Source organism: Urocitellus parryii, chromosome 12 (assembly GCF_045843805.1).
Source record: "Urocitellus parryii isolate mUroPar1 chromosome 12, mUroPar1.hap1, whole genome shotgun sequence".
Taxonomy (NCBI): domain Eukaryota; kingdom Metazoa; phylum Chordata; class Mammalia; order Rodentia; family Sciuridae; genus Urocitellus; species Urocitellus parryii.
This window is the reverse complement of record NC_135542.1, coordinates 61,527,560-61,656,313: the sequence shown is the minus strand read 5'-3', so window position 1 is coordinate 61,656,313 and position 128,754 is coordinate 61,527,560. Positions and strand designations below refer to the sequence as shown.

General features: G+C 37.0%; 3 protein-coding genes and 1 pseudogene across 10 annotated transcripts; 1 reads left to right on the top strand and 3 right to left on the bottom strand.

Moving 5' to 3' along the window:
• Positions 1-32,483: 32,483 nt before the first annotated feature.
• On the bottom strand, positions 32,484-41,242 carry Morn2 (MORN repeat containing 2). 3 transcript variants are annotated; one of them, XM_077791973.1, is made up of 4 exons: positions 41,153-41,242; positions 37,391-37,444; positions 34,681-34,817; positions 32,484-33,168 (listed from the first exon to the last, which is right to left on the bottom strand). In XM_077791973.1, exons 2-4 carry the CDS (start codon positions 37,403-37,405, stop codon positions 33,066-33,068), a joined length of 255 nt encoding a protein of 84 aa, XP_077648099.1. In that variant the 5' UTR covers positions 37,406-37,444; positions 41,153-41,242; the 3' UTR covers positions 32,484-33,065. The 3 variants fall into 3 exon arrangements, with proteins under 3 accessions (XP_077648099.1, XP_026265931.1, XP_026265932.1); XM_026410146.2 differs by lacking the exon at positions 37,391-37,444 and adding an exon at positions 36,843-36,949 and having other exon boundaries at positions 41,153-41,219; XM_026410147.2 differs by lacking the exon at positions 37,391-37,444 and having other exon boundaries at positions 41,153-41,233.
• Positions 41,243-41,335: 93 nt separating this feature from the next.
• Positions 41,336-87,777, top strand: Dhx57 (DExH-box helicase 57). Of its 5 annotated transcripts, none has more exons than XM_026410132.2 (25): positions 41,336-41,375; positions 44,927-44,995; positions 48,890-49,119; positions 49,670-49,828; positions 51,312-51,500; positions 51,773-52,608; positions 53,932-54,110; positions 56,056-56,177; positions 57,518-57,713; positions 58,234-58,358; positions 60,997-61,130; positions 62,219-62,273; positions 67,540-67,745; positions 70,182-70,298; positions 73,227-73,323; positions 74,122-74,295; positions 74,704-74,904; positions 76,419-76,695; positions 78,021-78,116; positions 78,202-78,285; positions 79,471-79,605; positions 80,449-80,523; positions 84,437-84,571; positions 85,740-85,940; positions 87,129-87,777. In XM_026410132.2, exons 3-25 carry the CDS (start codon positions 48,896-48,898, stop codon positions 87,270-87,272), a joined length of 4,161 nt encoding a protein of 1,386 aa, XP_026265917.2. In that variant the 5' UTR covers positions 41,336-41,375; positions 44,927-44,995; positions 48,890-48,895; the 3' UTR covers positions 87,273-87,777. The 5 variants fall into 5 exon arrangements, with proteins under 5 accessions (XP_026265917.2, XP_026265919.2, XP_026265922.2 ...); XM_026410133.2 differs by lacking the exon at positions 41,336-41,375 and adding an exon at positions 41,391-41,655; XM_026410134.2 differs by lacking the exon at positions 44,927-44,995.
• A 5,999-nt stretch (positions 87,778-93,776) lies between these two features.
• On the bottom strand, positions 93,777-99,541 carry Gemin6 (gem nuclear organelle associated protein 6). Of its 2 annotated transcripts, none has more exons than XM_026410138.2 (4): positions 99,423-99,541; positions 98,951-98,978; positions 98,210-98,349; positions 93,777-96,982 (listed from the first exon to the last, which is right to left on the bottom strand). In XM_026410138.2, exons 3-4 carry the CDS (start codon positions 98,335-98,337, stop codon positions 96,607-96,609), a joined length of 504 nt encoding a protein of 167 aa, XP_026265923.1. In that variant the 5' UTR covers positions 98,338-98,349; positions 98,951-98,978; positions 99,423-99,541; the 3' UTR covers positions 93,777-96,606. The 2 variants fall into 2 exon arrangements, with proteins under 2 accessions (XP_026265923.1, XP_026265924.1); XM_026410139.2 differs by lacking the exon at positions 99,423-99,541 and adding an exon at positions 99,362-99,412.
• Positions 99,542-110,456: 10,915 nt separating this feature from the next.
• LOC113197677 (tetratricopeptide repeat protein 39B pseudogene) lies at positions 110,457-112,277 on the bottom strand (annotated as a pseudogene).
• Positions 112,278-128,754: the final 16,477 nt, after the last annotated feature.

The window sequence follows — 128,754 nt, the reverse complement described above, 5'->3', positions numbered from 1 at the left end:
TTAAATTGAATAAATATGTAGCTTAAAACTTAAAGGGAGATAATCATTTTTAAGTATGAAATTCATTGCTCAAAAATTATGGTGGCTTTTAATTTGCTACATTCTTTTTTGGATCAAATAAACTAATGTCAGGCCCACTGATTCTATTAACAAGGTATAGTTCAGAGAAATTATCTTAAGAAGAAAAGCCTTTGGCAAGCGTGAAGGCCAGTGCACATATATGTGGGACCTCTTTTTAGCCCTCCAGCATTTTAACCCTTTCCTATGTTTGAAGAATCCTCCCCTACTTATGTACCTATTAAGGCTGAAAGTGCCAGGTTCTCCTATTCTCCCTTGCAGCTAAGAAATGAGGGACACATGACATAGGACCTGCCGCTTAGATGTCCCTACCCAAACGGACACTGACAGATTTCCTAAGGCAGATTGACTGGATATACTTTTTACTTTCTAAGAAATAGGAAGAGTTGTAAAGACAGCAATGGCAGCAAGGTACCGAAAGCAATAACCATTCTCTGGTACAGACAGCTTAGGAATCTCGAGCCACCTCTTGTGTTGTTTTCCTCACCAAAATGGCTTTATCATATGATGTGGGGCATTGTTGCTGGCCACTTGATCCCAGACTTGGTTCTCCAGTCTCCCAGAGATTCTATTCTTTCAACAGATTCTTTCACTGTTTAAATCAGTCAGTTCTTTTCTGTTGCTTGCTACTTGGAATACTGATGGAAATAATCAAAATATGTGAATACTACCCAAGACTGAGAAAACACCAATTTAAACTTTGTTCATCACTCAAGAAAGACAACTCCATAGTGACAAGATACAGATCAATAGTCACCTACATCAGGAGGTCAAAAGATGGCTGAGAAGAGGTTCAGGAAAATTTTGAGGGTGATGGAAATGTTCTATTGCTGAATCATGGTAGTGGTATAATAGGTTCAGAAATTTGACAAAATTCATGGAATGTTTATTTTAATTAGATGCATTTTGTTCTGTATAAATCACACCTCATGAAAGTTAATTTAATTTTTTTTTGTTCACATACTGAGGCCTGTAAAGCAAAATAATAAGTTGGGAAGAGGGTACACATAGGTGAAAAAGCACTATTAACACTTACATATAAGAAGTAGCTCCAAATCAAGGCCCTGCTCTTTAGAATCCTGTACATTTTTCATGTGGGCATGAAAGTTATGTCAAAGTAGAGCATCTTCCCTAGCTCTCCTGAACTTCTTTTCATAGTCAATACAGCATTACTAAGAAAAAAACTTTATTCTCTTTAGCAATTATTCATTTATCATATATTAAATTGTTCCATGATGAATACATTTAAAATTAAAGAATATTAGAGCAAAAAAGGCCCTGAGAAAATTATTTCATCCAATTTCTTCATTTATTTATTATATGTAATATATATGTATATATATATGCATATATGTATAAACAAATATATATATAGTAGTTGCTAATTGACCTTTATTTTATTTATTTATATGTGGTGCCGAGAATCAAACCCTGTACCTCCCACATGCTATGCAAGTGCTCTACCACTGAGCTACAACCCCAGCCCCAACCTCTTCATTTATAAGAGAAGCAGCTGATGCCAGGAAAGGGAAGAGGAGCTATCTGCCAAAAGCCACGGAGCTTCGAAAGTCATTGTTAGAAGTAATTTCTGTTCGTATTTGGGAAAAAAACTTGAAATATATAAAGTCCTATTCTTGTTAGATATTTCAGCATAATTTATTCCTAGTGATTTAGTTGTCCAATCTATAAGTAACTGAAAACAAACAAGCCAAAAAAAATCATATATCCTGGATAGAATGAAAAAATGTAAAAAAAAAAAAAATTTAAAGAAAAACAATGTCCACATTTTCAGAGCTAGACATCATCCAGCTCACATATGGACATATGGCTGCTGGTTTCAAGACATAATAAAAGTTGTGTGACCGATAGCAGTTAAGTTAGAAATCTTATTTTATTTAGTTAATTACAAAAGCAAAAACCTATATTAGAGAAAACTTGGAAAGTGTGGAGGGGGAAAGCTTGTATGATGCCTCTCCTGAAGCAACTACCATGATCATTGTTTGTACTGCCTCACAATCTTCTTTCTCTGCAATGTTTTGCAACATTGTTAATGGAGCAAACCTGTTAATGAAGCCTACCTAATTTTCCATTTATGTTGTAGCATGTACATTTTACTTTTCTTAAAAAAAACTGTATCATTATTATTCATGCTGTTTTTATTGTGCCCATTTGTTCCTCCCCAATTTCAACTGATGTTAATCTTTGCTATTCTTTTCCATTCTTCATCCTTATATAATTACATACAAAAATAAATGCAGAAGATGTATGTATGGGTGAGACTGTCATTGTAGGTTTATACTATACCCTTTTGCATCTTACCTTTCTCATTTAATACATCATGGCAGTCTCTCCAAATTAATTAACATCTTATCTAAGAAAATATTTTTTCCATATTATTATTGGTGGTATTATAATTATGTGTAACGGTGGGATTCAACAGTACATACTAAGAATTTATTCTTAATGGCTACATAATACTTCTTGCTTTTAATGAAATGTGTTAATCATTCCTGTACTGATAGGCATTCCCTTTATTTCCATTATTTTGTCACTGCAAATAATGTTACAACAAATATCTTGGTACCTATTTACCTTACATCATATCAACCTTATATATTCCATTTTATTTATGTGGGGTTTGAAGAGTCATGGTTAGCATTGAATGAACACCTCAGGAGCATTGAATGAACACCTTTTCTCCTGCACCCCAGACAAGAGTGTAAATTAACATTTTTTAGTTCTTGTTCATCACTCAGGTGACAAGTGACATTTCATATTTACTTTTGCTGATTGCTAGTGCCACTGAGTATCTCTACATATACTTACTAAACATGAAGATTTGTTCTTCTGTAAATTATCTATTCCCCTAACTTATCCATTTTTATATTTGTTGTTCACCTTTTCCTTATCAATTAGTAAGAGATATTAATGCTTTGCCACATATTATATTGTACCCATTTTTTTTCTTTTGACTTTGTGATCACTTTTGCTATTGAACATTTTTAAATATATGAAGTTAAATAAAATATTTTTCCTTAATTGCTGCTAGATTTCTTGGATTGATTTTAAAGCTATCTGCAATACCAAGATTATATATATATTTCTCCCTAAATTTTCTTCCAAGGTTTTTCTAATTCTTAAAAGTGTTTAATTAATTTAAAATTTTTTATATGGGAAAAGGTAATGTTCCCCTTCTGTACTATCCAGAGAGATAGCCACTTGGCTCTGCACAGGTTATTAAGTAAATTATGCTTTTCCTTAATGGAACAGCAGTATTTATTTTTGTAACATACTAAATTCTTCGATACACTAAAATATATTATGGGCTCTTTGTTCCATTCTTATCTATCTATCTACCCCTATTCCAGGATTAGAATATATTATATATAGATGTAATTAAATATATTTGGTGGGGCTGGGGTTGTGGCTCAGTGATAGAGCGCTCATCTAGCACATGCAAGGCCATGGATTCTATCCTCAGCACCACATAAAAATAAATAAATAAAATAAAGATATTGTGTCCAACTACAACTAAAAAATAAGTATTAAAAAAAATTGGTGATGCAAGCCAACTATTATTTGTTTTTATACTTTCCATTTATTTTTCCATATGAACAAATGAACTCCAAAAAAATTTTTACCTAATACAAAAAAAAATTGAAATGCTCATTGTAATTGCATTAGATTTACATATTAATTTGGGAAAAGCAATTTTTTTCATATATTAAATCTTATCTAAGAGCAATATAGTTCTTTCCGTTGTTTGAATCTTTTTAGTTCTTTTCTTCTCTCTTTGTTTCTTTTTTCTTTTCTTCTCTGGGTGTGTGTGCTGCTGGGAATTAAACCCACTCCCTTGTTCATGCTAGGCAATAGGCAAGCACTCCACCGCTGAGCTACATCCCCAGCCCTAGTTTAGGTCTTTTAATCAGATTTTCAGGGAGGATGGAGATCCTGCACTTTTTAAATGAAACATATTAAGTATTCTTTTTTTTTAGCTTTTATTGCTATTGTGAATAGCACTTTTCCCCATTTCCTTTTCTAGCTGGTTTTTGGATTCTCCATTTTGTATTCACCACCATACTAAATTACTGTATTATGGAAATTTTTAAATGAATATTTTTGTATTTCCTAGGTGATTTTTATCTTTATTTTATGTGTGTGTGTGTCACTGGGGATCAAACCCAGTGTCTCACACATGCTAGGCAAGTGCTCTACCACTGAGCCACACCTCTTGCCCCATCCTTATTTTCACACCTTTATATGAGTTTCAGAATAATTTTTACTTACAACGACAACAATAGACAACATTATCCATTTTCTTTCTTTTCTTTTTTTTTTTTTTTTTGTGGTTCTAGGGATTGAACCCAGGGCCTTGTGCATGCGAGACAAGCACTCTACCAACGGAACTATTTCCCTAGCCCCATTTTCTGATTTTAATGTAAATGGCTTTAGTGTCATTTAAACTATTTGCTATTCTTGCTTAATAATCTATATCACACTTTAGTAGTTTCCTTCTAGTTCTATTTTACTAACACTTGTTAGAAATGGATATTGGATTTTATCAGAGCTTTCAGTAGCTATAGATAGAACTGTTTTTCTCTCACTGAGCACTGTGGTACACTCAGGAGGCTGAGGCAGGAGAATCACAAGCTGGAGGCCAGCCTGGACAACTTAGTGAGACCCTGTCTCAAAATAAAATTTTTAAAAGGGCTGGGGTGTAGCTCAGTGGTAGAACACCTCAGGGTTCAATCCCCAATGCTGGGGGAAAAAAATGCTTTTCTCTCTTTTACTTTTGTAATGAGTTATGCTGATCCTGTGGTGCTGAATCACTCATCCAGGCCTGGAATGGGCGCTTGTTCATGGATTATAGTTCATTTAATACACTACTGGATTCTATTTTTTAATATTTTGATATTTTTGCTTCTATTCATAAGTGATTTTGATCTGTAATTTTGGGTTTTATTCTATTTTATTTTGTCATTAAGAGTATGCTGGCCTCAATAAATTAGATGTTCCATACTGTTCTATAATCTAGAAAAATTTCAATTACATGGGAATTATTTGTTCTTTAAATGATAATATCACATAGCTTTGAAATCATTGGTCCGGATTCCTTTTTTAAAAAGAAGACAGATCTTTAAAGCCATTTCAATTTCTTCAAAAGCAATTGGTCTACTTGACTTTTTCAGTTAATTTTGTCATTTATATTTTCCTGGAAAACTATGTATTTCCTTAAGTTTGTCAAATCCGTTGACAAGGCATAAGCATTTTTCCATGTGCTATAAAATAAATGGTGGAGAGACAATTTAACACTCATTGAACTTCTGCCATGTGCCAAATGCTGTGCTTCATGTTTTATTTTATTTTCACATTTAACCGAATCACATTGAGTCTATTTAGCATGTGTCATTCCCATTTTATAGATTAGAATATCAAGACTTGGGAAAACCAAGTAATAATATGCCCAGGATCACAGACTAAGAAATGGCAGAGGGAACCAGAATTGTTAACTCAAGTCAGTGTAATTTCAGAACTGGTACTTTTATTACTCTTGGGTTTTTCCAGATAGTTTCACAATAATTATATTTAATTACTGAAAAATAGTTGCTTGAGGAAGTGTGTCATTGTTTTCTTTTCCTCCCCCAGTTAGTCTTAGGATAGTTTCTGGTTTTCATTGTAACAAATGAATATTAAGAGAAATATAGTCCTCTTTTTTTCATATTTACGACACTTTCCTTAGGCTGGGTTTCTGGAGGAAATTTCTAGATTGAAGAGTATGACCATCTTAATGAGTGACATATATCTAAAAGTACATTTTTAAAGGGGAGAATGATAATAAGATGATGTAGAAAAGCAATATGACTTTTTCTAGAAAAGCCTTGCTACAATTGTGAAACTTCAACATCTTATTTATAGTCTGCTTTTCATTCTGGACTGGGAATCTCTCATTCTGAGCCCTGGAATTTTTTGCTCTGCCCTTGATAGCCCTCAAATCACTGCCTACCTTTGAAAAAATACCATTAAATGCTGCCAGATGCCTCTCCTCAAGTCAGCATGGCTCCAGCTCCTCCCTAAGCTTCCTGCTTTCTTTCCATCTCTGTAACTACAATTGCTGGCCTCTAGGAACATCCACCTGGACGATGGCAGATGCTGGGGAAAATGCTTTTTAGAAAGAGCCAGTTGGTCTCTAAATCAAGCCTGATCACATATAGAGCAATGATTTTCAATTTGTACTCTTTGAAGCCTCCAGGCTTTCTTGAGTCTGCCTTGGGGGTTGTTGGGCACCCTACTCATGCCGTTCAATCAGAATCTCTCTGTGCTTGTCTGATTCACATACTGTAGTATTGGAGAAGAATTTTCTTTTGAAACCCATTTCTGCTGTTTAAAAACAAGGGCTCTAAATATATATACACATATAGTTCACACACATGTATACAATGGGGATTGAACTCAGAGGTGCTTTACCACTGAACTATACCCACAGCCCTTTAAAAAGTTACTGTTGTTGTTGTTGTTGTTATTATTATTATTATTATTATTTTAAGACAGGGTGACTAGCTAAGTTGCTGAATCTGGCCTCACACTTGTGATCCTCCTGCCTCAGGCTCCCAAGTTTCTAAAAATAATAATAAAGATAAATAGAAATATTAAGACACTTAAGATTTTTATGAAACTTCATTAAACATTTGAAATAATAAAGTTAATAGAAACCTAAAAAACACTAAAAAAAAATCTCCTGGCCTCCCCCAGAATGACCTAGAATGTGTACCCTCCTCCCCGCATACACACATAAGATCACAAAACTTAGAGTTGTCTATTACTTTCCAATTACTGCTGTGATAAAAAAGGAAAGTTTGGCACTTCAGGGAATTGAAATTAATTGAAAGCAGACTTGAGTTAATTTCCATTCCAGTGGCCTTTATTGAATGGGTCTTTAGTGCCTATTTCTAATTTAACAGAATGAGAACTTTTTATGTTGGGGGAAGGTTGATGAGGAAATATTTTCCCCTGAAACTGAAGTAATTCAGCAGGACAAATTTTGCAAACATTTTCAGAGAGGAGAATATATAATATTTGTAGAAAAAAATGTTTAAAACAACCACGAAAGGGGCTATCATGCTTGTTTTCTTTTTCCTATACAGTCTAAAAGGAACATTATTTTGTGACTGTAATACCTAGCTTATACATTCTTCATAGTTTCTAAAGCACTCTTGCAGACATTCTCTTACTTACTAATTGCAGTCATGCTGGGCAGTGGGCAGATTATATGTTCCATTCATTTTATTCAGAAGGAAACCATAGCTCAGAACAATTAAGCATTTGCCTAAAGTTGCACAGGAAGTAGTTCCAAGCAAAACCATTGGTCTTTCTATCAGTCTGCATCTTTAAATAAGCTGCTTCATGCCACAATATTTCAAAACAGTGTAATATAAACTGATAGCTATCTGAATAAATACTGTATATACCAATAAAATGTAAAAAGTTCTGGCAAGTGTGATGAGAGAGATTGAGAGAAAGGGAAAGAATATAGAGTAGGACCAAAAAGAGAAACGTAACCACCAATTTAGAAGGTATAAAATATTATTTGTAAAATTCTATGTGTAACTTATTGCCAGTAATTTTAAAAGTTAGACGAGATGAGCAATTATATAGGAAAATAGATTCCTGAAATTTATTTTAAAAACTGTAGAAAAGTCAACTAGAACAGCTAACTATAGAAGATATTGAAAGGAAGGGTCAAATAGCTACCCTCCCCAATAAGTTATGACTCAGGATAATATCCCAGGAAGGTTTTACAAATAACAATGACTCCTTTGTTGCAAGAAAATATGTTTCTATGCAAGAAAATAGGATATATGTAAATCACAAAGTTCATTTTATGAGGTTCTGATACAAAATCTACTTCAAGATGGATAAATAAATATACGCAAATTCTAAAAAAAAAATATCAGAAAGCAAATCTACAACACTATGTCCAGTAGAGTTTGTTCTAGAATATTAAAATGGTTTCATACCCGGGCATGGTGGTGCACGCCTGTAATCCAGCAGTTTGGGAGGCTGAGATAGGAGGATCACGAGTTCAAAGCCAGCCTCAGCAACAGCAAGGCACTAAGCAACTCAGAGACCCTGTCTCTAAATAAAATACAAAGAATAGGGCTGGGGATGTGGCTAGTGGTTAAGTGCTCCTGAGTTCAATTCCTGGTACCAGAAAAAAATAAAAAGAATGGCTTCATGCTTATAAATCTATTAACATAACTCATTGATCAACAATGAGTACAAAAAGACAAAATATCATGTGACTCATAGAAGCCAAATGATCCGGAGACGAGACAAATTTCACCATATATAGGTGCACAAGTGTTAAAAATGAGGTTATCTTTAAAAAAATGATGTAACTTTTTATGCCCATTTCCAAAAAATTAACCTTGAATACTTTGCAATTTAAAGTGGCAGACGAAAAATGGAAGAATTAAAATAGGACTCTGCCATCAGGCTATAATAAATAACCTCATTTTTAAAATGGACTTTGGTCTCCAAGTCAGCTTCTTAATTGACCTTTTCTCAAATATGGGTGTTGCTAGAAACAGGGTGGCCCCTGCCACTGAGCCAGGTCATAAGTCCATCAGTACACTCTTAGTTAACTACCTGGTTTCTAGTTCCCTCACAGTCTGTAAGCAAACCAGGAACAGAGAGGAGGTCATTCATCTATCCCAGATTCTGTTTTCAACAAATGCTCTCAACAAATGTTTGTAGAAGTGACCTGAATTCTCCTCCAATACACTAATTAGAAATATGGTACTTTGACTAGCTTTAAATTAACAACAAAGAATTAATAGGTAAATATAGAAAAAGTTTGACCTTGAGATGATACTTGTTAGAGGAAAAAAGAACCCTTACTTTATCCTATCAGGCAAAGTTCTTTTGGCAGAAATCTATCCGCTATGCCCACCATTGGACTTGAAGAATTTCCCAATAACTGCTCTCACTCCAAAACTAATCTAATGATGCTCCATCACAGCCAGCAACCAATGGACTCATAGTCAGTGAGAACAGGGGCAAAACACATAGAACATGCAGTTCAGAAGAACACAAAAGGTTCTTTACAACAGCAGATGAAAAAACACTGAATCTCTTACCCTCACTCCATTGGCATGTTAATTTTTGTTGTTCCAGTTAATATCAGTCAGGATAATTTGGCTGAGTTAATATGTGTCAACATCAATCAGAAAAAAAATGTCAGTATACTATCACACGCAAGAGACAACTGGCTTGAAATAATTATTTTGAGTGTAAGAATGCCTTATTTTACATATCAAAACTTATCAAAAGCTGTATGCAGTGGCCTATGCCACTAGTCATCCCAGCTACTCTAAAGGCTGAGGCAGGAGGATTGCAAGTTCAAGGGCAGCCTCAGCAACTTAGTGTGACCCTCAATAGCATTAGCAAGACCCTGTCTCAAAAAAATTTAAAAAATTAAAGAAATGACTTGGGATGTAGCTCAGTAAGTGCCCCTGGGTTCAATCTCTTGTACCCTCCACAACAAAAACAGTGTATCATAAATTTCAGACTACATTTCTTCCAGAGGCTCCTCTGCCTCATTTTATTGGTTGGCAGGGATAAATGTATCAGAACCAGATTTTGTGAGCCTGAGTGTTTTATGGACTATGGGTCTGGACAGAAAAAAATGTGTTCATCTTTTTTCCTATCTTGGTTTGACTTTTCTCTAATCTTTATCTTTTAAGCATGTTATCTTCCTAGAGTCATCTGAGAAGAGAGACATTCTGTAAGAGGCAGAGCACCCCAGTACAAGTTTAAGTACCCACTTACAAAGAAAATAAAGTAGATTTCACTATGCTATCACTAGGTAAGTCCCAATTAGAAAAGAGGGACAGTGAAGGACAAGACAGAACCTAGGAGATTTTGTTGGGGGAAGAGGCCTGGGCTCCACAGAAAATATTCTGTAGCCTGAGGGATGGCCCTAACTTACAGAGGGGGGTTTCAGTGTGGAAACACCTAACTAGTCCTGGGGAAATATTCCTTCTCTGAAGCAGAGGCAGTTGTAAGACTCACAAGATCTGAACCAGGCAGCTGAGTTAGTAGTACTTTGTGAAATAGCTCATCAGTCACTAAAGCCTATTTTAGGTGAGAAGGGAAATCAGGTTACTGATGTCTCTCCTGGGAGAATTTTTTTCACAGTTCAGATAAAATGACATCCAATTTGGATCTGCCTTTGGCGCTTTTAGAACTGCTAGAAAGGAAAATAGAGTAAAATCCAATTTTCAGAATGTCTACAATTTTCCACTACTTCTCAGTGAACAAAGACTCCAGAAGTTAGAAATTACAAACTTTGAGAATCTATGACCTCAGCTGGAAAAGTAGCCCTCAGTCTGTGCACCCTTACAGTGGTCAGTGATTTCTCTTGACACTAGCACTACAGCATTCTCCCTTTGAACCAATAGACCCATGAATCCTGGGCATCCCTACTGGAGGAGCTCAGTTCTTATAGGTCTCAGGCCTTCTGCTCTCTGGCAGGCCAAGTCCCGCTTAACCTTCAAAGTGCAGTTCATGCCTCCTATCCTTCAGGAAGCCCATCTTGCTGTTCTCTTCAACTGTCATCTGTCCTCACTAGGGCAATCATCATGTTCCAACCCATTATTATTATTTTTTTAATTTTTTAATATTTTTTTTAGTTTTAGGTGGACACAATATCTTTATTTTTTATTTTTATGTGATGCTGAGACTCGAACCCAGTGCCTCACGCATACTAGGCGAGCGCGCTACCACCTGAGCCACATCCCCAGCCCCCCAACCCATTATTACTATAGAGTCCAGCAGCATAAACCTAAATATAGGAGTTACTCAATGTTTTTATTGATCAATTAAAAGTATAAATTCATCATTAGTTGGTGTCTTTTATAATTTCAGCTAATTTCACACATGCCCTCCTTAGAGGTAAGGCATACTGAATTCAACCAATCAGTAAAATTTAACCACATCTGATGAATTTTAACAAGGAGAAAGGGAAGAGACACTCCATTAAGAATCTAGAACACACTGGGACTAGATTTTATTCTATTCAGACAGGAATAAGTTAATTTAAAAATAGAATAGCCAGGCATGGTGCCATATATCTATAGCCCCAGTTACTTGGGAGACTGAGGCAGGGGAATCACTTGGGCCCAGGAGTTTGAAGCCAGTCTGGGCAACACAGCAAGACGCCCTTCTCAAAAACAACAACAAACAAAATAAAACAACAACAACAACAATAACAAAACCCTCCATCATTTTATCTCCAAACTGAATTACACACTTCTCCCATCCCAGATAGTTGGATAAAAATTCTATTCTTTAGAACTCTTAAAGGTACATATGGAAAGACACTCAACAACTTCACTTGAAATCTATTCTAGGGCTTTTAAAGCATGCTGTAAGAAAATCATTCCCTGTGTAGACTGTGCTCATTTTATCTTGTTCTGGTGTCTTGGAAAATGGCTTCTCTATCTGAAGGCAAGTCAATCTAACAGGGCACACAAAGGCTACACTTTCCATTTTTTTTTTCCTGGTACTGGGGACTAAGCCCAGGAGCACTCTACCATTGTGCTATATATACTCAGCCCTTTTTATTTTATTTTTGATACAGGGTTCCATCAAATTGGCAAGGTTGGCCTCTAACTTGGGATCCTCCTGCTTCAGCCTACTGAGTCACCGGGATTGCAGATATTTGCCACCACATCCGTTTTGCTTTTTGATAATGTGATCTATTCACATTTTCATGAGAATTCTAAAACTAAATAAAAAAATGTTCCCTAAAGAGTCAAGAAGGTAGCATACCTGCTGACCCTGGTGTTAAGGAAAGGGAAGTACACTAGACTGAGATCTGACCTGTACTTAGCGTTCACTGTGGGGCCATGGCAAAGCCAAGCACTCTGTCTGGCCTTTTATTTCCTCATCTACAGAATGAGACTCTCAAAGTCCTTGCAGCTCTAAAATGCTGAGGCTAACATTTAACAAGTATCTTCAAATATTACTCAGCAACATGGTAACAGGTAACATAATAACCACTGCCTCCCTTCCCAGCCCTCCAGTCCCCAGAACCTTCATCAACTGTTCTTTTAATCTTATGAAAAACAATCCAACACTGGGCCCCAAACTGAAATTAGGCTAAAGAGTTCACAATTTCCTTAGTACTTTCCCTATGTACTTTAGCTGTTTCTTAGTATATAAGGCTTTAAGAGTAGGAAACGGAACTGGTTTCTCTAATGACCCTTTTTTCCCCTGCTAACTGAACGTCCCTGGTTGCACTTATGTTTCTTTCCAATGAATATTTTCACTTGACTATCCCATGGTCACCTCAAACTCAACCTATTTAAATGACATTGATCATCTTTAGCCTATTTGGTCTTCCCTAGCTCTGTCACTAACGCCACCATTGACAGGTTCAGCATCTCAGAATGATCTTCCATTCACCCCACAATCCATCTGTCATGAAATATCTGTGAACCTTTCTTTATAAGGTTTCTGTAGTTTTTTTCCTTCCCTTTTTGTTGTCACCTCTTTGCTGCCCTGTGCCTAAGTGTAGGTTGGAGCATCCTAATTGGTTTATCAATACATTTTGAAGCTACTAGATGAGTTTTATTTAAATATCACTTTGATAATCTCTTGTCCTGCTCAAAAACTTCAATAGGTCTTTTCTTCCTTATAAACTAAGGTAAAACTTCAAGGTCCTCCACAATACCCCTGATCTTCCTTCCCCACCTTATTTCCAGCACGTAATACATCTTCTGGCCTCCCCATTCACCATGTGCCCTCCTGCTTTGTCTTGCCCTTTGCCTGCTGTGGGATCTGCCCGCCTCACTCTTCTACAATTTTCAAATCCTTACTCATTCCCCAAAGTCTATTTCCTCTCTGCAATTTTCTGCCTTCAATTCAATAGAAAATCTTTTCTTTCCTGGAATAGCTACAAAACTCAATTGCGGGCTAGGTTTGTGACTCAGTGGCAGAGCACTTGCCTAGCACATATGAGGCCCTGAGTTTGATCCTTAGCACCATAAATAAATAAATAAATAAATAATAAAGGTATTGTGTAAATAAATAAATAAAAATAAATAAATAGGGCTGGGGATGTGGCTCAAGCGGTAGCTCGCCTGCCTGGCACGCGTGTGGCCCAGGTTCGATCCTCAGCACCACATACAAAGAAAGATGTTGTGTCCACTGAAAACTAAAAAATAAACATTAAAAAATTCTCTCTCTCTCTCTCTCAAAATAAATAAATAAATAATAAAGGTATTGTGTTAATCTACAACTAAAAATGTATTTTAAAAACTCAATTTCAACCAAAACCACAACTTTCTACCATTACTTATCTGATGTGCATAATCTCATTTTCTAAATTGATCATAAATTTTTTGAGGGGGAAAAAAAGCAATTTTTCCCACCATCTAGTATCTCTGGTACCCATTCTATGTTCTTACATAGAATAGAAGCTCCATGAAAGTTTATTGACAAAGACAATAAACCTGCCCAAACATATACTCCTTCCATTTTAATAAGCTATTAGTAATTAATTGATTAGGTATTCTCTCATCATGAACAAGAGACTAAAGGAGGAAGAACTGGCCAAAGGAAATCCAGACTGGGAAAGTAGAACAAAAGGATTTAATATTCTATCAAGGTTTTTGAGGTCATTTTTAGTTACAAAATCATAAAATGGGATGATGTGCAATAGCTTAGCCCTTGCAGATACTAAAATTTTGTACTCAGAGGAAAAGTTAGTCTTCTTCTTCCTTCACCCATGTGGAATGCACCCTAGAAACCTCACTACCTGATGCTTGCTCATTTCTTTCCTCTTAACACCTAGATTACTTGCCTTAGGACCCCCAGTTTTGGCCATTCATCTGTGTGGGGTCCATGCTCCTGGCCTGCTCCTGGTCTTCAACACAAATTATGTGATAAGCAGTGAAGAAGCCGGTAGATGCAGAATGGATCTAAGAAAATAAAAAATACAAAATTCCCATCCTTTTGAAAGCAGTATTTCCACCCTAGTCCTTGAATTTTTTAAACTACTTTCTATACATGGTACAGCTATGTCTTTCCTCTTGCCTGTGGTGTAGAGAGAGAATTACTATAAATGTGGATGTGATGTTCATATAAAAAAACAGATACCTCTGTTTAGAGAATTTTAAAATCCTCTAAATTAAGTTATCATGACTTTTGAATTTACTATTAATAGCCATAATTCCAACTAGTGAAAATTAAATAAATACATAGATGCAATACATTTGGAAAGTCACTAAAATGTTAAAACAGAATGTTTAGAATCATAGAAGAAGAGAGAATCTCATTTATGAGAACCTTGTGACATAAAGCATGTGGGGAGGAAGAGTCAGGTTGAAGTTCAAGCTGTTATTCATCTCCACCAGGACCCATTTCTTTCCTCTCTCAGCAACTTCAAAATATTCTCAAATTTATGGTATCCTACTACCACACATTCAGGGTAAAAATATTAAGGGCTCTGCTTAAATATCACTTCATTAGGAAAGTTTTCCCTGACCCCCACATATAAAATAGGGGTTCCAACCTTTACTCCATGTCTCTCTTTCATTGTTTTGTTTTTCTCTATAGCATTTACTATCAAATGATAATGCTATCGTCAAGAGCTTTGTAATGTTTTTAACAACTAATAATAATTAAAAAAATGATAATGCTATCTATTTGCTCATTGGCCATCTTTGCCCACCAGCTTTATCTCTTGATGCCTTGGACATTTTTGTTTATTATGCATTCTGCAAAGTCTAAACCAGAGTCTAGCACATATTCTGAATAAATAGGTGTGGAACAAATGAATGAACCAATCTTACAGTTTGGAAAGACCAAAGGAAACAAAATGGCACCTACCAGAACTATTTGAAATATAAACTAAGGACACAGCATAGAGTGGTAAAGAACGTCAAACTGAAAGAGTACACAGAGATCAGGCAGCCAAACCCCGTCACTTTACAAATAAAGACAATGAGAGGTTAAGTGACTTGATTAAATCATAAGCTCTTGTTTTGACAGAAAAAAACACAATGGTTCACCAGCGTGCCAAATTCTCCTATAAATATGGTCATTAGAGAACCTGCAAACCCAGTGAGGTGGGCCTCATAAATAAGCAAAATAAAAGGGCTGTGAGGTCAGGCCACTTGCCCAGTTACATCAACCTCACTGCTTGTCATTAACTCTGTAACTTTATTCCTTTGGATCTTGAAGGTTTTGTTTGTTTGTTTTGTGGTGCTGAACCCAGGGCTAGGCAAGTGCTCTGCAAACTGAGCTACATCCCCAACCCCTTGATTGTGTGTGTATGTGTGTGTGGGGGGGTGGGTGTGTGTTTGTGTGTCTTAACACATTACTCTGTTCTCAGCTAACACTTAGCCAATTATAAGGAACACTGAAGGTCACAGCAGGTGTTAATAGGGGATGCTGTTGGAGAGTCTGAAGGGATGCTTTACAACCAAGCTACATCCTCAGTCCTTTTTATTTTTTATTTTGAGACAGGGTCTCTCTAAGTTGCTGAAATTCCACTAAATTGCTGAGGCTGGCCTCAAACTTGTAACCCTCCTGTCTCAGCATCCCTAATTGTTGGGATTACAGATGTACACTATAATACCCAGTGAGAATCTAAGTTGTGAAATATGGAAAATCTGGATTCAAATCCCAGGTCCATGATTTAAATAACTGTTTAAGGAATGGGAATGTAGCTCAATGGTAGAACACTTGCCTAGTACATATGAGGCCCTGTGTTCCACCCCCAGCACCACAAAAATAAATAAACAAACAAATAAATAACTGGGAAAATTACTTAACCTAAAAATCTTATTAGCTAGGTTTTTACTATGATTATAAGATTCTAATAGTGATTATCATTTCTGTTTGCAGTTTTTTCTAGAACAAAGCTGGAAATTCAACCCTAGCCTGAGATCAATAGTGATAAAAGAAAAAGCAAACATTGGATTCCCCTGAGGTTCTAGCAGTAAATATCTTCAAGGGTAGGAACTACATGGTAAACTTCTTCTGTCGTTCAAAGCATCTAGCTTAGAAGCGATCCCTCCTCAAGAGACAGCCACCATTTCAGGAGGAAGATTAGGGAGGCTTGGCCTCATCATCCCAGCTGAGATAGGAAGGGAATCTACCAGTAACCGGGCACTTGGCAATGGTGGACCTAAACATGAGGTTAGAGCTGGATTAAAGAGCTGCCTGGCACCAATCTATCAGAGGTATTAAAACATCCCTGAAGATGTGATAGGGAAGAAACTGTATTATCAGGATTTCTCTCAAAGAACAATGCGGCATGAGATTAAAAAGGATGTTTCAATAAGCTTCTGAGGGTGTGTGTATGTGTGTTTGGGGTAGGTTTGGGGTCTCCTAGATACAGATTTGAGCAGCAACATATAGTCACTGAAAAATCTTCTAAGAGGACTGAGTCTGATTTTATCGTGGGATTCTTGTGATGCTGAGTGATAGAGCCTGTGCAAGGCCAGAACTGAACTGCTATTGATTCTGGACAGAAACAGTACTGCCCTTGACAGGATGGTTCTTTTCCATCCCTCTTCCATGGAAGGATCAGTCCCTCTTCATTCAAATGTTGAATATTGAAAGAAATTCTGTTTGAATAGGTGTCAGGGGTTTAGCCTTTGTTGGTTATTTTGATCCAGCTCTGTCTTTGGGACCTTAATTTTAAATCTCAGGAGCTCCATTTCACTAACCCCAGTTCATCAGCTCTTCAAATTGCTCTCTCACCATGTCATCTGGGGCTGCTCTTCTAGTCAGAACCTTGGAGAGGCTATCTGGATGGGGCTCCCCACGTGTCCCTGTAACCAAGTAGACCTTAGTTGATTTGTGATTTGCTGCCTGTAACAGTTAGTAAAAGGACTACCTGAACTTAATTGATTTCATTGTTTCATAGCATTTCAAATGAAATTTATAGTAGTTAACGTGTGTGATGCTAACACAGTAGTTAGGCTGTGTGGATGATCACAGTGCCTTTCACCAAACATGTGCTTGCCTATGTATCTTTGTTCCTCCATCCTCTATCCCTCAAACGTTTTTCCTTACAGAATAAAAATGTTTCTCATCCTTCAAGACTCAATTTGAACACCCCCTTGTTTATGAAAACTGCCCTGATCCTCCAAGTCAAAATTAGTCCATCTCTCCTGCATTCTCAGACCATATTATTAGTATCTCTTCATGCTGGGAATTATAGACAATGGTCTCTATGTCTTTTCTCACACCACAGTATAAGGTCTACTGGTGGGGACCATTTCTTATTCATGTCTGTTGTAATTGGCAGGCAACTTGTTCCTTTTTTTAAATTCTTTTTTATTTTTGACAAATTAGATTTCTTTATGATGTATGTGTAACAAGTTGGAAAGGTTAAATCAAGTTAAATAATATATCCTTCATTCATATACTTGTCACTTTTGTGGTGAAAACATTTGAAATATATTCCCTTAACAATTAAGGAATATATAATAGATTATTAACTACAGTCATCTGCTATGCAACAGATCTCAAAAAACCTACTCCTTCTATTGGAAGCTTATACCTTCTAACCATGACTCCACTCCACCCAACCTTGGGTAACCAGCACTCTACTCTCTATGTCTATGAGTCTGACTTTTTTAGATTCATACAAGAGAGAGATCTTACAGTATTGTCCTTCTTTCTGGCTTATTTCACTTAGCAGGATGTCTTGCTATTCCAGAGTGCTAAGCTTGAAGCCACAGAACAAACATAGCACATCTCCTTATAGTAGCAATTTCATTCAATTTTTTAAAAGTCATTTATCTCAATTGCTCTGATACTTTTTAGAGATAAGTTCAGAATTAGCTTGAATTTTAAACATAATGACATTATATCATTTGTTCTCTCTGATGTGAATAGTTTAAGAGGTTTTTATATTGGCCCTTAACACATATTTTCATTTAGTTCTAGGGATTGTTTGTGGCTAATGATTTCTTTCCCTAAAGAAAACAACAAAGAACTTTATTTGTTCATATTGATAGCAAAGAAATCCATTCTACTATTTAATGAGTTAGAAAAGAGCAAACTGGAAAAATCAATGATATTTCACTTAAATTGTAAATTTTGCATTAACAAAAGTTTACTATCCAAACATGAAGATTGAAAAATCTTTTAGAGCATTACCTTTTGACAAAATAGCAAATGCTTCTTTGTATTAAAAAAAATGTGTGTGTGTGGAGAGTAGGGTGGGTATGTGTGTCTGGAGATTTAACTCAGGGGTGCTCTACCACTGAGCTACACTCCTAGCCATTTTTTATTTTTATTTTTTTGAGACAAGGTTTCACTAAGTTGCCCAGGCTGACTTCAAACTTAGGCTCTTCCTGCCTCAGTCTCCCAAGTCACTGGGATTATAGGCATGTACCACTATACCTAGCTCTTTTAAAAAAAAGTTTATTAAGATGCCTCATAAAATAATGCAACAGAGGCAACATATGCATAATTTACTCTTTACAGCCTTTATAACATCTAAGTAAAAATATAAATGAGTAATGATTAATGAATACTTACCAAGTGAAATATCCCTGAGACTTCATGTGGCCTTTGTCAAGAACTAAGAAGTGAGACTAATATTGCAGTCTTGGCTAAGTATATGAGGCTAAGTAAAGCTGAATACATATGAAATAGTGAGGCTATTATTTGTAAGTCTTGCTTTAAATCCTTAATTACAAAAATGATTATAAAAATAGCACAAGCTCAGTATAGAAATGTTGAGAACCTGACGCATTGTACTCTTCCTTCTTGCTCATTATAGGTAGAAGTGTCAATGAAAAACCAAGTGACCCATTTGGAGCTGCTGGAGGAGGGGTGGGGCAGGGGACAGAATCAGGGGTGAGTGATTCACCCTGAGGCACTGACACTAACTGGAATTGGCACAGGTCTCACCACAGCAAAGGGGCTAATATGCCACCTGAATTTTGAGTTTTACCTATAGCTCTTTTAACTTGTAAATACTTTCAGAAATTTATTATCCAAAAGACCATTATGGACACTCAGGGTATCCATAAATGCTTTGATTTATAGGTAAAAATTTATGTATATTCATTGTTATCTGGCAAAAGGGCTCAGATATCACATCAGTCTCTCAAAGGAGTTCATAATTACACTCTCAAAAATAAAGACTCACTGCATTTCTTTGAGACTCTACAATAAGATGCCTAATGTTCCCTGAGTGAGCATTTCAGTTACCGGGGAGTTTTTTTGCTCTTGTTTTGGGGACAAGGTCAAACCTTGTTGCCTAGGTCAGGAATTCCTGGGTTTACCCAATCCTCCTACCTCAGCCTCCATAGTAACTGGGACTACAGATACATACCACCATGCCCAGCTTCGGTTGTTATTTAAAGGTAGATAATTATTCTTGTAAAGACATACAATAAATTCAACCTCCTCTATACATTGTTTTTTTTTTTTAAAGTAGACAGAAAATGTTATAGTGACAAACACACTGGACAACAGAAAAGATATGGAAGGATTGATACCAAAATACTAATGGGGATCATTTAGAAAGAGAGATGTGGTTAAGGGTGGGATGGGTTTTCAAATTTTACTACACTATTCTACCTTAATCAAGTTTGTTTATTTTACAGTGAGCACTTTTTAGTTTTAAAATGTGAAAATTATGTTTTAAATTATGGGATGTTTTTTCTTAAGTATGTCAAACATCTAAGTTCTAATCCCAGCTCAGGAACCTGGTTAGTTGTGAGGTCCTGAGAAAGCGAAACTTTATCATCTTTACGGTTTCCTCAATTGTAAAATGGGCATGAATTACCTACTCCATAAAGTTATGTAATAAAGCCCATCTTAAAGTAGGACCTGTTAATTCAATGCAAAGTAAATGTTGTCTCTCCTAAGACTTTTTTGCAATCCCCAAAAACAGCCAAAATAGAAATCAACTAAAACATAGTTCATTCATGTCCAATGTTGTAAGCACTCATACGTGCAGTAAAAGTCTGACGTAACATGGCTGGTTTGTAAGATGGCTATCAGCCCTTGCTGTTAACTAAGGAAATTCCTAATTTGTTTATTTGATGGTTTTTAAACAAAGAAGTTTGCAAAATTCTTCAAAGCAATTCAAGAGTTGTGCTTCAAGAATGATCACTGGTGGAAACTAAGATCTCAGTTCTTCTGTATTCCTACTAGAAACAAGTTCTCTGAGATTTCCACTCACCTCATGCCCTGCCTCCAGCAGGACATATCACATCATGTTTTTTGAAGTCTTCTTCCAGATTTCTCTAGAGGTTCTGTAAAAAACAAAATGTCATTGGCGTGACAACTACCTTACGTTTTATACCATCATTTTTCCAAACAAAATTTCTGATTGTTGAAAGCTATATAAAGTAAAAAAGCAAAAATCCTTGTTTCTCTTAGCTTTTTAATGTTTATTCGGTATTGAGTAGGCACAACTACCTCAATATTGGTATCTTTGGAGTGACTAGCGAAAATAAATTTATATGCATTTAAAAACAGAATTCATCAACATGGCTTATGGTGCTTTCCTCAATCAGAAGAGTTCAAAGCAGTTGACCTGACCCTAAAATATTGAAGACCCCAAATCTAGAGGGTTTTTTTTCTCTTAAGTACCCCACACTAAATTCAATCACCTACTTCAAGTGTCAAGTGAAATATGTTTATAATAGGTTTTTCTGTAGGGGCTAATTGAGGTGATCTACAATCAAAATTCCCTACAAATCTGTTTGGAAAACATTCTGTAGTGTGTGTGTGTGTGTGTGTGTGTGTGTGTGAGAGAGAGAGAGAGAGAGAGAGAGAGAGAGAGAGCACATTATAGCAAATCCCAAACCAGCTGTAATTTTATTTTGTTGCACTCTTGGAAGCATGTGGGGGCAGTCTTGCCAACTCCCTGAATCTTTCTGGACTTTGCTTTTATAGGCAGTCTGATTGGCATAGTAATAATATACTCACCTCAGTGCAGATGTAAGGGTTAAGGGGGAAGAGGGTGGGAGGACAGGGATAGGAAGAGTAAAGGCTGATTTAGTCACCTTTGTCATTTTGTCAAGTGAATCTATGCTTATTTCCAGCTTGGCTTGTTCTTTTTTGTTTGTTTGTTTTGTTTTCTTTAACTACTGAAATTTTTTTTCTTAAAAGATTGCTTTTGTGCATAATGCTATACTTTGTCCTAAAGGAATATAAGAAGCAACGGAAAGCATGATATTTGGGTCTGTCTGAACACTGCTAGCTGACACCCAGTATTGAATCTCCTTTTTTCTTTAGAACCCCTGTTAAAGGAGTATATTTCCTCTTTGTTCCTCATAGTTAGGTGTAACTGTGAGACTAGATTTTTACCCATGTGATGTGAAGAAGAAATAGTGTGGGTGGCCTCTGAGAAATTTCCTTAAAAGTGAGAACACATCTTTACTTCCCATTCCATCTTCCTGATGGCTGAACACCAGGGAGGCAGGTGGAGCCCTAGAAATGCTCTTTGGCTAGAAGTGATGGCGGAAGAGCCAGACACAGGAACCTGAGCCCCACACACCAAGGAACTGCAGACCTGGACTGCTTGCCTCTAAACTTTGATTTTTGTTTTGTTTTTCTTTTTAGTGTAAGAAAAAAAAAAGTAAACTTCTAGCTTGTTTAATATTATTTTGTGGGTTTTTTCCCATCATACAGATGAACTCAGTTCTTACTGATACGCTGACCCTTTAAGAAGTGATCCAGAAACAAGAACCATTCTATATTCTGAAAAGTTTTCTTACGTTTCCTTTCAGCCCACGTGTGCCCTCTACTTACTAACAAGTGCCCCACTCTTCAAAAGCCTACAATATGTCACATCAGCCCCTTTTTCCTCCCTTTCCTCCTTTCATCGCCCATATTTTATTATTCACTCATATGAGTTCTTTATCTGGGAACTTGGAAAATGGGGCCACTTTACTGGGGGGGGGGGAATAAAAAGAAAGTTTAGCTTAAATTAAGTTTTTAGTTTTTTTGTGGGTTATAGGAAAAACAGTTCATTTGAATTCAATGAGTATTCAATGAGTATTATGCACACACCGAGTGAAGGGTGTTTTGCTAGGTGCTGAGAGAATTATAAAGATGACATTGTTCCTGCTACAAGAAGCTTCCAATCTAGCAGGAAAGACGAGTCACCACAAATAATTATAATACACAATTGGTTGTGAGAAATGAAATAAGAAAAGTATAAAGTGCATAAAACTTTCAAAGGAGACAAAGATGAGTTCCAGTTGTGGAGAGTCGGAAAGGATTGGAGCTGGGCTTCACAGGAAATGGTAAAAACAGAATCAGCAACAGAACATAATACAACGCATAGTGGATTTAGGGGCCCTAGGGAGCCTGGAGGGTGGGGGAGAAGGTAAGTAGAGACAAGCAGATTGGGGACAGATGGAGAGCCATAAATATCTTCTTTGGAACTTGCTCTGTAAATGGAAAGGATAAAGAGTCACTGAAAGTTTCTAAGCAGTGGAGTAACAAGAAGATAACTCTTGTGGCGCTGTGGAGAAAAGACAAGCAGCAGAGGCCAGCAAGTAGGCCCCATAATAAACCAAGTACAAGATAATTAGGGCCTGAATTAGAAAACGACTCATTAGAAAGGAAAGGAGGACACAAGCAGAAGCAACATTTCAAAGGTTACTGCGTGAGCTAAATGGATGCTCTGCTTAAGAAAAAAGATTTGGATTGTAATTCTCAGATTCAGAAGTGAAAAATATGTCCATAAAAGAATTTTCAGTTGGGTGCTGTGGTGCACACCTCTAATCCCAGAGATGTGAGAGGTTGAATCAGGGGATTGTGAGTTTCAGGTCAGCTTTGGTAACTTAGTGAGACCCAGCCTCAATTTTTTAAAAATTTTAAAAGGGACTGGGGAGGTAATTTCATGGTAGAATGTCCCTGAGTTTAATCCACAGTACCATCAAAAAAAAAAATCAAAATTCCTCTAAACTTAGGCTGAATATACCCTCATAATAAACTTGTTGGTCTATAATAGTAACAGGACCTTAACTTTATTTCCCCTAGATGTCAACTGGAGATGCACTAACCCCCCTAGGAGATGGGGAAAGAGTATTGAAATGAATTTCAGTAAAGCGGGGCCATGGTGGCACTCCCAATGTCTTGGGAGGCTGAGACAGGAGGATCCTGTGTTCAAAGCCAGCCTCAGCAAATTAGTGAGGCTCTAAGCAACTCAGTGAGATGCCGTCTCTAAATAAAATACAAAAAAAAGGGGGGTGGGGGCTGGGATGTAGCTCAGTGGTTGAGTACCCCAGGGTTTCATACCCGGTACCAAAAAAAGAATTTCAGTAAAGAAATATATCCAGGGTTGGAGATGTAGGTCGGTGGTAGAGCACTTGCCAAGAATGTTCAATTCTGGGTTATACAAAAAAGAAACATAAAAAGGGAATCCAAATAAATACAACCTTCCCTTCTTTCTCATCCTTTGCCCACGTGTGGGCACCTCACATAATAAGGTTCCTTACGCTTTTTACAAATCATTTCTTTAACCCATTTCTATATACTGTCTCTAACCACCCCACCCACCCACATATTTTATAAGAAATCCAATGAAAATGTAAGAAGAAGAGACTTTTTAGAGAACGTAAGATTTTCTAATATTTGCCTCTTCGTTACTTACTAAACCCAGGCCAGCATAGCCTGAAGAAAATGGAAAGGTCTGGTGTAGACCCACATAAAGGCACTGTATCCTCAAATAGCTCTGAGTTAAGTAGGTCCCAAAGACAGATCCCAGTCAGCTACTCCCTCATAGTTGTCTTGAGAATGAATTCCGGAGATTTCCTCAAATGGATAAATTTGACCATCTGACCAGCTGCTGCTTTCTTTATTTTTCTGATTATTTTAAAAATATATAAAGATATAAACAGGTGTTGATACCTACTAACCTCTTTTTATCAATAAGGCAGGAACAAACAAAATCTAAATCATATACCTACTGATCAGAAGAGCATCCTGTGTAATATTTAGCAGTTTATGATTTGTTTAGTTCATCTTATCTGGGGCACTGAAAGTGCCTTACAAATAATCAGCAAGGAATTTTTTTTTCCTTTGGTGACATCCAAGGTGGTTCCTGGCACTGTCTTCAGAGGCACAAGTGATTAATCAAGTCCTTGGAGACTAACAGCAGTAATGTGAAGAATGCTGGTTAAACTGTGTTTCTCTCTTATGCAGATTAAAGGGGATCAGCATTTCAACTCTGTTTCTGAGAGATTATTAACTTAAAGATTCTTTCATTTTACAAAAATTCAGAAACTAAGAAAAATTTTGAAGAACTCATACTGCAGTCCTAAAGTCAAAATCAGAATAAAATGTTCTTTACCTGGAGAGAAGGGGGGGGTTTCATAAATTGAGTTTCAGGTCACCTGTAAATCTCCTGAAAATATATGGAAATCTTTGTAAGATTTTACCTTATTTTTTTTACCCGAAGGGTTGACTGATTTCTGAAGATTCTCAAAACAAACCTTGACACTCCCAAATGAACTACTGTCATTAAAAGGAAAGAAGGAAAGAAGTGAAGGAGAAGGAGGGAAGTCTCTGACTATGCTTAAAGTTTACTAGTGGCTTTCTTTGGTGAGGTACACTCTTATATATGGAGAGGAGGAAAGGACAGAGAGGAAACAGAGAATCCAGGCGTCTCATCAATTCTGGCCCAAATTGAATTGATCTATGCATTGCAGTTCACTTCTCCATTAACTTTAGCTTCAAAACATATCATTTATATTTGTATTAAAAGTTCACAATAGTGTGATCTTCCTTTCAAAAGCCTCTGTGTTTTCAAACAGGTTTATATTATGTCGTCAGAGTCCATAGTATTAATAAAAATATAGATTTTGATTAAATTTGTGGAAACTGCTTAGAATAAATAAATATGTGGCAGAACATTTTTCTCTCTTGCATAAATTTCTGATCATTTATGTTGAATCCTTCAGAAATAGCATTTAACGAAATAGGTATAGTTTTATGACTATTTGATTTTGTATTGAAAAAAGCTAATAAAAAGATAAAAGGTTGGTACAAAGACATTTCTATTCATTCAGAACACTGCTATTTCAGCGTACAAAAACTCATATTAATTTTAACAGAACACTCTTCTCACTTAAGAATAGAAAGCCCTTAAGTGAAACCCAATTCTTCTCATCCTGTCCCCAAAACCCAATGAAGTGTTTCACAAATAAATGCCCCTGTGTAATTAATCTGCACACATTTTCAATCACCATACTTTTTTTTCTGAACATAGAGGAATGAATTCTAACAGAATCCAGTATCCTATTTCTTTGTTACAAAAGTATAAACCAATCTCCCACCATCCTTAATCTTTTTCACTCTTTAATTATTTTTATTCCCAAAGAGGCATGTACATGTTGGAATTATGCTGCCTTGTAAGTCAAGAATCTTGTCATTCTTTCTTTAAGGTTGCTCTGAAATTTTAACTCAACTTTTACTAAATTTGTAAATATGCAGAACAACTTCAATCCCCCAAATATATTATTAGTTGATAACATGCAAAGGTAGATTAAGACATAATATAAAAATTAGGCGAGGAAATGAATGAATGTTTTACAAATAATTATAACTGTTGAATAAAAAGTTTAATTTAGTTTTTCATTTGCTAAAGTGCCTTAAATAAATGTCAGTCTATTTTGAAATTAAATTACAACACCATATGGTAGGGATGGATGGGTTTTTCTTACAAAAATATTTTCCCTTCCAATGCCTCTTAAAGTACATAAAAGCATACACTTACCCCATGTTGCTTGCTGTGGTTATAGCATCCTCAGATCAAGGCTGATCTGAATTCTGAATTAACTTAAAGGTTATAAAAAGAAGCAGTAGAGAGATTTGACTTCCCCTGAAATGAGACTGTCATAAGCTAACAGGCTTTTAAATGAGGAAAACTAGTGTCTCTTCTAATTATATAAGCTCCAGGTCAAGTTCTAGCATCAACTAATCAAATAACTGAACTACCTTTAGTTTCAAGGAGTAAAAGGAAAAAAACCATTTAACAGGAATGACTTTGGTATCTTATAAAACAGAAAACTTGTACACTGAAAAATTAGTAATATAGCAATACAAATTAAAGATATTAAGAGTAAAAAATATATCTTGCTCCTTCAAATAATTTGAAGAAAAATATAAGGGAAAATTCAGTTTGTATCAAAGTAGATGCTTTTCTGAAAACTATTTTCCAGAAGTTTTGAATTTGTATTATATGTCTTGAATCTGGAAAACATCCTCTCATGTTATTTTAATTTGTCTAGTATTTATCTCCTTGTAAATTCTTGTACAATAATAATATTTCATCTAAAACCATACTGACTAATGATAAACAGTACATCCAAAAATGTCCAACTTTTAAAAATGTATCTTTGAACACTTATAGTCTTTTGAAATTAAAAACTAAGCTTTTATGAGAAACCAATAAAATGATTTTTATTCCAACATTGTAAAAGACACTTAACCCAAATTTATATTAGTACAGTAAAAAATAAAAATATCATTTTTGTCAATGATATATTAAGAAATGTAAATATTTACAAGATTTTGAATGAAGAAATATGACACAGAAGCTATCTATTGCATGCAAACACTATTTTTTTATTAAGTTTGGAATAAAGTTTAAATGCAAACAGATCTTCAGTGTAATTTTTCAAATTATAATTTTTTTCATTCAAAATTATTTTTCAAAATTGTACATATTTATGGAGCACAGTATAACTTTGTGATACTTTTAAAATTATTTTTAAGTGTTTTTTTTTTTTTTTTAGTTGTAGGTGGACACAATACCTTTATTTTATTATTATGTGGTGCTGAGGATCCAACCCAGTGCCTCACACATGCTTGGTGAGTGATCTACCTCTGACCCACAACCCCAGGCCTAAAATTCTTTTTTTATCTAAAAGATAAAGAAGTTTTCTGGTCATAGAATATGTGATGACACACAGTCCTACTTTTTTAAGAAATATAGTTCACATACCATATATAAAATTCACCCCTTGAAGTAAACAATTCAGCAGTTTTTAGTATATTTACAAGATTTTCACCACTAATTCTAGAACATTTCCATCATCCCACAAAGGAACCCCATGACTCTTTATGCCTCCATCCAGTTTTGAGCTATTATGAATGTCTTAGTCTGTTCAGCTGCTACAACAAAATGCCTTACAATAATTTATAAACAACAGAAATTTATTGCTCACAGTTCTGGAAGCTGAGAAGTCCCATATCAAGATGCCAGCGTATAAAGTATCTGGTGAGGGACTGCTCTCTTCTTCAAAGATGGCATCTTCTTGCTACATCTTTGAAGAAGATGCAAGAAGGAGCGAGCAAGTTCCCTTACGCCTTGTATGTAAGGTCTTTAGTCTGCCCTCATGATCTAATCACCATCTAAAGGCCTCAACTCTTAATACCCTGGGAATTAGGCTATTAGGTTTCAATGTGAATTTTGAAGGAACAAAAACATTCAGACCACAGCAATGAATAATGTTGCTATGAACATTCACATAGAAACCAATTCTCTTAGGTATATACCCAGGAATTGCTGAGTCATACAGTAACTTTTTGAGGAAGTAAAAAAGAACTGTCCACCATAGCTGTGCCATTTTACATTCTCGCAGATATACTTGAGGGTTCCAATTGTTATAGTCAGTTTTGTTTTGCTTTTAAAATGTAGCCATCTGATTTTATTTGAATTTCTCTAAAGAGTAACGATAATAAGCATTGTTTGGTTTACTTATTGGTCATTTATATATCTTTGAAGAAATGTATATTCAAATCCTTTGCCCATTTTTTAACTGGGTTGACTTGTATGTGTGTGTAGTGAAGGTGGGGATAATGATGGGTGTGAGGATGGTCTTAGTGTAAAGGTAAAATTTCTAAGCTGATTCTAAGCTGCAAGAGTCTGAGTTAAAGTGTAAAAGACTGGGGATTGTAAGGTTTCTAAATTGAAAGACTTGGGCTAAAAAAAATAATAATAATAGGCCAGGTATTGTTAAAATTCCTCTGCTACCCCCGGAACCTGTAATCTCTGTAGCTGTTAGAACAATACCTGAACTGCCCAGTAAATATTTCCATTGATTCCCTGGTTGTTTATTAGCTAAGGGCTCCAAATAGCTCAGACGTAAGCATCCAGGCCACAAAACCAATCAGTTTAAATGTGTACCCCGCTCAGTGGTGACCAATCACCCCTGTCCAGACTGTTCCCGCCAATAGATGTACTAATCATGGCTCAGGGTTGTTGTTCAATTTTCCCGAGCCTCAAGATGATTTGTTCTGATGTATGCAAAGCCCCCCACCCTCTCCAAAAAGTGTACTTAAGCTCTGCTTGACCTCAGCTCTGGGCTCTGGGCTGCTCTCCCTTCCTGAGTGAGCCTTGAGCCCCAGAATGCTGGTTCAATAAAACTTCCCCCTGCAATTGCATGAGGCTGGTCTCTTGTGTGGTCTCTCCCTCCGACGCTCCGCCGGACCCTTACATTAGGCCTGAGCCTAAGAAACTCCATTTTAAAAACTCCACTTTGAAACCTGCAATCTCACCAGGCACACCCACAGAGCCCTCCAGTATGGCCACAGACAAGTTATTGCCCCTCACCCTGATAAACAGAGTGAAGCCCCTGGCAGGCTGTCCTCACCTAGTAAGAGGGAAAGACAAGAAGATCAGGGTGGAGACCACCAGACCAGCTGTTTCTGACCCCAGGGTAAATGATGTCACTGAGAAATTCAGTGGGCTGATAGGGATTGAAAGGGGGGGGTCAAAAAGCCCCAAAATTGAGTATAAATAATAGAGCAAAGGATTCAGCCAGCCAAAACAAGGATGCACTTGACCAGGAGAGCCTGATGAGGACCTGACATCCCATCACTTGTCTTTGTTTCCTGAGCCTCTGCGTGATCCTTACCACTCTCAAACTCTACCGCCTCATCTGGACCTTGGTGAGAGCCACAACTCCTCCCTACCCCCCTCTCCTCAATCGGTCATCCACTCCACACCAGGTTCCAGACCTGGCACCACTGTCTGAGTGAGTGTGCATCTGCTGGACATAAAGCCTAAGGCTTAAGACTTTTGAACTTAGCATGCAGAGGGAATGTCTGTCATTAGCCTGTCATGATTAAGTGTGTTTTGTGGTGCTTAGAATTAATCTGGAATTGTTTGCTATAAATTAATTAATAATCTAGAATTGTTTGCTGTGAATTGATTATGTCTATTGCAGTGCCTAGCATTAAGGATAGTCGTTTTCTTGATTAAGAACCTATAGAGTGGAATTGTATTGAGTAATTTGGGTGAATAAAGCATTGAAAGGGGTAGAAGCATGGAACATTCTTTATTTCTCCCCTCAACTGCATACATTGTGATTTTGCCCCCTTGTGACAATGGGAAATCAAACTCAAGACTTTAAGTACTCTTCCACTGAGTGACATCCCCAACTCTGGATTGTCTTTTTATTATGGAGTTTTAAGAGTTCTTATTATATTCTGGAGACTAGAATATTATCAGTGTTATGATTTTATTGTAAAGATTTTTTTCTAATTTGGTTCTGACATCTGTTAAGAGGGGCCATAAGCCAAAATGGACAACGTCAAGGAGAACACTGAAAGAGTGAAATTCAGATTTATGTGTGTCAGTCAGGTGAAACACAATGAGGAGGCAAAATAAAAATAAGAAACTTATCTAACAGGTCCCAGAGAGTTTAGGGAAACCCAGGGGTGACAGGGAACCTGGCTAGCAGGTGGGGAGTAGGAGGAAAAAGGACCTGTGGGACTATGCCTTTGTTAAGGTGCATGTTACCACTTAGGCTTTACCTTGGTGGTTGTTGACTGGCTCATTTAAAGAGAACGTGGGAAGTAGGAAAACTTAAGTGATTCATGTTGATGATCGGATTTTATTGGGTCCACCAGCTGTGGGATGTGTTGGGTTTGGGGTCAGTAGGATGAGGAGCAAGTAAGCTACAAATAACAAATCACCAAGAGAGAGAAAAGGATGGGATATGGCTGTGTTTCAACCAACCCATGTCAGGACTAAAAATGAATGCTGAGGCAGAAACTGATTTTTTTTTTTTTTTGTATCAGACATTGAACCCAGTGGTGTTTAGCCACTCAGCCACACCCTCAGCCTTTTTTATTTTTTATTTTGAGACAGGATCTTACTAGGTTGCTTAGTGTCTCATTAAATTGCTGAGTCTGGCTTTGAAGTTGTGATGCTCCTGCCTCAGCCTCCTGAGCCACTGGGATTATGGGTATATGCCACAACGCCTAGACTATGTCAAATTTACGACAATCATATATATGATTTACAAACATGTTCTACCATTCTGTGGTATTTTCACTTTATTGATAGTGTCCTTTAACAAATAGATACACTTTTTAAAGATAGAAGTGGCAAGATCTTAGAGTAGATGTTTCCAGTTTTTAGTTGTTGAATATCATGTTAGCTGTGGGTTTTTTATATAAAACCTATATTACATTGAGATAGTTTTCCAGTTTGTTGAGAATTTATATCATGAAAGGGTACAGAACTCCATAAAATGCTTTTTCTGCATTTATTGAGATAATCATGTGATTTTTTTATTCAATGTACTGTAATATGGTTTATCATATTGATTGATTTTCATATGTTGAATCATCCTTGGTTACCAGAGAATTGCAGTAGCGTTCTTGTCTCTTGTGTTCTTGAAAGAGGTTTCAAGCAAGACACAAAACATAATGATAGTATAGCAACGTTTATTAAGATAAAAGCCATCCCCAAGGAAGACAGTGGGTTGTCTCAAAGAGATCTACAATTCACTTCTTTGTGAACTTAGTTTTATTGGAATAGAGGAGAAGTTGTTAGAAGATTTTGCTTAAGTATCACCTCTTGGCTCTGGATTGACAGATTACATTCCTAAACCTCTACTGCATATGCTTTTACCTGTAGGTATCTAAGTGAAACCCAGGGAAGAAAAACTACAGTTACAATGATATCATAAAGCTATGTTAACAATCTAAGGGCAACTCTCAGTCATCCTGGCCCTGCTGGCAAGTGCTAATTGGAACTTGTTTTACAGAATTTATGGTCCATGGGCTCCGGTCTTAATCATCCTGCTTTCCTAGATCTGGGTATCTCTGTGTTGTTTGTGCAGAGTCTTAACATGATTTTAGCAGTTAGGCCCTTCTGAGAAAACATATCCTTGTTATCCTCTGGTTCTTAACCCCTGAGTCCATCTATCTTCCTCCTGTTGTAAAAGGAGTAATTTATAGAGCTGAGATCAGGCAAGGGTCCTGAAGTAGCTATCTTGTCAGAACTTGTGGTGCTACTCAGAGCTATAGATTAACTGATTTATCCTGTACTAAGTATTTTCTTAAAGCCCTGACCCACTGCTCACGTGTAACCACTACTTAACATTTGCCTCCCAGTGATAAATCCCATGATCATGGTATATGACCCTTTTAATATGATGCTCAAACACAATGGAAAATCTTTATGACATTGATCTTAGCAATGATTTCATGCATATAACACCAAAATCATAGGCAACAAAAACAAAAAATGAACAAGTGGTACTACATCAAACAAAAATCTTCTGTATAGCAAAGCAAACAATCAACAGATTGAAAAGGCAACCTATGAAATTGAGAAAATATTCACAAACCCAATATCTGATAAGGAGTTGATCTGCAAAATATATAAGGAACTCTGAACAACTCAAATAAAAAAATTAACAACTCAATTTTAAAATGGTCTAAGAAAATTTTTTTTGATAACAGTATTGAACCCAGGATGCTTAACAACTAAGCCACATCACCAGCTCTTTTTTATATTTTATTTAGAGACAGGGTCTCACTAAGTTGCTGAGGCTGGTTTTGACTTGTGATCCTCCTGCCTCAGAGCCTGTTAGGATGGCTACTCTCAAAGACAAAAGACAACAAACCAGGAACAGTGAACTATGCCTATAACAGTTACCTAGGAGACTGAGACAGGAGAATTGCTTGTTCAAGGCCACTTTGGGCAACTGAATCGAATCACATAATGTATATGATAATGAAAATAAAATTCAAAAAGGCATAAGTGAGTGATAGTTTTATTGGCAATTTTGTGGAGGTTGTGTATGAAGTCATTTCAGATAACAAATTTAGCTGCATCAAAATTTAGACTGGGGAAATAGCTCAGTGGTAGAGTGCCCCTGGGCTCAGTCCCAGTATGTTAAAAAAGAAAAAAACAACAAAACCAGACAACAAATGTCAGTGAGGATGTAGAAAAATTGGAAACTCTGCACATTGTGGGTAGGAATATAAAAAGTTGCAGCCACTATGGGAAATAATATGGGGATTCCTCAAAATATTAAAATTAGGGCTGGGGTTGTGGCTCAGCAGTAGATCACTTGCCTAGCATGTGTGAAGCCCTGGGTTTGATTCTCAGCACTGAATATAAATAAATAAAGTTAAAGTCCGTTGACAACTAAAACAATAGTTTAAAAAATTGTTTCATGTGTATTTAAAAAGAAGGTGAATAAGCTATAGAGATTTGTACCATATTATACCTGAAGTCAGTAATAATGTATTGTACACAACATGTTTGTTAAGAGGGTAGACTTCATGTAAGCATTATCACAACAATAAAAAATTTCAATAGGGACCAAATATCTGATTACTTACAAAGGATAATGCAGGGAATTTTTTTTTTCTCCAAAAATAAACATGAAAGCACAAACTAGGGGGAAAAAAAGATGACAAAATCCAGGATTGGAAAATTAACTATTTAATTAATAGTTAAATTAATATTTCTGCTGTATGGATTAAAATAAGCAAACTCTGAATTGAATCACATAATGTATTCAATGAAAATAAAATTCAATAAGGCATAAGTGAGTGATAGTTTTATTGGCAATTTTGTGGAGGTTGTGTATGAAGTCATTTCAGATAACAAATTTAGCTGCTCTGCTTACAACTAAAGGCTTCAATTGCCGCATTTAAACTTCAGTGCAGAACATCTACATTTGGAACTTTAGTCTCAGGCCTGGAGCGGCTGTGAAATGGAAGTTACCACTCCATTCTAGTCCATAGATATCGGTATATTCCCCTTCACCTTCCACCCTGCAATAGTGAAAAAGAAGTTTGTGTGTTAATCAAGATGAAGAATCTACAGACTGTCTAGCACATTACACCCTATGTGTGAAGCATATCTTTCCATTTTCAAATTTGGATTTAAAATGCAGAATTCTCCTTTCATATTGTATTAAAAAAAAAAAAACAGTGTCCCAAACAAACATAGTCATTATAAAAATTTTGATGTCCAAGATTTTAGGATCACATAAGCTCACTTCATATAAAACCAAAACAATCAAAACATGAAAAATTTATATTGGTTATCTGGCCTAATTAGTTCACTTATTTATTTAACAAATATTTCTTGATCATCAACTAGGTTTGACGTGATATGCTCTGTGCTATTTTGTTTTGTTTGTTTTTGGAGTAGGGGGTACTGGAGATTGAACTCAGGGGAACTCAACCACTGAGCCACATGCTTAGCCCTATTTTGTATTTTATTTAGAGACAGGGTCTCACTGAGTTGCTTACAGCCTTGCTTTTGGTGAGGCTAGCTTTGAACCCCTATCCTCTTGCCGCCTGAGTTGCTGGGATTACAGGTGTGTGCCACCACACCCTGCTGTACTGGTATTTTCTAGGGCACTTTGGAGTAGTAAAAATGCACTCACACAAACAAACAGGCTTTATCCTACAGATTAGATTTTTTTTTCTCCTTTTATTTTTTTCCCTTTTATCAGTTGGAAAAGGTAATCTGTTGTTGTCACAAAATTAGAGTCAAAATAGGTGAACATTTGTCAGCCCACCTCAAAATGTATTCATATCAACCACCTCAAATTCTAGAAATAAGATAGTAGTATTTATAAATGAACTTGAACTTGAACCTCCAGCTAGCATGGCATGGTATTCAGTGTGTGATCAAGCTTGCAAAGCTTCATTCATGTTTTATTTCACTTTTATGTTTCTATAAGCATATGCTCAGAAAGGGCAATAATGGGTATGCTTCTACAAATTGAAAATTAACTAATTTTGCTCAGATTTTAAAAATTAGCCTAATAAGATTAGGGATGTAGCATAGTGGTAGAACATTTGCCTAGCATACACGAGGCCCTGGGTTCAATAACCAGGATTGCAGGGAAAAACAAAATTAGCCTACTCAAAAGGTATGCACATGTCAGGTCAAAATGAAATAAATAATTATGAAATTACCCCCAAGGCTACTTTAAAAATACATCAAGATATTTCAAGTGAAAATTATTATTGGCCTAAATTTTCTTAATAATTGCAACAAGTTTTCTATCTGCAAACTGACTACAAAAAATTCTATACGAATAGAGAAGTAAAGGGGATAAACAAATAGTCTAATGAATTATTACTAAAAATGATATTCTCTTTTTGAAGCTTATGATGGTCCTAGCCTCTCTTAAAACACTCCCAATCCTGTAAAATAACAAATCTTAAAACTAAATACATTATCAAAGTATATTTAGCATTAACTAAATATAATATTTAAGCAAGCAAAGATTATTTTTTAATTATAGTAATTTTTAAATTTAAGCTTACCTATTTTCATTGAAATTTCCAGTGTACTTTGCCCCAGTTGGGAATGTGTAAGTTCCTAATCCATGAAACATATTGTCCTTAAATTGTCCTTCATATACTGCTCCTGAAAAATGCTCAAGTTTTCCAAAACCATTCATCTGTTTGTAACAAAGAAAATTCCCTCAGAAACAAAAACTTAAGTTTCCCCAGAGCCTTTAAAATATATATATATATATATATACATACATATAAATCTAACATTAAGTCATGATTTCGTGTCACCCTTTATTTCCACAAAAAGAAACAAATTTGCCAGGTGTGATGGGGCATGCCTATACTCCCAGCAACTTGGGAGGCCAAGGCAGGAGGATCACAAGTTCAATACCAGCCTAGGCAATCTAGTGAGACTCTGTCTTAAAATAAAAAATAAGAAGGGCTGGTATGTAGCTCAGTGGTAGTGTGTCCTGGGTTCAATCCCTAGTCCTGGGGAAAAAAAAAAAGGACAAATTTATTTGTCCTTCCTCTGTATCTGTCTGTGAAGCCTACTGAATCAAATGTTCTCATACTGAGTCATTTGAACACATGGGAGTCCATGATGATTTATTAGGATCCTCAAGATATATTAAATACATCAAAAATCTTCAAGTTTCGTTAGCTCAGGAATAGTATAGTATCACTAGTTCAGGCAATAGTAGAGAGCCATATGGAATATGAATTTGGATTCAAGTAAACCTGAGTACACATTCTTGTTTTATCACTTACTAGCTGGGCAAGAAATCTGAGTCTGATTTCCCTCACTCAAAATGAGAGTGTTAATGGCATCTATCTCATGAGATTGTTTTTAGGATTAAGTGAGAAAATTATTAATGGGTTTTACTTTACTTTACAAACAAAGTGATGAGAAAGATACATAATTAGCCCTCTACATGAGTTTAATATTAGGCATATGTTAACATATGTTAAATATAATTATTTATTATTTTTATTATTTGGTCTACTCATTATATATATTTTTTATTAATGGTAAAATGTACGGAATCATCTAGCCTATAGGGTTATTCATTTACAATCAGTATTAAAAACAATAATAGATCAATAAGTATATGAAAAAAATGTTCAACTTCTAGTAATTAGAGAAATGCAAATCTCACTCCAGTCAGAATGGCAATTATCAAGAATACAGCAATAACAAGTGTTGGCGAGGATGTGGGGGAAAACGTACATTGTTGGTAGCACTGCAAATTGGTGCAACCACTCTAAAAAGCAGTATGGAGATTCCTTAGAAAACTTGGAAAGGAACCACCATTTGACCCTTAAATTTAAGCTTACCTATTTTCATTGAAATTTCCAGTGTACTTTGCCCCAGTTGGGAATGTGTAAGTTCCTAATCTTTGGTCTTTACACAAAGGACTTAAAATCAGCATTCTATATTGAAAAGCCACAAAAATGTTCATAGCAGCTCAAATTACAATAGCTAAACTGTGGAACCAACCTAGATGTCCTTCAATAGATGAACGGATAAAGCAACTGTTGGTGTATATACACAATGGAATATTACTCAGCATTAAAAGAGAATAAAATTATGGCATTTGCAGGTAAATGGATGGAGTTGAAGAATATCATGTTAAGCAAAGTAAACTAATCCTAAAAAAAACAAAGGCTGAATATTCTCTCTGATAAGTGGATGCTGATTCATAATGGGGACAGAGCATGGGAAGAATGGAGGAACTTTGAGCAAGGGGTGAGGGGAGGGAGGGGGTATGGGGGCAGGAAAGATGGTGGAATGAGATGGACATCATTACCCTAGGTACATATGTGACTGCATGTATGTGACTCTATATCGTGTACTACCAGAGAAATGAAAAGTTGTGCTCCATTTGTGTACAATGAATTGAAATGCATTCTGCTGTCATATATACCTAATTAGAATAAATAAATAACAAATAGAAAGAAAAAAACAACAATAAACTGGGTGCAGTGGCTAACACTTGTAGTCCCAGATACTTGGGAGGCTGAGGCAGGAAGATCCTAAATTGGAGGCCAGCCTGAGCAATTTAGTGATATCCTGTCTCAAAATAAAAAATAAAATGTTTTGGGAATGTAGCTCAGTGCTTTCCTGGCATGTGAGAGGGTCTGGGGTCAATGTCAACAAACAACAAAAAACCTCCAAACAACAATAATACCTTGTCATCTTTCCAGTTTCCTGTGTAGACAATCCCATTAGGAGTGGTATGAATACCTACTCCATTTCTCTCATAAATTCCAGAAGATGTTCTTATACATTCACCATCTAAACAAGGGAGAAATACTAAAGATTTTTAAATAGGACTTGTGTTTGACTAAAAAATATAGTATTAATGTCTGGGGAAAAGCCATGTGGGTTTTTTGTTTTGTTTTGTTTCTTTTCTTTTTTTGCAGAGGGGGTGTTTTGTCTTGTTTGCTTTTTTTTTTTTTTTTTTTGGCTTCCCAGCATTGAAACCAATGACAGCAGAGATAAGACAATATATGAACTCAGAACATCTTGTAACCACTGAGACCCAGGACCAAAAAGACATACGATCTAGATATAATGTTGGAATTTTGATTTTAAATCTGTTCATCTATTAGGATTTCTGTTATTGTACTTGAAATAATATCCCAATAGCAGTTTCATAAAATGTGAGTCTCATTTTTTTTATTCTTAGGCTATTTAATATTCTGCAGAGGAAAAGTAATTGAAATGTATGCTTACCATACTTGTCTCCATTAGGAAATATAAAATTTATCTTGTACACTTCTGAAGTTGCTTTAAAAGATTTAAAAAGAGTCATATAAGTTTAAATATTTTGTGTCATAAGACCTATAAGTGAGGGTTAAGCACTACCTAAATAGACTCAATTCACAATAACACAACTATATTACTTGATAGTTTCATGTCTAATGTAGCGTTTTGGGGAAATAAATAATTTTGACTAGATGAGTGATCATTTAATATAACAACTTTATTAATGTATAATTTAAATATCACAAATTAATCCTTTAAAGTATATAATTCAATATTTTAGTATATTGAGTATATAGAGTTGTACAACTATCACCACAATCTAATTTTAGAATATTTTAATTACCCCCCCCAAAAAAAAATCCTGTGCCCATCAGTACTCACTCACCATTCCCCTCAAAACTCCATTCCCCATTACCCACTAATCTACTTTCTATCTCAATAGATTTGCCTATTTATTTCTTATAAATGGATTCAATAAATGGTCCTTTGTGATTGGCTTCTTTCACTTAACATGTTTTCAAGTTTCATAAGTTTGTACCAAGTATCAAAACTTCATTCTCTGTTCCTTCTTATTACCAAATATATTGTATAGAAATAGTGTATTCATTACTTGATGTACATTTAAGTTGTTTCTAGTTTGAGGCTGTTAAGAATAATGCTGCTATAACATTGATGTACAAATTTATGTTCAACAGAGGTAAGATGGTGAGGAATATTTGATTAGGAAATAGGAGGAAATATAAAATATAATAAGTGGGGAAGGAGGGAAGTCTAAGTAGAGTGAGTCTGGAATGGAGACCAGGTTTAAAAAAGGAAAAAAAAAAAAAAAAAAAACAAGACCACAAGACTGAGGGGAATCTCTGTCTCTGAACCCTGGAACACTTAGTACACTAAATGCAAAATGTAAAAAAAAAAGTATTTTTTTCCAAAACTGAAGAAAATATATAGAGAATAAGTGAATTCTAACTTCTTGGACAGTAGACTCTATTAAGATATTAGTCAAAGTGTGGCCTATGCGTAAGAATCGGCTTGAATATCTCAAGTTCCTAGGCCCCACCTCACATCTACTGAATCTCTGCATAGGGTAAGGGAACAGATATTTTTAATTTAAAAGGTAACTTAAGTGCCAACTGAGAAAGGTTGGAGGCTCATCTCAGAGTTAATAGCACAATAGGTTTAAGAATTTAAAATACTGTAACATCCTCAGAGAGAAAGAGGAACAGACAGTTAAGAATCAATTAGCAAGGAACTTAATAATAAAACTGGTGAAATAAAACTTTCAGAAGGATTGGATAATAGAATGGATTTAATTGAAAAGTAAATTAGTGAACTGGTAGATTAGGTTGGAAATTTTCACAGAAAGTAGCACAAAGAAAAATTCTAAGATAATGGAAAATAGATCCAAAATATTTAATGCCAGTTTAATAAAATTTCTAGAGGGAAAGAATAAGGGGAGGACACAATATTTGAATAGTCAAAAACTTGTTAGACCTGAAGAAAATGAGTGCTTAGACTGTAAATGAATACTAAGTAAACTGCACAGGTAGACAATTTGAAGTAAAATTCAACAACATAGAGACAAATGCCAATTAGGCAAACAAAAACCAGATTACCTATAACAAAGTAAAAAGAATAAAAATCAGACTGACATCAGCAATAGTGGACATTAAAAACAAAAATGAGATGTATTTAAATCTTTGAAGGGGGAAATTATTTGAACCCAGTGCTCTACCCTCAGCAAAAATATCAGTCCAAAGTGATGGAAACTAAACTATTTTTTGGACGTGGCAGAATTCAGAATTTAGTACTCATACTTTGTCTTTGAGAAATACAAGGAAATAAACTCTCATAGGGAGAAAAATGAATCCAGGAGAAAATAAGAAAACAAAAACAAAATGAGGAACAAAGGAATTAGTAAAAATGCATTTTTATTTTATTTTTGAGAAAAAATACTTTCTGTTAAGTAATATTATTTTATGTCATTAGGAATTTTATTATTATTAACAACCAGGGATTGAACCTAGGGGGCGTTTAACCTCTGACCCACATTCCCAGTCCTTTTTTATTTTATTTATTTGTTTGTTTGTTTATTCTAATCAGTTATACATTACAGAATGCTCTTCGATTATTGAACACAACTGGAGCACAATTTTGGACTTCTCTGGTTGTGCCCAAAGTAGGGTCACACCATTCCTGCAATCATACAATGTACCTAGGGTAATGATGTCTGTCACATTCCACCGTATTTGTCACCCCCATCCTTTTTTGTATTTAATTTAGAGACACGGTCACAGTGAGTTACTTAGGGCCTTGCCAAGTTGATGAGGCTGGCTTTGAACTTGTAATCCTGCCTCAGCCTCCAGAGCTGCTGGGATTACAGGCTTTCTGCACCCAGTTTAGGAATTTATTATTAAGAATAACTTTTAAGGGCTGGGGCTGTAGCTCAGTGGCAGAGCGCTTGCCTAGCACGTGTGAGGCACTGGGTTCCACTCTCAGCACAACATAAAAATAAAGTAAAGGAATTCTGTCCATCTACAATTACAAAAAAATTTTTTTAAAGAATAACTTTTAAAATAGACTATAATTAGAATTCTGATAACAATATGGAAGTGCTGTGAGGAGTAGAATGCAATCTTGCTGGAATTCTGACCTTGTTTGGGGTTAAATATAGACATCAATTACACTAAATCTTAGAAGAATAAAAATTTAACTATATTTGTTCATTTTTTCCCCCAGTCATTCCTCTGTAGAGGTAAACAGATATGTGTCTTCAAAATTTCCAAGATACAGAATTGCTTTCTGTGTTTAATGATCTAGACTACCAGATGTCCTTGTAAAAGCTCCAGCAGCAATACTGTACTTTTTTTCCCTGCAACACACATCTCTTCTTTGGCTGGTTAACTCATCCTGGAGGAGCTGGAAAGTAGAGTGTAGTATTTAGGGGTTCGGGCATGCCCTGGCATTAGGCCACGTAGGTGAATGGGACTCCCCCTTTATAGTTGGACAAATTAGTTATGTCTCAATTTCCTCATCCTTAGATTAAATGAGCTAAACCACGTAAAGCACTAGGCTAGTGTCTAACTCTGTAGGTATTAGCCATTGTTGTCCTGTAGCACCAATTCAAGAATTGTCACAAGAATTGTCAGTCTCAAAGTCTTCTCGTTTCTCTTTCCCCCCAGATTCTTTTAAGAAGCCCCCACAGTACTTAGGGCTCTTTTAAAACAATGCTTTCGTGTCAGGATTCCCTATCACACCCACCTCCTGGGGACAGGACTCGCGGGTTAATCAAATCTTTTTTGTCCCCCTCCTGAGTTCAGTGTTTAGTATTAACATGAACTGTCTATTTAGCGAATGAATGGCACTTAGGAAGCGGTCATTAAATGTCTACTAAGCAGAACACTAAATGTAATCGTAAAAGACACGGAACTATTTTCAATTGCCCTTAGAAAGTTCCACATTCGAAACTTTGGAATGTTGGAACTTGATGGAACCTCAAAGATCGACACCATCCGGCACCATGAAGGAAACTGAAGCCCAGAGAGGCTGGCTCTTGCCTAAGGTATCACGACAAGGAATTCGGGCTGAATCAACGTAGAATCCCCCCCACACACCGCAGTGTACACAGATTTGTCACACCCGGTCGGGAGTTACAGGGCCCAGCTCTGGCTCCCAAAAGTTCTATTTACAGGTGCCCTTCCCCGCCAGGGCCTTGGGAGGAAGGGCACTCACTTGCTGGAGAGAGGTCGGAGAAACTTTCTTGACTCTGCGATTCCCCTTGGGCCGCCAGCTCTGCGGTATGGAGGGAGCAAAGCGCTAGCCGACACAGCTCCCAGAGCGACTCGGTTGCTTGGGCAACCGGGCAACCTCTCACCCGGAAGCGAATACGCGATGAGCCAATCAGGACGCGCCGAAGCTGTGCAGCCGCAGCTGGGCCGCCGCGGAGCCGCTCCAGGTGAGGTCCGTGGGGGTGGCCGAGTCCAGCTGCGACCTCTTACCCCTGGGCGCCGCCTCCCGACAGCCGGGAAGCATAGCTGACCTCCCTTAAGGCGGATCAGTGGTGTGTGTTTGTGTGCGTGGTTTGTGCGTCGCCCCAGTTGTCAGTGTGCGGCCGCCTCCCTGCTCCGAGAGTGGTCAGCATCTGAGGAGCATCCTGTCCCGCTGTGCCCCAGCCTGGTCTGCCTGGCACCAGTGTATCAGGACCAGCAGGATCCCAGGCCCTGGGACCGGACCAGGTGGGCTGCAGCGGAGGTTCTCCACGCTCAGGCTTGAGGCGGGAGAGCGGATTCAGGCTTGGAACGGGGTTGGATTGGAGGGGCTCAGACTCGGTTTCCTGTCTCTGTCTCCATTTCGAGTCGAGTTTAACTATTTGGGGAAAGGATTAGGAGCGAAGAACGGTACGTGTCTGGGTAGCTGAATGGAGCTGGATGATTCTTTCTGGTCTGAGATTTGCATGAGATAAAAAGGGAGTGTCTTCAGTTTTCTGTGCCCAGTTTGGAGCGATGCTGTACATGGGAGCCAAACTTGAGAGTGAAACAAAGGATATTCTTCGAGCCAAACTTAGGTGAAGAAAGATGGAATCTTCCCAGGCTAGATGGAATAGAATAGTGGAATCTAAGCCTGTGGATTGTACAACATATTTCTTATTCTCCCAAAATGTCTGGGAAGAGAGTGATATTGGATACAACGACAGCCAGGAAGTCTTTATTCAAAATTTTATGTGCAAAATTTCAGATCAAGTTGTAAAGGTAACATTTTCTGGATTGGTGTGAGACAAGTTGTTTTAAATCAGTTTAGTATCTTGCTTTTTTCCTAATGTTTCTCAGTACACAAATTTACCTGGACCGGGTGATTTTTGAGATAAAGTTCTGATTTAGCTGTTTGATTTGTATATCCTTTCCAATTTTTCTAAGTTTTATTAACAATAGATAATTATTATTGCATAACATTAATAAATTCAGTTTGTCCCATTGTTTTGATCACCTGTTAATCTTTTAATTTTTTGTATTCTGTTTTTATAGAACTTATAATTTGGCTTCTTATACTATTCTTATCTACAAGGAATCTGGAGTCAGGGATTTGTAATGATTGAGTCTTCAAATTTAGATTGGAAGGATGTGTTAATCATGTTCTTATTCTCTAAGATGTTTTGACATTTTGAGGTCCTACCTGGTGAGGAAGAAACTGCCCTTTCCAAGGTTAGCTAACAAAGGACCAGAGTCCATACTCCCCAATATTTCCTTTTCCAAGCTCACCCATCAAGCCCATATTGTCCCTTCCCTAAATCAATCTAGGACCAGATACTGGACAATTAGGGACAGCCCTCCCTGATGCCTCCCAGGGCCTACCTAGAATTATTCAAATTAGCTAGTCCTTAACTGTTTGTCCTGCCTGGCTTTTCCTGCAGAAGCCCCAAGAAAGGCTGTGGCCTGATGAAAGAAAAATTGGGGGTTGCCCTAATTTAATTATAAGGATGGAGGGGGAAGGAAATAATGGAAAGTAATCAGTTATCAAAAGACTGTTTATTTTAAAACCTTGACTCAAATCCCATCATGGCCAGCCACTGTACCCTGTTTGTGTATGAACTTCCCAGATTGTTAACCCCACACAGTCCAGAAAAGTACTTTTCTTTGCCTTGATAAACTTTTTTTGTTTTTGTAATAGAGATCCCTTCGTTTTGAGAGTCTTGGCTTCACAGCCTAGGCCTTCCCTTTGTTCCTTTCCACCAAACTGCTGCCTGGCACAGCATGCTTTCTGGTTCTAGAGGATTTATGAGTCAGATTAAACTTTTGTTTCACTGTCATTGACCTCTCCATGTGGCCAGTGGGTCATCCTTATAAATTAACAACAGGGGGGCTGGGGATGTGGCTCAAGCAGTAGTGCGCTCGCCTGGCATGCATGCCGCCCGGGTTCTATCCTCAGCACCACATACAAACAAAGATGCTGTGTCCACCGATAACTAAAAAATAAATATTAAAATTCTCTCTCTCTCTTTAAAAAAAAAATAAATACATAAAAAAATAAATTAACAACAGGGCACAAATCAGAGAGAAGCCAAACTACCTTTAAATTTTGGATTAAGATAAAAGGTGTGTGTGTGGGGGTGTGTGTGTATGTGTGTGTGTATGTGTACGTATGTGCGTGTGAATGAGAAGTTATCGTGGAAGAATCTCAGCTTCAGAGTCAAATGGATTTATTCAAACCGTGATTCCAGACTTTGCTTCTATAGTTGGTGCTATTAGGCAAATCACATATGTTCCTTGTTTTGGTTTCCTCCTCTGTAAAAATAGAAAATTATATTTATCTGACAATGTTTTGGAGTATTAAGTACAATAACCCTACCTTTCCCTTCAATACAGACTCATATATCCAACTACCTTTTATACATTTCCATTAAAGTATCAAATCAACCTCTCAAATGTTAACAAAGCCAGTCTTATCTCATTATACTCACCTCAAATTCATTCCTCCCCAATATTCCTCTTCTAAGTACATGAAACTACTATTTATCCATTTAGCTCGTATCCAAAAATCTTATCACAATCTTGATTCTTTTCTCTCATACCACTTATGTAATTTATCTACCTTTAAAATGCGTTCAGAACTTGGACCACTTAACTCCACTGCATCTATCCTAGTTCAAACCAGTGTATTTTTTCTCTATCTTGAACAACTGTATCAGTTTCCTAACTGACCTCTTTGGTTTTTCTTCACCCACCCCCAACTTTATTTGTCAAATAGCAGTTAGAATAATTGTTATAAAACATAAGTCAAGCTTTTGTTCCAGCTTTTTAGTAGTGACTTCCTATCATATTTATAATAAAACCCAAAATCCTTCCCTGGATTTATGACCTTTTGTACTCTCTGGCCTCATCTCCCTTCCTCATTTCATACTTCTTACTATTCATCCAGACCAGCACATACCCTAACTCTTTTTTTTTAATTTTTTAATTTTGTTTTTTTAGTCTTAGGTGAACACAATATCTTTATTTTGTTTATTTATATGTGATGCTGAGTATCGAATCCAGTGTCTCACACGTGCTAGGCAAGCACTGTACCACTGGGCTACAACCCCAGCCCTATCCTGAACTGTTAAATCTATCATTGCTTCTACTTAGAATGTTCCTTTCACAAGTATTTCATGGCTTATTCTCCCAATTTGTTCAGATATCCATTCAAACGTGATCTCAGAGAGTCCTTAAACAACTACTCTGTAACAAAAGCCTCGAGGTTTTTTGGTTTTTTTTCCTTGATAACACCTGCTCTGGTTTGAGTATTATTTGACCACTGGGAAACTCAGATTGAAATTTAGTTGCCATTTTGATGATATTGGGAGATGGGGCCTTTAAGAGGTGGTTAGGTCATTAAGAGAGATTATGCTTTTCTTGAGGAAATGGGATCATTCTCATGATAGTAGGTTATTATAAAGCAAGGCAGCCCCTCGTGTTGTGTCTCTTCCTCACATACACACTTGCCCTTTTGTTTTTCCTCCATGTTATGACACAGCATGAGGCCCTCACCAGAATCAGAGCAGATGTCGGCATCATATTCTTCTACTTCCCAACCTCCAAAACTGTGAGCCAAAATAAACCTTTATTCTATAAATCCATCAGCCTCAGGTATTGTGCTATAGCAACAGGAAACAGACTAAGACAGTACTTATTTGACATTATATATCTATTTATTGTCTGTTTTATCCTTTAAAGGATATTTCTTCACGAAGCAGGAATTTTGTCTTTACTGTTATATTTCCAGGATCTGATATACAAGAAATGGCTAGATGAATATTTCATTGTTCATTGTTTATATATGTTCATTCACATAATATTTCTGCCTGATATTAACCTAGCAACTCCACCTTTCTTGTAGTTTCTGTTTGTATAATTTGTTTTTTTCCATCCTTTTACTCTTAATTTATTTATACCTTTAAATTTATAGTGTCTCTCCTATAAATAACATATAGTTAGTTGGGTTTTTCCTTCCAAGATAATAAACAAAAAAAAAAAAAAAGAAGAAGAAGAAAAAGGATCAAAGGGCCATGACCATATGTAGCCTATTCACTGTATGAACTGCACCTGGTATGTTCCCAAGGGAAAGGCTATTAAGAAGTCCATCATTCAAAACATAGTCAAGACTACAGCTATCAGGGACATTTCCCAAGCAAGTGTCTTCGATATGCTTCCCAAGCTCTATGTGAAGTTGCCTTACTATGTGAGTTGTGCCAATCATAGCAAGGTGGTTTAGGAACTGATCTCATGAACCCTGTAAAGACTGAACTCCCTCACCCCCACACATGTGTTTAGACCTGCTGGTGCTGCCCTATAATTTCCACCAAAACCTATGAAAGGAACTGGGTCCAATGATCTGAAGAAAAACCATTTTCTGGGGGAAAAAATAATAAAATGGAAATCAGACTTTAAAAAATTAGATATAGTTAGAATTTTTAAATCTAGCCCATCTTTTTATTGCATTTTTTAAACCACTTACATTTATTGTTAATAATATAGTGGGGGTTACAGCTATCATTCCATTCTGCTTTTTATTGATGTACATCTCTTATCTATTTGTTCCTTTCTTCCTACTTTACTGCTTTCTTTTATTCATTAAGTGAATATTTTATAATGTATTTTTAGTGATTGTTCTGGGGTCTAACATATACATCTTAATTTATTGGAATCAGCTTAGATTTGTACAAGCTTGATTCTAGCAATATACATAAGGATTAATACTGTATATATTCATTTCCCTCCTCGTGGTATTGTTTATACATATTATACCTGTTAATGTTATAAACCCAACAATACACTTTTATAATTATTCCTTTAACATTTGTAGTCATTTTCTTAGCCAATACAATATTGCTCCCACCTGTCTACTCTGTACAAATATATTACACATGTATTTTATTTTTTATTCCTATGGTTATAGTTCCAACATTATATCATATACATATTATTTTATATATTTGCTTTTTAATTTTAGTACTCAGGATTGAACCCAGGGTTGCTTTACCAGTCTTTTTTTTTTTTTTTTTTTTTTGCTACTTAAGGATAAATCTTTATTTTTTTAGATGACATTGGTGTTTAGTTCTTTGATGAAATAAATTACTTTCTTCTCCATATGCGCACCAGTTTCAGACATAAATAATACAAATGATTTTTAATAAATGGAGAATGAAAACTAGTAACTTAAAATGGTTATTGTCATGTTTCATTTTTATTTCTTATTTGAGAAAAGGTTTTGCTAAGTTGCTGAGGCTGGCTTCAACCTTGTGAACCTTCTGCCTCAACCGCCTCAGTCCAGTTGCTGGCTTGTGCCACCCAGTTGGCTTAATTGCTTTTTAAATTGAGGATAAAAGAGAAATATATACATTTGTTTTGTTTATTTATAATTACATACTTAACCTTTACCAGTGTTCTTTGTTTTATCATGTGGATTTGAATGTACCATATGGGAACACTTGCTTAGCTTGAAGAACTTCCATTAGTGTTTGTTTTAAGGCAGGTCTACAAGCAACAAAATCTGTCAGTTTTATTTTTCTGGGAAATATTTTCTTTCTCCTTTATTTTTTTTTTTTTTAAAGAGAGAGTGAGAGAGGAGAGAGAGAGAGAGAGAGAGAGAGAATTTTTAATATTTATTTTTTAGTTCTCGGCGGACACAACATCTTTGTTGGTATGCGGTGCTGAGGATCGAACCCGGGCCGCACGCATGCCAGGCGAGCGCGCTACCGCTTGAGCCACATCCCCAGCCCTCTCCTTTATTTTTGAAAGATAGCGTTTCTAAGGGTTTTTTGTTGTTGTTGTTGAGTACTTTAAATATATATGTCACTACCTTCTGCTCTCCGTTGTTTATTCTGAGAAATAAGCTCTTATTTTACAGGAGTTTCTCTTATAAGTGATGAGTTGTTTTTCTCTTGTGTTTTCAAGATGTTTCTCCTTGTCCTTGACCTTCAGTAATGTGATCTTTACTACAATGTGTCTGTGGATTTCTTTGTTTATTCTTTTTGGAGTCTGTTGAGCTTTCGAATATATAGGCTATTGTTTTTCAATAAATTAGAGAAGTTTCCTGCATTGTTTCTTTGACCATTTGTCCTGCTCCTTCCTTTCTCTCTGTTTGTTCTGGTACTCCTGTTATGTGCATTTGGTACACTTGGTGGTATCCCACTTTTCTGTGAGGCTCTATTTATTTTTCTCCATTCTTTGTTTTTCAACTTGAAAAATCACTGACAATCTTTTTTTCATATTCACCAGTTACTTGTTTTGCCAGTCTGTAGACACTGTAGCTCATCACCTCTAGTGACTTTTTGTATTTAAGTTGTACTTTCCAACTCCAGAATTTCCATTTGGTTCTTTTTTTTAAATCTCTTTATTGATAATCTCAATTTTAAAAAATAGTTATTTTGTAGTTGTAGTTGAACACAATGCCTTTATTTTATTTATGTATTTTTATGTAGTGCTGAGGATCGAACCCAGGGCCTCGCACATACTAGGCTAGTACTCTACCACTGAGCCACAACCCCAGCCCCTGATAGTCTCAATTTTATATGACATGGTCATTTTACCTTCCTTTACTTCTTTAATCATGCTTTCCTTTATTTTTGTGAACATATTTTTAATGACTATTTTAAAGTCTTTTCTGTTAAATTTGACATTTGGTCTCACTCATAGGCAGTTTGTGCCGCATACTACTCCATGTATGAGTCATGCTCAAGTAACATAAGTCTATACATGTTTTTCATGTGTAACATATCATTTTAATGTTCCTTTTTGAAACTAATAATTTTTTATGATATATTCTAGCAACTATGGGGTACTAGTTCTTCTCTGTCCAGAATTTAATGTCAGTTCTTTGTTTAACTTTTAGACTGGGAGGATTATTTTAGTGAAGTCTATTTCCTACCTACAGTATTAAGCTCTGATACTGTTCCTTGGGGAAATACAGCTTTGGGTATGCCCAGAGTTACACTGTTATGACAGTAGTTTTGATAGGGCTTTCTTTTTCTTCCTCTGACACATAGCTGTTAACTTCCACCAATTGCTGGTTGATTGCTCTGATTTCAACAATGCCCAGTGGAGTAACTCCCTCTACTAATTAATCCCATCAAATTGTGGCTGAGTTTGAAGTGATATTTTTTGAGGTTCCTCTTTGATATATGTTTTGACCCCAAGAGGGCTCCTCCCAGTGGTTTTATTCCTTGGTTTTCCTTTGCAAACTGGTTCACCCGCATTCTGATAATCATTCCTGGTTAAGAAATCTGTATCAGAGAAATTCATTAAATATTAGTTCTGAGAGATATGTACTTGGAAATTTTTTGTTAAGCAATTTAGTACACTACTTCTAAACTAGTCTTTTTTAAAATCTGCATTTTTCTTTATTTCTAAAAGTAAGTTATACTCATAACTTTGACAAAGAAGAATTATTACACTTGCCTAGTTTTATAATGCCTATATTTTTCTTTTTCTCCTTCAGGTGAAAATGAGTTCTTCAGTAAGAAGAAAAGGCAAGCCAGGCAAAGGAGGTGGAAAAGGATCTTCTAAAGGAGGAAGAGGAAGCAGGAGTCATACTAATAAACCTCATGGAAGTGGTGGCAGTGGTGGTGGCGGTGGCAGTGGTGTTGGTGGCAACAGAAAGGCCTCAAGTAGAATTTGGGATGATGGAGATGACTTTTGTATCTTCAGTGAATCAAAGCACTCATCCAGGTCATTATACTCTTGAATCTTCAAAAATGGAAACAGTATCAATTCCTAATATAATTGACAACAGGTGGCTGATGGAGAGGAGGGGAAGGCCAAATAATTCTGGTCAAGTTAATTGTTCTTATTTTAAAACCTGGAAGTCTGCCTGTTTGTAACTTTTTCTAAACCTTGTTGGGGGGTTTTGTTGTTGATGTTGAGTATGTGTAGGTTGAACTATAAAGTTAACATTATACCCACATGACACTGTGAATTGAGTATAATACTGCTATTGAACTTGATGTTATTAGGAAAGTAAATTTTGGAAAAGAAGTGGTCATCATTAACATTGCTTTCTCCAAGGGATTCTTGAGTTAGTGCAGCCAAATTTTTAAAGATTAATGATCTGATCAATTTTTTTTTTCTGAGCAGTTCCAATATGATGTAGTCTGGTTATGATTTTTTTTTTTGTAAAATACTTAATCCAGTTTGTATTGTGAATATTGGGAAACTCTGAGGAGAGTATAAAAGTTCTTACCACAAGAAAGTGTATAATTTTTATCTATGTTGTTTGCAGACCTAGCAACAGTAGCATAAGCAAGGGAGAGGCTCGCCCTAAATGGAAGCCCAAAGCCAAAGTACCCCTTCAGACTCTACATATGACCTCTGAGAATCAAGAGAAAGTAAAAGCTCTTCTGCGAGACCTGCAAGAACAAGATGCGGATGCTGGATCTGAGTAAATTATTTTATTTGAGTAAATATTATATTAAGGAAGACATATTGACATTGTGAACACCTTGTACTTCTTTGGAACATTGTATCAATACTGATCCTATTGTGGCCATATAACTAGTTGAAAGTAAGCCAAAAGAAATATAAGAATTATTACTCAGCCACAGTTTTGGAGTGAGTTTGTTTTGCACCATCCATGAACAATAATACAGATCACCTTTTTATCTTTATTTTTCCATAGGACAGTGTTAATATGAGTTCAGTGATTGCTGTATCCATAACCTTTCAAATAAAACATTGTAACAAGCAAGTAGAAGTATTATTCTAGGAGCAAATATTGAGTTGATTATATGAGTCTTGAGGTTATGCTGCTCATGACCATTTTCTTAAGTGAAACAGCTTTTATTCTCAGTTATTTCCCCTCCAGATCTCCATTGCATTTTGATTCTTTTTTGTCTTATGATTTCAGCTGGAGAATTCTTTCTTTTCATTTACTAAAATTAATAAGTGGTCAGTCATGAACAGATTGATTTCTATCTACAAATGTTTTGTCTGTTTCAGATTTAGGAAAGGAGAGCAGTAAAGCAAAAAATGGGGACAGTATGAATGAGAAGAGAGGATGGCTATGGTTTCTGGTTTCTGTGGTTAAGAACACAGGCTTTGGGGCTGGGGATGTGGCTCAAGCAGTATCGCACTGCGGCCCGGGTTCGATCCTCAGCACCACATACAAATAAAGATGTTGTATCTGCCGAAAACTAAAAAAAAATAAATATTAAAAAAAAAAAAAGAACACAGGCTTTCGGCTGGGCTCTGTGGCTTATGCAGCTTTGAAGGCCTAGGCAGCCTCAGCAAAAGCCAGGCACTAAGCAACTCAGTAAGACCCTATCTCTAAATAAAATACAAAATAGGGCTGGGGGTGTGGCTCAGAGGTCAAGTGCCCTTGAGTTTAATCTTGGTGGTAATGGCACCCTCCCACGGGGAGGGGGCAGGTGTGCCAAAACATAGGAGCTGGGGATATAGCTCAGTTAGTAGAGTGCTTGCCTCACATGCACAAGGCCCTGGGTTCAATCCCCAGCATCATAAAAAAAGAAAAAGAAAAAGAATACAGGCTTTGGGGTCAAACTGTTATTAGTAAAATCTCTAGTTTTTCCTTACCATAAATAACCTTAGGTAATTACTAATCCTCTCTTAAGTTTTAGTTGATCATCTGAAAAGCAGGGATTAGTATCTGGCAGGGCTATTAGAAAAAGTAAAAGAATGTTTACATATAAAGCACTTAATATAATATCTGGCATTTAATGAATGCCTGCTAAATGTTAATTTCCAAGATATAAATGAACAGTTCAATAAAAGATTAAATCAGTAACTGAAGAGTAGTCAAGATTCTGTGTCCTTGGCTCCTTGAATTAAATTCTTAAACCCTTGCTAAATTTCTCTTGAAGTAAGTAGAATTAATATCTAATACATGAAAATGTTACCTTTGCCAGAAGAGGAATTTCTGGGGAGGAGGAAGTTGATGAGCCTGATTGTCTTGATGATGAGCAGTACTGGTCAGCTGGACAAGAACCTTCCCTTGCTCCGGACTCTGATCCTTGGGAATATGCAGGCTCAGGCCCAGTTGAGCCTCATATTCCAGAATTTACAGTCTCACCATTTGCAGTGCAAAAACTTTCCAGGTGATTGCTTTTTGTTATTTATGGAATTTGGGAGACAATTCAAGGCCAACTGAAATCATTATAAACTCAACTACCTTTCCTTGTGTCCTTTCCGGCAGTGCATGATATGCCTAATATTCTATCTTTTAGGATAGAGGATTAGTATCATCAGGGACACTCTTTCAAAACATGGACCCTACATACGTGTAGTCATGAGTATATTTAAATGAATTTCTCTTTAGTGATGTGATACTACTTTTCATATGTCACTTTTGTTGTTTTGCCCTCGGCAGGTATGGCTTCAACATTGAACACTGTCAAGCAGCTCTGAGGATTTGTGATGGAGATTTGGGGGCATCACTAGAGCATCTACTCATCCAGTGTTTTTCAGAAACATTTGGAGAAAGGATGAAAATCTCTGAGGCAGCTAGGCACGCAAGCTTGGATGAATGTGTGGAGCAACGACAGGAAGAGGCACTTGCTCTCAGGTCAATTTGTGGAGAAAAATTTATAGAAAGAATTCAGAACAGGGTCTGGACCATTGGATTGGAACTGGAATATTTGACAAGTAAATTCTGCAAATCCAAGCAAAAGGAAAGCAAAAATGTGCGAGAGGCATCACCTGAAACCTGTAAATTTTACCTAAAAGGAAATTGTAAATTTGGATCAAAATGCAAATTCAAACATGAAGTGCCCCCAAATCAAATTGTTGGACGAGTAGAAAGAATTGTAGATGATTCTCATCTTAATGCTAATGAAGATGCATCTTTTTTATACGAGCTTGAAATCCGATTTTCTAAAGACCACAGGTACCCCTACCAAGCTCCCCTTGTGGCATTTTATTCCACCAATGAGAATCTACCTCTGGCTTGTCGTTTACATATTTCTGAATTCCTTTATGGCAAAGCCTTGACACTTTCAGAAACTTCAGAACCTGTTGTATATTCTTTGATAACCCTGTTAGAGGAAGAATCAGAAATTGTCAAGTTACTGACAAACACCCATCACAAGTATAGTGTCCCTCCTGTGAATTTTCTGCCAGTATCCTCTGGGACCAGAATAAATAATCCAGCCTGTCGTAAACCAGTGATTCCAAATCATTATTTTGTTTCAAGTCAAATATCAGAAGGTATGTAAGGTGTTGTTCTTGGTAGAGGGGGGACATTCAAAATGATGGATTAGGAATCAAAACTTTTGAGAATGGTATAGGATCTTCCCCAGTGATCATGGGCAAGTTATTTAATCCCATGGCCAAAAAGCATGAGAATCCTCTGAAGTATAATTGTGCCTGACTTTTATTATAAGGCCCAATTGTGTCACTGTGGTTGGGCTCCCTGTACTGAAAGTTGGAAGCGATATCTAAGTTTAATGTAATGACATAGAATCTGAGGGTTGGAAGGATTTTAAGACACTAAGGACACTAACTCAAATCAGAAAATCTGTTTCATTTAATTTATTTGATTTCATATATTTGTTTCTTATACTATATACACTATCCTTTCCCTCTGTTTATAATATAGTAGGCTACCAAAATTTACTAGAATAGATCTATCTTTAATAATCCCTAATTCCTTAAATAAAGAAATATTTATGCAGGCTCTGGCTTTGCCCAGATCCAGGTTTGCCATGCATGTTCTTATACCACAGATAAATCCCCTTTTCAGCTTTCATCAAAGAATTCAATATTAGTTCATCTTTCTTGAAGAAAAAAAAAAGTTTTCATTATTTCATGAGTTTCCTGGGTAAACATCAATACATAGAGAGCAAGGATGCTGAGGTATGGATGCTGGATATTTATGTGGGCTTGCTTTCTGGCCACCTGACTCACTGCTCCCTAATATCAGCTTCTAGTACATAGGGTTCAAATGTATTCCTGGAAAATGAAAAATTATGTGTCATGGATTTCTTCTTAATTTCAGTTTTATTGAGGTATCATTTATATACCATAAAATTCACCCTTTTAAAGACTAAAATTTCTCAATTGTTAATTCTTTGTTTTTAATTTGATTTAACAATACCACTTAAACTTGAGTAAAGTTTATTTGAAGATGTATTTTACTTATTTATTTATTATTTTTTTTGATACCAGGGATTGAACCAGGAGCTCTTTACCACTGAGCCACCCAGGCCCTTTTTAATGTTTTATTTAGAGTCAGGGTCTCACTCAGTTGCTTAGGGCCTCAATAAGTTGCTGAGGCTGTCTTTGAATTCACAATCCACCTGCCTCAGCCTCCTGAGCCACTGGGATCATAGGCATGCACCACTGTGCCTGGCTAAAGATGCATTTTAGTTCTTTAGCAGTGGAAGTAGTTTTGAAGTAAATAAGCCTGCTTTATTCAAGTTTCAACTTTTTCTCCATTTGATGATTTTATTTGTTACTTAATTAGACAGTGACTTCCCCCTTTACTAAAGAAAGGGCAAATTGAAAATGTTTGCTTCTATTTCCTTCAAGTTGGAAAAGAATCAGAACCTGAGGAGGAGGCAGAAGAGGATGAAGGTTCAGCACCAGTTATAGTGGAGAATGAAAGCTATGTGAACCTTAAGAAAAAGATTTCCAAAAGATATGACTGGCAGGCAAAATCAGTACATGCTGAAAATAGTAAAATCTGCAAGCAGTTCCGGATGAAACAGGTACTGTGTGCTGAGAGATGGGCTAGCATTGCCCCCTTGATGTCTGGATAAAGAGATTCAGAGTTAGGAGGCTTTGGTTACCCTCTGTAATATCTCCATTGGTTTTTTCTTTAATCCTTAGTGGTTAAAGTTTCTACATGCTATCACATGTAGAAACTTGGGTGCATATGCTGGAAATATGTTTTGGAAAACCTCACAACTGATAAATAGCAAACACACCTGTATACCAAGTTCTTAAAATCATGTGCCTTTGGTACTGTGATAGACACTGAGGACACTAACTGAAATCCTAAATATGATATGTACAGTGGTTAAATACATAAAAGGAATATTAATACTGTCATTTACATTAGAAAATCAGTGTATAAAAGAAGATGGGTAAGACCCCATTTCAAAGGTTCACAGGATGAGTGCCAAAAGAAGATGGATAAGACCCCATTTCAAAGGTTCACAGGATGAGTGCCAAAGGTCATGTAGACGTTAAGTAGCTACACAGGGTTCAACCCTGTTCTCTGTTTTCCAAAGTCCATGTTATTTTTACCAATTTAATTTATTTTAATCAATTTGATTAGTGTGATAAATTTATATGATAAAATTATATTCAGGAAATGATATATTGGTATAAATTCTTTTTTTTTTTTTAAATGGTGCTTACTGTGTTGCTCAGGCTGGTTTTGAATTCCTGGACTCAAGTGGTCCTCCTGACTCAGCCTCCCAAGTAGCTGGGATTATAGGAGTGTGCTACTGCCCCCTGCTTAGTATAAATTCTTATTGTTAAAAAGTATAGCCATAGTTTTTCTTTATTTTTAAATTTTGTTCTTTTGGAACCAGGGCACTCTACCACTGAGCTATATCACCAGCCCTGTTTTTTAATTTTGAGACAGTGTCTTGCTAGGTTGCCCAGGCTGGCCTCAAATTTGTGATCTTGTGATCTTCCTGCCCCATCTTCCCAAGTTGTTGGAATTACAGGCTTGTGTCACTGTACTCAGCTAATTTTTAAATTTTTAATTGACACATAATTGTTGATGTTTATGTTCCATGTGACATTTAAATACATGTATATAATATATGTAATGATAAGCGTAGGCTAATTGGTTTATCTATCTTTATATATTGGTTTATATATCTTTATGTTGGGAACATTCCAAATCCTCTCTATTTTAAAATATATGATTAATTGTTGTCAACCATAGTTACTCTACTATGCTATAGAGCATTAGGAATTATTTCTCCTATGCAACTGTACCTTTGTACCCATTAACCTTTCTCTCTCCACTCCTCTTCTCCCATAATTTAAAAATACAATAAAGTGTTTATAGTGCTGGCCACTACATATGAAATTGATTAACATAATTGTGGCGAAGGGACAAAAAGAATCCTTTGGCAAGTGCTCTTACTGACTTTTTTTTTTTGAAAAAAATCTGATTTGTGTAGAGCTATGCTTTCCACTATGGTAATTCTTAATCACCTTTGGCTATTTAAATTTAAATTATTTCATTAGAGTAATTTAGTTCCTCAGGAGTATTATCCACATTTCAAGGGCTCTTTATGCACCTGTGGCCAGAAATTGCTTATATTGGACAGTGAAGGTATGGAACATTTCCATGACCACATGTGGTCCTATGGAACAGTGCTAGTATATAGACGCTTGTCAGGAAGAGCTGGATAGATGCTAAGCGAGAGGGGTTTATTATAAGATATTTCAGTTTATTCAAATGTAGGAAAACTATGTATATTCTGTAGATTATTCTGGTTGGTTTTTTGAGTAGCCAGTCTTCTGACTAAAGTCATCTGCATTCAATCCTTACAAATCTCTGTAAAGCTATCTCAGAAGAAATTATTTAGAAAGAACAGAAAGGGTGAGTCCTACTGGAATTTTGAATTCAGAACCTTGTGAAAGGATTCAAAGGAACGTAACTAATGCCTTATCCTTGATTTTTATTAGGCTTCCAGACAGTTCCAGTCAGTTCTACAAGAAAGGCAGTCACTCCCTGCATGGGAAGAAAGAGAAACCATTCTTAAATTGCTGAGCAAGCACCAAGTGGTTGTCATAAGTGGTATGACTGGGTAAGAAAATAATGTGTTTGTGATACAGCTTTCACTGATAAATATGATACGTATAGTGGTTGCTATATCTAGTTGTACTTTTAAAAAACCTATACTGGTATAATTGGCACTTTTTCCTGTTGGATATTAAATAATATTTTACAGGGGTTGGTATTGCAGCTTCAGAAGCCTATAGAGCCAAATTAAAAAAAAAAAAAAAAAACCTCAGAAATTCATCTAGAAGTTTACAGATGTTGTATACTTCTACCTCAAAACAATTTTAAGGCGAAGGGTTCAGCAGAAAACTTTTAACAAGCCCTATTTTTAAATTTAAAAAATAGTTCTAGACATTTAACTTGAAAGCTCTTCATCTTCTGAATTAATTCTGGTTTCTCTTTTTTTGGGGGGCGGGTACCAGGGATTGAACTCAGGGGTACTCAACCACTGAGCCACATTCCCAGCCCTATTTTGTATTTTATTTAGAGACAGGGTCTCACTGAGTTGCTTACTGCCCCACAGTTGCTAAGGCTGGCTTTGAACTCATGATTCTCCTTTCTCAGCCTCCCAAGCCACTGGGATTATAGGCTTGTGCCACCGAGCCCGGCCAGCAATTTGATTTCTTTAAAACTTTAATTTTTTTTCTTTTAAGAACAACTTAAGGGGCCTGGAGTTGTGGCTTAGTGGTAGAGTGCTTGCCTAGCATTTGTGAGGTACTGGGTTCTATCCTCAGCACCACATAAAAACAAATAAACAAAGGTATTGTGTTTATCTACAACTAAAAATATTTAAAAAGAAAAAAAAAAGGGACAACTTAAGGCACATTATCTTTCCTGTTTACACTCTCCATGAGTTATATGAACCTATTTATCAGGGTTAAGCTGAAGCCTTAATTTAATTCTTTATTCAAAAGTACCCAATTTGATAATTATATTTGTGCCCAAGTCACAGGTATAGTAGTAATCTTGCATCTTGTAGTTTCTTATCTTTTTAGCCTTAGTCTTTTAGCCAAATCAATATATATCAGAGGGGGAAATATAACACTTTTTAATAATCAGAACCTAATAGTTCTTATTAGAATTCATATGTAGAGTTCACATCTTTAGAGAAATTTATGGCCGAAATATGATGTATGTTCAATAGCCCCAATTTTATAAATGGTATTAAACTATTATGTGATTGCCTTTTTAATCTCAGGTGCAATTTCCTGGAATTTATTAGCTCTAGGTAATAAATCAGTGGGTGCTCTTTGAAGACAGATGAAGCTGATTAATTAGTTTTATCACTTTCCTTATTACCTGTGATTGTTTTGTTAACTAGCCCTTGAAAACTTCATTTTAGGACTCATTTGTTTTGACATACAGATGTGGGAAAACCACACAGATTCCACAGTTTATTCTGGATGATTCTCTGAGTGGGCCACCTGAAAAAGTGGCTAACATCATCTGTACCCAACCCCGACGAATCTCTGCAATCTCTGTTGCTGAACGAGTTGCTAAAGAAAGAGCAGAAAGGGTGGGTCTGACCGTGGGATATCAGATTCGGTTAGAAAGTGTCAAGGTTTGTATGCTTTGCCTGTTTCCCACTAACAGAAATGCAGTTTACCTTTGAAAAGTCTTTGGGGTTGGGAGATTTATGGGCAATTTGGGATCTATTCTTTCAAGTTATTATAATTAATGACAACCTTCAGTAGGGCAAAATATTTAGAAATATTTTGATATAAGAGCTCTTATATAATTATACCAAATTTCCTTTATTAAGGTTTCTTATTTTTTAGTAGCAGAGTGATCTAGTATATCCTCTGGAAGCTTAGACAAACTTAGAATTGATTTCATCACTCATTTTTTAATGATAATTTTGAATGCTTTTCAAGAGAATCTTAAATTTAAAAGTTTGATGCAAAGCAAAAAAAAATTTTATTGTTGTTCCCTGCAAGAAATTGTACATTTTTTTATTGTTTCATATTAAATGGAACCACTGCTGTAGTTAATATTCTTTGTCCTTATCTATTCAAAATGTCTTGCCAGTAAATATTTTTTCAGTAGTTTTATTCATGCTTGGTATTGCCTTTTTGTGTAAGTCTTCAGCCACCAGACTGTTATACTGCACCACAGGAGTGCTGCTGAGAAGGCTAGAAGGAGATACGACTCTCCAGGGAGTTACCCATATCATTGTTGATGAAGTTCATGAGAGGACAGAAGAAAGGTAAAATGATTTTTTCTATCAAACATACATATACATAAAATGAAGACCTAGTAGAAAAAAATTTGTTCTCTCTCCAGTTGAGTTTCATAGATTTCGTAATAGTAATTTGCCACAGGGAAGGCTATATTAGAGAAAAGGAACTGCTTTTTCTTTCTTTCTTTTATTTAATATTTTTACGATACCTTTATTTATTTATTTTTTTAATGTGGTGTTGAGGATTGAACCCAGCACCTCACACAAGCGCTCTACCACTGAGCCACACCCTCAGACCCAAGGAACTTCTTTCTTGAGCTGCAGGGTCTATAGCACTAACAATGCTAGCTAGAAAAGCACATATTCATCACTAGAAGAGTCTTCCTATTAGATGGACGCAACATTGTTGAGTTAGAAGATACACCTCTCACCCTCTTGGGCATCATACTAAGCTGGACATTCTACTCAGAAGGAGTATAAGAGGTATGATGCATGTTGTAGCTGATAGATTGGTCAATCTGTGCTTCCTTGTCTTTTTGGTTATTCAATCAGTAATTCATATATATATGAGCTTGTCTTCATTATCAAGTGATATATTAGTTGCTGGGAACACTGAGGTAAAAAGTATATTTGGTTACCTCTGACTTTTTATAGTTTGATGGAATGAACAAGTAAACAATTACAAATTGGAGCATACTGTGAAGGAATGAACAGGAGCTGTGTTTGGAGGGAAAAACTCATAAGATGGTCAGAGACCATATTGCCAAAAAAATATTTAAGTTGAAAACTGAACTATGAAAGGGAGTCAAGTGACAGGTGGGGCAATGATAGCATGAGGGAGGATTCTGCAGTGGGAAAGGGCTTGGTGTGTCCAGAAACTAAAGGAAGAATGTGCCTGGTATGTAGTGAATGAGAGGCAAAGAAGCAGGGGCAAATCTTCCAGGGTCTTATAATCCACAGATATTAAGGCATTTAGGCTTTATTTTAGTGAATTAGAAGTCATTAAAGAACTGAGGCCTAAAATTAAAATTCTCCATATTTTAAATACTGAGGAAGGGCTGCATCGATGGACAGCATTGATCATAGTTTGTCACATAGATCATGCCCTAAGATGTGAAAAACACAGTGGGAAAAATAAAGACATTTCCTTAAAAATTACAAAGTTTTTTCATAAAGTATTATGTTATTATATGTAGCTTGAGAAGAAGAAAGAATCTAAGTAAACTTGGTGGACTAATAGAAAAAGAGAAAATAGCTAATTACAAAACTTCAAAAAATAAAAAACTTGGAGGATCCAACTGATAAAATGTCTGTAACTGAATAGGGAAGATTTTTAACCAGAAGACTATTAGAAGAAATAAAGTGCGCTGATAAACTAGTAAATAAGAAATACAAAGTAATTAGAAAGAAAAGCAGATTTCTAGATTAAAAAAAAAGTAGATCCAAATAGAAGGAAACAATTCTAAGACAGTAAAAAATCTTAAATGATTATATCTGTATGTATCAATGTATGTGTTTACTTTATTAGAGATAATTTTATTTTTAGACCTTTTTTTACACAAGTGATAAATACATTTTGTAAGTTAATGAATGTTCATTAAACACTCAGTATGTCCCAAACATTGCTCTAGACACTGGAGGAGTGAACGAATAAACCAATATCCTTGTCCTTGAAGAGCTTACATTCTGATAGTTAAGGGAGCAAGGTAAATAAGTAAAATACAAAGTATATTAAGTGCTGAGAAGAAAAATTAAAGCAGGGAGGGCATTTGAAATTTTAAAGAGAGTAGCCAAGGAAGGCCTTGCTGAAAAGATATCTTTTGAGTAAAGACTTGAAGGAAGTGAGGGAGTTACCTACGTGGAAGACAGGAAGAAGTCCATCCAGGCAGATTATGAATGCCAGGAACAAAGGCCCTGAGGTGCATGCCTCAGACAGTTCTGGAGCTAGTGAGTTAAGGGTGAAAGCAGTAGAAATGAGTGGTGGGAGTACAGTCCTTGTCATGTAGGGCCTTGATATTAAGGACTCTAATGAGAAATCACTGAAGGATTTTGAGCAGAACAATAGCATAGTCAGATTGACATTTGAATGGAATTATTGGATGACCACATTGAAAAGAGATTGTAGGGAGTCAAGGGCTAAAGCAGGGAGGCTCCTTAAGGTATTGCTATTCTTCAGTAAATATCATTGCACAGTTTTTTTCCACTAGCAGTATGGCTTAGAGGTGTTTTCATGTCATTATCCAGACTCTTATTCTTTTTATCTGCCTCGTGTTATTTCATAGATTAGATGGTATAGTTAACTATTTCCTGGTTGATGGACATTTAGATAGTGTTTGTTGTTTTACTGTTACAAAAAAATACTATGATGAAAATCTTTGTATATGCTTTTTGTATACCCATAGATATCAAGAAGTAGAATTATCAATTTTGATGATAAATTCTATTGCTATTTTGATTGTCACTATACTGAATTTATTTGGGAAAGAATTGATATCTTTATAATAGTAAGTCTTCACATCCAGGAACATGACACATCTTTCTATGAGTGTTACAGTATTTTTTTTCACACAGTCTTACATATTCCTTGCCCCAAGTATATCACAGTTATTAATTTTCATATATTGAATTTGTTTGATCCTCAGGTGTTTCTTTTATTTTTCTCTAGTGACTTCTTACTGCTAGTTTTGAAGGACATTGTGTTGCAGAGGCCAACTCTTCAAGTTATTCTAATGAGTGCAACTTTAAATGCTGAACTCTTTTCAGAATATTTCAATTCCTGCCCAGTTATTACTATACCAGGTGATTAAAATGCATCTTGCATGTGTATCATTCTAATAAGCAAATATATTTTAAAACTCATTTGAGACATATATTGATTAGTATATATGTCTGTCTAGAGGAGAAGTGATTAATTTATAACAAAATCATAACTATATAATGTGATTGATAGGTAATAATTCCATTTGCCTGAAGATTTTAATTTTGTATATGACTTTTTAAAAAGACTTTATTATTTAGAATTTCTAGCATTCTATTTTGATTTTTTTGTTTTATTTTTATGTTTGTGATGCTGAGGATTGAACCCAGGGCCTTCCACATGCTAGGCAAGCACTCTATCACCCAGCTACATCCCAGCCCCTGATTGTATTTAAAATGAAAATGTGTGTTTCTAGTGGTAATCAGTCAAAGGGAAGATATGTCTGTGTATAGCATATTTGTTCATTTCTGGATTGTACTCTCTTTCTGGATATTGTTCACTCTGGAGGGAAATGAAGTTGGATAGCCTGTTTTCTGTGGGTGCTTTCACAGTCTCATTGTGCAGTTGACTTATCACTTTGGGCTTTGGTTTATATCCTTCTACAATTGATTACCAAAGGGACAATTTGGAAACACTGACTGATAAGTTATAGTACTGTTTGTTCTGGTTGTCAGAATGTTGACAATAGATTTTTAAAAGAAACTATATGCTTGATCTAAAATACAAGTGTTGAATGTTTAAAGGTCACACATTAAGAAGGGGGAGGTTGAGGAAGGTGTAACAGGTTAAAAAGTGCAAATTATTATTTCTTTACCTATCCACTTCTCTTTTCTTTACTAACTGGAATCTACCCTCTCCACTTTGTTATCAGAAACTTTTAAGACCACAGAACAAATAGGACTTAAATGTGCCAAACTTTGTTTTAAGAGAATTTGTGTGTGTGTGTGTGTGTGTGTGTAAATATACATATTTCAGTCTCTTTGTGCAGTTGACTTATCACTCTAGGCTTTGGTTTATTCTACAATTGACTACATATAAATATTATTCAATTAACATATATAAACAAACATTTCATTAGAGTTTAATGGGCATTCTGAGATTTTTCTATTTTGTTTTCTTGTTTTCCTAGGTCGTACATTTCCTGTTGATCAGTTTTTTCTGGAAGATGCAGTTGCTGTGACAAGGTAAGGAAGATGTTAATTAAGTTACAACAAACATCTTTGAAAACAGAATTATTATTTAACTTCAGAATGCCAGGATATTAATATGCGTGTTAGTCTTTCTTCCAATTTTTTATTTGAACATTCTGTTTTCTCCTTTGTTTCAGCAAATTGCCAGTACTTAAATCCCTTTACTTACTAACTGTAACTCTGGCAAGTAGTCTAATCTTTTAGTATTATTAGTTATTGATAACCTTTATTTATTTATTTTTATATGTGGTGCTGAGAATCAAACCCAGTGCCTCACTCATGCTAGGGAAGCGCTCTACCACTGAGCCACAACCCCAGCCCTAAAATGGGTATATTAATATTAGCTTATTTGTTGAGTTGTTATAAGTATTAACTGATAAATTAATAATTGCAAAATGCTTAGAACTGAGGGCTGCAGTTGTGGCTCAGCAGTAGAGTGCTCATCTAGCCACGTGCAAGGCGCTGGGTTCGATCCTCAGCACTACATAAAAATAAATAAATAAAATAAAGGTTAAAAAAATGCAGACATTGCCTTTAAAAAAATGCTTAGAACTGTGCCTGAGACATACATGCTTAGTACGTGCTTTATAAATGTTAGCTATTGTTATCATCATCATTCTACTCTCAGGGAGTTTGCAGTGTAGTCTGAGTGTTAAGCCGTCTGTATGAGTAATCACAGTACTAGGTCAAAAATGACACTGTCCATTGTACACAAATAGATTTCTCTCTTGCTCTTTGTGAATTCCCCAAGACTTTATCCTTGCCCTATTTCTTCTCAATATTAAGCTCCCTAATGGCTATCTTAGACTCATGGGATTGTAGCGGTCACAACTGTGACAAGAACGCCCAGGTCACCATCTTCATTTCTAAACTGTACGAGTAAGGATGAAAACACCCAAGATATGGCACCTTAAACACAACTCAAAAGTTTTTTCTTCCTATCACTAAGAAGTCCTATTACCTATGTTTTAAATAGTACAGACTTCTTAAGCAAAAAACCCAAAATGTGTGGCTCTCAAATATTAGAGTAAAATGAGAATACTTAGGGAACTTATTAAAACTTATTTTCTAGGTCCCATGCTACTTCTGTTGAATTTGAGTTTGCCTGTCTTTATTTTCCTTTTTTTTTTTTTTTTGTGTGTGTGTGTGTTGCTGGGATTGAACCCAGAGCCTTGTGCATTTGAGGCAAGCACTCTACCAACTGAGCTGTATCCCCAGCCCTTGTCTTTATTTTCTTACTTCCTAAACTCACTAAATCTAATTCTTATAAGTGTAGAATTGGTCATGTTCCTGCTCTTCTAGAAACTTGCATTGGCTCTCTATTACCCAGACTCTGGACATTCAAGACCCATATCAGCTGACTTCAACTATATTTAACCTCCCTTCCTACTGTACTCTCCTATCACACACCATCAGACTACTCACTGTTTCTCAAATATGTTATGCTGCTACTATCTTTGCATCTTTATTTCTGTCTTCCTCTTCCTTATCCAGTTATTAACACTCAACTCCAATGCTGCCTCCATGAAATTTCCTTCTACTATAAATTTTTTTTTTAGTCACCTGTATTTTGTGTTTGTTCTAGTTAGTTATATATGACAGTAGAATGCATTTTGACACATTATACAAAAATGGAGCACAACTTCTCATTCCTCTGGCTGTACATGGTGCAGAGTCACACTAGTAGTGCAATTATGCATGTATATAGAGTAATAATGTCTGTCTCATTTTACTGTCCTTCCCATCCCCTCAGCCCCACCTCTCTCCTCATTCCCCTCTGCACAATCCAAAGTTCCTTCATTCCCCGCATTCTCCCACTATGGATCAACTTCCACTTATCAGATAAAACATTCTGCCTTTGAATTTTTTTTGATTGGCTTATTTTACTTAGCATGACATTCTCCACTTTCATCCATTTACTGGCAAATGTCATAATTTTGTTCTTCTTTAATGCTGAGTAATATTCCATTTTGTATATGTACCACATTTTCTTTATCTATTCATCTGTTAAAGGGCATTTGGGTTGGTTCTGTAGTTTAACTATTGTGAATTGAGCCGCTCTAAACATCTATGTGGCTGCGTCACTGTAGTATGCTGATTTTAAATCCTTTGGGTATGAACTGAGGAGTGGATGGCTGGGTCAAATAGTGGTTCCATTCCAAGTTTTCTGAGGAATCTCCATACTGCTTTCCATAGTGGTTGCACCAATTTGCAGTCCCATCAGCAATGTATGAGTGTACCCACATCCTCACCAACACTATTGTTTGTATTCTTGATAATTGTCATTCTGACTGGAATGAGATGAAATCTTAGAGTGGTTTTGATTTGCATTTCTCTAATTGCTAGAGATGATGAACATTTTTTTCATGTTTGTTGATCGATTATATTTTTTCTTCTGTAAAGTGTCTGTTCAGTTCCTTAGCCCATTTATTGATTGGGTTATTTATTTATTTATTTTTGGTGTTAAGTTTTTTGAGTTCTTTATATATCCTAGAGATTAGTGCTCTGTCTGAGGTACGTGTGGTAAAGATTTTCTCCCATTCTCTACACCTTTCTTTACCTTATGATTGTTTCCTTTCCTGGGAAGAAGCTTTTTAGTTTGAATCCATCCCATTTATTGATATTTAATTTTACTTCTTGCACTTTAGGAGTCTTGTTAAGGAAGTCGGGTCTTAAGCCGACGTGATTAAGTCTGGGCCTACTTTTTCTTCTATTAGGCGTGGGGTCTCTGTACTGGTGCCTAAGTCTTTGATCTACTTTGAGTTGATTTTTGTGCAAGGTAAAAGGTAGAGGTTTAATTTCATTTTGCTACATAATGGATTTCCAGTTTTCCCAGTACCATTTGTTGAATAGGCCACTTTTTTCCAATATGTTTTTGGTGCCTTTGTCTAGTGTGAGATAACCATATTTATGTGGGTGTCTCTGTGTCTTCTATTTTATACCATTCGTCTACATGTCTATTTTGGTGCCAATACCATGCCATTTTTGTTACCGTTGCTCTGTAGTATAGTTTAAAGTCTGGTATTATGATGCCTCCTGCTTCATTCTTCTTGCTAAGGATTGCTTTGGCTATTCTGGGTCTCATTTTTAAAATGGAATTTCATGATTGCTTTTTCTAGTTCAATGAATAATATCATCGGGATTTTAATAGGAATTGCATTAAATCTATATAACAATTTTGGCAATATGGCCATTTTGACAATATTAATTCTGCCTATCCAAGAGCATGGGAGAGCCAGGCACAGTGGCACATGCCTGTAATTCCAGCGGCTCAGGAGGCTGAGACAGGAGGATCACTAGTTCAAAGCTAGCCTCAGCAAAAAGTGAGGTGTTAAACAACTCAGGGTAGACCTTGTCTCTAAATAAAATACAAAAAATAGGGCTGGGGATGTGGCTCAGTGTTCGAGTGTCCCTGAGTTCAATCCCTGGTACCACCCTCCCTCCATCACCCCCCAAAAAAAACAAGAGAATGGGAAGAATGGGAGATCTTTCTATCTTCTAAGGTCTTCTTCAGGTTCTTTCTTTAGTGTTCTGTGGTTTTCATTGTAGAGGTCTTTCACCTCTTTTGTTAGATTGATTCCCAACATTTTTTTTTTTTACTTTATTGTGGATGGGACAGTTTTCCTAATTTCTCTTGCAATGGATTCATCACTTACATATAGAAATGCATTTGATTTATGAGTATTGATTTCATATCCTGCTACTTTGCTGAATTCATTTATCAGTTCTAGAAATTTTCTGGTGGAATTTTTTGGATCTTCTAGATACAGAATCATGTCATCTGTTAATAGTGATAGTTTGAGTTCTTCTTTTTCTTTTGGATCTCTTTATTTTGTCTGTCCTACTATACATTCTTTATTAGAAATCATGGGTAGAGGCTGGAGTTGTAGCTCAGTGGTGGAGCACTTAACCTAGTACATGTGAGGCACTGGGTTTGATCCTTAGCACCACATAAAAGTGGATGAATAAAGTGGAGGTATTGTGTCCATCTTCAACTAAAATAACTTATATGTCATGGGTACTTTTCTTATATACCTAGCAATATTTTTTCACCTGTTTTGTGGTATAGTGAGTTGCTTTGATCTATTCTCACAAGTTTGTAAGTTTCTTGAAGAGTATTCATTTTTACATTCCATACAATCACTGTTACCACAGTTCCCTGCACAAAGTTGGTATTTGATATGTGTTAAAGGAACAAATGAATATTGAATGTAAAAAGAGGATATGACATTTGATGAAGGGAAGGGGTTGGAGAAAATCAAAATTTGTATCATCATAGGTTTTTAAACCTTTTTTTTAAAGTTCAAGTACAATGTCTGCAAATGAAATCTTGTAGGAAATCATGAAGAAATGAGAGCTAAAATAGGAATGATCTGGCTAAAAGAAGGCAAAAGGAAGGACAGAGTCCCTATTGTTTTTTTAAATACCAGAGATTGAACTCAGGGGTACTTAATCACAGAGCCATATCCCCTACCCTTTTTTTGTATTTTATTTAGAGACAGGATCTCACTGAGTTGCTTAGAACCTCACCAAGTTACTGAGGCTGGCTTTGAACTCATGATCCTCCTGCTTCAGCTTCCTCCTACAGGAGTGCAACATTTCACTTGGCCACCTATTTGTTTTCTATCCTCCCATTCCTTAATTTTCCCAGGGGCTCTGAGAAACCTCTGGGGCTCTAGGAAAAATAGTTTCAAACCAGTTATCTAACTCCCTCAAATGATGAGAAAGCCCTTTGAAATTACTTTACTAAAAAGTTTCCTGGCAAATTGGTTTAATTGCAAACCTCGGATTTAAATCCAAAGCTTTTGGTTGAAAATCTAGTCATTTTCCACTTTGCCATGAAGTCTAATAGTATTATAATGGACAAATACTAACTAATGAGAAAATTTTGATATATTTTGAAGATGGTTTTATAGAGATGTTGAGCCAAAAACTAGTGTTTTGGGTTCAAATTTTGTTGTAACAATGGGGAGTTAGCTGTCTGGGAATTATAGTTGAAACTATTGGGAATAGATAAGATCACCAAAGAAGAAAATAAAATAAAAAACATTTCTGAATGTCCTTGATATTTTTCTTGGATAGGACTTTTATCCAAATTTTTACCTATTCTAGACAGAACCAAAGGCAGAATCCTAGATTGATTGGAAGGATAGCATGAGTAAGGCAGAAACAGAGCAACATTCTGCTGAATGAGCACATGAAATAAGTAAATACTTTTGTTCTTTACCCGAAAATCCACATATATGTCTTCTTTCTTCAGATATGTGTTACAGGATGGGAGCCCATATATGCGCTCCATGAAACAGATTGCAAAGGAAAAACTTAAAGCAAGACGCAACAGAACTGCATTTGAAGAAGTAGAGGAAGACCTGAGGCTGTCTCTTCACCTCCAGGATCAGGATTCTGTCAAAGATGCAGTGCCAGATCAACAGTTAGATTTTAAGCAGCTCCTGGCCCGCTATAAAGGTAACATGCTTCCTAGTGAATATTATAATCATGCCAAAAATTTCTAGTGTTTTTCCCACCATGATGTAGAAGAAGAAAAATGTGGCTTTTTTATGTCAATTGCCTTTAATTTATCAAAACAACCTTAAACTTAGGAAAAAAAGCAGTTCCAGCCAACTGTGATGGTGCACATCTGTAATCCCAGCAGCTCCGGAGGCTGAGGCAGGAGGATCTCAGATTCAAAGCCAGCCTCAGCAACTTAGTGAGGCTGTAAGCAACCTAGGGAGAAGGTTATTCACATGCCTCAACATCAAAAGTATAAAGGGCTGGGAATGTGGCTCAGTGGGTAATTTCCTTTGGGTTTAGTCCCTGTTACCAAAAGGAAAAAATAGCTGTTCCAAAGTTTATGTAGATTATGTTACTATATTTGCCAAAATAGACAATCCAGAAAAGCTCTGAGACTATGCAGTAAACTCTTACACCTTTTACCCTCGCTCACCAATTAATGTTTTGCTTTGTTTGCTTTGTCATTGGTTCTGTGTACCTGTGTTGGTTTTTTTTTTTTTTTCTGAATCTCTTGAGTTTCAGATGTGATGTCCCTTTATCCTAAGACTTTAATATGTACCTCCTGAGAACAAGAACATTCTCTTACATTACTACAATATAGTGATCAAAATGAAGACATTTAACACAAATACTTTTATTTAATCCACAGTCTATTATTCAGATTTTGAGAGTTCTCTCAATAGTCTCCGTTATTGCCAATTTTTTGCTGAGTTGCTAAGACTAGCTGGGACTTGTGATCCTCCTGCCTTAGTCTCCAGAGTTGCTGGAACCATAGCATGCTGGGATAACAGGTGTGCACTACCACACTTGGCTTAAGCATTTTGATTTATTTTATTAGATGCGCCTTCCTCTCAAGTAAGACTCCACCTAGCTATTCTTTATTCCTATGTGGTTTTCTGTACATATAAGCTTGGCTGAACACATAGAGGCCTGAAGGTTACTACCTTTGTAGCAGGCTGACCTCACACACCTGGGTTGAAGCTATCCTACCTTAGCCTCCCAAGCATCTGGGACTACAGGAGCATGCCACTGTGCCTGCCTTGCTTAGTTTTTCTGAGAAAATTTTTGTTTCCCTGTTTAAAAAATAAAACAAAAACCTTGACCTAACTGATCTCATTGCTCTTTCATTTTTTAGAAGATTAAATAATGTTTTCTAGCTCAATTTCTGGAACTTTTAATAGTTTTATTAAAAAAATGACAGTCTTTTTCAGGACATTTGATTAGTTAAAACTACCAAACAATATATATTTTTTTAATTAACTATTTTCACTTCACTGCCTTTTTTCAGTTCAGTAATAGTTTCTCCTTTTTGAAAAATCTGACTATTTGGAATCCTAGCAAAGAAAAGTGATTTCCTGCTCTGACCTCTGTATCCAAACACACCCTTGTTTGTGTAGTCTGTTTAATCCTTTCTCTCATTTTGCCCAACATGGGGTTCACTCTACTAAAACATTGTTTAGAAACTGTGTTTTTGCCCCTCTTCAAACTTACCATCATCATATAGGAAGTTTCCCTTTCTTGATACTTATTATAGTTATTTTGTTTCAGTTAAACTGTAGTTAGGGTGATGGACCATCAGGAGCACCCAGGAAGAAAGGGTCATAGTGTTTGGAGAATTAATCACCCCAATAATATGCTACTTGTTTTTAAAAGAGCTTAGGCTCACAGTACAATCCAAAGAACTGTCTTCTACCAAATGGTGTAGAAGGAGATTGTAGACCTAAGGGTCTCTGGATAGGCTTCAAGAATTTTGGGGAAGCCCTTAAAATCACATGTATGTTTACAGGAAAGATCTATAAGTTTTGTCATTTACTTAAGGGAACCCAAAGATTAACAGCCACTGTTATAAAGATGCTAATAAAAGCTATGGCCTCTACGTGTTGCTTTCCATGGATTGCTATTACCCTGACTATGAGCTAATCAGATCAGAATTTGATTGAATCATGAGTTTATATACTGTGTAGTGGTAAAAGGAAGGAAAGAGGAGTCTAAAGTAGCTCCTCTAGGTCTCTATAACAGAGGCAATAGCCTGCTCCTTGAGTCATTGTTCAAGATTAACTCTAGAAAGTACTCTAGAGGGGGCTGGGGTTGTGGCTCAGTGGTAGAATGCTCACCTAGCACATGTAAGGCCCTGGGTTCAATCCTCAGTACCACATAAAAATAAATCAATGAAATCAAGATATTGTGTCCAACTACAACTAAAAAATAAATATTAAAAAAAAAGAAAGTACTCTGGAAATTTATATTTTCCAAGAAACTAAAAGATAAATGTTCACTTCAGTACATTAAATTAGAACATCTGTGTTAAATCAACTGAACATTTACTTAGTTCACAGGCATATTGTCTTCAATAAGGTATAATTATTCTTCTACTTTTTCCCTTTCTTTCAGGGGTCAGCAAATCAGTCATCAAAACAATGTCCATTATGGATTTTGAAAAGGTTAATCTTGAATTAATAGAGGCCTTGTTAGAGTGGATTGTGAATGGAAAGCACTCCTATCCTCCAGGTAACTGCGTCTTCATCCAGGCCGAATGATGCACAAATTAAACACTGTTTGAATCACATTGCAGACCACACAGGGAGGCCACAGAGCAGTGGGGTTAAGAGCTCAGCCTTTGGAGTCTAGTAAATTTTCCAGTTCTGCTCTTTAGGAATCCTGTAATCTTGTAGCCTTTATCATTTCTACTGAACATTTACCTAGTTCACAGTTTCTTATTTGTACAGTAAAAATAGTAATAAATCCTCTTACATAAAGCTATTTCAAGAATTAAAATAAACCAGCCACATGGGGGCTGAGGATATAGATCAGGGTAGAATACCTGTTTAGCATACAAAGGCCCTGGTTTCAAACCCCTGCACCACATACATGCGTGTGCGCATTTACACACATAGTTAGAAAAATAAATAAAAGAAACCATAGATAAAGCACTTAACATTGAGCCTGGCATAGAGTTTATGCCCAGTAGATACTATCTCTAATAATGGTTTATGAAACACTTATTATTGATATCAACACTGATAACAGTGCTGTTGCTATAGCACAGAACAATCACTACTTTTCTCCTCCTCACTGTATTCCTGTCCCAGTGATCTTCTTCACCTCACTTGCAATCCTTTATCCCCAGAGCAGACACCCCAGATCTTCTTATAACTCAATCCTTTGCATGATTCAGGTTTCTGCTTACATGTCTTCTCTGCAGAAGATGCCTTGTCTTCCCCTATCCTATCATAATATCCAAAAATGATTTTCATTTCATTATACTTAACATGGTCTATAATTAGACTTTTGCTTACTGACCATCTTCTTCAGTAGAATGTAGAGTCCTTCAGAACAGGAATTTCTTGTTCACTATTATATTTCTTAAACCCTAAAACAGTACTTGAACATTTAGGCATAGAGGAAATATTTGTTGCATGAATAAAGAAAGGGCAGTCATTATTGGGTGATCATTGAATAAAGTGATTTATGTGCTTGTTAGTACTTCAGAGAAGTGAGAATGACTGCCCTCTTCTGCTTAAACTTAATCATTATGTAGTATTTTCTAAAAAGACTAAGGCATGTAAAATTATTAAAGTGCATTGTTTTTTTTTCTTTTGGCAAATAATCAGTTGTGGCTAATATATTATCAGTAGATTGAATATCTTGTTTCATGCTAAAAGAAAAGACTTACTAAAAAAAAGCATAGAAGTCAAAAAGAAATATTAGAAAATTACCTAATATCAAAGCGAAGTAAATATAGTGATTAGAGTACATTTGTGAATATTAAACATATTCCTGATACAGATGGCAAAGCCATGAGGGCAGAGCAGATCACAAGGTGCATAAGAAAGCCAGGCATGGGCTGGGGATGTGGCTCAAGCGGTAGCGCGCTCGCCTGGCATGCGTGCGGCCCGGGTTCGATCCTCAGCACCACATACCAACAAAGATGTTGTGTCCGCCGAGAACTAAAAAAAAAATAAATAAATAAATATTAAAAAAAAAGAAAAGAAAGCCAGGCATAGTGGTGCATGCCTGTAATCCCAGCACCTCGGGAGGCTGAGACAGGAGGATTGTGAATTCAAAGCCAACCTCAGGAAAAAAAAAAAAAAAAGTGAGGCACTAAGCAATTCAGTGAGACCCTGTCTCTAAATAAAATACAAAACAGGGCTGGAGATATGGCTCAGTGGTCGAGTGCTCCTGAGTTCAATCTCACCCCATCCATCCCACCCCACCCCACCCCACCCCTGCACCAAAATAAATATAAATAAAATAAGGTGCACAAGAATATAGATATACTTTCCCCCCATCTACATAGATTATTTTATTACTCTAAAATTTTGTGGCATTTTAGCATGATGAACATGGGGCATACAATGGAAAGAGCATGGATCTGGGACCAGAAACCTTAGGATTGTATCCAGGCTTCATGCTTACTAGCCAGTGATGTGGCCAAGTTACTGAATCACAAGGTGACTAATGAGGATCAAATGAGAAAATGTATGTGGACATTCTTTGTATACCATGAAGTATTTCAAAACAGCGGTACAAGATCTCTTTTGACCATTTTATTTTTTTAGTCATTTAGATTCCTTCTTTATTTAGTGGGAAGAATAATTGACTAAATAATAGGTCATGAGTTATTTGTGGGATTAAGGGAGGGGCTAGTGAAGAGGTTATCAACCTGTTCTCTGAATAAAGCAAAAAAGAAAATAAGTGGGCTGGGGTTGTATCTCAGTGGTAGAGCGCTTGCCTAGCACATGCAAGGCACTGGGTTTGATCCTCAGCACCATATTTTAAAAAATAAATAAATAATAAAAGTATTATGTCCATCTGCAACTAAAAAAAAATTTTAAAAAGAAGATAAATATTGCTGAGTGACTTCTTGGCATAGAATTATGCTGTGATCCATTATTGGTTTGTATTTTTTAATGTAAAAATTTAAAGTTCATGAACTATTAATATGATATGGCTAGTTAATGTGCTGCCTCTTTCAAATGTATCCAAATTTATATTACCAGATTAGCCAGCCAAATGTAGTTTCTTTTTCTCATTCCCAGTAAAATGTTTATGGGACTTTATTCATAATAGAAGAATCTTCCAGTCTTAAGGGTTAGAAGGCTAATTTTTCCTATAGAAACAGAATGTCAGTAGCCAGAGCACTGAAGAAGTATGTCTGAAGAACTTCGATAGTGATTCTTGTGTAATGTAAGGCATTATGCTTTTCACACCTCACTTCTTGTTATAGAAGGATAATCATACTCAGTTTTGTCTTTATTAAGTTGGAGAATGTACAAAAACCATAATTTATTATTTATTTAAATTGTTGGGGACTTTACAAAGAAAATTGTGAAAAATTCTCAGATTATTGCATTTTTGTTTTGTTTAATACAGATTTTTAATTTATATTAGTTTTTTCTTTTTCAGCTATCTTATTGATTCTTTTTCTACACCCAGGTGCTATACTTGTATTTCTACCAGGACTAGCAGAAATCAAAATGCTTTATGAACAGTTACAGTCTAATTCTCTTTTCAACAATCGACGTAGTAATCGGTAAGCTAATGGCTTTCTAGATCCTTAATCATCCATTACAGTTATCTGCAAATGTGAACAACCAGAAGAGTCATGTTAGAATTCTCGCCCTCTTTAGACTCTGGTGTCACTCTTCAAGCTTACATTTGTTTATGCCAGCTGGAAATGGACAAACCTGTTTGCTCCAGGAAATCAGTTATTCCATCCATCAAAGAAAGATATTTATCTTCACTTAGCATTATGACTCAGCAAACTTGCATGTAATTCAGTTGCCAAATTCCCTGGAGGAGGAGCAAATGGGGGGACCAGCATTAGTAACAACAAAGAATGCTACCATTTTGAAAGAAAATAATTTTCAACGGGTCCTGTTCTAGCAGCAAGGCACACCAGGCATGCCTCCACATCTAAGGGAAAGCTAGCAAATGAACACACTCCCTAGAAATATAAGAATGAAATTTTTTAACTTCCATCACAGTTTTTCCCTCTCTCTGATTTAAAAAGTAGGGGTAAGATTTTTCTCTGCTGGTCAGTTTGCTCTAGGTTTGTTATGTGTAGAATATCAATTATTTCTTCTCCTTGACTATTGACTACTGAATTATACTCTAGCACTTTCCTCGAGTTGGTACAAGGTTTTTAGTTCCTAGAACTGAGTATTTTGTAAGGGTCAGAAAGCACTTTCCCATTAGAAGAGCTGGGGACATGTGCAGAAAAGTTGCTCATATGTGAAGTCATATTGTTGGTTTTAATGGAAATTCACCCATGTAACTTAATTTCAGTACTTTGTGCCAGATTATTTAATGTGCTTTTATTTCTTTTCAGATGTGTTATTCACCCTCTTCACTCATCTTTATCCAGTGAAGAGCAACAGGCTGTATTTGTAAAACCCCCAGTGGGTATAACCAAGATTATAATTTCCACCAACATTGCTGAGACTTCCATAACCATTGATGATGTTGTCTATGTCATTGATTCTGGGAAAATGAAAGAAAAGAGGTGATGTTACAAGGACTAAAGATTTAGGGTGACAGCTGTTAATGGCTAATGATAAGATACATAGATTACTATTTTAAAAATACCTTATGAAAACTTTATGTGTGATGTGTGAATAGCCAGGACCTTGAATCTTAAAAGTCAAGCATAAAGTTCTAAGATTTTTACCTTGGAGACAATCAGTTTTCCTCTCATAGTCTTCATAAGATTTTACTGTATTTAGATGAAAGAGTTGAATAAAGAAAATGTATTGGTACTTGATACCATTTAAATCAGCACTAGCTGTGCCCACGAGGAACTCAACTATTCTAGAACACACAGGGTACTGTGTCCTTCTACAGAGGTAAAATGTAATTCATCTCTTCTGTCCATGTAAAATAGTTCAAATTTTTATTTCCCTTTTCTTTATAGATATGATGCCAGCAAAGGGATGGAAAGTCTAGAGGATACTTTTGTATCTCAAGCAAATGCCCTGCAAAGAAAGGGTCGAGCCGGCCGTGTTGCATCTGGGGTCTGCTTCCATTTATTTACTAGTCATCACTACAACCACCAGCTTTTAAAGCAGCAGCTACCAGAAATACAAAGAGTGCCACTGGAACAGCTGTGTCTAAGGTTACATGTTGATTTTTTGTTTTCTGCTTCTAAAAGGTTTCTCACCCTATTTAAGTTCCATGGTTTTCTTTTCCTAGTAGAAGATATTTTGCTAAGAATGTACATGGGTGAACTCATTCATTTGCGAAGAAAGAGTTCTTCAGTGTGTCCTTTGACGTTTCTTTCAACTTTCTGCATATAGAGATCTCTTATATTGCAGAACATGGCCCTAAATAGAGCTCAAGAATACATTTGTAAGTTAGGAAAATAACATCAAGGAATTCCTTCTGGGGTAACAACAATATCAAATTATCCCAGGGAAAAATCTGTAGCCTCATTATCAGAGAAAAGTGAATGAAACTTGAAAACACCATTATTTACTTAATGAACAAATATCATAAAACAGGATTTAATGAATGAATGATCAAATTTAATGTTATTGAGACTGGGAAGCCTTTGATTCAACTTTTCTGAAAACTTGCTTGATAATATATGAGAACTGTAAAAATATCCATGCTCTTTGAGCCAGTCATTCCCTTGAGGAAGTATACCCATAAAAAATTACTGAAAGGGGGGAAAAAACTACTCATACAAAACTGTTATAGTTCTTCTTTTCTGTAGCACGTGCATTTTTTTTTAAAGAGAGAGAGAATTTTTTTTTTTAATATTTATTTTTTAGTTCTCGGCGGACACAACATCTTTGTTGGTATGTGGTGCTGAGGATCCAACCCAGGCCACACGCATGCCAGGCAAGCACGCTACCGCTTGAGCCACATCCCCGGCCCGAGAGAGAATTTTTTAATATTTATTTTTTAAGTTTTCTGCGGACACAACATCTTTGTTTGTATGTGGTGCTGAGGATCCAACCCAGGCCACGCGCATGCCAGGCGAGCACGCTACCGCTTGAGCCACATCCCCAGCCCATAGCACGTGCATTTTGAGAGCCTACTGTTTGCCCAGCACAGGGCTCAGCACTAGGGATACTATGAGATTAAAAAACATTGTGTCAGGGCTGGAGTTGTAGCTCAGTAGTGGTGGAGCACTTGCTTTGCATGGGTAGGCACTGGGTTCAATCCTCAGCACCACTTACAAATAAATAAAAAAAGGTATTGTATCCATCTGCAACTAAAATATATATATATTTTAAAAGACAAACAAACATTGTGTCCATAGTTAGGCTTTAAGAAATTAGGGGAGTAAGGGGCTGGGAGTATAGTTCTGTGGTAGAACACTTGCCAAGTATGCATGAGGCCCTGGGTTCAATCCCCAGTACTGCAAGAAGAAAATGTTAAGAAATTGGGGAAGAACTGATGCCATAAACTAAGGTAGCGGCAGTGCAAATGGAGAGGAATGAAGAGATTCAAGAGAACTTTGAAAGTTGATTAACCCATGAGGGAGGGTGAGATAAGGGGCAAATGTAAGTGTATTTCTGTCAGTGCATGTCTTAAAATGAAATACCTCATTTGGGAAAAAGCTAAGTACCAAGTACATATACACTAATAATTATCTAAGTGTATTTTGTTTTCTTTTTTCAGAATTAAAATTTTAGAGATGTTTAGCACTCATAATCTACAATCTGTGTTCTCTCGGCTCATTGAACCTCCACATGCTGATTCTCTCCGTGCCTCAAAAATACGATTACGAGACTTGGGAGCATTAACTCCAGATGAAAAATTGACCCCTCTAGGATATCATTTGGCCTCTCTGCCTGTGGATGTGAGAATCGGCAAACTGATGCTATTTGGGTCTATCTTCCGCTGTTTGGATCCTGCTCTCACCATTGCTGCCAGCTTGGCCTTTAAATCACCTTTTGTAAGTAAACAACATTCTTGTAGAGTTTATGCCATGGGTCTCTAAGCAGATCCTGAGAGCATCAGGGGTGTGAGCCCCTTAAAATATTACATATTGGATATGAATTTTTTAAGGACACACAGTCAGTATGAACTTTGTGAATAGGACTTCCCATTGCCTATTTCTCAAATCATCTCAATACAGTCACTCACTGTTTTCTTTCATTGGGAATTTGGAAAGACTCATTAGAAATGCTAATGTCATTCTTAGCCAAAACTGAGTACCCATCCTTTGTTGGACTCTCTAAATATGATATTAATGTAATCATTTACCCACTGAATTACCTAAGAAAGAAGGAATTTTACTTTCAAATAGAAAATAAAATTTTAGCCAGGCATGGTGGCACATACCTGCAATCCCAGACACTTGGGAGGCCAAGGCAGGAAGATCCCAAGTTCAAAGAGCTAGGGATATAACTCTTTGATAAAGCACCCCTTGGCTCAGTACCCAGTACCAAAAAAAAAGAGAGAGAAAGAAAAAATTTTATTGTTGCTGTTATGTTACCTATAAAGTTATTCAGATGTACAAAAATTTGAGAGACGTACTAGAAATGGTTTCTAATGATTTTCAATGGTGTCACAGCTACAGCCTTGGTTTAGCTTGCCAGGAGGAGCTACTGCAGCTTAGGCTGTTATCTTCATAGCCTGATAAAGAATTGATAGGAGAGTGGAAAGCAGTGAAAATTTACTTCTCTGCTTATTTTACAAATTTTTAGAAAAAAAAGGAAGTTCTGTGAACATTATTGAAAATATTACTTATGGGTAGAGAAGCAGGAGAGACTCACAATATAAAAGATGAAAAAAAAATCTATAAAAAAGAGCTTTCTCAGCATGTGCAAGGCCCTGGGTTCAATCCCCTGTACCCAAAAAGAAAAGGAACAACAACAACAAAAAGATTGAATTGCTCTTTGATGACTCTTGCTACTTGGAACTAAAAGACCCAGAAGAGCTTATTTTGGGTGGGTGGACAGACTCACAGGAAAGAAAAGACCATTAGCTTGCCAGTTACTGCCATACTTGCTTTTAACCAGCTGACCCACAGAGTATGCTTTGTTCCACACAAAATGCTAGCCCCAGGCACCTGGCTTCAGCTATAGGAAAGTGCCATTTGAAACCTCAGATGTGGACTGGGGTTGTAGCTCTGTGGTAGAGTGCTCACCTTGCATGGGTGAGGTCCTGGGTTCCATCCTCAGCACCACATAAAAACAAATAAATAATTAAAGATACAAAAAAAAAAAAAAAAACCCTCAGATGAAACATGTCCTTCAAATCATTTTTCTCACTTAGGTGTCTCCCTGGGATAAAAAAGAAGAAGCCAACCAGAAAAAGCTGGAATTTGCATTTGCAAACAGTGACTATCTGGCCCTTCTGCAAGCATACAAGGTAAGTACTTAACCAAATAGCTTTGGTTACCAGAGTTGGCACTAAAAACAAAGTGAGTTCAGTTTGATTTTTCTCCACAATTTAGGGGTGGCAACTGAGTACAAAAGAAGGTGCGCGTGCAAGTTATAATTACTGCAGACAAAACTTCTTGTCAGGAAGAGTTCTGCAGGTGAGTTGTTTCTGTGACAGTTTATTTTCATTCATCTTCCAAACACTATAGTTGCTCGCCAGAGGGCATTGCAACTTTATCTCCCTTGTCCTGTCTTGACATCAAAAATGTTATTTCTGGAATATGCTTAGCTTTCCCAGCTACATAAAATGGACTGCTAAACTATGACATCAGTCTTCTGTGCTTAAACTTTCAACTGACCTGTTTCTCCCTGGAGGTCACCTCTTCTGAATATAGAAGATAGAATAGAATATTGGCACAGTGGAAATAACTGCTTAGTAGGAGTCAGTTTTCCCAACACTTTTTATTTTTTATTTTGAGATGAGGTTTCACTAAGTTGCTCAGGCTGGTCTCAAACCTGTGATACTCCTGCCTTCAGCCTCCTGAGTAGCTGGGAGAAGAAGGATTTGAAAATGGCCACGGCACATGACTAATTGTAGAATTTTTATAAGATCTCAGTGAAAACCTTGTGGTAAAATGGAGACTAGTATATTTTATTCCTAGTCATATTTTGCCATGTTATTCATGTGTACTTGAGACACTACAAGAAAATGCTTAAATTGTCATCAATTAGATTGCTTAGTTTTCACTTTTTTGGATTATCTCCTTTTCTAGTGTCAGATATGTAACTTATAAAAAAATTTTGTTTTAAGCACTGGGGATTGAACCCAGGGTTTATACATGCTAAGTAAGCTATAAAAAGGAGTGTTCAAATCTAAAACATTTAATAATGTCCCATTCCTAAGAACTAATGTGAGCCAGCAAGATCACAGGTAGGAGGAAGAGAAAGTTCTGAAGAATTTCCTTAAGAGAATCATTAGCCACTCTAGGCACAGTTAAGGAACTGACATGAAGACATGAACAGAAATGCAAGCAGAAGAAAACTAGATAGTAAACAGTGCCACAAGCAAAATAAACTACATTTTTTTATTGTCCTGAGAATTTTCAGAAAAAATAAGACCACCTCCACCTCCAGTGAACATGTTTAAAAATATAGAGTTAAATAAATGATCCATGGGTTTTCTGATATTTTTGAATGTCCATGTAGCTCTCAGCTCTGTCTGCTAGTTTGTATAAGTTTGCTACCCACCAAAGTTATACATTTGTGTGGTCTCATTGTTGTAGTCTGGACACCCCCTTTGCTATGCTGATGCCCTTTCTTAAAGGTGTTTCCACTTCTTTCAGGAAATGGCCAGCCTCAAACGACAATTCACTGAACTATTATCGGATATAGGGTTTGTAAAGGAGGGACTCAGAGCAAGGGAAATTGAGAAAAGGGCCCAAGGAGGAGATGGTGTCCTAGATGCCACAGGAGAAGAGGTAAAGAATGTGTAGTTACTTCATATTTCTAATTAATTAGCTCATGAGTAAAATATTAACTCCAGAATACTTGGTGAACATTCTTCTTCACTTAAGTCCTATAAACAGGAGGTTAGTGGCATTCTTGATTTTCTTCTTTCCCCAAGTGTGGCAGCTAACACTGGTGAGAACAGGATGCTTTTTCTGTTCATTGTTGCTTTTTGGGGGGTGGGGCTGGGGGGGCTGGGGATTGAATCTTGTGCATGAAAGGCAAGCACTCTACCAGCTGAGCTATATCCCCAGCCAATACAGTAGTTCTTAATTCATGAAAGTACAGTAGACTTCCAGTAATATTTCTCAAATCAGGGCAGACTTTTTCCAACCAAGGATGGTCCTATAATTATAGGAAGGGTACTTCTTCAAGATGAACTTGATGTTCTTCTGTTCTGGAGATTCTAAACATCTCATGAACCAGATGGAATCTCTCCATCTGAAACAGTGGAATCTCTCCACTGATACTTAACACTGGCCTTTTTAAAATAATAGTAATAATAATAATAATAACAACAACAACAACAACAATAACCTCACAGCACAATCAGGAACACTGGTTTTATAACTGCTTTGCAGTGATCTAGAGAGTCATTATGGGCTCCTTGAAGTGGCTGCTGTGTGACTGTGAGTCAGAAGGTTTACTTTTTACTTAGACAAAATTTTTCTAGCAAAGAAATAGAAGTTAGATTTTTTGTTTGTTTGTTTGCTTAAGATAGAGATCACATGAAATATAATCATAAATTCCAGGCAGAAGTAGCTGTATTACTTGGTAAAATTTCTTGAATGATTAATATTGTATTTCTCTCCTAGGCAAACTCAAATGCTGAGAACCCCAAGCTGATATCAGCAATGCTATGTGCTGCTCTTTATCCAAATGTAGTGCAGGTAACAAAACATTTTTCCTGGATCCTTCCATTTCTTATTTGATTTGTAACAAGGGGATAAACTTAAAATATGCTCATCAGTCATCTTAAAGAGATACAAACACACAGCTCATATATATTTGATATACATTTCCAGTTCTTTAATTCTCCCCGACTGTATAGATATATCATTCAGGGATACATTTATTATGTAAAATGAGGAGCCTTTTTTGTGTGGTGCTTGGAATAGAACCTAGGGTCTCCTGCATGCTAGGCAGACACTTTATCACTGAACTATATCCCCAGTCAGTCCTTTTTTTTTTTTTTTTTTTGAATCATGATCTCCCTAAGTTTTTCAGGCTGGCCTTAAACTTGGAATCCTCTTGCCTTGCTTCCCAGATTACAGGGTATACCACTGTGCCCAGATAATAAAGTACCTTTTTAATCCTTCTGACATATTATTACATTCCAGAAATTAGAGTGAACATAAATGTCACTTTTCTAGCCAACCTATATGTAATTAACCTTCTCTGTTAGGTAGAAACTTGATTCTACTGTAGTTTTCTTTATGCTTTCTACTCTGGACTAAAATTAGAGAACAAATCACACAAAACTGTGCTTTGCCAGAGACTACTCATGGCCAGCCTTCTGGAAACCTTCCCTGGGTGTGCTTTTGGAATTTTACCTGAGTTTTGATTTTCTAGCTCTAACAAGGGACAATTTTAAAGTTAGAAAGAATGAAGTGAATGTGGCAGGGTACTGAATTAAGACCCTAGCTTTTCGTTAATGTTCAATTGAAATCTGCTGATTAATTTATGGCTTATTTTCTGCTTAGCATTTGCATGCTTTTTGAACTGTTGAAATGTGCTGTAAAAAATCATTTGGGGGCTGGGATTGTGGTTCAGTGGTAGAGTACTTGCCTAGCATGTGTGAAGCACTGGGTTTGATTCTTAGCACCGCATATAAATAAACAAATAAAATAAAGATCCATCAACAACCAATAAAAAATTTTTCTTAAAAATCATTTGGATATGCACAAGGTCCTAGCTTAGGTCCCAGCACTGCCCCCCGCTCCTCTCAGTCCACCCCCAGCCAAAAAAAGAAAATCATTTGGATATATGTCTGCTGCTTTTGATATTATACTATGCTACCCTTGGAGGCAACTGGGTGAACACAAAGAATACTCTGCACTTTTTTTTTTTTTTAAACAATACCTTTATTTTATTTATTTATTTATTTATATGTGGTGCTGAAGATCAAACCAGGGCCTCACACATGCTAGGTGAGCACTCTATTACTAAGCCACAACCCCAGCCCCCAAATACTCTGTATTTAGGCAACTTTCTACGAATCTAAAGTTATTTCAAAATGTAAATAGTTTTTTAAAAGAAAGTGAGAAAAACTCATATGGAGACTTAAAAGTATAGAAACAAAATCCCTGGCCAGGCATGGTAGCACGCACACCTATAATCCCAGCAGCTAAGGAGGCTGAGGCAGGAAGATCATAAGTTCAAAGCCAGCCTCAGCAATTTAGCAAAGCCCTAAGCAACTTAGCAAGACCCTGTCTCAAAATAAAAAATAAAAAGGGCTGAGAAATGTAGCTCTGTGGTTAAGTGCCCCTGGATTCAATCCCTGGTGCCAAGAAAAAAAGAAAAAAATCCTGAATATGCTATAAGAAATTTTAGGTGATGATCATCAATAAGACTGGAAAAAAGATCTAATACAATCTAATAGAAAAGTAGGCAAAGGACAGGAAAGAATATACAATGCATACACAAAAATAATATTCAGCCTATCGCTGTGGTGCATGCCTGTAATCCTGGTGATTTGAGAGGCTGAGACAAGAGGATCGTGAGTTCAAAACCAGCCTCAGCAACGTCGAGGCACTAAGCAACTCAGTGTCTCTAAATAAAATACAAAATGGGGCTGGGGATATGGCTTAGTGGTCAAGTGCCCCTGAGTTCAATCTCTGGTACCCCTCCCCCCCAAAAAAAAAACAACATTCAACGTCAGCATGGAGAAATCCAAGTTAAAAGTGGCACATGGTGGTACACATCTGTAATCCCAGTTACTCAGGAAGCTGAAACAGGAGGGTCACGAATTCGTGGCTAGCCTGGGCAAGTGGGGATGTAACTCAGTGCACAAGGTCCTGGGTTCTAGCCCCAGTACTGCAAAAAAATGCAGATTAAAACAACAAAGAAGCCAGGTGTGATTGTGTCTACCTATAACTCCACCTACTTGAGAGTGAGGCAGGAGAATGGCAAATTCAAGGCCAGCCCGGGCAACTTTTTGAGACCCTATCTCAAAATAAAAATTAAAAAGGACTGGGGATATATATAGTTCAATGGTCAAGATCCCAGATTCAATCCTTGTACCACAAAAATAAATAAGTAAAAAAAACAAACAAACAAACAAACAAAAAAAAAACTTAAACACTGTCCTGTCATAAGTCCCTCAACAACCACTTTCTCTCTGAGTGGGAATAAAATTTTATATACCCTTCTTAGATAGAAGTTTCATTTCTGGAGCTTACCATTAGAAAATAGTTGCAGATGTACACAAAAATAAAACTAAAGAATGTTCATTCAGCATACAATCTAAATTTCCAATTAAAGGAAATATATTAGTGATACTATAATTTCTTTTTTTAATATTTTATTTTTTAGGTGTAGATAGACACAACACAATGCCTTTATTTTTATGTGGTATAATCCTTGAGGATTACATCTTAGGAAAATATTTAACAATGTGGAAAAATGGTCTCCATCTATTAAGTAGGAAAAGATCCTGTTTTAGTTTCAATACATGTGTATCTTTTTATTGATATTATTTTGTGCCTATGGTTTTCTATATGTAAACATAAATCTAGCAGAGAAAAATAAAATATTTATCGGTAATGCTAGTTATTTCTTAATCATGTAGTTAGATATTTTTCTTATGTATTTTTACAGTAAACATTATTTTGTAAAAAAATTAATTTTATGTGTGTATATAAAATTAGATTTTCAATATTTTATTTTATGTATTTTTTAATATCTTTATTTTTATGTGGTGCTGAAGATCGAACCCAGGGCCTTGCACATGCTAGGCAAGTGCTCTATCGCTGAGCCACAACCCCAGCCCCCAGATTTTCAATATTTTAAAGAGAGAGAGAGAGAATTTTAATTTATTTATTTTTTTTAGTTTTTCGGCGGACACATCTTTGTTTGTATGTGGTGCTGAGGATCGAACGCATGCCAGGCGAGCGAGATACCACTTGAGCCACATCCCCAGCCCTTTCAATATTTTAAATGAAATAATCTATAGAATTTTTTTGTTCTGAAAGAAATTTATTTAGAAATGTTATATTGGGATTGAGATTAATACTCCGTTTTCTGCTCCAGTGTCACCAGCTGGATCTCTGTGCCTGGTAGCCAATACAGACTCAAGGTGCCAGGCACAGTGTCATGGTCCTATAGCCTCAGCTACTAAGGAGGCTGGGGCAGGAATATATCATGAGCCCATGAGTTCAAGGACGGCCTGGGCAACACAATGACACTGCCTCAAAGAAACGAAAAAGAATCCTCTTTTGGGACTGAAGATGTAGCTTGGTGGTAAAACGCTTATATAGCATTGAGGCCCTGGGTCCCATCCCCAGCACCTAAAATAAAAAGCTGCAGACCCTAAAATATCAACATAGTTTATCCCCATGTGGCTGTTTTGTGATATAAATCCTCAAAGCTACTGTACATACCATGAAGTGGTAGCTATCAATCAATCAATAAATAAATAAATAAGCAAACAAACAAACAAGTAAGCTATACTGTTTTCAAAAGGAAACAAAGAAATGAAAGAATGGCAAAGCTATTCAAACAAGACTGGTTTATGCGGAGGGACATGCCCTACAATAAAAGTATGTATATTACAATCTCTTTTGACAAATATTTGTTGTTCAGGTGAAGACCCCAGAAGGAAAATTTCAGAAGACCAGTAGTGGTGCTGTCAGAATGCAACCAAAATCAGCTGAGTTGAAGTTTGTGACAAAGAATGATGGATATGTACACATCCACCCTTCCTCTGTGAACTATCAGGTCAGAATGGTGGTGCATACTTATATTTATTTATGGCAGGTCCTGAGTGAGAAACAGTCCCTTAAATCAGGCACACCTTGTTTAATCACTGATAGTGTCCCAGCCATACCACTGACTTAAAGAAGGTTGAATAATTATAAACAGACTAGCAATGGGACTATTTCTGGAAAAACTTTTTCTATTTCAAGAAAATTTTACTGGCTATAAACGAAACAAAACAAAACCCCTCAAGTCTGCTTTCAAATATAAAATTGTTTCTCTGAATTGGTGATTTAAGAAGTCATGAGTGGGCTGGGGTTGGGGCTCAGTGGTGGAGCACTGCCTAGCATGCATGAGGCACTGGGTTTGATCCTCAGTACCACATAAGAATAACTAAATAAAAATAAAAAAAGGTATTGTATCCCTCTACAACAAAAAATAATAATAAAAAAAAGTTATGAGCACCAGACATGATGATACACTCCTGTAATCCTAGCTACTTTGGATGCTGAATGAGGAAGATTGCATGTCTGAGGCCAGCCTCAGCAATTTAGCAAGACCCTGTCTCAAAAAGTATAAAGGTGGCTGTGGATGTAGCTCAGTGTAGAGCATCCCTGAGTTCAATCCCCAGTACCCTAAAAAAATTAATTTTAAAAAGTCACCTTTGGATTCTGGCACGGGGCTTCACACTTATAATCCCAGTGGCTCAGAAGGCTGAGGCAGGAGGATTGTGAGTTCAGAGCACTAAGCAACTCAGGGAGACCTTGTCTCTAAATAAAATACAAAATAGGGCTGGGGATATGGCTCAGTGGTCAAGTGCCCCTGAGTTCAATCCCCAGAACCACCACCAAAAAAAAAAAAAAAAAATTCCTTTTGAACACAGAAAGTTTGGGTTTGAGTTTTCTGGTTGTTTCTTGTGCTGGGGCTCTAACCCAGAGTTTCACATATGCTAGGCAAGGTTCTACTAGTGAGTTCCCCGCAACCCTGAACACAAAAAAGTTTGAGGTCCAAATGAAGTTGGCAAGTAGGTAATTGCACATATAATCCTGGAGCTCAGAGAAAAGGTGCAGGCTAGATATAAATTGGGGTATAATTAATGAACAAGCAGTATTTAAATCCATGGGACTGGAGGGATGCTCCTTATATTGCCAGTGACATCACTGTTGTCATTTGAGATTTTATGTTATAGGTCAGACATTTTGACAGCCCCTATCTGTTGTACCATGAGAAAATCAAAACAAGTCGGATATTCATCCGTGACTGCAGCATGGTATCTGTGTACCCACTGGTCTTGTTTGGAGGAGGCCAAGTGAATGTGCAGCTTCAAAGAGGAGAGTTCGTGGTCTCCTTGGATGATGGCTGGATCCGTTTTGTAGCTGCTTCTCATCAGGTAAAGGGATAATTGGTCTGTTGTTCTTGAGGGTCAGGCTATAAGGGTTTTTGATATTTGAAATACAGAAGTTCATTTAGGAACCAAGAACAGCAAAGCTAATTAAAAGTAAAGGATGAGTCTGCCATGGGACATGAGGCAGGCAGGAGTGAAGCAGGGTTGGTAGAGAATATACTTAACATGCAGAAGACTCTGGGTTCAATACCCAACTACACACACACACACACACACACACAAAAGGAAGGAAATGGTGAAATGAAAACATTTTACATTAATATATTTTATTTAACCTAATACATCCAAAATGTTTTCATTTCAACATGTAATTAATTTAAAGATCTATTGAAATATTGTACATCTTCTTTCCATACAATGTCTTTGAAATCTGGTTTGTATTTATACTCTCAGTGTATCTCAATTTGGACCAGCCACATTTCATGTAGTCACCTATGGAACAGTGCAGGTCAAGGGGGCCAAGCAAGGTTGGTTTGATTCAGCAGTTCAATCATGACAAAAACCTAGCTATCCTTGTAGTACAGGCCTTGTTATAATATCCTGGCTGCAATAGCTTCTTGCTTCACTCTGTACAGCATACCATCTAGAAAAGGAAACAGAATCTTCTTGTTTCCATCATAGTTTCCTTCCTAAACCAATTGCTGTAATCAAAAGGATGTACTAGCTTTGAAGCCTGGAGTACCTGAGCTACTCACTCCGGCAGGTTTCACAGCATGAACCCCAGGGTCCAAATGGCAGAGTTGATGCAGTGGGAAGGGGCAAAACAGATGTTGAGAAGATATCTAAGTGCCTCTACAACATCAGCATGAGTAGAATGTCATAAAAGCATAGTGTATCTCAAAACTTGCTTAATATCTGCTATTTTTAATTTTTCATTTTAATTCTCCATTTTTCTGCTTCTCATGAGACAAAGGGTAAAAGTCAACCATGCTTTAGCAGTGGAGAATACTTTATAAGCACCATATTTCCAGAATTAACCTTTCCTTAAAATGAGATATGATATTTTTTTATAATGGACCTCATTTTGTACATTACAAAATGAAAATGTGTTTAGATTGTTTTCATCCTCATGGAGTTAAAATTAATATCAGAAGCCTAAGTAATGGTGACCATAATTGAGCTATTTCCTTCTGATAGCCTGTCCACTCATACTGCGGCTTTCATTGTATATAGGTGGCTGAATTAGTAAAGGAACTTCGTTGTGAACTTGACCAGCTCCTCCAGGATAAAATTAAAAACCCAAGCATAGATTTGTGTACCTGTCCTAGAGGCTCCCGGATCATCAGCACAATTGTGAAACTTGTCACCACACAATAAAGACTAGTCTAAGAGTGCTTGCTCCTCACCTGCCTCTTGCTCACCTGGAAAGTCACAGCAGCATTTCTACCTCGGACTGAAGACCTGAGCTGGGGCTGGCCCTGCACAGGGGCAAGGGCCTGCAGTGCCGAGCCAGCTATGGTCATTTGCCGAAGGGACATTTCCACACTTTGTACTTCCAACAAAGTGGGGACACTCCCAGCACAATTTGGAGTGTCAATGATGAGAGAGTCTAAACCCAGCTTGCCAGTGTTTTTCTCTGTGACTGTTTGGGAGTGAGTGAAATTCACCTGATAACACAAAAGTGAATGTTTAATACAATTCTCTTTTAATCTGTGTATTATTTTTCTTCTGCTTTTTAATCATGTATGTCTTATATTCTTTTCTCCTGTTTTTTATTGGGCATGAGGAGAAATAATCGGTTTTTTTTTTCCTTGTCATAATAAAGGCTCAATTGAGGAAGTTAGAACAGAGAAGGAAAAACAAGCAAATAAAAATCATGTGAGCAAGAAAAATAAAAACTTCATTTTAGGCTGTTGGCTACTGATTTACTCACTTACTTGATTTGCAAGGGGGTTTTATTTTTAATCATTAAAGGTCACCTTAAAAAAACAAATTTTATCTCAGGAGGCTTAAGGCAACCCAGTTAGACCTTGTCTCAAAAAATAAAAATTGTTTAAAAAGGTGTGGGTGATGGTGGTTGGGGGTGTAGCTGAGTGGTATAGCACTTGTCTACCATGCACGAGGCCCTGGATTCAATCCCCAGTACCTCAAAAAGGAAAAAAAAAAAAGAGAGAAAAAAGAATTTAATGAGTTTTGTGTGGGGACTAAAATGCAAGCTGATGTTATCTATGATGCTCCTATTTAAAGCAGGACACGCTCTAGTGTCTTCACTCTAACTTCTCCATTTAGGAATTTCTGCTGTCTTGTAAACTCACTCAGACGCAATGGCCATATTTCACATTCCCAAAATGAGATTTTTAAAGTTTTTCAGAGTTGAAAAGTAGCTCATTGAAAGGTTGCCACGCTAGTGTCACATTTATAGCTATAAAATTGCCTTCTGTGAGATTACTTATTTTCAACCACCAGTTAGGTTAATGGGGCACTGGCATTTTGAAAAACATAAGTACATTTACATTTTCCCTGGACATTTATCCATGTGGCCAGGAAAGATCCCAAAGAACTGAGTGGAAAAATATTGTTTAGACCTCAGGATAGAGTCACTGCAGATTTCCTGCTACAGAGAGAATTCAAACTAATGAACAAAATCACCTCAATAGAAGGTATTTATTTTTCAAGGTATTACTTAAGTTTTCAGGAAATTTCCTAGGCTTCTCAAAATGATCATTATCAAGTATGTTTAAACTTAAGTGCATTTGAAAACCTTAGACTAAGCAATACTTTTTAAAGGCATCAATTAATGTCATTCCTTTGCATAAAAAGCATACATGTGCACAGCACCCACAGTGTCCAAGTTCTGACTTGCTATTGAAACATGGTTCATATTACAGAAAGCATTAAGCTGGGACCTTTAGAAGTCATGAAGAAGCAGCATGCATTAACTCTCCAAAGAAGTTTGGTTGTTCTTCTCTTTCCACGTTTTTTATTGTTACATTATAAGTGTGGATAACTATGGGATTTGTTCTTACATATCTGTACATACACACAATATAAAAATGTAATTTAGCCAGTATCACTTTCTAGCACTTCCAACCTCCTACTCCCTGATCCCTTTCCTCTACTGATCTCCCTTTGATTTTCATGAGACCCCCACCCTCCCACCTTTCTTTTCCTTTTTATTCTCTAGCTTCCACATGAGAAAAAACATACGACCTTTAACTTTCTGAGTTTGACTTATTTTGCTAAACATAATGATCTCAAGTTCCATCCATTTTACTACAAATGACATCATTTCATTTTCTTTATTACTCCATTGTGGTGCTGGAGATATAGCTCAGTTGCTTGCCTCGAAAGCACAAGACACCACCAAAAAAAAAAAAGACTCCATTGTGTATTTATAACACATTTTCTTTATCTTTTCATCCACTGATGAACACCTAGACTGCTTCTGTAGTTTGGCTATTGTGAATTCTACTGCTATAATTATAATTATGGGCTTTGTATAATCACTATAATATGCTAACTTTAATTCTTTAGGATAAATACCAAGTTGTGTTATAGATGGGTCATATGGTGATTCCATACCTAGTCTTTTGAGGAACCTCTATAACTGATTTCCATAGTGGTTGTACTAATTTACAATCCTATCAACAGTGTAAAAGTGTTGCTTTTTCCCCACATCCTCTTCAGCATTTATTATTATATTCTTGATGACTACCATTCTAAGTGGTATGAGATAAAACCTCAGTGTAGTTTTAATTTTAATTTCCCTATTTGCTAATGAAAAACATTTTTCATATGTTTGTTGGCCATTTGTATTCCTTCTTTTGAGAAGTGTCTGTTTAACTCATTTGCCCTTTTATTAATTGGGTTATTTGGCAGTCTTGGTATTTTTTGAGTTCTTTATAAATTCTAGATATTAATCCTCTGTTAGAAGAGTAGCTAGCAAAGATACTCTCCAATTCTGTAGGTTCTCTCTTCACATTCCTAATTGTTTCCTTTGTTGTGCCAAAGCTTTTAAATTTGATGTCATCCCATTTATTAACTGCTGGCGCAAAGTGTGATGGTGCATATTTGTAATCCCAGCAACTTGGGAGGCTGAGGCGGAAGGATGGCAGGTTGGAGGCTAGCCTGAGAAATTTAGAAATTTAGCAAGACCTTATCGAAATGCAGCTTTTATCACAAGTTTGCAGCAGAGCATATAGCTGGAAGGTAGTTAAAATAAAACTTTCTATCCAAAGTACTAGGAATTGCAGCCCTCAGGGAATCCAGTTACTGGACTGGTCACTTCCAGCCATATAAACGCATATACACTATCATTTTATAGATGTGCCAGAATTTGAAAAGGGTTGGGAGGCCTGGCCTTAGGCACTAAATAAGAAAACTCCACCTCAAAAACTTCTAAGCTCCTCAATAAAATTATGAAATAAAAAAAATTAAATAAATAAAATTATAGCTGGGTGCAGTGATATACACCTATCATCCCAGCAACTCAAGAGGCTGAGGTGGTAGGATCAAAATTCAAAGCCAGCCTTAGCAACTGGGCAAGAATTGTCTCATAAACAAACTAAAGGGCTAGGACTATAGCTCAGTGGTAAAGCACTTGCCTAGCACATGTGAGGCACTGGGTTTGATCCTCAGCACCACAGAAAAATAAATTAAATAAAGGCTCTGAGTCTGTCTACAACTAAAAGTGTTTAAAAAAAATGCAAAAGGGGGGTAAAAGCCAGGTGCTGTGATCCCAGCGGCTCAGGAGGCTGAGGCAGAAGGATCATGAGTTCAAAGTCAGCCTCAGCAATTTAGCAAGGCCCTAAGCAACTCAATGAAACCCTGTCTAAATAAAATACGAAAAATGGGTGGATATGTGGCTCAGTGGTTAAATGCCCCCAAGTTCAATCCTTAGTACCAAAAATAAAAAACTAATTTTTTTTTTGAAGGGTTGGAGCCAGCCTGTAATCCCAGCAACTAGGGAGGCTGAGGCAGGAGGATAACAAGTTCAAAACCAGCCTCAGCAACTTAGTGAGGCTCTCAGTAATTTAGCAAGACTCTGTCTCAAAACAGGGGATGTATGTAGCTCAGTGGTCAAGCACTCCTGGGTTCAATGCCTAGTACCAAAAAATAAAATAAAATAAAAATAAAAGCCTGCAGAGGTGTAGCTCAGTGGCTAATTATAACTTTGGATTCAATCCCCAGTACCTCAAAATTAATTAATTAAATTACAAAAATAAGATTCTTTGCAATTAAAGGTTAGAATGTATTCATTGTATTTCAAGGAGAAACTGAATTTCTAAGCCACAGGATGGTTAGCATTTAATATAATTCTATGGAGGGCTTAGTAAATGGTTTCTTTAAATATTTGTTTTACTGGAATCTAGCAGAACAATATTAATAAAAATACTTGCTATGAAATTAGTTTGCTCCGCTGTTCGGTACTATCTAACTGGGAAATTCTTGGGAAACGACACAGTTGATCATCCTGAGAAGTGTCATAGACTGACAAAACTTCTTTCTCCTTGAGTATCTTATCTGTTTATTATAACTTAGATTCCCTGGCAAGTAATGAACTTTGATCTTTACCCTCTCCTGTATCTGAGCAGTCTAATTTAAAGAATAAATCTAAGCACAGCATATGGATCTGTAGACATATGGTAAATGTCTGCTCCTTTCTAGACAATGGTTTGAATGTGTTCCTTAGAGATTATCATAAAACAAGATCTTTTTTCCCCCTAGTATTGGGGATTCAACCTAGAGGTACCCTACCACTGAGCTACATCCCCAGCCCTTTTTATTTTTTATTTTGAGAACAAGGTTTGCCAAATTGCCCGAGCTGGCCTCAAACTTGCCATCCTCCTGCCTCTGTCTCTGGGATTACAGGTACCTACTTTGGCACCCAGCTAAATTAAGATCTTGTGAAAGTACTTTGTAAAATTAAAACAAAGCAATTGTAAGGAATTAGAACCAAGTGTGTGATTTTCAAATGCAACCCAGGCTGGCTCTGTGGGGACCAATCCTGTATTGTATTATGAATTGCTAGGCCTGAGCTTGATTCACACTCTGAGCCTGTCTTGCGGGTGTTACCCAGCAACATAAATAACTGATTGCCACATGATTCTTGGAAGCAGCAAATATGCTCAAATTGCCATTATGCTTGAACACTGCAGGCAGAGGCCGGCTGTTTCCTCCTAAATCATGTGGGAATTAAGCTTAATTCCCTGGGCTTATTATCCCCACACTCAGAAGGAAACTGCTTAAATACTTAGCCAATGAATAAATACAAGGTTAGCTGTTTTTTTTTTTTTTTTCAGAAGTTTGTTTTTTATTTTTGTTTTGTTTTCAATGCTGGGCATGAAACCCAGGGCCTTGCATACTAGCAGACATTCTGCCATTGAGCTACATTCCTAGCCCCAGAAGTTAGATCTTGATCATAAATCTGTGTCAGTCAATATTTGAGTGCTCAAGTACAGAGTGTCCCAGATGGAAATAGTGAAGGAACAACTAATACAATCTGTTATCCCAACAATGTTCTGACTCTTGCAGGGTGAGCAGCATAGGCTTCTTCCATGTCTTTTGGTCTCTTAAATGTAAAACTATGCAGTGGTTGGATAAACAATTAACCATGATGAGTCAGTAGTATGGAGAAACCTGCTTTTTCTAAATTATTGCCCCTACTATGTCAGTGGGATTGATTCTAGATAGGATTTATTGCTAATCGCTATTTAAAAAAAAAAAAAAAACCAGGGACTGAACCCAGGGGTGCTGAACCACTAAGCCACATCCCCAGTCCCCCCAATCACTAATTTTTTTTTTTTTTTTTTTTTTTTTTTTGGTGGTGCTGGGGATTGAACCCAGGGCCTAATGCATGCAGGGTAAGCACTTTACCACCTGAGCTATATCCCCAGCCCCCCAATCACTAATCTTTAAAGTACCTTAAAAGATTAATAACTTGTTTTATCAAAGAACAGAAAAAGTTCTTGGGACCATCATGCATATTCTACACATGAACCATCAGGAATGACAGGATCCATGTGAGTCAGCCTAGATCCATGGAGAAAGTTCTAATCCAGCTAATTAAGCAACCAGGGCACAGTACCCCATAAGACATTTATGAAAAGTGGACAGCTCTGAATCAATCAACTGGTTTTTTTGTTTGTTTGTTTGTTTGTTTTGGGTACTAGGGACTGAACTCAGAGGCACTTAACCACTGAGCCACATCCCCCCCCCCAATTTTGTATTTCATTTAGAGTTTTTAGAGTTTGTATTTCATTTGAGTTTCAAAGTGCCTTGCTATGTTGCTGAGGCTGGCTTTGAACTCTCCTGCCTCAGTCTCCAGAGCCACTGAGATTATAGGCATGTGCCACCACGCCCAGCAGTCAATTTGTTTTCATCTCAACACTGCAGGGAAAAAATGGTAACAATAATGATTGTGAAGTTTCTAAGTGAAAAGTAACTTCCAAGGAGTGATGACCTTAGAAATTCAGCCTAGACCCCTATATACCAACAATGAGGATCCATGTTTAAAGTGAAGACCCTGACAGACTACATACATACTGATAAATATGGTATCATAGTATATAACAATAAATGTTTTCAACAATAGCACTTCGAACATGAGGTTTATTATTTCCTAGGCAGAAAATGCTATTACTAACTCCATCCTAGGTTTTACTGAAAGTGACCTGAAGTTCATTTTTCTTATATGTTGAATGAATTTATACTATAGAGATTAAAAATGCTGGTTTTCAGGGCTGGGGTTGTGGCTCAGTGGTAGAGCACTTGCCTAGCATGTGTGAGGCACTGGCTTCAATTCTCACCCCCTTGTATAAATAAGTAAATAAAATAAAGGTCCATCAACAACTAATAAAAATATATTTTTTAATGCTGGTTTTCTTCTACAATAATTAAAGACAGGATAGCAGTCCAAGACTCATTTGCATTCTGAAATTCCACTTGGAATGTTTTTCCTCCTTTCCATCCTTAGGTTTCAAATATATAACAATGTCATTTAACCTTTCAAAAATACTTGATTTGCCCATAGAGATCAACTCTTAACAAATATAGAACTTTTATTATATACAAAGACTACAAAGAAGTTCCCGTACTGGAGAAAATGAAGTTGATAGGCCTTTTGTTGTTTTGTTTTTATGGTACTGGGGACTAAAACCAAGACCTTCTGTGGTGCTAAGCATGCACTCCACCAATGAGCTATGCCCCAGCCAAATGTAGTTTTTTTTATGTTTTAAACTAGTGGTTCTTAATTAGAAGTAATTGTGCCCCCTCAGAGAATACCTGGCAATATCCAAAACATTATAAGTGAAAGGGGAGGGTCTGGGGTTGTAGTTCAGCGGTAGAGTGCTTGCCTAGCATGTGTGAGGCACTAGGTTCGATTCTCAGCACCACAATAAATAAATAAAGGTCCATCAACAACTAATAAAATATTTTAAAAAATAAATTAAGTAAAAGGGGATGCCACTAGCATCCAGAAGAGGCCAGGGATGCTGCACAATATCCTACAAGGCACAGGACACCACCAATAAAAAATGATCCAGTTCAAAATATCAATAGTCCTAGGCAAAGAAAACTCTTAAAATAAGCAGTCATTTAGAAAGTCTAACTAATAGCTATTAGTTATAAATTACGCCCATAGAACATGTCTGAAGATGGAAATATGTTTTGGACTAATGAGAGTAAAAACCTGCCAAATAACTAATAAGCATATACAGTGTGCTACAGAGCTTATGAGTATATTATTATCAAGAATAAAGAATACAGAGTACTTAATACTTAAGACTTTGAGGAAATTATATGTAAAATGGGAAGTCATGCCAGATAGATAGAAATAGATTTACTTCAAAAACATATTCTGTTGTTAAATGTTTTTATCATTTATATTAAAAATACAAAGATAGGATTTGTATGTGATTGCTAATACTGCTAATACTTGACCCCGCAAAACTTCTCACAAAAGTTCTCAAGTTCTCACACTTAGGTCCATTTTGTTTATAAAACACACACACACACACACACACACACACACACACACACACACTTATCTTTGTGCTAAATGAACAAAGCCCGGGCTAGTAACTCTGGGCAATCTGCTAAAATAGTTTTTAGAAAATCTAAAAAGGACATAAATAACATGTAACACATAGGGGTATGATTGTACAGTATTTAAATCTAATGTAAAGCCTAATTGAGAATCTTAATTTCTAGGCTCAGTTCTCACTTCTCCTATAGTTTGACCTAGAAAACTCAGTTTGTTTCAGGACTTGACTAAGTTTCCCACTCTGAACTTGCCCCTTTCTAGTCTACCACCTTCATATGGAGTCATGGTCCCTGACTGGCTTCCAAGAAATAGGTAGGGTCAAATGTATGTAAAGGAATCTCCTGCATTCCTTTCCCTTAGCAAAGCCTGACCAAGAGAATAGGGACTGCAGACAGAAAGCATCATAAGTCTGAAGACTGAACTGAATTCGCAGTAAAGGAACCGGACTGAATTCAGCAGCAGACTACTTTATCAGTCAACTTTCTCCTCAGAGGTATCAGCCAATACTTTCTTTAAAGGCTTTGAAAGTGTTAAAACTTTCATGTTAAGATTTTACTAAAGAGCCAAAACTAGTTTCAGCAAAAAAAAAAGATGTCCTCTGTATTAGTCAGCTTTTTACCATTATGAAGAAAAGTAAAGTTTAGCTCCATTTTGGAGGTTCAAGGGCATGACACTAGCTCAGTTTTGGTGAGAGGTGGTGTACTCTCTCTTGCCTACTCTTTCCTTTTCTCAGCTGCACCATGGTAGTGGAAGAGCTTACATACCAAACAGGAGTTAGACACAAGAGTTCCACAATCTCTTCCGAGGACATGACCGGAATGATCTAAGGACCTTCCATAAGGCCTATCTCGTAAGGCTCCATCACCCCCCAATACCACCACCCTGACAAGTTCCCAACACATGAACCTTTAAGGAGAAACAAACCAGATTCAAAACATAAAACACTGATTCAAAAAACTATCATTACAACACAATAAGAGACAAACACTTTAAAAACACACTGATTTAGTTGGACGTGGTTGAGCACACCAGTAATACCAGCCACTTAAGAGGCTGAGGCAAGAGAATGGCAAGTTCAAGGTCAACCTTGGCAACTCAGGGACACCCAAACCCAAAAACAAAAAGAGCTAGAGTTATAGCTGAGTGATAGAGTGGCCCTGGGTTCAGTTCCCAGTACAAAAACAAACAAAACATTGATTTAGTTAGTAAAAGGGACTTGCAATTGTGAGTTCACCTTTTATACTGAATCTGCCATATTATATTTTTCCAAATATATATTTTGCCTTAAAAAGGCAGGGTGGGGGGCTGCAATACACTGAGCTGGGGGTATACAGCCCAGTTTGATCACCAGTTCTGGAAAAAAAATGGAGGGGGGAGTATATCCCCATCCAAAAAAAAAAAAAATTACCCTTACAATTCTGACTTCTAATTTCATTGCATGTGTCACTATCCTTATACCAATTAGTTCATTTATTTCCCAACAAAATTAGCATCCACAATTCACTCTTTTGATTTTGCCAAAATAACAAAAAATTATATACACAAATGAACACAACACTCATATACTTTTGAAGTCCCACAATATGATGGACTTAAATTCAAAACATACCATGACAGAACAAAAAAATGAAGTCGGTTTCAATTAGTGTATCCACAGTTCTTGATCTCTCACTGGGAAGCTACAAGATGTCCTTGAATAAGATCCTGAACCCGGGACAGAATAATCTCATTAGAGCTGCTACAATTTTCTGGACCATATGGTGGATCTATAGTCAAGACCCCAGCCACACAGAGAGTCCTCCGTGAATCTCCTTGTTCAGTGATGGGGATGTGATTCTTCTCAAGCCACTTCTTTAGGCTATTCTTTCTCTCTTCCAGATCTTCAGGGCTGTAAGCTTTGCAGTCTCCAGACATGAACAAATGCATCAGTTTCTCTCTTACTCCATGGTCCCCTTCATTCACAATTTCAACAGTTTGCACAGAATGTCCCATAATTCCAGTCACAGACAAGCTGCCATCTTCAAGGAAGTTCACGAGGACAATACTTTGAAAGAAAAATCAGTTCAGAGCAGATTTGCAAAAGAAAAATCTAAAGGCCCATGAAACTACAAAAGAAGCAACGCAATGAGAGGCATCCTCAACCCAAATAGGTCACTAGAATGGAGAGAACAACCTTCCCTATTTAATATTAATCTTCTCACCACCAGATGCTTTCACTTGATTGACAAGCATTCACTGAGGATCCTAAACATCTTCCCTGACATATTGGTTAATCATTGTGGGATACAATTAATGTATTTCCTAAGAGTTCATTGGCTTGCGGGGTATAGCTCAGTGGCAAAGTGCACGTTCAGCATGCATGAGGCCCTGGGTTTGATCTCCAATACCAATTTCTTTTAAAAAGTTATGCCAAGCACAATGGTGCACACCTGTAATCCCAGTGAAGTGGAAGCCTGAGGCAGGAGGATCACAAGTTTAAGGTCAGCCTTGGCAACTTACTGAGACTGTCTCCAAATAAGGGGGGGCAGGGGGCTAGGGATGTAACTCAGTGGGTAAGGTGTCCTAGGATGGAAGAAAGGAAGGGAAAAAGGAAGAAAGAGAAAATAAAATAAAAAATGATATGCGATGAGAATTTCACTTCTGTGGTACTCCCCAAAATGCCTATATGCTCAGTCTATGAAGAAAACATCACAAAAACCAGAGTTGAGAGAATTCTATCTCACCAGTACTTATCAAAATTGTCAAGGTCATGATATACAAGACTGAAAAACTCATAGATTAGAGGAAACTAAGGAAACATCCTTATCTTCTAAGATGTATGCCTCTTACATGATGAGGCATTATAAGATGTCTGGAATTGGTTTTAAAAACTTGGAAGACATGAAAAGTTAGTGTTCATTATATCATCCTTTTTATACCATTGTGATGTTTGAAGCTATCCATTAGAAAGATAATCAAAAAAGAAATATCTATGTCCCATTCCTAAGGATGTGGGCTGCTTTGATAGAGCTATCCATAGTTAGAATAGCACTTGGATTCAAAGACAGTTCAGTTCTTAAAAGAAAAGAATTAGCCTTTGAGCTGGGGGTGTAGCTTAGGGGTAGAGTGCTTGCCTGACACATTACAAGACCTTGGGTTCAATTCTCAGCATAGCAAAAAAAAAAAAAAAAAAAGACCAACCTTTCACTGATCTGCTTTTAATAATTTGGATATACCGTACAGGGAGCTCAAAGGTATGTCATGATTTCAGGCAAGCAGGATGCATACTCACTTGGCAGAGACTGGATCTGTAGTTAAAAGCCATCCTTTATACTCCTTCTTCTCACTGGCTATCACTCTGACTTCTTTGTAAACGTAGTCTTGCCATTCTAAGGGGCTTTTCTTCATCCATTCACTCATAGTTCCAGGTGGCTAAATTTAAAATCACCACCGGTTCAGGTTAATATATGTTTCCAACACAGGCCAATGTCTTAATTCTATTCTTTATTCTAAAAGCAGAGAATATCTGTGATTTGCCTCAAATTCTTAACAAGTTACTTAATACAATTAAGAGTTAACGTATTGAATGGTTGCAGTGGCCCATGCCTGTAATACGATCGGCTAAGGAGGCTGAGACAGGAGGACTGCGAGTTCAAAGCCTGCTTCAGCAAAAGCGAGGTGCTAAGCAACTCAGTGAGACCCTAGCTAAATAAAATACAAAATAGGGCTGGGGATGTGGCTCAGTGGTCGAGTGTCCCTGAGTTCAATCCCCAGTACTGGCCCTCCACACCCCACACCCCTTCCAAAAAAATTAACGTATTGACCCAGGCCTGGTAGCCCATGCCAGCCTGTCGCATGCCTGCCTGTTGTTCCTGCTACTAGAGGCTGAGGCGAGAAGATGACTTGAGCCCCAAGACCACCTCCCCATCTCAAAAACAGACAAAAAAAAAAAAAAAAAGACCAAAGGCAAAACACAAATAAGCATTAATAATATGAACTGTGGGGCTGGGGCTGTCAGTGGTGGAGTGCTTACCTAGCACGGATGAGGCACCGGGTTCGATCTTCAGCACCACATAAAAAGTAATAGGTATACAAAATTTTAAAAATAATAATACGGACGGTGGTTGTGAAAACTGCTTGAGAATGTTTTTCTTTTACTGAACATGAATGTAAAATAGCTTGTGTTTATGATTCTGTCTGAAGGCCATGGGGACACCGGGGGCATCTGGCACCCTCCATCCCACCCTCCAGTCCCATCCCGATCGCTTCACACTCGGCCCTCCTTCCAGCAAAGGAGTTCGCCCCACGGCCCTTTCCGCCCAAACTGACGTGCTCCCATTCTCTCCTAGCTGTGTCTCCGCGGGACCTCGGCACCGAGGCCCCGACTTGTGCCAATCTCCTCCTAAAATCTGGAGGATCCGCAAACACGGGGGAGGCAGCTGACCCTCGGGGGCTGGGGCCCGAGTCCGGTCCCGAAGCCGCAGGACACTCGGAGCTGTACTCACACCACGTGGTACTTAACGCTTAATCCTCGCAAACCAGGCAAAGAGCAGCGGGAACGCCGGGTGGCCCCCTCACGTGCGCCGCGAGGACCGGGAGCTGAGCGGAGCCGGCGGGAGCCGGGCGGGCCCGCGCCTGCGTCACTTCCTTAGCCCGCGCCTGCGCTTGGTAGTCTTTGGCGGTGGCCCACGAGCGGGCGGAGGTCGCTGTGCACTGGTGCGAGGCCGTGCTCGCTAGCGCCGCCCTCTCCAGTGCCACGATGAACGTTTCCAATAATTTTTTTAAACCATGCTTTTTTACTCAAACATATAATTTAATAAAACGTCTATCAAATGAAGAACATAAATCAGGTTAGAAAAAAATGCCAGGTGTAGTGGTGCCCGCCCTGTGATCCCAGGGAGGCTGAGGCAAGAGGTTCACAGGTTGGAGGCCAGCCTGGGCAATTTAGCCAGGCCCTAAGCACTTTAGTGAGACCCTGTCTCAAAATTAAAAAAAATAAAAATAACAAGGGCTGGCTAAGTGGTTAAGTACCCCTGGGTTCAATCCCTGGTACCCCTCCACCTCCCTCCCCCCAGTGCCTTTCCCCCAAAAAAAGTAGTTTGGAGCTGGGGCTGGGGCTCAGCAGTAGCGCGCTTGCCTGGCATGTGTGAGGCACTGGGTTCGATTCTCAGCACTGCATATAAATAAAATAAAAGTCTATCAGCAATTAAACATTTAAAAAAGAAAAAGTAGTCTGATACACTCACTCATCTAAACCTGACAGTAAGCCTCTAAAATGGGTAGGGAGACTTTGGAAGTTGGGAAAACTGTGGTTCCGAGCAGCTATGGCTTAATACTGACTAGGAGGACTTCTCTAGTTGACCTTATTAGAGGAGGCTTTGTGCAGCAACTGACGGCTGGAGATCACCTGGGCCAAGTGAAGGGGGCTGAGATCAACCGGAGATACAGAAGAGTCATCACCCTGCCCTCTTTTTTGAGAGGAAAGAGTTAGTTCCAGGTCCTCAGTAATAGTAGGCATAGAAATGTGCTGTTGTGCTTTGGAATCAAACACATAAATCCTCTGAGTAAATCCTAAAGGTCTAGAACTGTGAGTTGAACGTGCAGTGGAGAAGAGCTATGGGATCATGTTTTGTTTTTGTAGTAGTGGGAATGGAGCCCTGGGGTGCTCTAACACTAAGTCAACATCCCCAGGCCTTCTTATTTTGAGAGAAGGCCTTGCTAAATTGCTCTAGGTTGCCTTTGAATTTGCAGTCCTCCTGCCTCAGGCTTCCAAGTTGCTGGAATTACAAGTGCAAAGTTGCACTTGAGTAGGTATTTCTTTTTTGGCTTTTATAAGACAATTAAAATTCCTGCTGCTTGTAGATAAAGCTCAATGTGAGAGTACTTGCCTAGCCTGTAGGAGGCCCTGGTTTCAATCCCCAGCACAGGGGGAAAAGAAATCCTACTTCTTAGGATATAGCCTTGGTACATCTTACTGAATGTGCAGAATCTGGAAAGAAACACACTGGATTGGGTTGAATTACACCTAGCAGATCACTCACTGTAAACCTCTGTAGTGTAAAAACTGTAAACTCTTGTATCTGCTACAGATTTCTAGTCACATAATTGGCTGCTAGCTTACACCCTTTCTAGACTATGATGCTGAAAAATGTTACCTGGTATTAAAGGTTGAGTTCTTAGAAATGTTGAAACATTCATAAGAATATTTACAAGAATTCAATTAGAATATCTAATGAAGGTATAGAAAACATCAAAAATTAAGGTGCTCTTCTGTTGCTACTTAGAATCATTCAATCCTTGAAGTACATTGTCTCCTATGTCATCAAATAATCCATCCCAAAACCTTAATTCATTGAATGATTGATTGATTATATTAATCTTTTATAGATTGCTAGATTTTGCCAATTAAAAACCATTTAAATCTACAAAGAGCTAATATAAATTTGTGTAGTTATTGTAGTGTAAAGGAAAACATTTGATCTCATAAAAGTTCAGTCCAAAAGAGCTACAACTAATTTTTAACAATTTTTAATTTGCAATTTTATGTTTCATTCTATACTGCAAAATAAAAACCTTTCGCCTTGTTTTCTGAACATATAATTCTACAAACAGAAGATAGTCTCAATGTAAACTTTAAGGTGACAAGATTGGGCAATTTCCCTCTCTTCCCTTTAGCCTCTTTGTGTGCTGTGTTTTACTGGGGGTTAAACCCAGGAATTCTCTACTACTGAACTAAACACCCAGTCTTGGGCTCAAATTTGTAATCCTCCTGCCTCAGCCTCCTGAGTTGCTGGAATTACATGCTGTGCCACCAAGTCCAGCACCTTTTGCCTCTTAATGAAAGTAAAAATTCATTCCCTGGAACTGCTGATATAAATCACTGACTTCAAACAAACTGGTGACCTGCCCATTTAGGACCTCTCCTGTAGCCAGTCCTCATTAAGTTTAAATGATGCTACCTCTTTTTCCTCTGAAGGAGCTCACTCCAGCAGGTGTGCCATTTTCATGTTCTCTGTTCCTCTCCCTTCCCATTCCACTCTCCGTCCATCTTTCCAAAGGTCTACACCTTCTCAAACCTGCCGCAGTCTGGCTGGGCACAAATAACCGAGCCGCCACAAAGCCTTGTAGGTTCAAACAGCAATTTTTTATTCCCCAACTCTCATCGGCACTGCCCACACCACACAGGAACACACTCCCTCCACCAGGCTCCGTCCAATCTTCTCCAAACCCCGTGAGAACTCACGGGAACTCCAAAGTAGCGGGCACTGGAGGCAGCAAGAGCTGCCCTATTGCCCAACAGTAAAGGTCAAATATATAATACAATCAATCCAGCATCACAGCAATTATATACAGCTTAACTCAAATCATCATCTCAATGGTTCGCTGGTGTCACCTTACAACCATTCCCTCTGGCAAATGCCAGGCATCTTTCTGACTGGGCTGTGGCTCTCAACACAAACCTATACACACTTTATTTATGTGCTTATTTGTTTGTTTGTTTGTTTTTTAGAGTGCTGAGGATTGGACTCAGAGCTGCTCTACATCCCCAGTCCTTTTTATTTTATATTATATTTTGAAACAGGGTCTTGCTAAATTGCTGAGGATGGCCTTGAATTTGAGATCCTCCAGCTGAGTTCAAAATTGCTTATTTTAGATTCTCCAGTACATTGTTTCATTTTAGCAAGAAATACCTTTTTTTTTGGGGGGGGTACCAGGGATTAAAATAATAACCACTGAGCCACATCCCCAGTCCTCCTTCCCTTTTTTTCTGTATTTTATTTAGAGGCAGGGTCTCCCTAAATTCTTTTTTTTTAATATCTTCATTTTATTTATTTATTTTTATGTGGTGCTGGGGATTGAACCCAGGGCCCCACATCACCGAGCGCTCTACCGCTAAGCCACAACCCCAGCCCCTCACTGAATTCTTTATGGTGTCACTAAGTTGCTGAGGCTGGCTTGAACTTCTAATTCTCCTGTCTCAGCCTCCTGGGCCACTGGCATTACAGGTATACACCACTGCTCCTGGTAAAATACTTATTTTCAAAGAAACTTTTCTTAAATGCCCTGAAGAAAATCAGAAATTAAAAAGACTGTCAATTCAACTGTCTTGAACTATTCACTGGTCTTTATCATGGTGCCAAGATAAGGCTATCCTACTCTAGTCAAACCATCACAAATTTCACTTCATGATGTTGAGTGTTAAAAGTAGGTAGAAAATGGTGTAGGAAGAGACCATAATTTACTAAGTATATTTCATGCAAGGTATGGTTAGATTAAAACAAAACCAAACTAAACCAAATGAAACAAACAAAAAAACCTGTTTTTTTAAGTATTCTAGTTTTTTCATTCATTCAACAATAGCCATCAGAAGTGTCAATTCCTTGTTTATGTTTATTCATCAAGCAAATATTTATGTAGCTTTATGTGCTATGCTTTCTGTTAAGAACTAGGACTTAAAAATTAATAAGACTGTTTAGGAGTATAGCTCATGGTAGAACACTTGCCAGGCATGAAAAGGGCTTGGGTTTGATTTTTAAAAAATAAAAAAAAGAAAAGAAATAATAATAATAATAATAATAATAATAATAATAATAATAATAATAGAGAGTTTAGCAATCTTGGTTCAGTTTGGTTAAGTTTGTAATATTCTAAAGAAAATTAAAAAGCAGGGCATGAGGTCCATGTGAATAATCTCAGTGACTCCGAAGGTTGAAGCAGGAAGATCACAAGTTCTAGGACAGCTGTAGCCATTTAGTAAGGCTCTCAGCAATTTAGCAAGCCCCTGCTTCAAAATAAACATAAAGGGGGCTGGGGATGGAGCTCAGTTGGTTAAGTGCACCTGGGTTCAATCCCCAATACTGAGAAAACCTTGTTATGGTTTAGATGTGGTGTCCCTCAAAAGCATACACGTGTAAGACAATGCAAGAAAGTTCAGAGAAGTAACGACTGAGTTTTAAGAGTCTTAACCCAATCAGTGATTTAATCCCCTGATAAGGATTAACTGAGTGGTAACTGAAGTGGTAGAGTGGGCTTTGAAGTATACATTTGTATCTGACAAATGGAGTCTCTCTCTAGTTTCTGATCATGATGTGAACTGCTTCCCTCTGCCACACTCTTCCACCATGATGTTCTGCCTCATCTTGAGCCCCAGGAATGGAGTTGGCCTACTATGGACTAAGACCTCTGAAACCGTGAGCCGCAAACGAACTTTTCCTCCTCTACAATTGTGCTTTCTGGTCGGGTCCTTTTAGTCACAGCAGTGAGAAAAGCTGACTAAAACAAGTCTTGATTTGTACTGTTTGCTATTTCCACGGTGTAAATACTTCCACTGTATCTAATTTCAAGCTTCTAATGATTAAACAACTGGATAACAATATCCTAGCCAGGAGCAGTGGCACATGCCTGTAATCCCAGTGACTCAGGAGGCTGAGGCAGGATGATCATAGGTGGAGATTCAACCAAGAGATTTTACTGGGGGCTGCCTGAAGGGGAAAAAAAGGAGAGGCAGAGAACAAAGAGAGGAGAGGAGGAGGGCAGAGAGAGCAGAGAGCATGAGAAAGAGAGCAGAGAAAGAAGAGAAAGAGGGCAGAGAGCATGGGCTTGCTAGCTTGGGCTTAAGAAGGGTTGCGTAGGCGATGTGGTGGGTGCTGATTGCACGGCGACTAAGGGATGGCGAGCAGACATCCAATGTCCCACGGAGATTGGTTGAGAAAACCTTTGAATTTGGCGCTCTTAGGCTTGGCTCGCTTTGGAGAGGAGGAGGAGGGGTAAAGGATTATGGGATGTTCTCATAAGAGGGAAACTTAACATTAGCGGGGAGTCTCCCACACACCCAACACTTAGTAATGCACTCAGCAACACAGTGAGACCCTGTCTCTAAATAAAATTTTAAAAAAATTTTTTAAAAAGGGTTGGGGATGTGTTTCAGTAATCAAGCACCCCTGGGTTCAATCCCTGTACAAAAACTAAATAAATATAAATACCTCCTAAATATTTAACAATGAGCTTTTGGGATCAGTTTAGGCTGACTCCTGCACATCACGCAGAGCCCATGCTTGTTTTGTTCACTACCATATATTTAACCTCTAGCACATGGCCTGGAATTTAATAGTTGCTCAATTTGAATTGAATTTGTATTTCTTTAAAAACCTTCTCAGCTTGTTAGAGCTTGTTGTAAGGTCCTTGCTTAGCATCTGGATGGCCATCTTAAGTGACAACAGACATTTTAAGAAAAATTTCGCTTTCCTGCTAAAGGGCACTTCTGAGAAAGGCTCACCCCTCCCTCATACCAACCCAACCCTTCACCGCCTGCATTAGGACCCATCTGGCTCTAATCCCTGAGCCTGCCCCATAAAAGTCCTGAACCCCAAAGCTGTTTTGCCTCTTTCAGTCTATGGAGAGATGTGCCTCTATTTGTCAACTCTGACAAATAAACTCTTGTGTGTATCTCTGCCTGGTCTGTCTTTCATTTATGGCTCACCCATTTCCTGGTTCCTCGCTTTCCTTTCATTTGTGACAGGTACTATTCTAAGAACTTCCCAATACTAATTTTCTTGTTGGAGGTCCTGGGGATGGAACACAGGACTCGTGCATTCTAGGCAAATCCTCTACTACTGAGCTACACTCACAACCCTAAAGATTAATAAGATTAACACTAAGTGGATGTTTTTTTCTTTTTCTGAGACCAGGTCTTGCTATGTTTCCAAGGCTGGTCATGAACTCCTGAGCCTAAGTGATTCTCTAGCCTCAGGGCCACACACACACACACACACACACACACACTTTACCACTAAGCCACATCCCCAGCCTTTTTTTTTTTTTTTTTTTGAGATGGCCTCACTAAATTGTTGAGGTTGGCCTCAAATTTGTGTTCCTTCTGTCTCATTTTTGGCCTCCCAAATCGCTGATATGACAGGTCATCTCCATGGAAACCTGCAGGAGATATGATTTTTGAAGAGGGGTGTCTCCAAATTGATCATTTTCATCCTGCCTGCCAGAGGGAGGATTTTACCTTCTCAGAGAAGGAGTGGTTCCCTTAACATAAAGATAGGCTTGTTTTCTTAGGTGAACAGACTTTATGAATTTTGAAGAACTAAGCAAAAGTTTGAAAGCCTAGAAAACTATTTTTATGTTGCTTCTCAAATATTCTCAGACAAATATGCCAAGACAATAACATCTTTATAACTGGGGATGTCACTCAATGGTAGCATGCTTGCCTAGCATGTCTAAAGAAAAAAAAATTAAAATAAATCTTTATGGCTAAAATTCTGTGGCTATCTATCTAATGAAGTGAGAAATTGAAGTAGCAAAAATATACATGCTTTATATAGATTTCATTTTTATTTGAAAAAAAATGTGGGGTTGGCAATTTTTATTTTGCCTTGGAATTTCCTTGGAACAAAACAGGATGTTCACCACTGAATTACTGTTCCTAAAGACAACTGCAGTAGTCCAGACAAAAAGTGAAGTCCTAGTCTAGGCTGAAAAAAGTGAAAATGAAAAAAAAAATTCAAAAGATATTTCAAAGAAGTAATCAACATAATTTACTCATTGATTGGATTGGGGCAAGGACATACTGAGAGCTTTGAGGACTCAGGTCTGTAACAAAAATTCTCTTTGTTCTTTATGCATAAGCCCTTCCCATCCCATTCATTTTTTTTTCCAGGCTCTTGGGCCTCTTCCAGTAGTAATTATTTCCATTAAATTGGATAGGAAAATTTCTTCATTGCATAAAAAGTGCTTCAATAGCGTCTTATTTGTGTTTACGGTACAAAAGGCAACCATGAGATAACTCCTCTAATCTCTTATAAACTGACCCAAAAAGTTAAATTAAATGGATGTGATTAGATCTGTGATTCATTTGCACAAAGAGACCATCTGTAATCTGAATGACCAAAGCATGTGGGAACAACTGAAATTCTAAGCCAGGAAGCAGGGTTGAAATGGCTTGTATGTTAGTAAATGGAAACAGTGTATTGTACCTTTCCTGAATATTCAGTAACCCATGGTTAACAGCAGAAGGCAGAGAAGAAAAATCTGAAAGCTGGGGTTTGAGAAATATGTCTTAGAGTCCTGAGAATTTGGGAGACATTTTCCCAGGATGGATGCATAGTGTGAGAACGGATGATTCATCAGGTGTTACACTGACATGGCGTAGATATTCCTAAAACTATCTGCCTTACTCTGTCTTAACTCCATCCTCAGCATGCTGCTTTGTGACTGTTGATTTTCCAGGTACACTGTTTATCAGGACAGATCGTGTTCAAGATGAAACACGAGAACTTTCTAGTCAATAGAAAGGGATAGATGATAAGTCACTAATTGGAGACCAATAAGTCATAGCAAAACATGCAGCTAGGTCTAATATGACCTACACTGTGTCATCTATTCACTGAAGCTAGTTTCTACCACTATTATTTTACGCTTGGTTGCTTCATATATTTACATTACCTTCCTGATCCCTATAGAAATTTAAGTTTGCAACTCTGGGAAAGCTTCTATAAGAAACAAAGAAATTAGTAAATTCTACTTCAATCTCTTGTGAATTTGGATAGAATTAGTCTCTGTATCTCAGTAGGTCTTGGACTGGTAAGGGCTAGAATCTGGGCTCAGTGGGTAGCAACTTCACAAAGGTAATGCCATTCCAAGATTTCCTGTCAGGTCCTTATATGGTCTTCTCCAGTGATTCCTTGATCTCATTGTTGCAGTGTTCTCTCTCTCCCCATTTTGTGTTTTGTGCTTTTTTTTGGTTTGTATTGTTTTGCTTTGCAGAACTGGGATTGGATTTGGGATCTCACATCTGCTAGGCAAGTGCTCTGTCACTGAATGACACCCCCATTCCTTTTTTTTTTTTTTTTAAAGAGAGAGTGAGAGAGAGAGAGTGAGAGAGGGAGAGGGAGAGAGAGAGAGAGAGAGAGAGAGAGAGAGAGAGAGAGAGAGAGAGAGATTTTTAATATTTTTTAGTTCTCGGCAGACACAACATCTTTGTTGGTATGTGGTGCTGAGGATGGAACCGGGCCGCACGCAATGCCAGGCGAGCGCGCTACCGCTTGAGCCACATCCCCAGCCCCACCCCCATTCCTTTTCATGTTCTATTTTGAGACAGGATCTCACTAAGTTACCCATGCTGGCCTCATGATCCTCCTGCCTCAGCCCCCAAATAGGTGGGATTATAGGTGTGAGTCACCACACTCAAACCCTTTGGTAGTCTGTTATTTACATATTTGTTGTGGCAGCTAGTTGTCCACTTAACAACTCTCCCAAAAACCTCCTAATGAGGTTTGAAAGCTAAAATTCAATCTTCATTTTCCCTTGCAACTAACAGGGGCTATACAAATATTTCTAGCAATTGAGATGTACATCAATTCCCTAGGAAGGCAGTTCTTCCTCCCCCAACCCCATCCCCTATTCCAGCGATTTAAACCAGGGGCCCTGAGCCGCATCCCTAGTCCTTTTTATTTTTTATTTTGAGACGAAATTGTGTAGAGCCTCACTAAATTGTTGAGGCTGGTTTTGAATTTGCAATCCTACTGTCTAAGCCTCACAAATGTCGTGGTTACAGGTGCCACCATGTCCAGCAAGGCAGTCCTTTCTGAAATAAGAAGGCAAAGCCTCCTAGCAGAGAGAAAGCCCCTTTGTCCCTTATCTTTTCAGCCTATTGGGCTTGGACACAAAGCTTGAGGTAAGGCAGCCTCTTCCCACTATGAGGAGACAAGCATGAGAAGGGTTTCATGCTAAACAGAAAGACAAAAGGGTCATAGCAGACCTGAATTATCTATCTTCAGATTGTTTTTATGTGGGGCAAATAAACTGTTCAAATGAGTATTTTAAGTGCTTCTACCTCCAGTGAAACCCTTTTCTAATTTACCTCCCTAATAAGGCCTTCAGGAAAGAGATCATGCTTTATAGTATGTCTTCAGTACTGTGTTTCAGTGTCTGCATACAGTAGGCATTCAATACATATTTGTTTAATCAATCAACTAATTTGCTATTTATAGGAAGAAGCTGGGATATTTTACAAAACATTAAACTGCAATTTAGACAGAGTTACTTGTAAGTGACCAGGCTAAATGGAGAACAGAGAAAGCAAACTAACAGGTCAAATTTTACACTGGCAAGGCAGGAAGAAAAGGGACCTTTTTCCAAGAAAGTTCTCTGCCCTGAAGAATAATGTGGTATTATTATTAGTAGTACCAGTAATAATAATAAAAGAGGCTTATTGGCTCTATCTTTACATTGTAAAACCATGAGATAGGTACTATTATTATCTCTAAGGAAATGAAAGCAGACACACCCAGGATCATACAGTTATTTAGTAACAGAGCTAGAATACAAATCTAGGTAGTTGGGCAAGCAACTACCTCTTAACCTCTTAACCACTAAACCATACTAATTAAATAATGGGGAATAACTAAGCACTATTGTTCACATAAAAGTTTATGGGGAAAATATTTTTAAAAGCAATTAATGCTAAATATGAACTATCGGCTCCTCATTGTGCTCCAATTGGCTGTTTGGACACCCAAAGTATTAAGATAATGTACTATACTACTGTGTTTTACCAAGCAACACTTTCCCCAGCAACCTGTTTCAAAGGGTGACTACAAGGGGGATGGTTATATTTATCCTGACTTACTGGTCTGGTCTTTAGGAACTGATTTTTATCTCTAAGGCAGGTAAAACAATGTTGCATCATCCCTTATAGTTGCCATTTAATCTCAGATTAGCCAAGCAACAATGGATAGATACAGGTGGTTTAATTATGTTGAAGAGCTGATCTTAATAAGAATTAACATTTTAGGGAGCACAATGAAAGGGAGGGTTACTGTTTCTCCAAGAGCCTGGTCTTTTCTTTCTACCCAGTGACATATCCTTTTGGCCCCAATTATCTCCCAAGGGTTTATGTGTGTAGCAAGAGAGGTGTGCTTTTTTCTTTGCTATCCTGTGGGAAATTACAAACCTTTATTTGAATTTCCTAATGAAAAAAGTTAAAAAATACTCCCCTTCACCCAATGGAAAAATTATTCTCTGATACAAAAAGCCAATAAAAGTGACTGTATGTAAGGGAAAAACATTCAGAATTTATGCTATTCTGTGTATCACTGAAATATCATCAGTAAGACCTTCGAGATCATTTTCTTTAACAATTAAATAAAAAAACATTTACAGGCCTCTGGTATCCTGAGTGTGGCCACTTTTCCTATTTTATTTGCAAGTTGTATACATTATCTAATTTGGTGTTAAAAACTGCCTTGGAAGTTTTAAGACAATATTTTTATAATGTAAAGAAAGCATTTGCCTTTTCTTTTTCAAGAATGTTCGGTCACTCCATTTGCAAGTCTAATCATCACATTTATACATAAGGAGAAAAAAAGAGCAGAAAGAAATGGCCAATTCCTTTCTTATTTGTTACTGATCAGATCTTAGCAGCTGCCTCTTGAACTTCTTTTCCACAAAGAAATGATTTTTCTACCTGCTAATTATTTTGCTGGTTGTAGATATTCCACTCGTGCTAAACAAAAGCACACTTTGTGTTTAAATCACTTTTCTTTAGCTATTTGTTCAAGGGCTATATGAGCCCTAAACTGTAACCGGGCTTCCATGGAATAGTCTTTATAGTTCTTTATGTTGTCTAGATATTTTGTTGCATTGGCAAAATCTCCTTTCAGATAGTGTAGAATTCCTAGTTCATAGTAAGTATATGGCACCAAATAGTGGTCATATTTTAAAAACTTCTCCTTTTGAATAACACGATTAAAGTAATGCTCAGCCTTCAAATATTTGCCTAGGTGTTTCAGGCATAGCCCTTTCAGCAAATTTAAGAAACTTATGTCATCTGTGCCATATTCCTCATTTGGATTTTCCTGCAAAAGGTCTTTTCCTTTGTTAATTATTGATAGCCAGCTTGAAATAAGCTCTACTTTTTTGCTCATGACTCGGAAACCACTCCAGGCATAAATGAATTCCAGAAGGGGCTGTGCCGTAAACCAGCCTGTAGTAGTACCATAGCGCTGACCTTTCTCAGCAACAAACTTTTCTATTGGCACAGGGGTGCCTAAAATTTTGATTCTCAGGTTTTCCACATTTAAGAAGAGAGAGGTCATGTTATCATTTAGTGATTTCACAAAATCAGGAGGAAGTAAAGCCAATATGATAGCTTTACTGTACACATATATTGCCTTGGACCATCTGCTATGAACATACAGTAGATGGGCATAGTTGTAAGCCTGCTTCCAATCCTGCAGAAAAATGTGGCACCACATGAGTTCCCAGTAACAGAGGTGGTGAACCTGTTTCCATTCGTTCTGAGTAAAAATGCACTCATGTAATTTCAATTGTGCTTTTTCAAAATTTCCTCTCAACATACTAAAACGTGCATGAAAAAATTTAAGTACAACACAGTTTGGAAATTTCTGGAGGTATATGAGAAAGAGATTCTCTGTAGCCAAACTGGAAACTTTTTCAACACCAAAAGCTACATGGATGTAACTGTAATAAAAGAGTAGAGTGAAAACACTTAAAATATTATTTATATGAGTTTCAGATGCACTCTCATGAAGCAAAGCCAAGCCTACCTCTCTCTCCCCAGAAAGTCCAACAACATTGAGAAGTCTAAGTGTCTTTGGCGGCACAAGTGATAACATCAAATTAAATGATCCAAGTCCAAATTTTATCCCTCCAACCAAATGTCTGTGGGCTTTGCTGTGGCTGTGAGGCATAAGAGTTAATACCTGTTGACAATCTTTGTATATTTGATAACTTGACCCAACGCTGAGCCCACTTTTAAGAAAACTAATCATACTGTCATCCTGTATAAATGCTATGGAAGATTTCAAGATCAAACACTCAGCATAGCAGACTTCTGCATGTAATTCTTCTTCTTTGACAGCTCTTATTCCCTGTCTACTCACTATACGAGATAAAGTCATTATCCTAGTTCTTCTTCGGAAATTGTTACAGGTTTTCAAAGCTTCCTTTGCAGCGTTCATCCCAATCTGTATGTCCTGTGGATCAAAAGTCAGGATGGCTTTCACAACCATAAGCATACTGTATAATAGGGCATGGTATGTGCTGTTTTTAGACCACGGGTAAATGAGATTTATTGCATCTGTGAATCTGTTATTTAGAAATAAGTATAGTCCAGTTGTACATTCTTCCAAGGAAGACAGGAGATTCATTGTTGTTGCCATAGGGATAATTTCATAGGCATCTTCAAACTTTTCCTCCTGAACATTTTCTCTTTTACTTAGAGGAAGTGATCTACTAATGACATCCTGATCTTTTTCTCCTTCACTTAAAGTACGCGTACTGTTTAACTTGTCCTCCTGATCATTTTCTCTTTTTCTTAGAGTAAGAGGCATATTTGCTTCTCCGCTTAGAGATGGGAAATATTCAAAGTGGAGTGATGTGGTTGAAACGAGGGTAGCTGCTGCTGTCTTAACCAGGGTCTCTTAGTCCACCCAAAGCTCCGTGTGGGGTATTGCTGTTAAAATGGAGGTAAACACACGACTAGCTGTGAAGTGCAGCACAAGGATATCTATGTCAGACAAGGGAGGAGAAAGATAATTTTATTTACCCATAAGAAGCCTTTCTGAAAGGTTTAAATCATAACGAAAATATGCACTTCAAAACATTCCAACATAAATCCTTTGTAAACAGAGAGTTATTTTGTAACCATTCCTTCAATATATCAATTTTGCAAGATCATGCTGTTATGTATTTTACTGCAGAACTGTACTGTGAGAGCTGTAAAACCCCTGAATAGGAAAGGCCTTGAGGGACAAGAATCTGGCTGGAAAGAGAATGTATCCACTCAGTTCTCCAGTTCAGACTAAGGAAGGGGTGAATTGTACAGACCAGAAAATAAAGATTATGGAAATGAAAAATCCCTCCCACGCTGTTAGCACCATCACGGCACTTGCACATAATATGAACGCTAACTAGGTCTTATCAAAACTAATATGGTCAGTTGTACAAGACTTTGGGTATGGAGAGAGCCATACAAACTAGAAAGACTTCCCAGCATTGTTGCCTTTAGAAAAAAGAAATTCAAATAAAACAATGTCATCACAGCATTACTACAGTATCTTGGTAGGAAATCATTTCTTCTACCAGGAGTCATTTAACAACTGCAAGGTCAGGTGGGAGTGGGCATATTCAAGACCAATTATGAATAGCAAACTAATTTATTCATAATAACATGAGTGTTTCAATTAATCTATTTTAAAAAGTAAAAACCACAAACATGACACTTAACAATAATTATTAAAATACTTTAGAAATGGGCACAGTGGCACCACCATCCCAGCAGCTAGGAAGGCTGAGGCAGGAGGATTGCAAGTTCAAAACCAGTATCAACAACTTAGTGAGGTCCTAAGCAACTTAGTGAGACTCTGTCTCAAAATAAAAAATAAAAAGGGCTTGGTTCAATCTTTAGTATGAAATTTTTTTTTAATTTTTTAAAAATTAAGTAGAATAATTACAAGTACATATGAATAATTAAGTATATACTTCAGGGAATATACCTAAATTTTGTTTGTTTTGTGGTACTGGAGATTGAACTCAGGGGCACTCTACCACTGAGCTACAACCCCAGGCCTCCTCAGCCCTTTTTATTTTTTATTTTGAGACAGGGTCTCACTAAGTTGTTGAGGCTGGCCTTGAGCTAACAATCTTCCTGTTTTATTAGCCTCCTGAGTGACTAGGATTAGTGGTGTCCACCTCCATGCTCAGCACCTGGCTAAATTCTTTATTTCAATAAATAAAAAGTCAAGGGCTGGGGGTGTAGCTCGAGCAGTGGCGCGCTCGCCTGGCATGCGTGCGGCCCGGGTTCGATCCTCGGCACCACATACCAACGGGGATGTTGTGTCCGCCGAGAACTAGAAAATGGATGTTAAAAATTCTCTCTCTCAAAAAATAAATAAATAAATAAATAAATAAATAAATAAATAAATAAATAAATAAAAAGTCAAGAGAGAGAGGTAAAGCAAGAAGGATAATCAAAGGAAAGAAGAGAAACACAGAAGAAAGAGATGCAGATTTTTATGAAGAAGGAAAAAAAAACAAAGAAGGAAAATATGTTACATCCAAGGAAAAAATAATGGAGAAGACAGCCTCAGATGTATTATTTTAGGTAAATATTTGTTTTTATACCTTAGGGTTCGATAATATTTCAGGGTATTAGCAACTGTAAAAACTATCCTTTGGAAAGCAGTTAATCACACAATTAGCTGAAACTTGGTTCTGAATGGGAGAGCCACATCATCCATTAGGAGGGAAATTAATCTTTGGGTGGCAACAAAAGTGGCTAGGGCTAGGGGTGCAGCTCAGTGGTAGAGCACTTGCCTATCATGTGAGGGCCTGGGTTTGATCCCCAGTACTGGGGTCAGGGAGTAGTGGCTAGATCAAGGTTATCCAGATCCACCTGGGCAACAGCCAAGTTCAATCCAAGGACAGTATCCTTTCTTCTGGCCTAAATCAAGATGTTTTCAAATTATATTCCATAGACTATTCTCCATTCAAGATAACCCAAAATTTTACTTTGTCTGAAACTTTATCTAAATCTGTTAGCATAATCACCCCCAACACTGTTAACAGACAGATAGATAGATAGATAGATAGATAAATAAATAAATAGTGACTAAAGGGGATATACAAAGCACAGGTAAAGAGGATTTTTCTTTTTTCTTTTCTTTTTTTTTTTTGGTGATACTAGGGATCAAACAAAGGGCCCCACAAATGGTAGGCAAGTGTTCTAACACTGAGCTATAGCCCTCTGAATATATATATTTTTAAGTGTCAGTCTTCTGATCATGTCTTTTGTATGTCTTGACCAACAATAATGACTGGCACTTAGCTAAATTAGCATTTATCAAATGGTTATGATAGTTTTCAATTTGTATATACTAAAATTCAAGATGAAATAGTCACTTAAGCATTTAAGCTAGGTGTGGTGGCACACCTGTAATCCTAGTGACTCAGGAGGCTGAGGCAGGAGGATCCCAAGTTAAAGACCAGCCTTAGCAATTTAGTGAGGCCCTAAGCAACTTAGCAAGACCTTGTCTCAAAATAAAAATAAAAAGAGCTGGGGCTCAGTTGGTAGAGTACTTGCCTTTCATGCATGAGGCCATGGGTTCAATCCGTAGCACACACACACACACACACACACACACACACACACACACAAAGCCACATCCATGGGGATTTGGCTCAGTGGTAAAAGAACCTCTGGGCTCCATCCTCAGTACCAAAAAAAAAAAAAAAAAAAAAAGAGAGAGAGAGAGAGGAGTGAAGAAATAGTCATTTAATTGTTAATACTATCAATCAGTTAATACTTTTTAAAAAATATTTATTTTTTAGTTGTAGGTGGACACAATATCTTTATTGATTTATTTTTATGTGGTACTGAGGATCAAACCCAGTGACTCACACATGCTAGGCAAGTGCTCTACCACTGAGCTACAACCCAAACTGAGGCCTTATGTTCTTAACATAGAGTTCCTATTTATCAATAAGACAGATAAAACATTCCAACAGAAAAATCAGCAAAGAACATGAATAGTTAACAAGCTTAATGTTTGGCCTGTGAATCAAAATCAAATTGAAAAATAAGATATCTTAAAAAATCAAATTTGGCAGATTAAAAAATCATTAGCACTTGGTATTAATGAAGCTGCAGTGACCAAATGCCCTTTTAGACTTGTTGCCAGATGTATAAATGGGTGTAACCACTTTGGAGAGCTAATTGATAACATTCATTTTTTTTCTTTGCAGCACTGGAGATCAAATCTTGTGCATGTTAGGCATACGCTGTTCCACTGAGTTACATCTCTAGCTCCTAACAATATGCTTTAAAAGCTTATACATTTTTCATACTCTTTTACTCAGCAATTTCATTTATGGAATTGTAATAATAATGATTATTATTAGTTGTACCTGGGATTGAACCCAGGGCTTTGCAAATGCTAGGCAAGCACTCAACCACTGAGCCACATGCCCAGATCTTTTTTTTTTTTTTTTGTCTCAACTAAGTTGCTAAGGCAACTTGTTCTTGAACTTGTAATTCTACTGCCTGCCTCAGTCTCCTGAGTAACTGAGATTATAGGTATGCATCACAGTACCCAGCTACTTATATAATTGTTCTAAAGAAATAATCGGGAATATGCATGGATATTTATACAAGTTATACTCACTTCAGCATTTATTTATAACATATAAAATGAAAGCAATCTAAATTTTTTATAAGAAAGGAACCCTACAATGGTATACTCTACAAACATTATATTCTTGAAAAAGAAAATTTAATGACTTAGATAATTGTTGATAGTGCAATGTACTGTATTAGGGTTATCCAGAGAAACCAAACCAATAAAGAAAAATCCATATCTATACATCTGTTACTTTTTTTTTTTAAAGAGAGAGAGGAGAGAGAGAAAGAGAGAGAGAGAGAGAGAGAGAGAGAGAGAGAATTTTCAACACTTATTTTCTAGTTCTCGGCGGACACAACATCCCCGCTGGTATGTGGTGCTGAGGATCGAACCCCGGCCGCATGCATGCCAGGAGAGCGCGCTACCGCTTGAGCCACATCCCCAGCTCCATATCTATACATCTGTATCATCTACCTACCTATGGATGTATCTTTCTATGGAGATTTGTTGTAAAGAATTGGCTCAAGGGCTGGGGTTGTGGCTCAGTGGTAGAGTGCTTGACTGGCACTCGAGGCACTGGGCTTGATCCTTAGCACCACATAAAAATAAATAAAGTAAATACTGTTGGCCATCTACAATTAAAGAGAAAAATATTTTTTAAAAAATTGGCTCAAGCAATTAAGGAGGCTGAGAAGTCCCAAGATCTTCAATCTGCAAGCTGGAAACTCAGGAAAGCCATTGGCATAGTAGTTCCAGTGAGAGTCTGAAGGCCCCAGAATGAGGTGTTCCAATAGTGTGAATTCTAATCTCCAAACTGACAGAATGGAAACCCAAGAAGAGCTAATTCTTCAGTTCTGTTTAGAAGGCAGGAAAAGATGGCTATCTCATTCAGTCAGCCAGGTAGAAGGAGTTCCTACCCAAAGTTTTTTTTTTTTCTTTTTCCCCTATCAAGGTCCAAATACTTGGATGAAGCCTGCCCACATAAAGTAGGCAATCTGCTTGACTCAAATGTTAATCTCACTCAGAAACAACCTCATAGACCTACCCAGGATAATGTTTGACCAAAAGCCTGGCAGCTGGTGACCCAGTCAAGTTGAAACATAAAGTCAAACATCACATGCACTAAGCAAATATAGCAGGGCTTTACAAAATGATACATTTTTTTCCCTAAAGAAACAAAAAACCAAGGGAGAGAATTAAACAACAGCAGATGGGGTAGAGAGGGAAAATGAGAGGGAAGGGGAGGGGGATATAGGGGATAGGAAAGGTAGCAAAATACAACAGTCATTAATATGGTATTATGTTAAAATGTGGATGTGTAACCGATGTGATTCTGCAACTTGTATTTGGGGTAAAAAATGGGAGTTCATAACCCACTTGAATCAAATGTATGGAAGATGATATATCATGAGCTTTGTAATGTTTTGAACAACCAATAAAAAAAAAAGAAACAACATACACATGGATAAAAACTGGAATTATATATCCCAGATGATTAAAGATGGTTATCCCTGGGTGGTGTGACTGTGGATAACATTTATAGAGCTCTTTGATTTATGATGAGGTTGTCATGGAGTTATATCCCCATAAACCCATCATAAGTCAAAAATATTAAGTTCAAAATGCATTTATTATCTGGCTAAACTCCTTGTAAAGTAAAAATATAAGTTGAACCATAGTAAGTCAAGGATTATCTATATCCGTTTTATCTAATAACATTCAACAAATATTAAGCATCTAAGATGCAAGAACTGTGCTAAGAATTAGGCATACAATAGTTAGATTTGGTCCATCCCGCACAATATTCATAGTCTAGTATTTGTGCTTTATTCTATTTTACCCAAAGTCAAAGTCAAAATTTGCCCAAGTCACTGTATGCACAGTCAGAGTTTAAGCCCAGGTTAGAGGTCATAGTCATAGTCAACACCCTGTACATTACAGTATTATTTCAACTTCTATTTTAAAAGTCATTTGACAAGGGGTTAAAGTTGTGTCTCAGTGGTAGAGTGCTTGCCTGGCATGTGTGAGGCCCTGGGTTTATCCTCAGCATTGCATATAAATAAATAAAAGATCCACTAACAACTAAAAATTATTTTTTATAAAAGTAATTTGACAAAAATTTATTGACCATCTACTTTGTGCATGGCAGTTCTATATGCTTGCACAAACATGAAATATACCTCGTTTTCAAAATGCCTAAAGATTTACAATAGCAGGGAGGAAGGCTCTCATTGAAAAAGAAATATTTTGAAAGACTGTATGGACATCTGAGCTTTGGGATAAGATCAGGAGCCATAAAAATCCTAGGAAACCCAGGGGCTGGGGTTGTGGCTCAGTGATAGAGCACTCACCTAGCACATGTGAGGCACTGGATTCGATCCTCAGCACCACATTAAAACAAAGGTATTGGGGCTGGGATTGTGGCTTAAACAAAGGTATTGTTGGGCTGGGGTTGTGGTTCAGTGGTAGAGCACTTGCCTAGCATGCAGGAGGCACTAGGTTAGATTTCCCCAGCAGCACATAAAAAACTAAATAAACAAAATAAAGAAATTTTGTCCATCTACAACTAAAAATATTTTTTAAAAATCCTAGGAAAACTTTCTACATGATTTAGCTATTGGGAGACAATAATGGTAGAAGGGGTAAAACTCCACTAGCAAAAATATAGGCAAATGCTAGATAAATACACTTTAAGGTAATTTAAGAGATAACAGATTGGCTGGGTATGGTGGCACATGCCTGTAATCCCAGTGGCTTGGGAGGCTGGGGCAGGAGGATTACAAATTCAATTGCCTGGGCTGGGGATGTGGCTCAAGCGGTAGCGCGCTCGCCTGGCATGCATGCGGCCCGGGTTCGTTCCTCAGCACCACATACCAACAAAGATGTTGTGTCCGCCGAGAACTAAAAAATAAATATTAAAAATTCTCTCTCTCTCTCTCCTCTCTCACTCTCTCTTTAAAAAAAAAAAAAAAAAAAACAAATTCAATTGCCTGAGCAATTTAGCAAGGCCCTAAGCAACTCTGTGAGACCCTGTCTCTAAATAAAATACAAAATAGAGGGCTGGGGCTGTAGTTCATTGGTAGAACGCCTGCCTCACACTGGGAAAACAAAAAAAGCAAGAATAATTGTTATTAAATCTGAAATAAGGAAGCCAAATCAATTTGGTGTAAATATGCATATATTTTTATGAGTTTAGATCCTATTAAGATTCTTTGAGGGCAAAGTCCACATGTTTATTATCTTTATGATAAGCTTGCCCTTATTAGGAGCATAGTACAAGCTTTTGAAGAAGAAAAAATGTAAGGGAACATACATATCTTTTTTTAATTATTTTTTATTTTATTTTTTGTTATGATTTGTTTAATATGAATATACATATCTTTACTGTGGTTGTAAATTAAGTGTGTAAAGAAAGTGTAAAGTGATTTACACTATTCCCCAGAATTCCAAGAAAAGATACATTAATATTCCACATTTTCCTTTTATGGAAGGTTTTCATGGAAAACAAAACCTGGACCTCCTTAGCACCTCATTTAAGACATTTAACTGAAGAGAAGCTGTCTCCCTGGAATCTGAGGGGATGGAAAATTGTGCCAAAATAAGTGGAACTAGCAAAATTCAGAAAAGTTTGGTTCTTTACACTTGAGAAGACCAACTGAGAATTTTAACCTCATAATTAAGATTATCTGTATGAGAAACACTATATGAGTAACCTTGAGAGCTAATCTGTAAGAGAAATTCAGCTGCATGTAGACAGGGGGAGAGTCAATAGGGATACTTGTTCATAAAAATGCAATAAACAACTTCCCTTGGTGTGTAACCAGACAGAATAATCCTAGGATAAAGGGGAATGTTGAGTTTTTGTTGTTGTTGTTGTTGCTTTTCAATATCAATGAAAAATGGTAGTATACTGGCAGGTTTGTAGATAGATTTTTATAACATAAAACAAATGTGTCCCTATGATCTTCAAATAATTGATAAAAATCCAAAACAAATCACTTCTAGGGAGGTAATGTGAGGCAAAAGGAACCTCTCTGATGGTCTGGGAGTATGGCTCAGTGTTAAGACACTTTCCTCGCATGCGCATGGTCCTGTGTTTGATTTCCCAGTACCATAAAACAAACATCTCCCTGGAATAGGCTCAGAATCAGTCCAGAAAGTAGCTATACTACCTTTGAGAAATCATCCATTTGCAAATGTTAATTGAGCAATAACCATGTAAAGACAGTGAAATAGGTGTTTTTTTGTTTTGTTTTGGTTTGGTTTTTTGAGACAGGGTCTTTCTGAGTTGCTTAGAGCCTGGCTAAATTGCTGAAGCTGCCTTCCAATATGGGATCCTCCTCCCTCAGCCTCCTGGGTCGCTGGGATTACAGGCATGTGCTACTTGTGCCTGGCTGAAATAAGTTTTTAGTAAAATTCATTAATTTAACAACTCCTATCGTGCAATAAATGGCTAAGTCAGAAGAAGTTAAGAAGGGCTATAGAAAAAATAAAGTTGTGTAAAAGGTATCCAGGGTGTGGGGAAGGGTATATTGCCATGTTTAAAAATTATTACAGGGGCTGGGGATGTGGCTCAAGTGGTAGCACGCTCGCCTGGCATGCCTGCGGCCTGGGTTCGATCCTCAGCACCACATACAAAGAAAGATGTTGTGTCCGCCAAAAATTGAAAAATAAATATTTAAAAATTCTCTCTCTCTCTCTCTCTCTCTCTCTCTCTCTCTCTTAAAAAAGAGATCTCTGAAACCTGAGCCCCCAAATAAACTTTAAAAAAAATTATTACAGAAGTATTATATTTGTTTATAAAAACAAACCCTTCAAATAATAGGGAAGACTAAACAGTTAAAAACTGAAAGCTCTTCCCTATCTTCCACCCAATCCCACCTCCCAGGGCAACCACAATTAATAGTTAGGGAGCATATTAATGTTAGATTATACCTCTATTAACTATCCCCCACTTAGTTCCTCCATTACTATTTCCACTTAAAATATTTGTAATTATTTTTCAAAATAAGATGATATTTAATTTTTTCATCTTATAAGAGTGCATGTAGATCATAAGAAATCAAAAAATGATCAAAGTGCACGTAAACTTCACTCCTAATATTCCTCAACAACAGATAGCCTTTTATTATCTCCATTTTCTCTTGAGAAATCTAAAGCCTAAAATGATAAGTACAGTACTATGTTTCAGTTTACACAGCTACTAGCCAGTGATTTCTTAGTTCAAATTGGAATTTTTCTACTTTCAGGCACCCCCACCAGTTAAAAAAAAATTATAGAAATCTGTGAAATACAGGAAAGTGAGAAAATTACTTTTATTAATACCAATTTATTTTTATAAAGCCAACAAGTACACATACATTTGATTTTGGAATCTGCTTTTGATACTTAACTGTGTATCATGAATATATTTCTGATGTTAAAAATTTTTCTACTTAGTGAGGTGTAGTGGTGCCTGCTTATAATCCTAGCAGCTTGGAAGGCTGAGGCAGGAGGATCACAAGTTCAAAGCCAGCCTCAGTACCTTAGCAAGGCCCTAAACAACTCAGTGAGACCCTGTCTCTAAATAAAATTAAAAAAAAAAAAAAAAGGCTGGGGATGTGGCTCAGTGGTTAAGCGCCTCTAGGTTCAATCCCTGGTACCAAAATAAAAATTCTTCTATGTGATTTTTATTTTATTTTTAAATTTTATTTTCATTTGTTCTAATTAGAATCATTTTGACAACATATCATATATATACGGACTATAATTTCTCTTTTGTCTGGTTGTACAGATATATTCTACATGATTTTTAAGTGACCATATTTCAATCTCTTTTTGTTTGATTTTCAGGCTATATCCAATTTTTGACATTATAAATAAGATTGTAAAACATTTTTGCATATAAATCTTTATGCTTAACTTTTATTATTTCCTACAATAAATTCCAGGAAATGGAAATGCTGAGCTAAAGTACATTTAAAAAACATATTACCATGTTAACCTACAAATACATGGTATGGGGCTGGGGATGTGGCTCAAGCGGTAGCGCGCTCACCTGGCATGCGTGCGGCCGGGGTTCGATCCTCAGCACCACATACAAACAAAGATGTTGTGTCCGCCGAAAAATAAAAAATATTTAAAAATTCTCTCTCTCTCTTTAAAAAAAATACATGGTATCATTTCTCTGCACTCGTGAGAAAAATAGTGTGTTGTTTTTAAATTTGCATTTATTAATGAGGATAAATATATATATTTTTTCAGTACTGGGGACTGAACTCAGGGGTGCTCTACCAATGAGCTACATCCCCAGCATTTTTTATTTTACTTTGAAACTCAGGCTTGCTAAGTTGCTGAAGCTGGCCTGGAACTTGCAACCCTCCTGCCTCAGCCTCCTGAATCTAGGATTACAGTTGTGCACCACTATACCTGCATGAATTTAAAAAAAAAAATTTGTAGTTGTAGATGGACAGAGTGCCTTTATTTTATTTATTTTTTCCTATATGGTGCTAAGGATTGAACCCAGTGCTTCACACAAGCTAGGCAAGCGCTCTGCCACTGAGCTATATAGCCCCAGCCCTGCATGATTTTTTTTTTATGAGGATAAATCATGCTTGTTAGTTACTATCAACTCTAGATACTTGGATTTGGAGATTGGAAATAAAAGGATTGGTGGGATGGGATCAAACATTTTATATATCAAAAAAGCATATAAGATTTTAAAAATTACTGTTAGCATCCTCTTACTTAAAAAAGGTAGAGGAGAACTGGGGATGTAGCTCAGTGGTGGAGTACTTGCCTAGCCTTCACAAGGCTCTGACATTCCTAAGGCCCTGGGTTTAAACACCGGAACTATAAAACTAAAAACAAAATAGTTGGGGAACTACTACTACTACATTTTAGAACACACACACATACACACCATATATATATATATATATATATATATATATATATATATATATATATATATACACACACATACATACACACACATACATACACATATATGTATAAATACATATATGTATATATAGAGCCACATCCCCAGACCTTTTTATTATTATTATATATAATAAAATCTAGGAGATATATATAATATTTGCAAAATAAAGGATAGTTCATCCCAAAAGAAGAGAAGTTGGCAATAATTCTGAGATTGGAGAAACTTTGTCAAAGTCCAAACTGATGGTCCTTGTAGCAGGATTTGGAAACCATTGCACTCATCATATTGCTGTTCTTAATCTTAATTCCATTAGAGAAACAAGATGATTAGACTAGTGAGCTCATAAAATTTCTCTTGCCTCTGAATTTTAAGCCATTTTTTTCAAAAGTATTTTAATTATCTATATAGGAATTGTAATATATTGTCAATAGCTTTGGAATATATTTTGTTTTGTTTTTGTTTTTATGAGACAGGGCCTCACTATGCTCCCAGACTGGCTTGGAACCCATGATCCTCCTGCCACAGCTTTTCAAGTAGCTGGGGCTACAAGTACATACTATGACACCTGGCTGGAATAGACATTTTATTTGCCTTTTTTTTCCCTCTCTAAGGTATGCCTAATTTTTATACATTAGCTTAAAAGACCAAATAATAATTGTTATAATAAAAAAGTAACAATTTTTCTGTCTTATCTCTTTTTTCTCTGTGTTCTGCTGGGATCAAACTTGGCAAGTGCTCTGCCACTGAGCTATATCCCTGGCCCTTCCTATTCTGTCTCCATTGCTCATGAACACATCTTCTCATTAAACAGGCAATTGTCTTTGGATAGAACCCTTAAGAAGTTTTCAGAATTTGAATTTGGGATTCTTAGGGATCTAATTTACTTGAAGATTTCTTAACTGAAATGTTGCTTTTTAAATGTGTCAATATTTTTTCTCTCTGTGGATTGGGTCACATAAGAAAAGTGCCAATTCAATTATTATTGAAGTCAATGAATAAAGGCAAAGATGTCTCATAGAAAGTTAGCTGGCCATTCGAGGATGGTCACCATGTTCTAGTGTCTTGTCCTCAGGTTTGCAGAAATAAAATTTCCATTTTGGGGCTGGGGATATGGCTCAAGCAGTAGCGCGCTCGCCTGGCATGCATGCGGCCTGGGTTCGATCCTCAGCACCACATACCAACAAAGATGTTGTGTCCGCCGAGAACTAAAAAATAAATATTAAAAATATTCTCTCTCTCTCTCTCTCCTCTCTCACTCTCTCTTTTAAAAAAAATTTTCCATTTTGTCAATAAACTCACACCATATCAAATTTTTAGCAACTGACACAAGCTAGTCAAACTATTACTTCTAACAGAAAACATTTATTAAATATTCAGGATCTGCTAGATACTGTGCAATGTTATTTACCTCATCTGATCCTAACAACATTCTGAGATAGGTACTCCTACTGAACACCATTTTGTAGGCGAGAAAGCTAAAGAGATGTTAAATAATTTGGTTAAAGGTCAAAAGTAGGCTGCTATTAAACTGAGGGGCCAAACTTCAAACCCAACTCTGTCATATTCCAGAGCTTTTATGCTATTTTTCTTTTTTGTACGAGGGATTGAACCCTGGGGTGCTTAACCACAGAGCCACATCCACAGATCTTTTTATTATTTTTATTTTGAGGTAGGGTCTTGCTAAATTGCTAAAACTGGCTTTGAACTTGTAATTCTCCTGCCTCTACATTCCAAGTTGCTGGGATTATAGGCGTGTACTGCCTCACCCAGGTGAGTTTATGCTCTTAATCATTACATTACTCTCTCACCTTAGAAAAGGATTTATTACCTAAAATGTTTTTTAGAGTATGGCTTCTTTCCTTTTAATATTTTTTGGTTGTAGATGAATATAATACCTTTATTTTATTTATTTATTTTTATATGGTGCTGAGGATCAAACCTAGTGCCTCACACATGCTAGGCAAGCACTCTACCACTGAGCAACAACCTCAGCCCCCACTAAAATGTTCTTATTAATTTATAGAAGACAATCATTTCCACAGACTAGAAATTAAATAAGCTGGGCACATGGTGACATAGTCACTGTAAACATAGTGACTTGGGAAGCTGAGGCAGGAGGATTCCAAATTCAAGGCCAGCCTCAGCAATTTTAGTGAGGCCCTAAGCAATTTAGTGGGACCTTGTCTCAAAATAAAAAATAAAATGATCTGAGGATGTGACTCATGGGTAAAATGTCCCTGGGTTAAATCCCTGGTACCAAAAAAAAAAAAAAAAAAAAAAATTACAGAACAGGCTGGGGATGTAGTTCATTCCTGGGTCCAACACCCTTCTACCCCCAAATAAAATCAAAGGAAAGACAATGGTCTTAAATAGTGTCACTCTAAGTACAGCCAAGTGCTGGTTAATAAGGTAGGTTCCTTAAGTGAATCCCATATTTAAGGAAATAAATTTATTTCTGCAAAATTTGGCCCCTCAGGTTAATAGCAGCCTACTCTTGGAGTAGACTTTGAAATCTGCATGGTTAATAACACCCCAAGCAATTCTATGCCTGAATTAGGACGGACCTGGCTCTAATCCCTGAGCCTGCCCCATAAAAGACCCCCAAGCCTATTTTGCCTCTCTCCATTTATGGAGAGATGTGCCTCTATTTGTCAGCTCTGACAAATAAACTCTTGTGTGTATGTTTGCCTGGTTACCAACTTTTATTTTCTCGTTTGCCCGTCTCCTGATTCCTCACTTTGCTTTCAACTTGAAGAGACCCTCAGCAATATAGTGAGATTCTGTCACAAAATAAAAAATAAAAGTACTGGGATATAGCTCAGTGGTAAAGTGTCCCTGGGTTCAATCCTCAGTACCAAAAATAATAAATAAATAAATAAATAAATAAATAAATAAATAAATAAATAAAATACATTATTTTAGTGATTGGATTCCCTCCTACAAGATTCCCTCCTTCCAAAATAGTGCCGAATAAATCAAGCTAGCTCTCTAGTGAAGATACCAAGTTCCTTTCATTAATTTTCGTTTGTTTACAGAGGGAACAATACCATTGATTAACTTAAGCCTTTAAAGATTTCATGGTTTTACACTTTTTAATACAATCAGGCATTTCTCAGAAAGTCACAATTCCTTAGATTGTTTTAAACCCATAAACCATTTATTTAAGTCTTTTTTCTTTTTCTTTTTTTTTTTTTTTTTTTACAGTGGGGCACTCCTACATCACATTTCTCCTCTCTCAGTTTCAATCTTCCAAGTTAGTCAAAGGACTTTATTGCTCTCCTCACCTTTCATATGGTAGTACTGATTATAAGTTAGTACTTGACTAATGAAATTTTTTTATGTAGTATGAAAGAATTATGAACAAGCTTCTATGAATGTTTTCTTCCCAGAATTTCCTAATAGCATTCTGGAGGGATTAGTAGATCATAAAATTTTGAAAGAAAAGAAAGCTGTAGTTGAATATGGTTGTTTGGATTGACCTACAGTGCATACAAAAATATAGCACATACATAAATACATATTAAAAGACTGTTCTTACAATAGATATTTGTGTAAAAGATTTAAATTTTCTTTCCTCTTGTTTTAAGGTTTTCATATCCAAGCCAAAATGGTGACAATAGCTTAAAAGTGAAACTAAAATGGTGAAGGAAGTAAGATTAAAAAGTGAACTTTTCTTTAATGCTAGACTGGAAATATTGAAGGTAGGAACAGCAGACTTTTAAAAATTGATGTAAAAAGATTATAAATTACTCTCCCTTCCTAAACTGATCATATGCTAAGATTTAACAACTGGAACATGTTAAGAATTGCTCAATATTTCATATCAGAAAATATTAGGTTATTTGTTGAAGTGAATTAAGTAATTCTGACATTTAAAATGAATCTGGAAACATGATCTTGACATGGAATTCTAGAGGTAGAAAATGACATGGTAAAAATAATTTCAAAGAGAATCAGCAGTAATAAAAGTACTCTGCACAATAAAATCTCCCTGATTTGCACCTATATTTAGTGAAAAGAACTGGTTGTGTGTTCTTACAGAAATAATATTTAGTATAGTAGTGTATGGAAACAGTATACAATATGATTATTTTGTCTTGACTTAGCAAAGCCTGATCAAGAATTGGTTCTGCTGTAACAGGGATAAATCATAGGTAATAAGCCTATCAAATACCTGTCTGAAGAGAGGTATATCAGAAGAGTCAGGAGTTTATCTCTTTTCTTTTCTTCTTGGTGGTGCTGAAGATCCAACCCAGGGCAAGCTAGGCAAGGCTCTATCACTAAGCTATATCCTCAGGTTCCCCCTTTTCCTTTAACATATTTGAAAGCAGTTTTTTATAAGTTGGAAAACTGCTTCTGTTTGCACTATTATTATTTGTTTATAAATTCTCTTTGGTATAATAGACTTTGAGTTTAGAACAAAAAAAATATTCATTAAGGCCTATTAGGAGCTATGTGGTATATAACAGGAACTATCTTTCAGTCAATTATCTATGCTAGTCCTATGGTAGTTTTCACAAATTCATTAAATTCTTTTTTTTTTTTTTTGTACTGGGGATTAAATTACTCAGGGGTACTCAACAACTGAGCAACATCCCCAGCCCTATTTTGTATTTTATTTAGAGACAAGGTCTCACTCAGTTGCTTAGGGCCTTGCTAAATTGCTGAGGCTGGCTTTGAACTTGAGATCCTTCTGACTCAGCCTCCCAGCCGCTAGAATTACAGGTGTACGCCATGTTCCAGGCTATAAATCATTAAATTTTTAATAGAAGTGAAATTAGTGAAGCATTACAGAATTGATATTGTCTTTCATAAAGTATATAAAAATCTTGATAAGAATTATTTAATGCTTTTCAGAATCCTATTAAGTAGATAAAAACAAAAATCAATAAGATTTGGGGAGAACGAACATTACACCCTCTATGGAGCTTTCATTTTCTTGCCACATATGTTCTTGAGACTAATTATTTTCATAATTTGATAAATTTGAAGAACTATATACATATAAATTTATAGCATTACCTGGAGAGAATCCATACTTTATTCACCAAGTAGGCCTCCTTTCCTTGTACTCTGCATCACACACCTACACACACCAAGTGAAGTTACAACAGATGAAAAAGATAAAACTACAAATACCTAAATATTTCCACTTTTATGTGTAACATTTCCAAATCTCATGCATTCCAGATTTAACATCTATGGTTGGGGGCAGGGGTGACAAAAGTAACTTAATTCTGTATTTTTGGAGTTGGTGTCTGGCAAATTCATTGCATAAAATCAAAACTGGATTTTAAGCAATTTCTAATGTAATGAAAAGGTGTTCATTTATTTGATGGATGTTGAGTGGTAGTGTATCAAGCAAAGTTGCTATCCCTGCTGAGGTGAGATACTCACTGATGACCTAAACTAAACGTCCCAAGACCCAGGATCTGAGTATTAGTGGATGAGATGTGTTACTACAATACAAAGCAGAAAGCACTAGAAAGAAAGAACAAATAAATTTGTACTTCAGATGCAAATAATTTCCTAATGGCCACTAGCCAAAATGCTTTAAGGATTTAGGATTTTATCACAATTTCAACATAACTAGGAAGAACTCCCACAATTCTATTCTTTGTCCCCCAGAATCCAAAAACTCCGACCAACCACGTGGAAGATTAAATTGGTGACTTGTTCTAAAGGGGTGGAGGGTCGGTGTAGAGCAGGGGAATTATCACCCAAAGTCTCTGGGGGGCATCACCCCTTTTGAGGCCTATGGTGCAA

Coding starts and splice junctions, on each gene's coding strand:
- Morn2 (XM_077791973.1), bottom strand. Junction 33,169..34,680: donor GGAAATTTCAATGAAAATAG/GTAAGCTTAAAT, acceptor TCACTATTGCAG/GGTGGAAGGTGAAGGGGAAT.
- Dhx57 (XM_026410134.2), top strand. CDS start 48,896: ATGAGTTCTTCAGTAAGAAGAAAAGGCAAGCCAGGCAAAGGAGGTGGA. Junction 49,829..51,311: donor GATGCGGATGCTGGATCTGA/GTAAATTATTTT, acceptor TACCTTTGCCAG/AAGAGGAATTTCTGGGGAGG. Junction 51,501..51,772: donor GCAGTGCAAAAACTTTCCAG/GTGATTGCTTTT, acceptor TGCCCTCGGCAG/GTATGGCTTCAACATTGAAC.
- Gemin6 (XM_026410138.2), bottom strand. CDS start 98,337: ATGAGTGAATGGATGAAGAAAAGCCCCTTAGAATGGCAAGACTACGTT. Junction 96,983..98,209: donor ACAGATCCAGTCTCTGCCAA/GTGAGTATGCAT, acceptor TTTCTTTCAAAG/TATTGTCCTCGTGAACTTCC.